The sequence below is a fragment of the Mustela nivalis genome, assembly GCF_964662115.1.
Source record: "Mustela nivalis genome assembly, chromosome: 5".
Taxonomy (NCBI): Eukaryota; Metazoa; Chordata; class Mammalia; order Carnivora; family Mustelidae; genus Mustela; species Mustela nivalis.
Window position 1 is genome coordinate 79,602,918 of NC_139024.1, and position 144,179 is coordinate 79,747,096.

The following is a 144,179-nucleotide window of genomic DNA, read 5'->3' on the forward strand; positions in this document are numbered from 1 at the left end:
AGGCAGCCAGAAAGAGTGGGGGAAGTAGGCTCCCTGCTGAGCAGAGAGCCCAATGTGGGGCTCAATCCCAGAACCCCAAGATCATGACCTGAGCTGAAGGCAGAGGCTTAACCCACTGAGCCACCCAGGTGCCCCTCTGTTTTCACTTTCATTCATTTCTTATCTTTCCACCAGCTTTGGGTTAATTTTGTTCTTCTTTTTCTTGTTCTCAGAGGTAAAAATTTAGATTATTAATTTCAGACCCTTCTTTTTCTTCTAATGCATTTAGTACTAGAGATTCCCCCTCATCTTCAGTAGCATCTCAGATATTTTGATATGTTGTGTTTTAATTTCTTTGAGTTTTGTGGTGTTTCCTATTTCCTTTGAGATTTTCTCTTTGATCCATAGATTATTTAGAGTTGTGTTAATTCCCTCATGTTTGGAGAGTTTCCTATTATCTGTTACTGACAACTGGTTTGCTTTTATTTTGGTCAGAGAATAAACTGTATAATTTCAATTCTTTCAAATCATGTGAAGGTTTGTTTTATGGCAGCATAAGAAGACCAGGATATGGTCTTTCTTGATAAATATTTCAAGTCCATTTTAAAAATATATATATTATGCCATTGTTGGATAAAGCATACTATATATGTCAAATAAACCCCTATGCTGACTTTATTGCACAGCTCTTTTACATCCTTCCTGACTTTCTATTTAGTAGGTTTACCAATTGCTAAGAGTAAAGTCTTTGAAATCATAGCTATAATCATGGTTTTGTCTATTTGTCCTATATGTTCTATAGTTTTTCCCTCATGTATTTTGAGACTCTAACATCTGATGTATAAAAATTTAGGATTATTATTTCCTCCTGGTGGATTAATCCTTTCATCAGTACATAATGTCTTCTTAGCCCATAGGAATTTTCATTGCTCTAAGGTCTGAGGGGCACCTGGGTGGCTCAGTCAGTTAAATGTCTGCCTCTTGATTTCAGCTCAAGTCATGATCTCAGGGTTATGCGATTGAGTCACATGTCAGGCTCTGTGCTCAGCACAAAGTCTGATGGAGAGTCTCTCCCTCTCCTTCCCCCACAAATAAATAAAACCTTTACAAATAAATAAATAAGGTCGATCTGATATTAAAATAACCATTCTTGCTTTCTTTCTTTAATATTTTCATGGTGCGCTTTTCCATTCTTTACTTTCAACCTACCTACGAAGTTGCGTTGAAGTGAGCTTCTTAGAAAGTGATTGTTGAATTATTTTTGTTTTTGCTTTTGGTCCATTGTACCAATTTCTTCTTTTTAAATAGTGTATTTAGATCACTTACTTTTAAGGTAACTTAGTTTAGGCTGATATAGCAAAAATACCAAACACTGAGTGGCCTAAACAATAAACATTTATTTCACACAGTTCTGGAGGCTGAGAAGTCCAAGACCAAGGCACTGGCAGATCTAGTGTCTGAGGAGAATCTGCTTTCTGATTTGCTGAAGGCCATCTTCATATTGTATCCTTATATGACATAAACAGAGAAAGGAATAGCTTTATTCATCATATAAGGACACTAATCACATCATGTTGGTTCCACAAACATTCAGTCCACGGCAGTATCATTAACATGTTTGGGCTTAAGTCTTTTTTTTTTTTCTTTCTATTTGCTTCTTTTGTTGCTTTTTTCTTATCTTTAAGTTATTTGAACATACTTTAGGATTTCATTTTTTAAAGATGTATTTTTTTTTAAGAGAGAGGGAGAATGCATGCACAAAGGGGATGGCAGAAAGAGAGAGAGAAACCTAAGCAGACTCCATGCTAGGCACAGAGCCCAATGGTGGGACTTGATCTCAGGACCCAAGAGCATGACCCAAAGCCAAGATTTGGTCTTTAACCAATTGTGCTACTCAAGCACCCTCTTTTAGGATTTCATTTTGATTTATTTTTTTATTTTTGAGTATATAAATTTTGTATACTTTTCTGGTATATAGGTTGATCATAGCTGACTAATACTAACATTTTGCCACTTCAAATCAAATGCAGAAACATTCTTCTATTTAAATCTATTTATCCTTCCTATTGTTTAAATGTACTTGTCTTACGTATTTCCCTCTACATATCTTGAGCACCAGATCAGCTGTATGACTTTTGATTCAACTATCAAATATGATTTAAGAAACTCCCTAGAACTAGGATAATCTATTACATTTACCTGCATTTTTATCCATTCTGATGTTTGTCTTTCCTTTTGGAATGTTTTTACTTTCCGTCATATTTCTATTTAAAGAACTTCTTTTAGCCCTTCTTAAAGGTAGGGCTGTTAGCAATGAATTCTCTTAGGTTTCCTTCATCCAAGAATGTCTTTATTTCTCCTCCATTTCTTTTTTTTTTTTTTTTAAGATTTTATTTATTCATTTGAGAGAGAGCACACAAGCAGGGGGGAGAGGCAGAGGGAGAGGGAAGCTTCCAACTGAGCCAGCCAGGAGCCCGATGTGGAGACCATGACCTGAATCAAATGCAGACACCCAATCACCTGAGCCACCCCTCTATTTCAAAAGGGTATTTTTCCAGTACATAAAATTCATGGGTGATATTTTTTTCCTTTGAGTATTTGAAAAATGTTATGCCACTTGCTTGTGCCCTCTATGGCATCAGATGAGAAATTCACTATCATTTAAATTGGTATCTCCCTATAAGTAATATGTTGTTTCTCTCAGGCTGCTTTCAAGATTTTTTTTCTAAGACGTATTTTGTAGGATTTCAAATATGATATGTCCTGCCATATATTTCTTTGGGTTTACCCAATTTGGAGTTGTTTATATCCACAGGGTTATGTGGTAAATTAAGGCAATTTCAGACTTAATTTCTCCAACTAATTTTACAGGTTTACTCTTTCCTCTCATTCTAGGAATTGTATTAAATAAATGTTATCTCTACTGCTGTTGTCCCACTGGTCCCTGAGAGTCTGTTTTTGTTTTTCCTTTTTCAATCTATTTTTTCTCTATTGTTCAGATTTAGGTAATTTCTATTGATCTGTACTTAAGTTCTCTGATTCTATACTTTGTCATCTCTACTATTAAGTCTACCCAGTGAGTTTTTATTTTGTTTATTGTATTTGTCATTCTATAATTGCTATTTGGTTCTTTCTCAGAATTTCTATTTCTTTGTTGAAATTTCTTAATTTTTTCATTTGTTTCAAGAATTCATGATTACTTGTTGAAACATTTTTACTAAAACTACTTTAAAATCCTTGTTAATAATTCCAAGTCTGATTCATCTCAGTGTTAGTGTCTACAGAATTTTTTGCTCATTCATATTCTTTTCCGTTCTTGGTATGATGAGTAATACTTTTTATACCCTAAGAATTTTAGATATTATATTTTAAGCCTCTGGATCTCATTGAATCTCTTTTCAGCAGGCAGTCTTCCTTTTTAAGCATAGAGGAAAGGCTAGGTCACCATGCATGATCAGCTTCCCTCTGGCCCCTGCTAATATCACCCCAGCCAAAATGTAGCACTGACTTGCACTTCCATTTTTGCTCTGAATAAGGCTTAGGATCACCACCTCAGTGGGCCCCACTGCCACTACAGAGAGAGTAAACAGAGGGTTGACTCACACTTCTTTGTTGCTACATGGTGGGATCAGAAACTCAACACTACATTGGGTCCCACTGACACTAAGGAGAAAGGATGGGAAAGCAAGGTGCCAGCTAGTCTTACCTGCCATCTCCTCTTTCCATTTCATAATGACAGATGAGGGTGGAGGCTCAGTTCTCTTCTAGGACCTGCTGATATGCCATGTCAGGTGTTGCAACCTGGTGTCAACTAGTCTCACTTCACACTGCCAGGTTGGTCTTGTTGTTGCTGAGTAGGGGTGGAACCTGAGGTCACTCCACCAGACCCTCCCAATATATCCTGACAGAGGGGAATCAGAGCATAATCTGCTTCCACCAAGTGAGGAATGCAAGATCTTCCCCTAGCTTCACTGATACTACCCTGGCAGAAGAATAAGAGGACTGACTACATCTGCCAGGCAGGAAATGGAAGATCAGCTGTCCTTCCAGTCTGCCAATAATATATCAATAGGAAAATTAGATACGTAACTGCTGCCTTCTTCCACTGGGTAGAGATGTAAGAACAGGTCCCATTTGGGTTCCACCAATATGACATAGTAGGGGAATCACAGTGCACTGCCTGCTTCCCCAGGACAAAGGGTAGGAGGGAGTGGTGGTGGAAAATCAACTCCCAACTGGCCCAGCTAAAACTGTGAAAGGCAGTGAGGTGGTTTTTCCACTGGTCTTTGGCCAGTGTAGGGTGAGTATTGCCAAAAGATTTTCTGTTGTTAGACCACACTCTTTCAATCCTTTGCCTAAAGGGAAAAGGTTTCCTTGGTGCCATTTTTATCTCTGTGTGTTGCCAATTTTATGTTGGAGGCTTCTGCACTATTCTGACATATATGGAAGGCAATGAGGAAATCCAGGGAACTCACCACCATGTCATTCCTAAGATCCTGATGTCCCTAGGTTACATACTTTCTTATTTCTGCTTTCAGTTTTCCTATGTTTGTTATTATAAAATATCTAGAGTTTTTTTAGTTGTAAGAAGGATAAAATATAAATAATGATGGGGCTACTCCACTTGTGAGTAGAACCAGAGGAATTCTTTTTCATGGATAAACCAGAACCATGCCCTTCAATTTTTTTATATAACAATTTTATTGAGATACAATTGAATGCAATATACCATATAATTCACTCATTTAAAGTGCATAATCCGGGGTGCCTGGGTGGCTCAGTTGGTTAAGCATTTGCCTTTGCCTCAGGTCATGATCTCCGGTCCTGGGACCAAGCCCTGTGTCAGGCTCCTGCTCAGCTGAGAGCCTGCTTGTCCCTCTCCCTCTGCTCCTCATCCCCGCTCATGCTCACTCTCTCAAATAAATAAAATCTTTTTTGCGTCTTCTTCAGTTTTTTTTTCTTTTTTTTTAAGATTTTATTTATTTGACAGAGAGAGATCACAAGTAGGCAGAGAGGCAGGCAGAGAGAGAGGGGGGAGGAAGAGAGCCTGATGTGGGGCTCTATCCCAGGACCCTGGGATCATGACCTGAACCAAAGGCAGAGGCTTTAACCCACTGAGCCACCCAGGCACCCCATCTTCTTCAGTTTCTTTCATGAGTGTTCTGTAGTTCTTCGAAAAAAGATCCTTTACCTCTTTGGTTAGATTTTTTCCCAGGTATCTTATGGTTCTTGGTGCTATGGTAAATGGAATCAATTCTCTAATTTTCCTTTCTATATTTTCATTGTTAGTGTATAAGAAAGCAACTTATTTCTGTACATTGATTTTGTATCTTGCCACATTCCTGAATTGCTGTATGAGTTCCAGTAGTTTGGGGGTAGAGTCTTTTGGGTTTTCCATATAATGTATCATGTCATCTTCGAAGAGAGAGAGTTTGACTTCTTCTTTGAATACCTTTTATTTCTTTTTGTTATCTAATTGCTGTTGCTAGGACTTCTAGTACTATGTTGAACAACAGCGACAAGAGTGGGCATCCTTGTCATGTTCCTGATCTCAAAGGGAAGGCTGTCAGCTTTTTCCCATTGATAATGATATTCACTGTCTATTTTTCATAGATTTTATGAAGTTGAAGAATGTTCCCTCTATCCCTATACTTTGAATCGTTTTAATCAGGAACAGTTGCTGTACCTTGTCAAATGCTTTCTCTGCATCAATTGAGAAGATCATGTGGTTCTTCTCTCTTATTGATTTGTTCTATCACATTGATTGACTGGCTAATGTTGAACCACCCTTGCATCCCATGGATAAATCCCATCTGGTCGTGGTGGATAACCTTTTTAAAGTACTGTTAAATCCTATTACCTAGGATCTTATTGAGAATCTTGGCATCCATATTCATCAGGGATATTGGTTTGAAATTCCCCTTTTTGGTTGGGGTCTTTGCCTGATTTGGGGATTAGGGTAATGCTGGCCTCATCAAAAGAGTCTGGAAGTTTCCTTCTATTTCTATCTTTTGAAACAGCTTCATGAGAATAGGTATTATTTCTTCTTTGAATGTGTGGTAGAATTCTCCAAGGAATCCGTCAGGTCCTGGGCTCTTGTTTTTGGGAGGTTTTTGATCACTCCTTCAATCTCATTACTAGATATTGGCCTATTCAGGTTGTCAATTTCTTCATGATTCAGTTTTGGAAGTTTATAGGCTTCCAGGAATGCATCCATTTCATCAAGTTGCTTAACTTATTGGCATATAACTGTTGATAAAAATTTCTGATGATTGTTTCTATTTCATTGGTGTTAGTCGTGATCTCTCCCTTTTCATTTATAATTTTATTAATTTGGGTCCCCTCTCTTTTCTTTTGGATTAGTTTGGCCAATGGTTTATCGATCTTATTGATTCTTTCGAAAAACCAGCTTCTAGTTCCACTGATGTGTTCTACTGTATTCCTAGTTACTATCTCATTGATATCTGCTCTAATCTTGATTATTTACCTCCTTGTGTGTGGGGTTGGCTTAATTTGCTGTTGATTCTCCAGTTCTTTAAGGTGTAAAGAGAGATGGTATATTCTGGATTTTTCAATTTTTTTGAGGGAGGCTTGAATGGATAAGTATTTCCCTCTTAGGACTGCCTTTGCCATATCCCATAGGTTTTGTACCAAAGTGTCTTCATTCTCATTGGTTTCCATCAACTGTTTAAGATCTTCTTTGATTTCCTGGTTAATCCAAACATTCTTAAGCAGGGTGGTCTTTAGCTTCCATGTGTTTGAATTCCTTTCAAACTTTTTCTTGTGGTTGAGTTCCAGTTTCAAAGCATTGTGGTCTGAGAATATGCAGGGAATAACCTCAGTCTTTTGGTATCAGTTGAGCCCTGATTTGTGACCCAGTATGTGGTCTATTCAGGAGAAAGTTCCATGTGCACTTGAGAAGAATGGATAGTCTGATGTTTTAGGATGGAATGTTCTGTATATATATCTATGAGGTCTATCTGGTCCAATGTGTCATTCAGTGCTCAGTCTTTATTGATTTTCTGCTTGGATGATTGGTCTATTACTGAGAGTGGCATGTTAAGATCTCCTACTATTAATGTATTCATATCAATATGACCCTTTATCTTGATTAATAGTTGTTTTATATAGTTGGCTGCTCCCTTATTGGGGGCATAAATATTTATAATTGTTTGATCTTCTTGGTGGGTAGACCCTTTAAAAATGAAGCAGTTTCCTTCATCTCTGACTACAGTCTTTAGTTTAAAATCTAATATATCTGATATGAGATTCACTACCCCAGCTTTCTTTTGAAGCCCATTGGCATGAAAGATGCTTCTCCATCCCTTCACTTTCAGTCTGGATGTATCCCTAGGTTCCAAATTGGTCTCTTGTAGACAACATATGGACAGGTTCTGTCGTTTTATCCAATCTGCAACCCTGTGCCATTTTATGGAAGCATTTAGGCCATTCACATTGAGAGTGATTATTGAAAGAAATGTTTTGATTGACATCCTGTTGCCTGTAAAATCCTTGTTTCTATAGATTGTCTCTGTAAATTTCTATTCTATGACACTCTTGGGTTCTTTCTTCTTTTATAGAACTTCCCTTAATATTTCTTGTAGTGCCGGCTTGGTGGTTACATACACTTTTAAGCCTTCCTGGTCTTGGAAGCTCTTTATCTCTCCATCCATTTTGAATGTCAACCTTGCTGGATAAAGTATTCTTGGCTGTCTGCTCTTCTCATTTAATTCCCTGAATATGTCTTTCCAGCCCTTTCTGGCTTGCCGGGTTTCTGTGGACAGTTCTGACATTATTCTGATGGACCTTCCTCTGTATGTAAGGAATCTCTTCCCCCTACCTGCTCTCAAAAGCTCTTGTCTAAAATAATGATTCATCAGTCTTGCAATCAAGTGCCTCAAGGTCTTTCTAGATTCATCCATCTTGGGAGGTAATCCTTCTACATCTGGAACATAAACGCTGGTTCCATTCCCCAGACTGGGAAAATTTTCACAGAGAATTTGTTCAATCATATCTTCTAGTCTTCTTTCTTTCTCCTCCCGCTTAGGGATCCCAATAATTCTGACATTGGAACATTACATGGTGTCATTTGTTTCCCTAATTCTATTTTCATGGCCTGTAAGCTGTTTGTTCCAGGCCTCCTCCTGATCCTTTTTCTCTATCAATTTATCCTCTAGATCACTAATTCTATCTTCTGCCTCTGTTACTCTAGCTGTTAGAGTATTTAGATTAGATTGGATTGGATCTCATTGATAGCATTTTTAACTTCTTCCTGGGCAGCTTTCACTTCTGCCCTAATCGATTCCAAAAAGATGGAAGAACATTACATGTTCATCAATTGGAAGAATAAATATTGTCAAAATGTCTATAGTGCCTAGAGCCATCTATACTTTCAATGCCAACCCGATCAAAATCCACTGGCATTTTTCAAAGAGCTGGAACAAACAATCTTAAAATTTGTATGGAACCAGAAGAGATCCCAAATTGCTAAGGAAATGCTGAAAAAAGAGAAACAAAACTGGGGACATCACATTGCTTGATTTCAAGCTTTACTACAATGCAGTGATCACCAAGACAGCATGGTACTGGCAGAGAAACAGACATATAGACCAGTGGAATAGAGGAGAGAGTCCAGATATGAACTCTCAACTCTATGGTCAAATAATCTTTGACAAAGCAGGAAAAAATATACATTGGAAAAAAGTCTCTTCAATAAATGGTGTTTGGAAAATTGGACAGCTAAATGTAGAAGAATGAAACTTGACCATTCTCTTACACAATACACAAAGATAAACTCAAAACAGATAAAAGACTTCAGCGTGAGGCAGGAATTTATCAAAATCCTAGAGGAGAACATAGGCAGTAACCTCTTCGACATAGGCCATAGCAACTTCTTTCAAGATATGTCTGCAAAGGCAAAGGAAACAAAAGCAAAATGAACTTTAGGGACTTTATCAGGATCAAAACTTCTGCACAGCAAAGGAAACAGTCAACAAAACAAAGAGGCAACCCACAGAATGGGAGAAAATATTCATAGGTGACACTACAAAGTGCTGATATCCAAGATCTATAAAGAACTTCTCAAACTCAACACACACAAAACAGATAATCATATAAAAAAAATTGGCAGAAGATATGAACAGAGACTTCTCCAAAGAAGACATACAAATGGCTAAAAGACACATGAAAAAATGTTCATCATCATTAGCCATCAGGGACCTTCAAATCAAAACCACATTGAGGTGGCACCTTACACCAATTAGAATGGCCAAAATCAACAACAGTAAACAACAAGTGTTGGAGAGGATGTGGAGAAAGGGGAACCCTCTTCCCTCTTACACTGTTGGTGCAAATGCAAGTTGCAGCCACTTCGGAAAACAGTGTGGAGATTCCTTAAGTAATTAAAAATAAAGCTACCCTATGACCCTGCAATTGCACTACTGGGTATTTACTCCAAAGATACTGATGTAGTGAAAAGATGGGCCACCTGTACCCCAATGTTCATAACAGCAATGGCCATAGTCGCCAAACTATGGAAAGATCCAAGATGCCCTTCAATGGACCCATGGATAAAGAAGATATGGTCCATATATACTATGGAGTATTGTGCCTCCATCAGAAAGGATGAATACCCAACTTTTGTATCAACATGGATGGGACTGGAAGAGATTATGCTGAGTGAAATAAGTCAAGCAGAGAGAGTCCATTAATATATGGTTTCACTTACTTGTGGAGCATAAAGAATAACACGGAGGACATTGGGAGATGGAGAGGAAAAATGAGTTGGGGAAAATCGGAGGGGGAGACAAACCATGAGTGACTGTGGACTCTGAGAGACAAACTGAGGGTTTGGGAAGTAATGGGGGTGGTGTGAGCCTGGTGGTGGGTATTGTGGAGGGCACGTATTGCATGGAGCACTGGGTGTGGTACATAACAATAAATTTTGGAACACTGAAAAAAGAAAATTAAATTTAAAATAAATAAATTAAAAATGAATATATAAAATCTGTTTTTTTTAAAAATGCATAATTCAATCGTTTTAGCATAATCAGAGAGGTGGGCAACTATCAGCACAATCAATTTTCAAACGTTTTCACACCACCCCCCCAAAAAACTCTGTATTTATTAGTAGTCACTTTCCATTTCCCCCAAACCTTCCTATTCCAGGCAACCACTAATTTACTTTCTGTCTCTAAGTATTTGTCTATTCTGGACATCTTATGTGAATGGAATAATACAAAGTCAGTCTTTAGTGACTGATTTCTCTCAGTTAACATAGTGTTTTCGAAGTTTTTTGTGGTATAATATGTATCAGTACTTCACTCCCCCTTCTGTCTAAATAATATTCCATTGTATGAATATAATACATATTTGTACAATGTTTAGCCATTCATCAGTTGAAGGACATTTGGATTCTTTTTTCACTTTTTGGCTATTTACTAATAATGCTACTATAAACATCTGTGTAAAGATTTTGTTTGTGGACACGTGTTTTCATTTTTATTGGGTATATATCTAGGAGTAGAATTGCCGAGTCTTATGATAACTCTATGTTTATTCTTTAGAGGAAGTGCCAGACATTTTCCAAAGTGACTGCACTATTCTACATTCCCACCAGTGGCACATGAAAGCAATAATTTCTCCACATCCTCCCTAATACTTATTATCTGCCTTGTTGTAGTATAGTCATACATCTTAGTGTATGGTTTTGATTTTCATTTCCCTGGTGACTAAGAGTATTGAGGTTATTTTCATGTGCTTACTGGAAATTTGTATATCTTATTTGGAGAAATGTCTGTTCAAATGCTTTGCCCATTTTTTAAAAATAGAGTTATTTGTCTCTTTGAGCTGTAAGATTCTTTATACATTCTTCATATAAGTTCTTTATCAAATACATGATTTGATACATATGATATGTGATTCTGTGAGGTTTTTTTCACTTCCTTAATAGTATCCTTTGAACAACAAAAGTTTTTACTTTTGAAGTCCAAATTTCCTTCAATTTTTAAAAAGTAAGTAACGCTTGCTTTTTCTTGGTAGTATACTTTTTGTTTAATTTAAAGATTTTATTTATTTAGTTGACACAGAGAGAGAGAGTGAGCACAGCAGGCAGAGGAAGAGGGAGAAGCAGGCTTTCTGCTGAGCAGGGAGTCCAATGTGGGGCTTGATCCCAGGACCCTGGGTTCATAACCTGAGTTGAAGGCAGCCGCTTAACCGACCAAGTCACCCAGGGCGCCCTCTTAGTAGTATATGTAGTATATGTATGTTGGTCTGTTCTTACACATATTAGTTGATGAGTATGTATCTAGAAAAAAACCAAAACATTCTTTAAATATTTTCTAATAAAAGAAATTAACCATTTCTCCTTGCTCTATGCTATCGTTTAAGCTATTTAAAGAGTATCTGGTATAAGCCTAATATGACAATATACAAATATATGGTCTATATGGCATTTTTAATTGTTATTTTATTATTTTGTTTGCTTTTTCCTTTTAACAGTTTAAGTATTATCTACAAACATTTTGGCCCACGTATACACTGTGTCATAAATATAAATTTCAACTGGCATGTGTGATATAGAGGAAAAAATAATGAGAAATGTATTAATGGGGGTTCTCCAGAGAAACAGAACTGTTAGGATACATAGAGATATATATGAGATGAGATTTATTATAAGAATTGGCTCACACAATGATGGAGGCCAGAAAGTCCCACCGGTCATCTGCAAGCTAGAGAACCAGACAAGCCAGTGGTATAACTCCTTTGAGTACAAAGGCCTGAGAAATGGGGGACTGATGGTATAATTCTAGTCTGATTTTGAAAGCCTGAGAATCAGAAACACTGATGTCTGAGGGCAGAAGATGCATGTCTCTGCTCAAACAGGAGAGAGAATTTACCCTTCCTCTTTCTTTTTTGTTTCATTCAGGCAAGGGGCTATATCATGGCCACCAAAATGGTGAGATCTATCTTCTGTACTCAGTCTGCTGATTCAAGTGTTAATCTCTTCCAGACACAGCCTCATAGACACATGCAGAAATTATTTTCTGAGCACCCATTGGCCCACTAGGTTGATACATGAAATTAATTATGATAAGAAACTTGCTTATGGTCATCACAGTTGTTTGAATTTAGGAACGGACCAAAATCTTGACACTAAAGTCACACTCTATCTGAGCTCCATCTAGAGTTCAGGCTCTGAGAAATTCTCTGTAGGTGTCCTGGATACCATTTTGTGCATGACACAAGGCCTCTGTTAAAATCTTCCTGTGAATCATGGTGAGCTACCAAACCACACAGCATTAACTGTTCTCTGTCACAACAGAGATAATGTGTTCTGAAAACAGTAAAGGAAGGTGATCAATATTCTATCATGTTTCACAGTGTTTGATTTTTAAGAAAAATAAATGCCAGCTAAACTGCTTTAAAAATGAGTTGCACTCAAGGAAAAAAAGCCTAAAGCTTGGACCCAAAAATCATTTCCTAAAACTATTTTATAGGGACATAAAATTCCAGCATTATAGCATAATGTGTAATACTATTTTATAGTGTAGAGTATTAGTTTAGACATTACACTTTGTTCAGTAATAGCTTATTGAATATATAGCATGGAAGAAGACAATAATAAAACCATGAACATTGTAAAACGTGGGTTTGAAGGTTCATGCAGTCCCTCACCATGAGATTTTACAAGCATAGTTAACCAGACAATATTTTAGAATGGCCTGTCTAGAGTTTTGTAATTTATTATCAGGGATTAAATAAACTACAAAACAAACTAATTAGCTCAGCTCAAAGGAAGTAAATCTTTTTTGAGATGGAATATGCTTAGTATTCTGGGATTGCAATTACTAAATATTATAGAGCAAATTATGTAAAAATATTTTGATGCCCAGGATATTCCCTAGAGATGTGTGTTTCAATTTCTTAAAAATTTCCCCACACAATGTTTGGCTGACCAATTAACTAGCATTACTAACTGTTTTAGAGAGCTGCTAAAGAAGAATAAGAAGGAAATAAGTGGTGCTTCAATATGGGCTCCTTCAAAAGGAATGGCTCATGAAAGGCTGATGATAAAAACATGCCAGAGGATTTGCATTCCTTTTCCAGTGGTCTTTGGAGTAAAAAGACAGAGGGCAGCAATAGTAGCCTGAAATCTGTACACAGGACTGTGGTATTATATTTTTTTAAATAATGTTTTTAATAATTTATGAAATAATATATCTTTTATAGAAATTTTGAAATAACAGCAAATCATAAAAAATTAAAATTATTCATATCCTTACTATCGAGGCATATATTACTATCAAAATTAATTTCTAAACTGTTGTCAGTATGTGTTATGATATATACCATATATATATATATATATATCGTACAGAATGAGCCCATGCCATTGTCACCTTGACCCCAAATGGCATTCAGCTTAACGCTAAGTGGTGGTTACAGTCCCTCCCACCTTAAATACCAGCACATCAAGCTCTGGAACTCTTACTAAAGATATCATTGAGTATAAAGGAAGAGTTAAGAATGGAAGGAATGGCTGAGCTATAGGTGCTGAATTACTAGGATTTTCAGTTATCGTAAGTGAGATTTATAGATTCCATGTATGCAAAGATACAACTTCTATTACACAAGGCATTTCACTGAATTTAAGCCATCGTGGTTTGTTAAGATGCACTGTTGCTTTATGTTAAGAAAGAAAAATCACTGCCAGCTAAACTATGATATGCCATGGAGTGTGAGCCACATTTCAACTTCAGACATGTTAAAATGTGAAAAAAAATGTGTGCCTTGGAATCAATTAACTCAAGTATTTCCATAATTGTACTGAACCCTCAAACCCCATTTTTACTGCTAACAGGAACATTGATCATGCCAGTTCAAAGTATACTATGTTTTCTAGATTTTACTATGTTTCATTGGGTAAACAGTTAATTCAGAATTCTCCTGGAGATAGCTCAGAGGGCTGTTTTCTTAATATCAAGGGGAAATGAAATATTTAGCCACAGTCTCCTCAGCCATAAAAGCCTTAGCTGAGATGGAGCTCACCTATCCACAGCCTCCATTCTCCTAGTTCATATATTCTGATGCCCAGTGTGATCAAATTGCATGGTGTCTCCAAGTCTACCCTTTGGTCATCTCTCAAGAAACTCTCACCTGCTTTTCCAACTCTACAGAGAGAGGCAAGCCCATCTGCTGTATACGTCTCCCTCAACTAGGAACATGCTCCTGCTCTGTCTCCATGCTGGACCCAGGGCTTGTCAGAGAGAGACTTTTCTTGTCAGAGGACTTCTCCTGATTACAATCTGAGGAGAAAGGTATAGATCTCTCTTTTTATAGAGCCTCCAAATTTTTCTTAGATTTCTATTATTCCCCGCAACACAAAGGATTTCAACCCCAAGGGTAAGTTAGCTATATACCTCTTTCTCAGGGAGTAAAACAACCAATTATTTTCTCCTCTTCCCTCAACTTCACTCCTTCCCTCAGTCGACTGACTTCAGCTTTCCTCTCTAAAGTAGAAAAATATGGCTAGGTATTCAGACTAACCTATTGTTTATGCCAGAATCACGGTTTTTGATGATATACGGATGTTTCCTTAGAAGTTCAAATATCAAGAATTCGATTCTTTTCTTGCTCCAGATATCCCTTATTCTGAAGATAGCTCATACAAAAAGCTGAGGAGAAAGGAACATGGGAGCTGAACAGTCTGAACAAGGAGAAGGAATCTCAGGTAACAGTCAAGATACAAGTCTACTAAAACAGTGATTCTGTGATACCTGGCTATGTTCCTCCTGAAACAAGGAAGGCATTCAACCTTTTCTATGAGTATAGACAATTAACCACATCTTGGGTTAAATTTGCAGGGCAGGTAATTTTTGGAGGAATTTTAGGGCTGCCAAATCACTAGATTTTAATGGTGTACTCCAATTCCAAAAAGCTGAGTTACTGGGTACAACATTCAAGATAAACATCAGTTTATTTTAGGAGTGATCTCACTGTTGCCAGTAGCAAACAATGGAACCTGTATGTAGCAATCTCCAAAGCCTGCCTTGAGATATACTGCACACCCTCTGCAAGGAAATGGAAGGATCTAAGCCACACTGAGTTGCACACAACTGATGCAACAGACCCTCCCCCAAACAAGTTCATCTATATTCATTCCACTAGGAAAACCAACTCGTTAGAGTTTGAGATGGTGGTGGATTAATGGTAAAATTCTCCAGTCTTTTTTTATCCATACCTTTGAAATATGATTTGGAAGTTTCTTTCAAGAGGTAAACTCTATTTCCCCACTCCTGGAATCTGGATTGGCCTTGTGATTTTGTGTGGCTGACAGAAAGGGCAGAAGTGGTAATGTGCCACTTCCGAATCCAGACCTCCAAAGGTCTTGCACCTTTCTACTTTCTCTCTCTTAGAAATATATCCAGCATCATAAGAAAACTCCCAGGCTAGTCTTTCAGATAATGAGTTGCCCCTGTTAGCCAAACAGCCAACTACCAGACATCCTATTTCAGGAAACCCCAACCATGCCTTTGAGTCACACTTGAGTCCCTCCAGCCAAAATCCAAACTTCCGAGCTGTCCATTAGACTCAAGAACAATAAGCAGGTGCTTATGGCCTTGAGGATTACCTTTTGGGGTGGTTTACTATGCAGCAATATCTAAAGAATATAGAAGTTAATACCCAGGAGGGGATGCTACCTTAACAAAATGTAAGACATATACCACTGGCTTTGAGAGTGGGTAAGAAGCAGAGGCTGGAAAATAGAGAGCAAACTATTAGCAAAAGTTGGAAAACATGAAGAAATTATATTTGATGATGAAAATAAGTATTGATAAAACAGCTGTCTGGCTTGCTTGGAAGATGAAAAATGTACCCAATGAACTTCTGGATTTGACTGGGGAAATCTCCAGGCAAAATGACAAAAATGTTCTAGCTGAGCATGATACAGTACAGGGGAAAAAATAAGATAAGACAAAGAAATTACTATTTGAAAGCAGAATTTGGAGGAAATATCATGGACCATAACTTAACTGAGTTGGAAAGTGAAACTCTTTCTCACCACCAGTGTCCCCAGCCTGAGGACAAAGGGGTTAAAATCAAGAGTTAAAATCTCTGAGTTAAGGTGGTGCCTAATAGGCCCTCTCACTTAGACAAAAGGACTTACAGGAATTTTCAGAGTGTGGTTCCAAAGAAACCAATCCAAAGTAGCAGTACGTCTAAAGAAAGAGGAATGTTTGCTTCTGTGAAATGAAGTGGACTTTGATAACATTCATGTGAAACTATCACTAGCCTGGACTAAAAGGGACTGAGATTGTTCAAATTGTAAAAAGGTCTCGGCTTTCAGCTTTCTATAAGAAACAGCAGATTTAAAAAGTAGATCTTATACTTTTTATAAATATAAAAAGTATAACTGCGCCTGGGTGGCTCAGTGGGTTAAAGCTTCTGCCTTCTGCTCAGGTCATGATCCCGGGGTCCTGGGATCAAGCCCTGAGTCCAGCTCTCTGCTCAGCGTGGAGCCTTCTTCCCCCCTCTCTGTCTCTGCCTGCCTCTCTGCCTGCTTGTGATCTCTGTCTGTCAAATAAATAAATAAAATCCTTTAAAAAAGAAAAGGTATATCTTACAGAAAAAAGGTGGGGGGTTATTCAGAAGTAATCAAGGGGGTAGTGAGCAAGGGAGGATTAGAGAATAGAGAAAAGACTGATGAAAAACAGAAACCAAAGAGCCACTCCCAGGAAGCAGTGGGGGCACTCTTGGGAGAACCTTTGTCTAATCAAGGAGCATTCCCAACTTCTAGGATAGAAGGACCTAGCAACATGTTCCCAGTTGAATTTCAGAACTGCTATAAGCCAGTGACTACTGTATGCCTCCCATTCTCTTGTTTGGCAGAAATGTTGATTGCAGTTACCTTGCTGCCATCTTTATGTGAGGTAGGTGGGAGGAAATGTCTTTTTAGTTCATAGGCCTCTGGAGCAAACAGAACTACAACTAAGGAGTCATATCTGAACCTGACAGAAAATTTTAAACTCTGGCATTCAAGCTTGACATCAGGAGTGACTGAAGCTTGCAGAGAGCCAGGGATGAAGGGGAGGAGGAGACTTTAATAAAATGGCTCTAATTTTCTCCCCCTTTTTAAAAAAAATATATTTATTTATTTATTTATTTATTTATTTGAGACAGAGAGCACAAGCTGTGGGAGGGGCAAATGGAGAGGGAGAGGGAGAAGCAGATTCCTCATTGAGCCTGGATTCCAATGCAGGGCTTGATCCCAGGACCCTAAGATCATGAGCTGAGCCTAATTCAGTCACTTGACCAATTGAGCCACCCAGGCACCCATTCCCTCACCCTCTTTTTTTTTTTTTTTTTTAAGATTTTATTTATTTATTTGACAGAGAGAAATCACAAGTAGATGGAGAGGCAGAGAGAGAGAAAGAGGGAAGCAGGCTCCCTGCTGAGCAGAGAGCCCTCCCTCACCCTCTTTTATCCACATCCTTTACACTGTGACTGTGCAGCTCTGTTGACTTGACTGATCCTGGCCAGTGGAATGTGGCAAAAACTATGGTTTGCCAATCTTGAACCTAGGCCTCAAGAGCTCTCTCTCTCTCTTTCAACTTCCACCCCTCCAGCTACTATAAGAAGAACCTTAGGCTAGACCAGGGAAGAAACATGTGGCCTAGTTACCTTTCTCAATACAGACAGCAGTCAGCTAACTCCCAGACATCTGACCTAGGGATAAATGCACCAGCTGACAACAGATTCATGAGTGAGCCTAGCTAAGATCAGCCAAGCTTGATCCAGATCAAAACTAACATCCAGTTGACCTATAAACTTATGATCACTAACAAACTGCCCATTGTTTAATTTGTTAAATTTTAGATAACCTGTTGCATAGCAACAATTAACTACTACAGAATAATGCTCTACCAGGAGGATAATAGGGAAAATGTCAAGATTTTCCATCAGGTCACTGAGGAGGGTATGTGTTGTGGCATGCATGGTATTGTATAACACTGAGGAATCACAGGCCTGTACCCCTGAAACAAAACATTATATGTTAATTTTAAAAAGTTGAGTTGAGGAGAAGAAATTCATGGGAATCTTTTTATTCTGCCCCTCACTCCATTGTTATTTAGCCCTATAATCATGGTGATGTAATTCAGTATCTGAGCTGGAATCTTAATACATGCATTTTTAAATATAGGAGTGTATTCTTTTTTTAAAATTTCTGCTTTAAAATAAAGAAGTCTCTTTACAGTAAAGAAAAAGAAAGAAAGAAAAAAGATTTTCCATCAGGTGTGGAACCCCTACCTTATATCTTTCCAAAAAAATTACTTTTCTGTTTTTTAACCATAGTTTGCTTCTAAACCCCTAATTTTTTTCTTATTGAATTAAAATTGGCATACAATATTATACTAGTTTCAGGTATATAACATAGTGATTCAATATTTTTATATACTATGAAATTACCACCATTATAGGTCTAATTATCCTGGGTATAAACTAATCTTTCATAAGTAAGTCAATGGACATTTTATAAAGGTGAAGTATATCCTTAAAATATGATATTGACTATAAATGTGTATATATATATATACACATATGTGTATATATATATGAAAGACAGAAATTTTGGGATCTTTTAGGACCAAGTATGTCTTATAAAGACTTATCTAGAATTCAGTAATTCCTTTCACTTCAGTAAAATTCCATTTTTCTTCAGTAAAATTCAATGTTCAAAATCATATTTTCAACTTTTACTTTTTAAATCATATGCATAATCAAATCTATCTGCCTAAAATTGCTTCTATCATTTCATATATATTTATACATAAAGAAATATCTGAAATTATGCTAATCAAACCTAAATCAGAATTTGCAGTTACAGTGCTTATTTGTTAAAGCAAACAAGTGACTTCGTTCAGTTTATTCAAAGAATCAGTTGGTTCAGGTATGAAAAAGATATTCAAGCTTTTTTTTTTTCTTAACTGATTGATGTATTGAATTAAATCAACATAATAAAACTCAAAGCTCTGTGAAATTAATGATTAATCACATCAAACATATTCGCTGATGGAAAATTCTAATAAAATGAAAAAGATTTGTGCCTTTATACTTTCCAAACTTTGAGGAGGAGGTACAAAATACAGCATAATTTGATGCTCACTTCACTTCCTAAAGGACCAACATATTTTAATCCACTCATTCTTCATGACCATTGTCTAATGAAAATGATCCCAAAGAGGACGCAGAACAACACTAATCATGGACTATTCATAATTTGACAAACAAATTTTTATTGAAGAATTCTCATTAGGAATTTCATCAGAAATTCAAGAAAATCCCTGAAATACTAGGGTTTTTTTTTCCTTTTCCTAAACAATTTTGTTCAGAAATGATAATTAGTATTTTCTTTGGACAGGTAGAAATGGAACACTGGACTGCTATCAAGTCATCTTCTGATCTTTTCTTTTTAACCACAATTTACATTTACTTATTTCCTCTTAAAGTAAACCATGTTTAACCATCTAAAGACAAAAACAAGGTTACATTAACAAGCCCAAAACTCTATTTTATGTGGATATGCTTACAATGGCATAGAAACTCTCGCCTCAAATCTCTCACAAATAAATCTAGTGGTCTGTTAGATGCCATTTCTGTGCATCTGACCTAAAGTTCTCAGTTACCATGTAACTTGCAATCAACATTTCCCTCTTTTGTTCTATTCTCTCACTACTGTGATATTATTTAGGCCATCGATGCCTCTGGCTACATGCTATCAAGAGCAAAGATGCTGATAGTGCAGCCGGATGGATCCAGCAGAGCTGGGGAGACTGAAGATGTCTCATGGAGGCTGCTAGTTTGGGGTGTCCAGGCAGTTGTCCTATGTCTTCCTTCTTGTGCCATTTCTCCAAGTCAGACCTGTCTGCCGAGCTACCAATGCTACTCGAGCCAGTGATACTGATGTCTTATGTTTTCAGATATTGATGGAGATTTTGGTAAAATGGTATTTCTGGTGTTTACTTTTAGCTTTTAGTAATTTGCTCACTCATACTGAAGGGTTCTACCCTAGAACCCCACCTGGGGACTGGCTGAGCAGCTGGAGGTACAACATCCAGAATGACCTTTCACCTTTGACTTTAAGCAATGCAATGCGCCTCAAATCGTTCTGATACTATGATGGCCTTTTTGTCATACAAATAGTCCCTGGACAAGACCCTCAGTTGTTCAGGCACACACAGGCAGGCCTTAATCCAAGAATAAAATATAACTTGGGCTCAAGCTAGATCTCTTCTCCTTCTGTAAGAGCAAGTAAGCAAGTGGAGGGAAAAAAAAAAAAAAAACTCAGTTACTCTCTATTTAGGTGAAGCAGATTTTCATACACATCAATACAAGAAAATGACATATAAAATTCACTATTCATAATGCCAAAACTCTTGTTCTTAATTACCATAATTTAGAGCAGCAAGAGATCTCTCCCACATAATGAATAGGATTATAAATACGAGAGCCACCCCTCCTCATTCAAATTTCTAGTTATGCCTTAAGCTATGCTAGATACTTGGAAACCTGATGAACAAGATGGTCAGTGCCTTCACGAAGCTTGATTCCAAATTTTTCCCCCAAACTTCTTGGCAGATAATCTAAGACCACCAAATGCAACTTGAGTAGGAGAGGAGAAAATGAACTTAAAGTCGGCTATTTTCAAAGAGCAATGAGGCATCTGACCTGTAGGGAAACATATACCACTTGAACTTCCCTGAAAGGTACAGAATTAAGTCAAGGATCACCATCATAATACTCTTTTCACAGAAGTCATTTGTTTGTTTCTTTGTTTGTTTTTTGTGCAAGGTGCACTGTGGTAATGCATGAGTTACAATTTAGTACTGTTCTGAAGATACTTTTTTTAGTAAATGTCAAACTCAGAACGATTAATAAACAGAGCCATCTACAGAAAGATGAGCTCACAGTGCAATTCCAAAATGAAACTTTCTGCATTCTCTGTTCTGCCAGCTAACTAATTTAGAATATACTACTTGTAAAACCAAAAATACTATCTTTAAAATAAAGCAGACTTCAAAGAATCTCTGGTTTATAGCTGATATCCACTTAAAAGGACTAACAGAAAAAGTCGATGCTGTTTTTCTCCTGCAGAAATATTGGATATTGCCTTCAATTACTGACAATCTATATAATATCTTAAAGACTAATTACATGTGTCAAATGGGACTTGGAGAAGGGAGAGGGATAAATTTATGTGATCTTCAAAATAAAGTGAAAAACTTTAAACACATTGACTCACCAAATTTTCAAAAATAATAGCCAAAGGGAGAGTTTCCTTGATTCCTATTTTACTTCAAGAGAACCTTCACCAAATCAGAAATAGGAGGGAATTCACTGCTGGCCCAAAAGACATAGAACCTGTATTTCATGTCCCTCCATTAGAAAGAGCTTCCCTGCTGTACTATTACATCTAAAATTAAAATGAAGGAAAGAGTAAAAAATTGAGTCAATTTATATGGAAGAGTAAAGTCTGTCATGCAACTATGTGAGATTGGCTGAGTGACTTACTATGAGAAAAAAAAAGAACAAGCAGTGTTGCAGAAAGAACTTCATAGATTGCTCTACATTTAACCACTTCAGCATGAGTCTCTCCTGAAGAAATTTCATCTAAGGAAAGGACAGTAATATTGGTTTTCTTCCTACCAGCATAGCATATAGTAAACATTTAGCCTCCATAGTATGATTTGAAGGGTTGAACAAATCTCACCAACAAACCTATGCCCTTTCCCCCATATGCTTAAAATTTCACTATTATCAATTCAGTCCTTTGCATCTGATAAGATTTTGATTTTGAAAGCACCATCATCTTTTGTGGCCTAGCTTGTTGTGGTATAATTGTCTTTGGCATTTCTGAGTTTCTCTGTAATTTCCCGTCTAGAACTTCATATGTGTTTGGATTAGCATACTTGAAATGATCAATTAAGGTGGACTGCAAATGTGATTCTGAAAATTAGATATGAAAATACGGAAAAAATACTAAATTTTGAATGGAAAATAAGCTAACCTGAAAGGCCATTATACTTGTTCCTCCTCTTTCAAAGATATGAATCTATTCCATTTTTTAAAGATTTTATTTATGTATTTATTTTAAAGATAGAGAAAGAGAAAAAGAGAGAGCACAAGCAGGGGAGGAGCAAAGGGAGAAAGAAAATCTCAAGAAGACTTCCTGCTGAGTGCAGAGCTTGACGAGGGACTCAGTCTGAATACCCTGAATCATGACCTGAGCCAAAATCAAGAGTTAGATGCTTAACCAACTGAGCCACCCAAGCACTCCCTACCTATTCCATTTTTAAGTACACAGTCTTCAGGAAATAAATTAGATGTCATATTGTGATACCTAAACCAATGCTTAATAGCCATAACAGAGGCAATTTTTCACCTAAGCGATATGAAGTTTACATTCAGAAGCCAAAGTCCATATCTCTTTGGTACAGTTTAAACGTTGTGAGCATTTACTAATGTCCAGCCACTGTGATAGGCACATGAGAGAATACAAGATCAGACAAGGTCCCTGGAGAAAGACACATAAACTCAAATAGTTCTAAGGCAGGACAGACTGTGACAAATGCATCAGGAAAAATAAAAACAAAATATTAGTAGAGAAGGCTAGAGATACAGATTACCTTAAAATTGGGGCAGTGCAAAGACCTTGTAGAGAAGGTGAAATCTGCTAACAAAAAAAAAAAAAAAAAAAAAAATCTACTCTGTGCCAAAGCATGACTGGAATAAATAAGACAATACCTGCATTTATGAAAAATCTCAGACCATCAGGAGAATAGGCCTTAAAAGCACTACAGTGGACCAACACAGCGCAGCAATGGTATGAACAAATTATATATCATGGGAAAAGAACACAGAGGTCATATTCTTCTAGAAAAGGGGGGGGGCGTGTCTTCCTTGAAATAGAAATAAGTTTCACCAGATAATAAGGTGGGGTGGGGTTGGGAGTAGCAGAAAATTCCTGGCAGCAGAGTATCACATAGTCAAGAAACTTCTCCAAAAGAAGGGTCTGAGTTTCACAGGGTAGACAGTGATGGGGATTTTAAAGACAGGGGTCAAACACAACAGTTCATTATTGCCTGCAAAAAAAAAAAAAAAAAAAAAAGCTTTTATAAATTAGAAGATAGCTTTTGACTCAACTTTGAATTTTCTTCTTCTTGTCATTTATTTTCTACCTTTTTCATCTCTGCAGTAAGTAAGACCTCCCATGTCCCTAATTTCATGTAGATTTTGAAATTCACACTTTCCATGCCTCTCTACCAAGACTCTGGCCAGTTATGGCCTCCCAAATTCTGTACATTCTACATGTTTTGGTAAGTCTGACCTCTATTTGACAAAGGCAGAGGAACTTCTTCACTTGCAAGGGTCATACGGTTTTTCCTTGTACAATTAAGTACTTAGACTATCTTTTCTACTATTAATACATTTGTAGCATTATTCTAAACAGCCCAGACTGCAGCCTGTCCCCATAGGCCACCACCACACTTTGTGTTATCAGACTAAACTAGAAGATACTTAGTCACCCATAGAACTCTGGCTTGGAATTCATCTCCTTCCTACCAGAGTTCCTCAGGAATAGGTACTCCTTGTTTCTGCTAGGTTTTCTTTTGTTGTACTGTTCATGATTTGACCTTGCTCAGGAAAGCATCTGCCTGGTAGTGTATTCATCAGAAACCTGTCCATTGAGAAGTTGTAAAGACCCTCCCTGGAATTACTTTCATCTCCTTCTACATGGTGGTTGGTTTTCCGCAGGGAGGCATCAGGCTACAGTTTCTGGCCTCTGATCTCCCAGATAATAACACCTCTCCTTGGAGGCCAAGAAGAGAAGAGAGCACCTAGTGTTGGGTCCAAAGTAGTTTCCACAGGTTCAGCCTGAGAACAATGCAATTACTTGCTATTTTTCTTGCCTTTTTTTTAAACATTGTTTCAATGTACATGGTTCTAGGTTATTCTACTTTCCAAGAAGGCCACTCTCTTGCTTGTTAATTTATGTATTCATTCAATAATTCCTGTAATCATGAAAAAGAAAAATGTTAATAGAAAGAAAATAAATGTAACTGTCTTATTATTGGCTCTTCATACACTTGAGACTCTAGAGTTTTCATTTCAAATTTGCATAAGACTTATTATTGGCTCTTTATACATGTCAGTCTTTTAGAGTTTCCATTCCTAATTTGCATGTAAAATCACCTGCCAATTACTTCAGTCTCAGGAGGCAAGTTATGAGAAGGGTAATACAAAACCTATTTACATTTTGTGCCAGGCTGATTTTAGATGCCATTTTGAAGTAGACAAAATGTATGAAGTCTCTCAGCTTCTAAATTCCCCTTGTTTCCACCCCCTCCCAAATTTTCCTTTTCCATATTTCCCAGATTTCCTCTAAAGACATGCAATATCTTTGCACCCTGCTCTTCTGCTACTCAACTCACTCAACTTCTCAACTCATCACTACTACCCAAGTGACAAGGGAAAAGATCAGGTATCGGTCATCTATACCTTAGGATGAATGGAACCCCAAATGTGTCTCCCTGCAATTCTTGCCCTTTATAGCTCATCTCTAGTTATGTGATGAATATTCCTGTTCCCCACTTAATTAATGGGGAAATGTCATAGTGTATACTAGAGATGCTCCTTGAATGTCCTCTACTTGCCCAAGACAGAAAGTAAGTAGGACACCCTATCTGGAACAGAGTTTTAAAAAAAGTGGTCTACTGAGGAATAAAGTTATCCCTTAGCTACTGCTATGATGTATATAACATATAGTAAAAAAAAAAAAAAAATTGTCTGAGATTGTAGGATAAAGGTCTGTTGTCCAAACTGATCATCAGAACAAGTGTTCTTAAGGCAAATACCTGGAGTGGACCAGTAAAGCCAGAAAACCAGGGACCCAGGAACATGGCACTAGGGAGCAGTAGATCTGGAGAGAATGCAGAAATATTGGAAAGAACTTTTAAGAGGAACATCCACCAATATCACTGTGGTTAGTTTTTCAGAGCAGATGTCCATATGTATTGAAATAGTGGCTTAAATGCTCAAGGGCAATACTCACTACTAAATCATCTTTACCTCAAGCTAAATAATCCTAAAAATTTAAGTTCTTTGAATCCTTACTCAATGTCTTATTACCTTTATTAAATTCTTCATAAAATGTAACAAAAAATAAAATACTATAGGTAAGATGCTATTGATTTTTATCTGTCCATATTTGTTGGTACTCTTATAATATTAATGTCCTATAACAAGAAGAAAGTAGGTAGGCCTTTTCTCCATTTTCTTCATTTCCTGTTCCCCTGGACTTCAAAGAATGGATATTTTTTCTTTTTTTTCTAGGAGGAATATATGTGTGCACAGATTTAAATATGTTCTAACAGAAAATCAATCCCACTAATGGCATCTTACTTAGTATTGGAAGAATAGAAGAACTATAAACAAAGAAATCCCCAAACAATGAAGTATTTACATCTTCTAAGAAAGCAAGCAGAAAATAATTCTATAGTTGCTGAGATTAACTTGTCATTCTTAATCTAAAGGAGGCCTACTTTGTTAGGTCACTGAACCTGAGTAGAAAATATATCTATATAACTTTATTACAGAAGCCAATATGGCTGTCAGGACTAGGCTGAAGCACCAAGCCAACACTAAATAAATAATATCAAGACCATGATAAATCACTACTAACAATGATCTGTTCTGATCTAACCTTCAAAGACAACATGACTTCACCAGAGGAGATTCTCATAACCAGAGAAATAACTGGATTCTTTTGTATTGTTCTTGGGAGTAGGCATGTCCTAAAACTAGAAGCTCTGTCTAGAGAACAGCTTCAGAGAATTCTCTTTAAAGAATATCTGTATCATGTCTGTCTGTATGTATGTATATGTGTGTGTGTATATATGTATATACACACCCCTTACTACTTACCCTTACTGTATATGTATATACACACATGCACATATATGTGTGTGTATACACTAAATGTATATATACATAAACATCTAGAAATATATACTGTATAGACAAAATGTGTGTGTATATGTATATACACACATACAGTAATTCTTTCATAAGAGGATTCATGAGATAAATTCTTCTCAGAGTACAGAGACTCTATTTTCTTTATCATTTTATCTCTCCTGAAAGTATATGTTTCTTTTTATCTAGGACTAAATAAGGTCTATAAATCTGATCATTTATTTTAGCCTGGGATATCAGAAAACTTAGAAAATTAATCCACAATTTTATCTAGTGTTCTTCTGTTTTTAATCAAATTTTCTTCCCCATTTCAAATTTTCTCATCCTCATTTTTTAGGTCCTGATTTACGAACATAATTATTGTTTCCTTATATGACTACTATTCTTAAATACTTCATGTCCTTTATTTGTGTGATAATGTGTAGATGATATGAGACGTATAATATAGATATGCCCATATGTTTATATAATAAAAGTAAGATAATGGCTATTATTTACTTATATTTTATATTGAAATTATTCTGCTCTTTCTCAAATGGAATCTGAGAGTGAGGTTTTTTTTTTTAAAGATTTTATTTATTTATTTGACAGAGAGAGATGACAAGCAGGCAGAGAGGCAGGCAGAGAGAGAGGAGGAAGCAGGCTCCCTGCTGAGCAGAGAGCCTGATTTGGGGCTCGATCCCAGGACCCTGGGATCATGACCTGAGCCGAAGACAGTGGCTTAACCCACTGAGCCACCCAGGCGTCCCTGAGAGTAAGTTTTGATATGGAAGAAGGTACCTGGGGTACAGGAAACTAAAGGCTCAGCATCCACATGGAAGTGGCAGGTACTGAAAGTATTCTTCTTTGTCCCCACAGGAGTCATCAGTCAGCTTTGTCCAGAGAAGAACTCTGGTTGTGAGCAGTCTCTGGGTGGCTGGGGAAGAAAGATCTGAAGAGTAGGTCATTAGTAGTCAGGGGACTGCCAAATGGGAGCCAAAAATTCAGTTGCCCCTAACTGTTCCTGAGCTAATTTCAATTCAGAGAGCCTCCAAAGAAAAAACAAGAGCTGTGTATCAGCTCTAGAATGTTTTAGTCTCTTGGAGACACTGCATTGGAGAGAATCATGGCTGAAAGACAAGCAGCCACACTTCAGAGTTTTACTCCATGGGGGGAAAGTGTAGGTTAACAAGTGGTCACATGATGGTACTTTATATTCTTTATTATCTCGAAAGAATTTTCCCGCTAATGGATAGTCTACATTTCACACTTGTTAAATAGAGAAGATCAACTCAGTTATAACTACTCAACTCAGATCATGTCTAAGATACCTGATAAGCCAATGAAATTAAGGATTGATCTCGAAGAATCTCCTGGTTTCTGCCACAGCTGGCCAAGCCCAGGTAACATTCTGGGACATTTAAGACCAGGAGTTCAGGGGGATCTAACAGTAATGTGAGGCCACTATGGGAAGATTAGCTGGCTTTTTGGAGCAGAGCCAACTTAAATGTAGCCGAGGCATGTTAACAACATTTCTAAAATCTCATTCCAAAGGGCAGGGGAAGGCACACAAAACAATGCCCAGTCAATGAAGAACTGTCCAACTAAGTGGAGATTCAGAATAAGATTAGGAAGGTCTATTTAAGTTGTTTGGAGGATATTAGAAGCAGGATCCAGGCCCAGAGAGAAAAACCTGGCAGATCCTAGAAAGAAGGTTCAGTCCCAGCCAATTTCATGATCCAGAATTTAGTCCCAGCAAAAAACTAAAGTAAGAACCAGAAGCCAAGAGCCCATCAGACAGAAGATCCATAGAGCAGACCAGCCCCACTTACAATGAGATGCAAAAAACAAAACAAGACAAAAACAGAAACAAAAAATAGCTGAAAATATAGTTCACTGCTTAGTCAGACACTGAATCATTTTTGCATACCAAATAATGAGTGCAAGGTGACAAACTATTTAGAGATCATGCCTGCTGGTGGGAAAGAGACCCTCAGTAACTGCCAGTAAGGCTTCCACTGGTCCAGGAACCAAGTAGAGCTGCACAAGCCTGAGGCTGGCAGGCCTGAATACCCAGAGTCATAGTTCTTGCCAGCATCTGACATGGTGCCTTCCCTTTTCCTGACACAGAGGCATCTGCATAGGGAGAGTATGAAACAGGCCAGCCAGAGCCACCGGGAGCACAGTGGGAAGAAGAACACATAAAGGAAGATTGATCAGTTCAGGAGTTCAGTCTTTAAAAAAAAAAAAAAAAAAAGAATGACCTTCCCAGCATAATCATATATTGAATTTCAGGCTATACTGATGTTACAAAGGATAACTTTACCATAATTTTTTATGAATAATTCTCTGGAACCTCTATTCTCTCTTCAGAAACTTTTCCATCTAAATATTTTATATAAGCCCTTTAAAAAAATATCCGGCATTTTTATAATACATCAGCCGGATGTATTTTATAATACATGCTGTTTGAGTTAATGAAAATCTGGAGATGAAACTTATTACTTAAATTATTTTAAGGTACATTATACCGCTTGTAGAAAACTGCCATTTTTCCCTCAGGATAAACCACTTCCCTCTGGTTTTGCATAATAAATACTTGTAATTCACAAATTCTGGTATTATAAATCATTGTATCCCCTTGAAACACAACCAGTCAATTGTCTTCCTCAACTAAAATATACTGAGTTTCTATTTTATAGGATATTATAATCCAGGATACAAATTAAGCTAAAATTAACTGTATGCAAAACTTATTACAAAGGAGTTTATAAACCTACCATCTGAAAGTTTTAAACAACCAGAAAACACAAGAAAGGGGAAGATTTAACATGAAAACCATTATAAGGATTATTTTTTAACTAATAAATGACTAGAGTTATCCAATATTGTAATGAAATTATGCATATAATTAGAAGCAATGAGATTTATTCTTTAAAAAAAAAAAATGAAAGCCCTACAGTAGGAGCTTTTTCTTATGGCGCAATAAGCTGGAAAAAGGACCAGAACCACCTGGTATACCTCATTTACCTACTCTTTGGGAATAAAATATATTTTCCTCATGAAATTATGAGAGGCAAAGTTAACAATACACTATTCATGCATACAGCCACACTTAGAATGGGTCTTGCATTTGGTTTAATGCTTTACTATCGCCATCTTAAAACTCTTGAATCATTTTTGAAGAAGAGATCCTGAAATTTCATTTTGCACTGGGCCCCACAAATTATGTAGCCAATTCTGCATACAGAGAAACAACTGCAAGGAACATCATCTCAGCTGCCATGGGATTTAACATGTATCTGGTGCATGGCATGCAAACAGGAAATGTTCATTGACCGAATTAAATCAAATGGATTCTCTAATTTCTGAGATAGATTTTAATCCAAATAGTTAATTTTCTTCAAATCAATTTGGGGGGGTCAGAAGAGGGAAGTTTTCCCACTGATAAGCCTTTCCCATATCAACTTGGTTATAGTATTATTCTTTTCTTTAAAAAAAAAAAAAGATTTAGTTATTTATTTGAGAGAGAGAAGAGAATGAGAGAGAGAAAGCATGAGGGGGTAATGTCAGAGGGAGAAGCAGACCCCCGGCCAAGCAGGGAACCCCATGTGGGACTCAATCCCACAGTACTGCAGGATCATGACATGAGCCGAAGGCAGTCGTGCAAGCAACTGGACCACTCAGGTGTCCTTATTATTCTTTTCTCTTGTTTAACAATCAATATGCAAAACTTACTCAAATTTATTCAACTGTACTGTGTGACCAGATTATACTGGTATCCAAATTGTCAAGAGCACCTCCAGGACCCCCGGATACCCAAGCAGGACACCAGGACTCCTTTTAAATGAGGAGCCAATTCCATAAAGACTTCTCTAAGGAAACACAAAAGGTAACTTTCTATTTTGACAGCTAATTCTCTGAGGCTCCTGAGCTCTCAAACTCTTGACTCCAGTAAAGCAGTGAGTCATCCTGTTTCAGAAGGAACTAGGAAAGTAATTTGATTTTGGCCAGGAGTATTGCTACATGGGTAAATGTCCCTCAAACACACTTCTGCAGGCAGGTTTGGGGATTCCTGCCCAATCTAGATCATCTTTTCTCTTACAGCACAGCATCTACTTCAGAGGTAGGCCTCAGTGGCCATGTTTTAATCCTATGACCACACTCCTATGGCCACAGGTGACCAGGGAACACATGGGCACTAGTTTCAAGGGCAGACCCTTCCCCGAAACTCTGAACTAAGACATACAGAGCTGGAGTCAGAGTGGGAACTCACACTGGAAAGTCATGAGGACAGGGGCTGGAGTGACCATTTCCCACCATGTGCCCACTTATGTTTAAGTTATAGCAAGATAAGTTGCCCAGAAAACTAAAAGAAGAGGCCAAACATAGCAATACAGTGAAAGCCAGAAAGCCAGAAACCCAGTGAAAGACAGAGTAGTCTCCATGCCTAACAGCTTTCCAATTTTGAACTCTATCCTCAAAAGCCCAGCTTGTTTCCATTTTTCTTATATTAAATAAAAATTCTTCCTCTATGCTAGCCTGAATGGGTTCATTCCTTACAATCAAATGTCTAGTACAGCATCCCTGAAGAATGAATTCTAAGTTATTTGATAGCACTTACTGTGAAACTGAAACATCAAGAAGCTGGAGTTGAAAGACAGACAGACAGACAGAAAGAAAGAAAGAAAGAAAGACCATCCAGGATTGACCATAAGAACTCTCATTAGATTGGAAGAAATTTCTTCTTCCAATCTCAAAGACACAGTGTCAAAAATTTTAACAGTTTTACATAATCTAAAAATCTTTGCTTTTTTCCTGTGCCCATTCTGGCTGCTCTAAATGTACCCACCCAGTCCTTAAAAACTGCTGTTTTCCTCTACTATTACCTAATAGACAGTGGGAGATCCAGCGCTATCGAGGACTTCCTAGAGTCCCAGTTCTTGGGTAGTGGCAGCAGAATGCCAGTTATAAAAGCCATGACAATAACACCAATTGCCCAGAAGTGCTCTGGAAACCAAGAGAAAGAAAAGAATTTCAAGAATAGGGAAAACATAAGCAAAAGCCTATACTCAAAAGCTATTCTGATGGTCATCCATGTCCTTGCTTATCCTCACGACTGGTACATTCTGAGTACTCTTGACTGTTTTTTGTTGAATTCATTTAAGATCTTTGCCATAAGCCTTATTATTTTTTCATACTACTTCATTTATCATCTTCCCCAAAAACTTTCAAAGGCAAGATAATGACAAGAATTATCTTTTATCTTATACAACATTTGACACAAAGCTGGACACATAGAAAGTTTTAAAAAATTCTTACTCAACTGAATTAATTGAATGACTAATTTCTCAAGAGGGGTTAATAAATTACTATTTATCATATGGTAGATTCTAGCCCACTATCTTGATGGATAGAAGAAAAAAGCCTAAAAGCACAAGAGAAAAATGCTTCACCTACTCTAACCTCTAAACCTTAATTGATTCTCAAGTGTTTGCCAAGTTTTCCCCCTAGTATTATTTAGGACTTTTTCACAATGTGGATTTCTGTCAAGCCAAGGTTGAAAAACATTATTTCAGTCTTTCTCCCTCTCACACACATGCTCACGAGTGCACACACAGACACACACAATCATACTGTCTTTGCTTAAAGCAGATTCTGTTTGTTGAGTTTTCCCTTTGCACAACACACAGAATCTTGCATGGTTGTCTGCATACACTAAGTACTTAATGAATGTTTTGTATTTTAAGTCACTGACTGTCCTTAGAATGTCTTCAAAATAGACCAAGAGTAGGGCAAAAATGAAATCTCAGTGACTTTTTTAAAGAATGTGCCAACAAAAGAATGTTAATAGTTATTCCTTCTTTTCCTCAGCTACTGTGTCAAAATATGCCCCTGAAAACAGAGTTCCATCATCTTTATGGCTTCCTGTGGTATGTACCAGGCTGAACCCTGATACCTGAACCCTGAGCTCCGGCCATCTGGATGGACTCCAACCTAGTTGGTCATTTACCATCCCCTGGTGGTTTCTCTCCTTTCTTGCCTTGCCTCTCTTGTTGATTTGCTGAAGTCTTTATCTCCAAACTCAGAGTAAACTCAAATACAGTGGTTTTCTCCTACTCTTGTGACAGGAACCTGGGGTTTTGCAATTTCAACCTACACTTCATTATCACTCACCTGAATGTCTGATACATAGTTGTCTCGTGCCTAGCCACATAACAACCCTGGTACTATCCATCTTTTCTTTCTTTTCTCCTTCCTTCTTTGGTGTTCATGCTCCCTTTTTACACATTAAATGAGGATTTACTATGACTAAGAAGAAGAAAAGAGTAAGAAAGAGTCTCCGGTTTAAAGGAACACATCATCCAGTGAAGGAGACTATCAATTAAGCAACCAAATAGAATACAATATGAAAAGTGTTTTCATATTGTGAAATGTATATATACACAGTGAAATGCTTGATTATTTTGGAAGGAGCCAGGGAAAACCCTGTAGAGAAGATAAAGCCTAAGCTAAATTTTAAGGACTATTGATTATGATATGATATGTTAAGCCCACATGATATGTTATTGGCCAAAGTATGGGTGATCTGTGGGGTAAGATGAGAAAATGCACCTGTGTAGGTTTGAAGTTTTTTTACTTATATTTAAGCCTTTTTTTAATTTTTATTTATTTATCTTATTTCTTTTCTGTGTTCCAGAATTCATTGTTTATGTACCACACCCGTGCTCCATGCCATACGTGCCCTCCATAATACACACCACCAGGCTTTCCCAACCTCCCACCCCCTGACCCCTCCAAAACCCTCAGATTGTTTTTCAGAGTCCACAGTCTTTCGTGGTTCATCTTCCCCTCCAATTTCCCCCAACTCCCTTCTCCTCTCCATCTCCCCGTGTCCTCTGTGTTATTTCTAATGCTCCACAAATAAGTGAAACTATATAATAATTTACTCTCTCCACTTAACTTATTTCACTCAGCATAATCTCTCCCAGTCCCATCCATGTTGATATAAAAGTTGGGTATTCATCCTTTCTGATGGAGGCATAATACTATATACTATATATGGACCATGCCCATTAAATGGCATAGGTTGCAGACTGGATAAAATGACAGGACCCATCCATATGTTGTCTACAAGAGACCCATTTTGAACCTAAGGATACATCCAGACTGAAAGTGAAGGGATGGAGAAGCATCTTCCATGCCAATAGGCCTCAAAAGAAGGCTGGGGTAGAGATTCTCATATCAGATAAATAGATTTTAAACTAAAGATTGTAGTCAGAGATACAGAAGGACACTAACACTACATCATTTTTAAAGGGTCTATCCACCAAGAAGATATAACAATTGTAAATATTTATGTCCCCAATATGGGAGCAGCCAATTACATAAGTTTTTATTTTTCAGAGTTAATTATATTTACCATTTTTCTTTTATTTAATAAAAGTGTTTAGTAAGATATTAAAGGCCACAATGAAAGTAATAACAAAAAATAATCTTGGTTGTTTGTGAGAGATTTTTCTATATTTTTATTGCTGAATAATACAAAAATTTGAGCAAAAAGTCTAAGGTACTTCTAATGCATACATTTATTTTTATTGTTAACAAGATTTTTTAAATTACCACACAAGTCCTTCTTAAAACCTATGAATAATAAAAATTGCTCCTATAAACTACACATATAACTAACCATGATTATCTTTATGTTTGGGTAAAATTTTCCTGCTGATTTGAGAATTCCTGTTCCTGCTGATTTGAGAATTCCTGTTTATCAACCCTATGAAAGTGTCTATAAGTACTTGATACTGAAGCTTAAAATTCTACTATTAGAGATGAGGCTTTGGATTTAATATAAAGTCTCCTTCTGGAAAGATACTTAAAAGTGGCCTTGGAATACTGACTGAGGAGATAAGCATTATCAGACAATAGCACCTTAAAGAGAATTAATTTATCAAGTGTGTTTCAACTGATAACTAAGTTCAAGTAGGTTACTAAGAAAATAGGATTCTTAACAAGTCTGGGAAAACACTAAAAAAGAGATGAGAACTGTCCTGAGTAAGGTTGTTAATAGCAAGCAGCAGAAAGCCAGAAGCAGACACAAGAGTATTGTGTGTGTTAGGAAATAGGGGCCAGTATAAGGGAAGAAAAAGAGAAGGAAAGCAAAGAACATACAATTATAATTTTTCTATGACTGACCTCCAAGTGTCCTTCTCAGAACATGCCTTTAATTAGTATTCTCACTTAAAAAATTAAGGTATGGGCATGATTCTGGAATTAGCTCTGAATATAAACACCCCACAGTCCCTTCCTGCAGCTAAATACAACTAAAAACTTTGTTGCCAACTACCCAAGGTCTCTAAACAACAAATAATGATTCTGAATAGTAAAATCAAAAGAGGCAGATTGTATATAAGAAAGTGAGGAATGGTTCCTTCTGTTTTCTCACAGCCTTGTCCCCAAGATTGAGCCCTACTCATATATTGGCTTGGTGTGACAGTAGCCACAAAACTTTCAGGTAACCCCATATTTCTGGACATAGAAATAAGAGAAAGTCAATCCAACAGGCTAAAAAGTATAAAGTATTCTTAGAGCACTAAGAGCTAAGTTTAGAGATTTCCTAAATCTGTGAGCTTATGCCAGTTCTCAGACATACCCTCTCATCTATACATGTATAGGACAGACCCAACTTAATATAATAAAATGTCTGAGAAATAAAGGGAGATTTGAACCGTTGCCCACGTCTCAGACTAAACCCTGAGCTACTCATGTGTGGAACAAGCCAAAACTAACATAGAATGTGCTTTGAAAACTCAATTGAGATATAAGTTAGAGCCAGAAAAGACAAGACAGAACATTTAGTCTTAATCTACTCAAGTTCCTCAACATTCTCCAGAGGATTATAACCAGACCCAGGGTCTACACACCATAACATTTCCATTGTCCAGAATAAAATTAGACAAAATTCCAAGAACCAAAAATATCTGACCAATTCTCAAAGGAAGATACAATAAACAGATGCCGTTCTCAAGATGACACAAGTGTTGTAATTATCAGGGAAAGACTTTAAAGCAACTATTACAGCTATGCACTATGAATTAAATAATAATAGAGATGAAATTAATAAAAAAAAAGGTAAGAGTTCTTAGAGGAATACATAAGATAAAAAATAATGAAACTTTTTAGCTAAAAATATTAATATCTGAAATTTAAAAATTCATTGGATAGATCCAATAGAAGACTGGAGATGACAGAGAAAAAAATTCTATAAATTTGAAGATAAATCAATAAAAATGACCCAATCTGTAGAAAAGGGAGAAAAATGTTTTTATGTATTTATATTTAAAGTTACATTTAAGAATATTTTAATATCTGTAAAACAGAAAAACAATTTTTAAAATGATAATCATGTCTTTACCTATCAATGACTGATAGGTAAATAAGCTATATTCTCTAATCAAAAGACATAGAATAGTTGAATAGGTAGAGAAACAAGATCCAAGACATGTGGCTTACAAGAGATTCAGTTTAGCTTTAAGGATCTATATAGGCTAAGAGTAAAGAGAATAAGCGTATGGTAATCAAATTAAAAAAAAGGGTAGCTATACTTTTATCACACAAAATAGACTTTAAGCCAAAAATGTTCAGAAGAGACAAAGAAAATCATTATATAATCATAAAGAAATCAATTAATCAAGAAACTATAAGAAAAGAAAAACAAGTAATCCAATTTTAAAATGGGCAAAGGACCTGAATAGTCATTTTTCCAAGGTATACCAATTATCAACAATTAAATGAAAGGTGCTCAACATCACTAATCATTTGGAAAAGGCAAATCCAGACCACAATGAGGTATCACTTCATCCCTGTTATCAAAAAGACAAAAGATAAGTGCTGATAAGGATGTGAAGCAAAGGGGGAGGGAGGAGTCAAGATGGCGGAGAAGTAGCAAGGTGAGACTGCTTCAGCTAGCCGGAGATCAGCTAGATAGCTTATCTAAAGATTGCAAATACCTGCAAATCCATCGGCAGATCGAAGAGAAGAAGAACAGCAATTCTGGAAACAGAAAAACAACCACTTTCTGAAAGGTAGGACTGGCGGAGAAGTGAATCCAAAGCGACGGGAAGATAGACCCCGGGGGGAGGGGCCAGCTCCCGGCAAGCTGCGGAGCAACCGCGCACAAAATCAGGACTTTTAAAAGTCTGTTCCGCTGAGAGACATCGCTCCAGAGGCTAAACCGGGGCGAAGCCCACGCAGGGTCAGCGTGGCCTCAGGTCCCGCAGGGTCACAGAAGGATCGGGGGTGTCTGAGTGTCGCAGAGCTTGCGGGTATTGGAACGGGAAAGCCGGCTGCAGAGACAGAGCCAACAGTAAGCTCACAGCTCAGTGTTACCTTGAACCAGTCGCAGGCTCGGTGAGCTCGGAGCGCGGCCGGAGGTCAGGCAGACGGGAATAACTGGGCGCTGTTCTCTGAGGGCGCACTGAGGAGTGGGGCCCTGGGCTCTCTGCTCCTCCGGGCCGGAGACCAGGAGGCCGCCATTTGTATTCCCGTCCTCCGGAACTCTACGGAAAGCACTCAGGAAACAAAAGCTCCTGAAAGCAAAACCGAGCGGATTACTCACCCCGGCCCCAGGTAAGGGCGGTGTAATTCCGCCTGGGGCAAAGACACTTGAGAATCACTACAACAGGCCCCTCCCCCAGAAGATCAACAAGAAATCCAGCCAAGACCAAGTTCACCAACCAAGGAGTGCGGTTTCAATACCAAGGAGAGCAGCAGAATTCCAGAGGAGGAGAAAGCCAAGCACGGAACTCATGGCTTTTTTCCTGTGATTTTTTTTAGTCTTGCAGTTAATTTAATTTTTTCTTTTTCATTTTTTTTTTTTCTCACCTTCGGGTAAAATTTTTCTTTTTAACTGTTACCTTTTTCTTTTTTAATGATTTTTTACTAGTTTATCTAATATATATATTTTTTCTTTTTTACATTTTTCTTAGGTGTTTTCTTTTTTTAAAAATTCTTTTCTTTTCTTTTTTTTTTTTTCTTTTTGCTTTTTTTTTCTTTCTTCCTTTTTGAACCTCTTTTTATCCCCTTTCTACCCACTCACGATTTTGGATCTCTTCTAATTTGGTTAAAGCATATTTTCCTGGGGTTGTTGCCACCCTTTTAGTATTTTACTTGCCCCTTCATTTACTCTTATCTGGACAAAATGACAAGACAGAAAAATTCAACACAAAAAAAAGAACAAGAGGCAGTACCGAAGGCTAGGGACCTAATCAATACAGACATCGGTAATATGTCAGATCTAGAGTTCAGAATGACAATTCTCAAGGTTCTAGCCGGGCTCGAAAAAGGCATGGAAGATATTAGAGAAACCCTCTTGAGAGATATAAAAACCCTTTCTAGAAGGAGAAATAAAAGAACTAAAATCTAACCAAGTTGAAATCAAAAAAGCTATTAATGAGGTGCAATCAAAAATGGAGGCTCTAACTGCTAGGATAAATGAGGCAGAAGAAAGAATTAGTGATATAGAAGACCAAATGACAGAGAATAAAGAAGCTGAGCAAAAGAGCGACAAACAGCTACTGGACCACGAGGGGAGAATTCGAGAGATAAGTGACACCATAAGACGAAACAACATTAGAATAATTGGGATTCCAGAAGAAGAAGAAAGAGACTGAGGAGCAGAAGGTATACTGGAGAGAATTATTGGGGAGAATTTCCCCAATATGGCAAAGGGAATGAACATCAAAATTCAGGAGGTTCAGAGAACGCCCCTCAAAATCAATAAGAATAGGCCCACACCCCGTCACCTAATAGTAAAATTTACAAGTCTCAGTGACAAAGAGAAAATCCTGAAAGCAGCCCGGGAAAAGAAGTCTGTAACATACAATGGTAAAAATATTAGATTGGCAGCTGACATATCCACAGAGACATGGCAGGCCAGAAAGAGCTGGCATGATATTTTCAGAGCACTAAACGAGAAAAACATGCAGCCAAGAATACTATATCCAGCGAGGCTATCATTGAAAATAGAAGGAGAGATTAAAAGCTTCCAAGACAAACAAAAACTGAAAGAATTTACAAATACCAAACCAGCTCTACAGGAAATATTGAAAGGGGTCCTCTAAGCAAAGAGAGAGCCTACAAGTGGTAGATCAGAAAGGAACAGAGACCATATACAGTAACAGTCACCTTACAGGCAATACAATGACACTAAATTCATATCTCTCAATAGTTACCCTGAATGTGAATGGGCTAAATGCCCCTGTCAAAAGACACAGGGTATCAGAATGGATAAAAAAAACAAAACCCATCTATATGTTGCCTCCAAGAAACTCATTTTAAGCCCGAAGACACCTCCAGATTTAAAGTGAGGGGGTGGAAAAGAATTTACCATGCTAATGGACATCAGAAGAAAGCAGGACTGGCAATCCTTATATCAGATCAATTAGATGTTAAGCCAAAGACTATAATAAGAGATGAGGAAGGACACTATATCATACTGAAAGGGTCTGTCCAACAAGAAGATTTAACAATTTTAAATATCTATGCCCCCAACGTGGGAGCAGCCAACTATATAAACCAATTAATAACAAAATCAAAGAAACACATCAACAATAATACAATAATAGTAGGGGACTTTAACACTCGCCTCACTGAAATGGACAGGTCATCCAAGCAAAAGATCAGCAAGGAAATAAAGGCCTTAAACGACACACTGGACCAGATGGACATCACAGATATATTCAGAATATTTCATCCCAAAGCAACAGAATACACATTCTTCTCTAGTGCACATGGAACATTCTCCAGAATAGATCACATCCTCGGTCCTAAATCAGGACTCAACCAGTATCAAAAGATTGGGATCATTCCTGCATATTTTCAGACCACAATGCTCTAAAGCTAGAACTCAACCACAAAAGGAAGTTTGGAAAGAACCCAAATACATGGAGACTAAACAGTATCCTACTAAAGAATGAATGGGTCAACCGGGAAATTAAAGAAGAATTGAAAAAAATCATGGAAACAAATGATAATGAAAATACAACGGTTCAAAATCTGTGGGACACAACAAAGGCAGTCCTGAGAGGAAAATATATAGCGGTACAAGCCTTTCTCAAGAAACAAGAAAGGTCTCAGGTACACAACCTAACCCTACACCTAAAGGAGTTGGAGAAAGAACAAGAAAGAAACCCTAAGCCCAGCAGGAGAAGAGAAATCATAAAGATCAGAGCAGAAATCAATGAAATAGAAACCAAAAAAAAATAGAACAAATCAACGAAAGTAGGAGCTGGTTCTTTGAAAGAATTAATAAAATTGATAAACCCCTGGCCCAACTTATCAAAAAGAAAAGAGAAAGGACCCAAATAAATAAAATCATGAATGAAAGAGGAGAGATCACAACTAACACCAAAGAAATACAAACTATTATAAGAACATACTATGAGCAACTCTACGCCAACAAATTTGACAATCTGGAAGAAATGGATGCATTCCTAGAAACATATAAACTACCACAACTGAACCAGGAAGAAATAGAAAGCCTGAACAGACCCATAACCAGTAAGGAGATTGAAACAGTCATTAAAAATCTCCAAACAAACAAAAGCCCAGGGCCAGAGGGCTTCCCGGGGGAATTCTACCAAACATTTAAAGAAGAACTAATTCCTATTCTCCTGAAACTGTTCTAAAAAATAGAAATGGAAGGAAAACTTCCAAACTCATTTTATGAGGCCAGCATCACCTTGATCCCAAAACCAGACAAGGATCCCACCAAAAAAGAGAGCTATAGACCGATATCCTTGATGAACACAGATGCGAAAATACTCAACAAAATACTAGCCAATAGGATTCAACAGTACATTAAAAAGATTATTCACCATGACCAAGTGGGATTTATTCCAGGGCTGCAAGGTTGGTTCAACATCCGCAAATCAGTCAATGTGATACAACACATCAATAAAAGAAAGAACAAGAACCATATGATACTCTCAATAGATGCTGAAAAAGCATTTGACAAAGCACAGCATCCCTTCCTGATCAAAACTCTTCAAAGTGTAGGGATAGAGGGCACATACCTCAATATCATCAAAGCCATCTATGAAAAACCCACCGCAAATATCATTCTCAATGGGGAAGAACTGAAAGCTTTTCCGCTAAGGTCAGGAACACGGCAGGGATGTCCATTATCACCACTGCTATTCAACATAGTACTAGAGGTCCTAGCCTCAGCAATCAGACAACAAAAGGAAATTAAAGGCATCCAAATCGGCAAAGAAGAAGTCAAATTATCACTCTTCGCAGATGATATGTTACTATATGTGGAAAACCCAAAAGACTCCACTCCAAAACTGCTAGATCTTATACAGGAATTCAGTAGTGTCAGGATATAAAATCAATGCACAGAAATCAGTTGCATTTCTCTACACCAACAGCAAGACAGAAGAAAGAGATATTAAGGAGTCAATCCCATTTACAATTGCATCCAAAACCATAAGATACCTAGGAATAAACCTAAACAAAGAGACACAGAATCTATACTCAGAAAACTATAAAGTACTCATGAAAGAAATTGAGGAAGACACAAAGAAATGGAAAAATGTTCCATGCTCCTGGATTGGAAGAATAAATATTGTGAAAATGTCTATGCTACCTAAAGCAATCTACACATTTAATGCAATTCCTATCAAAGTACCATCCATCTTTTTCAAAGAAATGGAACAAATAATGCTAAAATTTATATGGAACCAGAAAAGACCTCGAATAGCCAAAGGGATATTGAAAAAGAAAGCCAACGTTGGTGGCATCACAATTCCGGACTTCAAGCTCTATTACAAAGCTGTCATCATCAAGACAGCATGGTACTGGCACAAAAACAGACACATAGATCAATGGAACAGAATAGAGAGCCCAGAAATAGACCCTCAAATCTATGGTCAACTAATCTTCGACAAAGCAGGAAAGAATGTCCAATGGAAAAAAGACAGCCTCTTCAATAAATGGTGCTGGGAAAATTGGACAGCCACATGCAGAAAAATGAAATTGGACCGTTTCCTTACACCACACACAAAAATAGACTCAAAATGGATGAAGGACCTCAATGTGCGAAAGGAATCCATCAAAATCCTTGAGGAGAACACGGGCAGCAACCTCTTCGACCTCTGCCGCAGCAACATCTTCCTAGGAACAACGCAAAAGGCAAGGGAAGCAAGGGCAAAAATGAACTATTGGGATTTCATCAAGATCAAAAGCTTTTGCACAGCAAAGGAAACAGTTAACAAAATCAAAAGACAACTGACAGAATGGGAGAAGATATTTGCAAACGACATATCAGATAAAGGACTAGTGTCCAGAATCTATAAAGAACTTAGCAAACTCAACACCCAAATAACAAATAATCCAATCAAGAAATGGGCAGAGGACATGAACAGACATTTCTGCAAAGAAGACATCCAGATGGCCAACAGACACATGAAAAAGTGCTCCATATCACTCGGCATCAGGGAAATACAAATCAAAACCACAATGAGATATCACCTCACACCAGTCAGAATGGCTAAAATCAACAAGTCAGGAAATGACAGATGCTGGCGAGGATGCGGAGAAAGGGGAACCCTCCTACACTGTTGGTGGGAATGCAAGCTGGTGCAGCCACTCTGGAAAACAGCCTGGAGGTTCCTCAAAATGTTGAAAATAGAACTGCCCTTGACCCAGCAATTGCACTATTGGGTATTTACCCTAAAGATACAAACGTAGTGATCCAAAGGGGCACGTGCACCCGAATGTTTATAGCAGCAATGTCCACAATAGCCAAACTATGGAAAGAACCTAGATGTCCATCAACAGATGAATGGATCAAGAAGATGTGGTATATATACACAATGGAATACTATGCAGCCATCAAAAGAAATGAAATCTTGCCATTTGCAACAACGTGGATGGAACTAGAGCGTATCATGCTTAGCGAAATAAGTCAAGCAGAGAAAGACAACTATCATATGATCTCCCTGATATGAGGAAGTGGTGATGCAACATGGAGGCTTAAGTGAATAGGAGAAGAATAAATGAAACAAGATGGGATTGGGAGGGAGACAAACCATAAGTGACTCTTAATCTCACAAAACAAACTGAGGGTTGCTGGCGGGAGTGGGTTTGGGAGAAGGGGGTGGGATTATGGACATTGGGGAGGGTATGTGCTTTGGGGAGTGCTGTGAAGTGTGTAAACCTGGTGATTCACAGACCTGTACCCCTGGGGATAAAAATATATGTTTATAAAATTTAAAAAATAAAAAATAAATAAAAAGGATGTGAAGCAAAGGGAACCCTGGTAGACTGTTAATGGGAATGTTAATTGGTACAGCCACTAAAAATGGCTTCATTCAAAAAAGAAGACATTCTCCAATCAAAGAAAAGAATATGGAGGTTCTTCAAAAAATTGAAAAATAAAACTATAACATGATCCAATAATACCACTTATGGGTACATATCTGAAGGAAATAAAATAACTGTCTTGAAAAGATATCTCCACCCCCATTATCACTGCAGCATTATTTACAATAGTCAAGACACAAAACAACCTAAATGTCTGTCAACAGATGAATGGATCCAGAAAATACAGACACACACACACACACACACACACACACACACACACACACAGAATACTATTTGGCCTTGACAAAGGAAGGAAATCTTCCCATTTGTGACACCATGGATGAAACTTGAAGGCATTTTGCTAAGTTATTTATGTCTTATAGAGTAAGACAAATACTGTATAATCTCATTTATATGTGGAACCTTATAAAACCAAACTCAGAAACAGGAAGTAGATAGGCGGTTGCTGGTGAGGGGAGGGTGAAAGGGAACTGGTGCTTGGCTAACTGGGTAACTATAAGTCAAACTTCCATTTATAAAATGAGTACCTTCTACAAAAAAAAGAAAAAAAATTACAGAGCATCAGAGACCTATGGGAAATCATCAAAAAGTCTAATACACATGACTTTGTAGTCCCATAAAGAAAGAAGAAAAAGATTAGGGTTGAATACTTGAAGAAATAGTAGCCAAAATTTATATTTTTTGATAAAAACCATATATGAACAGATCCAAAAGTTCAGCGTACTCCTGTTGAAAGATAGTTCTCTACAGCAGTTCTGTACATTTTGTATCAGCTTTTATTTCAGATTATCTTTTCAGGCATGTTTGTGTAACAGATAATCTTGGATATTAGAGATAGTTTCTCCCTCTGAGACAAAGAACAAATTTGTTTTGTGACCATTATAATAAAGACAAGGTCTCTTTTTAGGCAAAATCTGGGCAGGTTTGTTTTTAGTGCCCTTTAAAAGACTGGAGTTTCCTCAGCTGTGACTCAAATCCACTGCGTGTACGGCATCCTCCTTGACTGTTCTATGTCACACCACAGGACTTGAGAGGCAAAGGGAATCAATAGGAACCTAAAGCTCACACTGTCTAAAGCACCATGAGCAATAAAATCCTTTGTCTCTTACCCAAGAGTAACATGTCTTCCTTCAGTATCCATGAAATTGTATCAGGCTAACTTGTTTTCTTGAAAGTAGGGTAAAAATCTCAGACCTTTCACAGCTCTTGACTATCTAAAACAAGATAAATTCAACAAAAGATAAATTCTAACTCAGAATAACCTAACTTCTGAAAATAAAATATAAAGAAAAATCTTAAAAGCTGCCAGAGTAAAAAACTATGACATACAGTGGAATAATGATTTGAATAATCATCAATTGTTCATTCAGAAATAATGGAGGCCAGAGGCTCCTAATTGGCTTAGTCAGTAAAACGTCTAGTTCTTAGCTTCAGCTTAACTCATGGTCTCAGGATCCTGAGACTGAACCCTATGTCAGGCTCCATGATCAGTGTGGACTATGCTTGTCCTTCTCCCTCCTCCTCTGCTTCTCCCTGCTCTCTCTCTCAAGTAAATAAATAAAATCTTTAAAAAATTTAAAAAAAAAAAAAATGGAGGCCAGAAGACAGTGGAACAACATCTTTAAGCTGTTGACAGAACTGTCAACCCAGAATTCTATATTGATCAAAAGTATCCTTCAAAAATGAAGGAAAAATGAAGATGTTCTCTAATCAATGAAAACGAATAAAATTCATCAATAACAGACATGGTCTACAAAAAACAATAAAGTAGATTTTTCAAATCCAAGGAAAATAACACTACAGGAAAACCTGAATCTTCAGAAATAAGGGAAGAAAAACAGAACTAAACATCTGAGTAAATTAAAAATATTATTTTTTTCCATGGGTGGCTTAGGTGGTTAAGCATCTGACTCTTGTTATCAGCTCACATCATGATCTTAGGGTCCTGGGATTGAGCCCCACCTCAGGCTCCATGCTCAGCAGGGAGATGGCTTGAGTATTCTCTCTCTCTCCCTCTGCTCCCTCCAACTGCTCTCACCCTTTCTCTCAAATAAATAATTCTTTAAAAAATAAATAAATAATAAAAAGATTATTTTTTTCCTGCGAAGATCTGCTAAAAGCAAAAATTATAACCCCTTGTTGGGATTTTCAATGTATGTAGATACATATATGATATGTATAACATAAAGGATCTTGGGAGTTAAAGAGAGCTGTATAAATGCAAATTTTCTACATTTGACATGAAGTAGTAAAATTAACCATAATTAACTAGTTAATAAGTTAACCATAGTTGACTATGAAAGGTTGGTATATGTAATGCAATTCATTACATGAGAGGAGGAGTAAAAGGGGTAACAGCTGTGGAAAAAAGACAGAAAGGATGAGAACAAATAATAAAATGCTACACTTGAATCCAACTATTTCAATAATTATATTAAAAGTTAATGGTCTATTTTCAAAAGATGGAAGTGCAAATAACACCTCTCAACTGATTGTATGAAGTTGTACTAAACTGACACCAAAATCAGACCAAGAGATCAACATAACAAAAAAAGAGCACTACAGACCAATATCTTTTATGAATATAGATGAAAAAATCCTGAAAAAGAAAATACCAGCAAACTGCATCCAGAAACACATACATAAAAAGGATTATACACCATGACCAGTTGCTTTAACATATTAAAGTAATCAGTGTAATACACCAGAGCAATAGAATAAAGGAAGAAAAACACATGCTCATCTCTAGAGACATAGAAAAAGAATGTGATACAATCCAGCATACCTTCCCAATCAGATAAAAAGCATCTGTGAAAATCCATAGCTAACATCATACTTCATGGTAGATGACTGAAAACTTTCCCCTGATCAGGAAGAAAACAAGAATGTCTCCTCTTACCACTCTTAATCAACACTTTCCTGGAGGTTCTAGCAAAGGCAACAGGCAAGAAAAAGAATAAACAGAATCTGTATTGTAAAGGAAGAAATCAAACTATCCCTATTCTCAGATTACATGAATTTGTATATAGAAAATCTTAAGGCATCCCCTAAAAATTATTAGAACAAATCGGGATGCCTGGGTGGCTCAGTTGGTTGGACGACTGCCTTCGGCTCAGGTCATGATCCTGGAGTCCCGGGATTGAGTCCCACATCGGACTCCCAGCTCCATGGGGAGTCTGCTTCTCTCTCTGACCTTCTCCTCGTTCATGCTCTCTCTCACTGTCTCTCTCTCAAGTAAATAAATAAAATCTTTTAAATAAATAAATAAATAAATAAAAATTATTAGAACAAATGAATTCGGCATGGCATAAGATTAATATACATAAGCCAATTTTATTTCATTACACTAGCAGTGAACAATTCAAAAGTGAAATTAAGAAAAAATTTCATTTATAATAACATCAAAAAAGAATAAAATTAACAAAAGGAATAAAATTAACAAAAGGAGAGGAAGATTTATACATTCAACCTACAAAACTGTTGAAAGGAAATAAAGATACCAATAAATAGAATATCCCATTTATAGATCAGAATACTTAACATTGTTAAGATGGAACATTGCAAAAGTGATCTGCAGATTCCGTGCTATTCCTGTAAAAATTCTAGCTGATGTTTATGCATAAATTGACAAGCTAATCCCACAATTCATATGGAAATGAAAGGGACCCAGAATAACTAAAACAATCTTAAAAAAGAAAAACAAAGTCAGAGAACTCATACTTTACAAACTCAAAACTTAATACAAATCTACACTAATCAAGACAATGTGACACTAGCATAAAGATACACATATAGATCAATGGAATAGAACTGAGTCCAAAAATAAACCCTTACCTTGATGCCGAGTTGATTTTTGAAAAGGATGCCAAGACAATTCACCAAGGAAAGAATGGTCCTGGAACATCTGAATAGGCACATGCAAAAGAAGGAAGTTGGACCCTAATCTCACATTATATGCAAAAATTACCTCAAAATGGATTATAGGGCTAACTGTAAGAGTTCAAACTATAAAGCTCCTAGGGAAAAAGATAATATATAAAATATAAATTTTAGTGATCATGGATTAGGCAGTAGTTTTTTAGATAAGACACCAAAAGCACAAAGAATAAAAGAAAAAGATAGATAAATTGAACTTCAAGAAAATTAAACACTTTTGTCCTTCAAATGACAATAACACACAGAATGAGCTAAAATATTTTCAAATCACATATCTAATAAGGGACCAGTACCCACAGTAAATAAAGAACTTAACAATAAAAGGACAAGTAACCAAACTGAAAAACAGAAAAGAGATTTGAAAAGGTATTTCTCTAGAGAAGATATAAAAATAGCCAATAAGTATATGAAAACATGATCGATGTCATTAACCATCAGGGAAATGCAGGTCAAAAACTACAGTGGGATACCAATCCACACCCACTAGGATGGCTTTAAAAAAAAAATGCATGATAACAAGTATTGATGAGGATGGGGGGACATTTGGATCTTCAAATATGGTGAGATTGTAAAATTGTGTAGCCACTTTGAAAAACAAATTGGCAGTTCTTTGAAATGTTAAACACAGAGTTATCATGTTATCATATAACCCAGACCCAGCATTCAACTTTGACATGTATACCGAAGAGAGCTGAAAATCTGTGTCTACAAAAGACTTTTACACAAATGTTCATAGCAGCATTATACATAAAAACAAAAAATGAAAATTACAAACATCTTTCAAATGAATGGATAAATTAAATGCAGTCATCCATACAATGGAATATTATTTGGCCATAAAAAGGAATGAAGTACTGATACATGCTACAACATGGGATCTTAAAAATGCTATGTTCTATGAGAGAAGCTAGTCACCAAAGGGCACTTGTTAGATGATTATTCATATGAAATATCTAGCATAGGCAGATCTATAGAAACAGAAAATACATTAGTGGTTCAGAGAGGTTGAAAAGAGAAGTAATAGGGAGTAACTACTTATGGGTACAAGGTTTTGGGGGTAAGGATAATGAAAATGTTCCAAAATAAGATAGTGGTAATGAATGTACAATTTTGTGAACATTGTAAAAACCACTGAGTTGCACACTTTTAAATGGAGAACCATAAGTTATATGAATTGTATACCATTAAAGCTATTATTTGTTTAAAAGCTAATGATCTAGCCATTTTATCTTTGTTAATCTCTCTAGAGACAGAGAGTAAGAGTAAATATAAAAGTAAGATCCAACATATGCTGCCTAAAAAAGATGCACTTTAACTATAAAGGCATAAGATGCAAGCCAATGAATGGAAAAAGATATACCATGAGAACAGTGAGTATAATAAAACTGGAGTAGATATTTAATATCGATAAAAGAGACTTCAAAACCAAGTGTATTCCTAGCTATTAAAAAGGACATTTCATAGTGATAAAAGAGAAAATTTCGAAGAACGTCTAACAAATATTCTACCTCAGAATTTGAATTTAGAGGTCAGATGATTGTTCCTTGGTCATGTAATTAAAATTTCTGTCTCAAAGTAGGTCTGATTATGCAGATTCTTTTCACAGAGAGTAGACTAAAATATTATGAGCAAAATAGCATAAAATATAAATTTTAGGGAAAAAAGAATAATATAATACTATTGTTAAAGAAGAGTTTGCTTGGAACATTGGGTGTGGTACATAAACAATGAAATCTGGTACACTGAAAAGAAATCTAAAAATAAATAAATAAATAAATATCCACCTTAAAAAAAATAAGAGTTTGCTCAAATTTTTCAAATGCAAAATCAAATTACAATCATGTTTAGATTTTATTGAGCACATTTTAAAGAGATCTAATGGCTTCTTTAAATATATCAATACTTAGTATATATCAGAGATTACATTCTTTGAAACTATTAAAGTTAGAATGATAAATTTTAGGTAACAGCTTAAAAATGTATGATGATATTTATAGATTGAAAATCATTTTGAAGGTATTCAGAATTTGAAGACTACTGAAATAAAGAAGATAATGAAAGATAATTTATGGAACTTACAACTCTGTGGGAGAAAGATATGTCAGGAGAGGAAAAAAGAAAATTCTTCCTCTTTTGAATGTGCAAATAATGTAAAACAATTAGCCTTGTCCTGTTTTCCCCCTCTGGAATTTTTGGTCCTGCTCAGAGGAAGGGAGGTGAGATGGCTGCTTCCTACCTGGGTGGGGCTATCCCTACCTGGGTGGGGCTCTCTTTCCCCACTTACCAATTCCTTACTCCTTACCAATTCCTTGCTCCTCTGTGAAATGATTTCTCACCAGACACACCATGACCAACACCATCTCTGAGAGGGAGTGGGGAGGAACTGAAGTTGGAGACACAGAGACAGTATTACCTGGATTCTTCTAAATTTGGAAAGTTTTACTTTAGATTCTAATAGATATACTGAAAAGAACAGTGTGAGAGTTTTCTTTAAAAATATCAATAATTACAACCTGCCAAAAAGTACATCCTTTGCAACAGTGTAATACTATGATGGAAAAACTTTAGATATCAACTTAAAAATGTTGGGGGGGGGCACATAGATTACTCCCCATGGATAGGGGTTTGGAAGACATAATAAAAAACCTACACATTTTTCTGTACATCTAAGCAGATAACGGAAAGGCTACAACCATAATATCTGAGAATTTTGCAGGGAAAAAAAGGAGATGGAAATTACATAAAATGAGAAACCAGTGGCTTTCATCAAAAGTGCCTCCCTTCCTTTAGTGGCTCTGATTTCCATGATCTGAGCCAGAATACACGCCCTCTGGACAATCAGCTCCAATATGGCCAAGAAGAATATAGCTTTTGGGGCAGAGAACTAATCTTTCTAAACATAAAATATAAGCTTTGCCTTCCACTTCTATAATCCTCCCCCAAAAAGTAACCAATATCACAATTTTTCCTTCTAAAGAGGGTGAAATTATCATATGGCTATATAAATTATAAAAAAAAATTAGTTCTTTTTGTTGTTGGACCATGTGTTCATGAAAATTTTCCATTTAAAAAAAAGAAAGCAAAGAGAAGGAAGGACAGGTAATATCATCTCAGGTACCTATCTGGTCCACAACAGTGGTTGCCTCTCCAAACATGCAATGCTTTTGGTACTGTGTTTGATAACCAAGTGCACAGTGCAGCCAACTTCCTTCTGCTACACGTCAGAGCACATTTCTTGGCCTCCATTCAGCTAGAGCTCTAGACATGATTAAGTTCCACCAACAATTACATAATAATTAAAAGGGGGAATTGAGAATGAGGCTGTACCTCCATGCCTTCTCTTGTATCCACTAGAAAACACAGTCGTGGTTTTTCTGTGGTATTTTCCTAATTGCTCGCTCTTCTAGATCATGACAATTTCTTGGTCCCGGTCACATTTACTGATCACAGAAGAAGCAGGAGCTGTTTTGATAACTTCACTCTGCGACATGAGCTCAAAGTAGTCCCTGAAAGCATAACTTTGTTTCCTTTATTTTCTCACTGATTCTATAGTCAATTTAGTCATTATAATTACTGTAATTAATCCTTTCTCTTAAACAAGCTGGACTAGTTTCTAACAGATATCCTCCATTGGCCTGGCCCATCTGGAACAAGCTGCCAGTCACAAATTACCTTCCAGATTTCATTCTACAAGCATTCTCCTGGGGGTCTATTAACATTAGACTGCATCTAAAATCTGCATATTCAGCCTCAACTCTTCTCATTAACAGCCCTAGGAGCTCAGCATTCCCTTCTCAAGAGGAGCAAGGTAACTGACTTCCCCATTTATAACTGGTGCTTACTTAGAAACCCCTAACTTTCTAGTCTCTATCTAGCTAGTTTTGAGCCTTCAAACAGGAGTCATCTCTAGTCTCCACTGTCTTACATGTGTATATCATTTGTGCCTTAGTGAAGCACCTTACTATGAACATCCCAGTGGGATGTCTCTTTCCTTCCTGGAAACTACACTATATGAAAATTACCACATTATTCAGTCAATTCATCACATTCTGTTTCTGTTCATTTAGAACAGAGCACTATCATCTCCTCTCTCTCTAAAAAAAAAAAAAAAACAAGTTTTTACATAGATTATTCCCTTTCTGAACTTCAAACAAGATTCTGTGCAGGTGTCACAGCTTACCGATTTTCTATCTCTTATTCCCTCCTCTTCTGAAAAATTGAAGTCCTCTGTTTGCTTTAAATAGTAATTTTACCAACACACACAAGACGATGCAATTCCTTTAATTTAAGCTATTTGATGCAGTGCACAAGGCTCCCAAGAGGAAAGAAAATACATTCTGCTTCCCAAAAACTCACTTCCAACCACAGGCAATCAAGGCTAAATTATTTTAAAGCTGCACGCATTTGAAACTACATCCATCAGAGGATATTAGGCCAGCAATCAGGTCCTTAAACCCACATCTATACTTTCTCTAGATCTGCCTATTCACTTGCTAGTATCTGGACTTCTTTCCAACCTATTATTAGATATATAATATTATACATATTATCCATAAATATATATAATATATATTACTTTTACATTTTATTCCTTTCAGACAGCTTCACCCCATACATGCCCATCTCATTTTCACCTCTTCATTGTGTTATGTCACTATAAATAAAATAGAACTTACCACATAAGTCTGCTTGATGACTTCTGTTTCCTGGCCACACAATGACTACCCTCTGTGAGTCCTTCACCACACTCCCTTCCCATTCGTTCATCTATCATGCCCTGCTTTCCTGTGGGTGTGATCAGGGCACTGGAGTCAAGCAGATCTTGTGTCAAGTCTCCATGTGAGCGGAGTGACACTAGACAACTTATTGTTTAAGCCTTTGTTCCTCATCTATAAAATGGGATTCATAGCATTTGCTTTAGTATATTGTCAGAGAAAACAAATGAGATAATTTATGTAAAACACCTGGCTTAGCACCTGGTGAAATTAAAAGGAAAAGGATGAGTCTTTTGAAATGTAATTCTCCAGATGTGGTTTTATCACTCAGTCTACTGCTCATGACTAATAGAGGATTTGTTTAATATCTCTAGAGGCACTTCCCCAGATGCTACGTGATTCATTTCTGGAAACAGTCTACAACTAATCAAAACACTTTTTTTTTTTAAATCCTAGGTAATGTGTAATAGATTTACTGAAACGTCATAATTATCCAGGTAGCTGAGGTGTCATTGGTCTTTGCTCGGACCTGCCCCCTCAATCCTGCCTTTTGCTCAGTCATTTGATCTCCTCCCTCAGACAGCATTCCTCCAGCAAGACTCCTCCGCAGGATAATTCAGGACAGGATCATATCCTCTCTGTCTTTGCCTTTGAACAAAGTACAGATGAAAGTTTTCTTCCCAATTTCAATATCGGAGCACCCGATGCTCTTACTCTAGTGTTTTCTACAGAACTATTCTTTAAATAAATCTTGTGTTTGTGCTAAACTTTCAAATGCAAGCAACTTCCCCAAATCATAAAAATAAACATATCATCAGAAATTATTAATTCAATTAAAACTGGGGATGTTTGGCTCTGTGACTTGGGCTGAGGGTCTAGGACAAGGGGTTTCCAACTCACATAGGAGTCCAAAAGTTTCTTGTCCACTTTTACCAATCACTAGGGTTTGAAGCAAGACCCATCATCTTTAATATGTGGTGAAACAAATTTATATGTAGAGCTGATACAGGGTAAAATTCAATTTATTTTTTCTCTAAACAAAAGAGGTTCACTTTCTATTTGGTCAGCTGTAGATCAAATGTTATTAAAGTGCAGGGGTCACATACCAAATCTCATTTGTTTCCACAGAAGATCCACACACAGAGAACTATACTTAACTACTAAAACACTGTAACAAGCGAATTTAAATGACTTGCTATATTTCAGTACACAAAGGAAAAGCATGTTGATGGTAAATATTTTAGAAATTTGTCCTAAAGAACTAAGTCTGGTTTTGTAAAAAAATTATATGGAAGTAAATATAAAAACCCAAACTCAAATATTGACCTTCACATTTATAAGACTACTGACTTAAAAAATGCAGAAAAAAATTAAAATTGTCCATAATCAAACCATTCAGAATGTTTTCATTTTTCATTAATATTTTGATGTATTAAAAATATATATATATTGATGTATTTTCTTCCATTCTTTTTTCTTTGCTCCTTTTAAAAATATTTGCCATGACATAACCATCTAACCTTGTACCTTATTTTTCTACCAAAATATCATTATAATCTTAATACTCCATATCATCAAAAAACTTTGTAAGGGATGCCTGGGTGGCTCAGTCAGTTAAGCGTCTGCGTCTGCCTTCAGCTCAGATCATGATCTCAGGTCCTGGAATTGAATCCCACATCGGGCTCCTTGCTCAGTAGGGAGACTGCTTCTCCCTCTGCTTGCTGCTCCCCCTGCTTGTGTCCTCTCTCTCTCTCTCTCTGACAAATAAATATTTTTAAAAAGCCTTTGTAAGCACAATTTTAATAATCCATTATTATCTATAACTTATTTAACCATGATCCACTAGGACACTTTTGTTTACTTTTTATATAAATGCTTTGGTACTCAAATTTATCAAAATTTCTGATTATTCCTCCAATATAAAGTCACGGTGTATAATATTTACCAATTTTTGTATTCTAGCATCATGGTTAATAGCATGGATTATAAAGTTAGCCACATCAGGGCTGAATCCACCAAATGATGAGATTTATATTCTTGGCCGTATTTAACTTCTCTGATACTCTTTCCACACCTGTGAAGCAGGAATAATACCTCATGAGGAGGTATCATAGGCAGATTAAAAATATATACGCATAAAGCTTGGTGGTTAAAAGCATAAATCTACCTGCTTTGAATCCTGATTGCATCAAGGACTAATTGTGTGATCATGGCTTAATATCTCTGTTATAGTTTCCTCATCTCTAGGATGGAAAAAATATTAGTGCCTATTTCACTGGAGTAATTGCAAGACAAAAATTAATTAAAACATATAAACAATTCACAGCCTGGTAGATGGGAAGCACTTAATAATAGTACTATTGCTGTTGTTAGTTTTCTAGTCCTGGCAACCTTACTGGCTCTTTATTACTATAATAATTACTCATTATTATAAATTTCCTTCTAGAAAGATTGTACAGATTTCCTTACAACCAACATTAAAATGCACATATACTTCATCTACTCCATAGAACAGCAAAACAAAAAATTAACAATTCAGGGGGTCACATAATTTACCTTGTCAGTTATGCTTGGGAAATATGGTCCCTTGGCAAGAAAGAACATCAGAGAGTTGATCCTATGCAACCCAACCATTTTACTGTATTTGATCATCCTCATTAAAGAAACATAAAACAGTTTTTTTTTTCCTAATTCAAATCTAGCAAGTTGTACCTGATTAAAAAAAAAAACAAAACAAAACACTGACCTTTTTTCTCAAGTTTATTCTTCTCACCTCACTGGGCAGAATACCACCTACACAGCTCCTATGAATGTCCAGGTCACTAGGATCAATCACTGAATAGGAATTAATTGCTTTCTACTGTTACACAGTCTTGTAAGGGGAATAAAATAAAATATCCTTCATGGACCTTTGTCAGAGTATTTTTGAAACATGAGCTGGTGTTTCCTCTCCCCAGTATTGTCCCTCTCTTCTCAGCCATTCTTCAATCAGCCATGCAAGCAGCTGCAAGATACATATCATTTCCTCAGAGAAGTGATCTAAGAACAGAAAAAAAAAAAAAAAAAAAAAAAATGTGGTCCTTTCCTGGTTTCTGTGTTTCTATAAGGAGGCTTTCACAACATATATCACATATTTCAGAGAAAGTATGATGAAAAAGGGTAAGGCCCCCTTTCCCCTATGACCCCTCAGCTAGGGGAGAGTCTTCCTTGTCTTGACCAAAGGAATAGAGTCAGAGAGAAAGCAAGGAGAGTGTAGGAATGGTGCTTCCCAGAAAGGGGGCCCCAGACCTGCTTTCCAAGCCTGTCCTAATAGAAGTTTTTGAGGTCCAAGAGAAGAAAGGAACAAGAGGATATATTGTGGGAATACAGAGGGGCACAAGGATTTTCAGGGGTAAGGGATGTTTCCATTGTCTGGATAGACTGTGGTAATAGTTCCATGAGTACACGCACACAGCAGAAAATATCAAATTATACATTTTTTTGAGAGAGAGAGAGAGAGCAGGGGAGGGAAAGTAAGAACCCCATGAGCTGGGAGTGGAGACTGATGCAGGGCTCAGCCTCATGGACCCCAATATCATGACCAAAGCCAAAATCAAAAGTCAGATGCTCAACCAACTGAGCCACCCAGGCACCCCTCAAATTGTACATTTTAAATATACATAGTTTATATTTTGTCAATTATACTTCAATAACATTAATACGAAAGAAAGAGAGATCTGTGCATCAAGTTCCAAGTACATTCCTAGAAATGAAGCAGGACCTAGAAAATAAATTGTTGCCTGGTAGTATGTCTGGACAGGATCTTAAGCAGCATGTGAATTTCTAGTCTCTCTGAGTGGTAGATGAGACATAAAATGAACACTCAATACCCAGAAGTAGCACAGAAGCAGAATAGAGAGTTGCCTGATATTCTGGAGTCTTGTAAGAACAAAAGACATCTCCAGTCCAACAAGCAGACCACTGACCAAGCAGCTGATGGAGCTAAGGCCACTTCAGCAGATACCTGATGGAGCTAAGGCCACTTCAGCAGATACCTGCCGGTCAGATGGCATCAGGAACCTGCGGCACACTCCCTCCCTACCCCAATCCTTAGTCTTGGCTCCAGTTAAACTCCCTGGAACTCTGACATAACTCCAGGTCCAGGGGAGAAGGAGAAATCTCTGAAATCATTGGCATTTAGTATCTGTCGCCCTGGCAGAAAAAGACTTAAGATAGAAATTGGATGGTTATAGATGAATAGATCTACAAGTCTTGTATCTTAGTTCCAAATTCCATGATTCCATGCTGAGATATAGTTCTTGCCTTCACAGAGCAATATTCTCACTTAGAAGACTATAGATGAGAATGTAAGATCCACAAGGGTAGGTTTTATGACTACATTATACACTTACTATCTAGCTCAAATATGGCACATAACTGTGCTTAATATGTATTTGTAGAGTGCACGGATGGGTGGGTGGGTGGATGGATGGATGGATGGGGCAAACTCAGCTACATCTGCAACAACATATAAATACAAAAGGAGAGGTTTTGGAAATAAGTGCAATAAGAAGAAAGCACTAAGGGCTAGAGTCACAACTGATTACCTCATTGGGGAGAAAGAATTGAGGTGGTCTTTGAAGAAGGATTAGAATTGGCTGAATGAAGATATAGGATGAGTGGGAAAGGTGGAAGGGCAAGCCCGGCACAGGAAGGCCAAAGCTTGAGGCCACAACTCAGACAAGTAATCTTGCCACCAATTCAAGGTACTTTCTCCTTCACTCTTTTCTAAAACTCAGTATGCAGCCCAGGATCCACTGACAATATTTGATGTATGGGGATGGATGGATGGAGTGGAGGAATGATACGAATAAACAAATTTTTTTAAAGAATTAAAAGAACTGGGCTTGAAATCTGGAGATAATTTAATTTCTACCTAAAGGTCTTTCTAAATATTCAACTTTTATTCTACTAGCAGAATAGATACTTACTAGGAATCTTACAACACTTGGACCTGTGTTTAACCAGTCTTAGATTTTTTTTTTTTTTTAGAAACCTGGAATCCACCCCACTCAAGGACTTAATTTTATAAACTATTTCTAACTCTGCCCACCTAAAAAGAGTTCTAAGTCCACACCATCATTTCAATTCCTGTTCTGCAGTAATAATTAACATCATGTTATAATTTACCAGCATCCCTTACATACTTTACCTCATTTATTCCTCACAAAATAGAACTTTGAAGTAAATTTCCATTTTTGGACAAGGAGAAACTGAGACCCAGGGGGTTCACTCACTTGCTTTAATTTACCAAGCAATCAATGGTCATACCTAGACCTGCACCCAGGCCTTTCCTCCACACCATCTGGCCTCACCACTGTCACCTAAAATCCTTTAAAAAATGAGGAAATATACCAATGGCAAAGCTGGGAACCTATGTCTGTGAAGAGGAGGGTATAGTGATGGGTTAACACATTAGAGGATTTTAACCATGGCAAAAAAATTAATTGCCATTTGGGTAAAAAGAAAATCTTTACTCTTAAACTAGGAGGTAAACAAATGTTCTTTGCTCAACAACTCCATATTCATTATGTGTATTTGAGGGTCCATCTATGTAATCTCCCACAATTTACCCTCCTCTGTTAAATTCTCTCCCTGGGGCTAGAGTGCCAGAGAGAATATTTTTAAGGAAATATAATTAGGTTTTGTCACAGAGCAAATCCCCCAAAGCAATTTATCATAAAGAAAAACTCTAACCCAACATTTCTCCTACCTGAAAGTACCAATTTAATTTTCCAACAGAACAGTTTTAGGGATCCCAAGAACAGGATCCGAAAATAGAAGAGGGTCTACCTATTTTATCCTCTTATTCAGCCCCTACTAATACAGGATTGTTTCATACCAGGAAATCTTTTACACTCTGCTGAGCCCGGTTTTAAGTGTTTCACATAATAAAGCTAGGCCACATAGAATGGGTGAGTCTGTGTTGCTAATAATTGGTTTGAGTCCTCTTTCTCCCTTCATGGGTAATGAATGTTGAGGTAATTTTTGGGGATAGGATTAAATGTTAAAAGTGTTGTAAGGCAGTCACAAATGGCTGACATTCAGTACTTCTTTTTCTTTTAAGTTTTTATTTACATTCCAGCTAGTTAACATATAGGGTAATGTTGGTTTCAGGAATAGAATTCAGTGATTCATCATTTATATATAACACCTAGTGCTCATCACAAGTACCCTCCTTAATACCCATCACCCATTTAACCTGTCCCCTGTCCAAGTACTTTTCATTTTTTTTAATTTTTTTTAAGATTTTATTTATTTATTGGACAGAGAGAGATCACAAATAGCCAGAGAGGCAGGCAGAGAGAGAGAGAGGGAAGCAGGCTCCCTGCTGAGCAGAGAGCCCGATGTGGGGCTCAATCCCAGGACCCTGGGATCATGACCTGAGCCAAAGGCAGAGTCTTTAACCCACTGAGCCACCCAGGGCCCCCCCCCCAAGTACTTTTTAAATTCAAGTATTTATGAACTGCAAATGGTTTGTCTTTTCCTCTCCTTCCACTCCTTCCTCTTCCTCCTAGTCACACTGACACTGTACCCATGTTCACCTAAAACAGTTGACAGCTGAAAACATTCATGTGAGAGACGGCCCAGACATCGGTCTGGAAAAAATTTTTTTGAAAAGTTATTGATGATATATTATGCCAAGCATTTTGAATCCTCTTCCACAAAGCAGAACTGCACATTCTCAAATACACGGAATCAGTTTCAAGAGCTTATCCACCTGATACCTGGGAGTTAAAAGAGAATCACAATTGGACCCGCACTCTGGACAGGTCAGGCTGGTGCTCCTGCATTCCCACAGCAACTTCATGATGGGCGGATTTTGACATTTGTATTTTGATGCAGTCACGTTAATGCAGCACCACTGGCAAATTCTTCAAAATCTAAATTCACTGTTTTGTATTACCAAGTACTTCTTGTGACCCATTTCTCCAACTCTTGCCCAATGCTTAAGCCATCACCTTATGCTGATCATACAGCATTTTTCAGCTTCTAATTTCTCTATAAGTTCACTCTTTATGTTTGTGCAAATTCTTGTTTTTATTCTTAGAAAAAAACATAATTGTTTTAATTTTATCTTTCAAAAGCAGGTTAGTCACTAAAGTTTATGTCATTATCTCCCAACAATCACAATAAAAGAGTTTTATATTAACCATGGAGCGCATACTTTACTGATTCATGAGAGGACTATTCAAGATTTTTTGTGCACTTTGGAGAATAAGAGAACATATTTCGGAAGCCTGCTAAAAGAAAAGGTGTCCATGCTCTAGACTTTCAACTGGAAGATGAAGAACCATTATTAAGCAGACAAATCAACTTATTAATTGAAAATAAACGAGTCTGGCCATTGATGATATTAAACGCAAAATATTCAAGATTCACATGAATTCTAGAGATTAAGTGAAGAGTTAGTATTTTATTTAATATGACAGTTCACACTTTCTGAGGAAGGTGACATAGAGCTCGCATTTGATATGTTATAACATTACTCAGGATAAGTTCAAAATGTTTGTATTAGTTCCCATGCATTTTTGAAAGTAGCATTTTATATACTGTCATAAAATACATATGCTACTATATTTTCTCTTTCTCCTAGTGAATTTCTAGTTAAAAGATCCTACAGTAACCTATACTTTAGATACCTTACTTATTATGTAACTTTATTAATACTTCAGTAACATTTTATATACATATTTTAAAATATCCTATATTTCTATATATTTTTCTTTCTTAAATTAATTTTAATTTAAATTCAATTAATTAACATATAATGTATTAATTGTTTCAGGGGTATAGGTTTGTGATTCATCCATTTTACACATTTCACAGCACTCACCATAGCACATACCCTTCCCAATGTCCATCACCCAGTTAGCTAATCCCCCCCATGCCCACCCCTCCAGCAACTCTCAGTTTGTCTCCTAAGATTAAGAGTAACTTATGGTATATTTCTATACTTTAAAGGTTTTACATTTACTCCAAGTTAAGAATTAATACCCACTGAATATCTACTATAAGGCTCTGTATAAATGTCATTGTTACTGTTACTAAAATGCAATTTTTGCCACACAATTTCATTTATAATAATACAAATTAACACAGTCCTTTACATGTTTGTAAATACTTTAATGACTTTTAAATTGAGAGGTATTCCTAAAAGCACTGGGGATAAAAGATAAATGCATAAGTAGGTGTGAAAATAATTAGAATTCTTGTATCGTCCTTGTTACTTGAATATCTGGTTTAAGCATCCCTATACCTGACACAGTAATTTAGCTACAATGCAGCAAAACCAGCATTGTGGTAATAGAATATTGATTGTACAGTGTTCAGAGACAAAGAACTTATGTTGTACTTTTTATACATGCATGATATTGCAGCACAATATCCATGTCAATAATTTTCACAAAATGAACCCTACTACCACTATGCTCAATAGCGGTTTAATTATGAAATAGCCAGTCTTTTGATTAAACCTTTTGTCTTACATTAGCCTAAAACACAAGTAACCATGCTGATGTTAGAAGACTTTAGTGTAAAAGCACAATGAAAATACACTTTCTACGTTCATTTTAGTACATTATTTTCCTATTTTATTATTAAGATTTATAGTCTCCTTATGAACACTCGAGACAACTTTCTCACGGAGATTCTAGTCTCACAGGGATTAGATATATTCCATTTCCTAGCACGCATGCATACGTGTGTGCACACGCACCCACAGCCACACACACACACAAAGAGTGGTTTTTATCATGGTGCCAAAATTAATTTTAAAAAGAATTCTTCCCATGGGGCCATTCTTATGGATACAACATTGATGTCATTTTTACAAATAGTTTGGTCATGAGGAAAACAACGAAAAGATGTCATTTTAGTTACTTGGAAAAGCAAACATAAGACCTAATGAGGATTGTAAATAGAAACCAGAAAGTAATCTTGGCATTAAGATCAACAAGTCTTTATTAAAGTGTTGTTTTGAGAGAATTAAGCAGTGAGGAATGAGGAACAGGAAATAGTATTTTACAAATTTAAGAGTTGAAAAGGTCATTAGAATTTAAGTAAATCAAATGCCACCCAATATGAACCTCCTTTCCAACATCCATGACAGATGTTCACTCAACTTCTGCCTGAATCTCTCTAGGACAGCTATTTTGTGAAAATTCCATTTCCTACATTGAGACAAAACCCACCTCTTTGTCTTAAGATGGTCTACTATACTACTGGTAAGATTCTAAAAGGGTACAACGTTTCAGAAGTTTATTTTGGTAAAACAGATCACAAAATTCTAAAATGTATCTATTCCTTGGCCTTACAGTTCTAGTTGTGGGCTTTGTCCTGAGTAAATAATCAGTTATATATAAAGAATACATATATTCCATATATAAATCCCATATACATATAAGAAATTTCTTATGAGGAATGTCTTTGCTTTCTTATTTAGAAAAGTGAAAATCTGAAAGCAAACTAATGTTTAAGAATGGCAGGTTACTAAAGTAAATTATGATAAATCCATACAGTAGGATGCCATGGAATAACCACAAATCGTGTTGTAGATAAATATAGCCACAGTATGTTTTAATGAAATAATTTATATAAAGTGCTCAGTAGAAGTTTCTGACACAGAGGACAGAAAAAACAAATATTAAATCATACACTAATTTTTAAAGTAGGCAATAAAGAAATGTATTCAGCATACATGTATAAAAATAGATATACATATATGTATATATATTATTGAAACCCCAAGTTCAGCTGCCCATCACTCAAAAGGCCAAGACTCAAGAGGCAAGCTTTGACTGGAAAGGAATATGAACTTTACTTAGGAGACCAGCCACCCAGAAAGAAGGTAGACTCTTGCATGAAGGCCAGCTCTGAGGCTCTGCTTGGCCCAGGGTTTTTTTTAAAGGGGCTTAAGGCAGTTAATCAGTAAAGGGAGTGCAGCAGTCCATAACATTCCTCGATTAAGTGCAGACTCAATGGTGCCAGCTACAGTCCTTATCTCAGTGCTAGGTGGTTATGCAAAGGGGTCTGGTTCCTTAGTGCCCAGGGGTTATGCAAGGGGGTCTTATTCCTTAATGCTTGGGGGTTGTGCTCTATTCTCTCTGGAAAAGAATGCGTGATCTATAGATATACAAAGAAAGGTTAGTTTATCAATCACAGCAGGCCAAGGGAGGTTGCTGAAGTTTAAAGACTATTAGGTTATCCAGAGGGCCCAGGCAGCTTCATATATATGTGTGAACAAGTATGAGAAAAACATGACAATAAATTAACAAAAGTCATGTTCAAATAGTGAGATAAGAAGAGACTATAGCTTTTCTCTTCCTGTTTTCCTGTTTGCCAACGTTCCTCTTGCAATCTAAAAACTGTTACCCTAAATACTTTTATTTCAGATATTTGATGAATATCTACTGTATGCTAGGTATCAATAAGGCTTATATTTCATTATCTCATTACATAGGCAAGCTATATAGTGATTATAAATATATGCACATATTATGTATATACATTATATATATTTTTTATATTTATAAAAATTATACACACATACACACAACACACACACATAAACAGGAAGACTATACACCAATTTCATGATAGTAGAAACTTCTGAAAAAGAAGACAGTAGGTTTGTGGAAAATCAAATTTAAATTATATCTAAAATGTTTCATTATTAAAAAAAATACCTCAATCAAGTGATAAGGTCCTACCATTTTTCAATTATGGGTGGTAAGTGTGGTCATTCTGGGTTCCTTTATTTTTTAAAGATTAATTATATAACAAAATATGCAACTGAATGATTTTTAGGAAGCTTATAAGGTTGTGAAACTATCTCCATTATCTAATTTTACAACATTTTCATTACTCCAGTAAGATCCCCCATGTTCCTTCACCATTAATCCCTGTTATCACCTTTAGTCCCAAGCAATCACTAATCTACTTCTTGCCTAATTGCAGTCTTTTCTTGCAACTGAAGCAAATCGTGGTATATTCTTATCAAGAAAATTATATAACTCAGTCAACAACAATGAATCTCACAGAAAAAATATTGAATATAAGTAGCCAGATAAATAAAAAGTATATACTACATGATTCCATTTATGGAAGTTCAAGAACAGCACAACCCAATCTGTCATGATAAAGATCAGAATAATGATCATCACTGAGAGTGGCTATTGACTTGGACAGGAAAAGATGGAGACTACTGAAGTGCTGAAAATATTCTATATATTGATCTGGGTTGTTGCTATGTGGATACATACATATGTGAAAATTAATGAACAGATTCATTTAATTTTTCACTTGGCACTTCAATAAAAATTTTTAAGGAAAATAATACCACAGCCATTCCAATTCTTCTGCCTCAAACCCTTTCCTACCTCATCATTCTTCCCCTCCCCTTCCAATTCTGTTTCTAACATGTTATTGCCAAGTTGAACATAAAGCTTTGAGAAATGCTACTGAAACCATTCAGTTGTTTGGTTAAAAGATGTGGGCAAAGACAAAGCAGATGTCATAAACTCATCTTCTTTATTCTCTATTAGTCTACATTTGTACACTGATGTGCTAGGATAATGTATGCCCTATGAGAAGAAGAAAAGTGTTTATGAGGATAAAAAGCAACAATGACAAAAATAAAAATAAAACACCGACGTTAGCTGAAAACAGCTATACAGCCAGCACCACAGCCAAATTGCTATGGTTGTTTTAAGAAAGAAAGAGACAGAGAGAGAGAGAGGAAAGGATGCTGTTCAATTACTTGAATGTTTACTTGCCTTTTTTTTTTTTTAAGTAAATATATCATGTAAAAAGATAGCAAGATTGAAGAATTTTCCTTTTGAAAGCCACCTTTAACACCTTCAAGTAGTAGTACTTAGATGTTAAAAGACTAGTGCTTGGGTATTACAAAGTATCTGGTATTCAAAAACCACCAAAGTAACAAGGAGTAACACTCTGTGGTTTCTGTGCCCCACGTTGTAAGTCAAACCTGTCACTACAAACCCACCTCTAAATAAATTACTTAAACCGAGGGCAATGACACCAGCTATTACATGGCCATATCCTCTAGAGAATTCCAGGGGTTTGGAATCATTTAATCAATCCCCATCACAACAACTGTGCTTGATAATGTGCATCTTAAACAGCTATTGTTCATTTGAAGAGACTGTGGGAGAGAACTGTCTAGTGACTTCCTAGCATCACTTCAATATCACTCTTTAATTATGCAGCCATTTTAAGAAGAGTGTTATGCAATTAGTCAGTAGCAATTCTGAAAATAATTCTCAGGCCCTTTTATTATGAAATCAGAGTGTTGTCTCATTGTTTCAAAACCATGGTCTTTCTCATGTGATACCCTATTTCTAGATTAAAACTAAACTATAAAATCCAGCCATCAGCAACTATTCAACAATAATAATCTTCAGCAGGTGAAAGTCTACAACCTTACTGTGACATTAATCAACAATCTTTTAGTTGCAAGTGACAGAAATCAAGGACAACTCAGCATAGTTTACAAAAAGTTGGGGGGAGAAGAGCTAATGTAGTAGGTAAGCATCTAAGAGTTGAAGGTTTAGTACTGACTTCAGGCTTAGCTAGATTCAGGTCTCCACTCCTCCGTCTCATCTCTTTCTCTGCTTCTTTGAATGGTGAAAAAGCAAAGATCATGACTTTAATAAGTACCAACTTATATTTTCAATACAGTTTATGAACCAAAAGAAAATGAGACACTTTCTTCCCCTCCCTCCCCAACGCAAGGGCTCAGAGGTCAAACTGCAGAGAAAACTGAACCTACTTTTTGATCACATTATCATCATTGATAAAATCACTAAGACCAAGGGGGAGGGACATGTGATCTGACTGGCCATTCTTTCATATACCTGCCCCTGAGGCAGAGAAGAGAGTGCCTCAGGACACAGAGCTCCCACAGGACTACACAGGGTTAAGGAGAGGATATTTTCCAAAAGAAAATTGGTGTGCTGGTACTGAGAGAGGAAGAAATGGTGAGCAAGCCAAAACAACAGATGTCTACCATTGTCATCACACTTATGAGCTAATTCTTTCCATGTACCCAGCAGAGATTTTCTGGCAAACAGAACATATGTCTCTGATCTTCTCCAGTATAACAATGTAAAATAGTACTGTTGTGGACCTTCAAGAATGCTGAAAGTCATTTGAGAGATTCAAATATAGGGGGATAATTTACATTTGTTGCTTCATAAACTTGGCAATAAAAAATTATAAAGATTTTCTTAGGAAAAAGTTATACCTCCATCCACCCATGAATATATTTGGCAATTGAACTGACCTACCCTTTTAAACATGAATATTTTGGCTTGACTACACCAAAATGATAAACAAACGTGCAAAAACAGTCTTATTTATTTTTGTTTAAATGATGTGCTAAGTCAAACTGACACCTCTATGCTTTATTCCTGTCTTCACCTTTGCTGCACCTGATAAAGCTGGGCATTGGGTGAAGCTGAAGGACAGCTGACAGTGTCTGTTCTGTACAATATGCAATGGCCAAAAGCATGAGAAACAAAAATCCTAGAAGGAAATTTAGGTAAATACCTCTGTTAGTGTAAACTTGAGATGTCAAAATATTTTTAAAACAAAACATCAGGCCATAAACAATAAAGGAAAGATGGATAGATTTGACTACCAAAGTAAACATAATTAGCAACAAAGTTACAAGAAAATGAAAAAACAGCAAAAATATCTGGAGCATATATAATAGAGGTGTAATATCTCTATTATATATATAATAGATATATATAATTATGTACATATTATATATATAAATATATAATATAATATATATAATATATATATAATATACAAGAGTTTTCAAAAATCAATAAGAAAAGACAAACATAGCAAATGAAAAGTGGCCAAGGAACACATATGAGGAATTCCAAAAGAACTAAATGAAAATATATATAGTCCACTGACACAGGAAAGATGTTCTGTTCATTATTAATCAAAGAAATAAAAATTAAGAAAATTTGATCTTCTCCAGTATAACAATGTAAAATAGTACTGTTATTTTACTTAAAATGGCAAATATTAAACACTTAATAACATCCACTGCTATTAGATGTTTAGATTGGTATAGCTCCTCAGGAAAGCCATTTGGCATTACATATGATTTTCAATTTTAAGTGTACATTCCCATCGAACCAACATTCATGCTTCTGATACTTACACCAAGAGGGAAAAACAATAAAACCATATGAAAAGATTGCTTGTGTGTGTGTGTGTGTGTGTGTGTGCGTGTGTAAGCAATCTGAGTGTATATGTTTGAATATGTATTGTGTAAAAGGATTTGGAGATTGTTTCATATACATCAATGAGCAATTAGAAGTCCTTAAATGCTAATAACAAGGAGTTGATTAGATAAACTAAAAACCATTCTGTAAAATGAATTCCCTAGAAATTTTAAGACAGTGTTCTTCTCTATGTGGAGAATTAAAAAGATATGTTTTTAGGTAAGTGTTAGGTAAGTGTTAGTCTTTTCTTTGCCAACCTCAACTATTTTTTAAATACACATTCAAGTGAAATCAACATTCAGACCACATATTTGCATGCATGTTTCCCACTCCTCTTTGGAGGAGATTCTTGATTTTGTGTCAAAATTCTTAGCCAGTGGAGCACACTTCTCACTACCAGGAAAGTCATTGTCCATGGACAACCAGGTCATGGCTATTCTCTAAACAAAATGTTACAAAATAGCAAGAATGTATATAATTTTTCTGGACAGAAGACAAGAGACATTAGAATTGTGTAGAATATTTTAAGCTTTTGAATCCCTCTCAATTGCAACATGTACAAATTATCTCATAAAATAACAAAACCCAAGATCTAGAAACAGATGAATCGGTTTATCAATCAAACCCTTTCTGCATAAAGAAAAATGATCACATGACATATGACCAGGAAGCTCCACAACAGGTGATTCTGGTGTTTCTAAAGTTCTCCTGGCACATGGGGGCCTTGTTGATGGGGTGCAGGGGGAGAATCTAGATCACCAAACAATATGAATGATGTGTTCTCATTATTTTTTCAGCATACATATATGAAATGTCTTAACAATGATTGTATCTGAATGGTAAGATTACAGTTGATTTATATTTTTTCTTTGTTTGACCCACAATATTGTTTGACTCTTTTATGGTTAAAAATAACACCATTCCTGGGGTACCTGGATGGTTTAGTCATTAAGCATCTGCCTTTGGCTCAGGTCATGATCCCAGGGTCCTTGGATGGAGCCTTACATCGGGCTCACCACTCAGCAGGAAGCCTACTTCACCTCCCACTCCCCCTGCTTATATTCCCTCTCTCGCTGTCTGTCTCTGTCAAATAAATAAATAAAATCTTTAAAAAAAAAAAAAAAACACCATTCTTAAGTGTTTTCTTTTTTTTTTTTTAACTTTCATTGGCAGGGGGGATGAAATCACTTTATTAGTTAATTTGTAGAACTTGTCAAGATGTTTAATTTTCAAAATAAGTACAGCTAAAATTCTATCCATATTTTGTGTATTTCTAAAGACAATCCTGTTCACTTTTTTGCCTTCATTGCCTCATATCCACTACACAGAATTTCCTAAACTATTCCATCATATTGTTATTACATGAAAAAAATGACATATATTGGACATCCTAGGATAAGCAAAATTAGTCAGGTTTTATTGCTTCAGAACTTCTCAGAATATTAAATATGCTAACATAACATGTAATATTTCCCAAACTTATTTTGCTGCAGATTTTTTTAAGGAAGTTTCTCACCATATTAATGTTCCAAAGAACAGAATGAGGCGAGTATTATGGCCTATCCTGGTCTTCCTAAACTCATACTTTATTGTGGACCTCACCTGTAATACCATTCACCTCATCTCCTGTATGTATGATGTACTTCGTTTTCTGAGCCAGTCCTCCTCATTAAACCAAGATTCATCAAAATTTTTCATGCATGATTAAAGATGGAACTTTTCTTTTCAGTTATCATTTTACTATATTTGTCCTCAGCTTTTGACAGGTTGGACCTCTACATCTTTTTCCTTCATTTTTCTCTATTGTCTTAGACATTCCCAGTTAGTTTCCTTTGCAGATGCTGTTGCACTGTCAGATTCCTCTGTGCATTTTGCTTCTTGAATGTGATTTTTCCCTGGAGATTCTGTCTGGCAAGCACTCTTTTGACTCCCAACATTCCCTAGGTGATCTCATCCTCACCTATTATTTCAACACATAGCTCTAATAAGCTCATGGATCATAAATCATGAGGACTCTTCAGCCCAGATCTCTCTTCTAGGTTTAATGTTTACATAAACTGCCCTTCTTAATATCTCTCCTTGGAAGTCCTGCAGATACATCATACTAAATATATCCCAAACTGAAAAGCATTTTTCCTCTACCATATGACCTCGTTCCCTACATCAGCAAATGATATCACTCATCTATCCAGTTTCCAGCATCTTCATCTATATCTCTCCCTCATACATCCCAAGCCCTGAAAACAATCAATTTCTGTTGATTCACCTTCCTGATAAGACTGATTTCTCCACATCCTGATGGCCATTATCTTAGTTCTCAACACCTTCATTTGTCACCCAAGTTACTGTGGGTCTTCCAATGAATAATTTTCCTTAAGTCTTGTCCCTTTCCAGCCATTGTCCTAGTTGCAACACAGTGATCACAATAAAACTCAAATTGGATCATTTCATCTCACCTTGAAGGGTAACTGTTGCCCTGGAGAAACAGAAACACTTGCATTGCACATATCAATTCATGAGTTGACTCCTGCTCGCCCTTCCAGCTTTACCTGTAACCACTCCCCAACTCAAAGTATATCCTCCAGCCAGTCATACTGAACAACATGAAGTTCCTTAAATGATACCAGAACTTTCTCCTCTTCCTTTCTTCTTTCCCCAGACTCATCTGGTCCTAATTCTTACTCAGCAGTCAGGATTCAAAATGTATATTACTGCCACAGGAAACCTTCTGATTTGCCAATAATGGGTTAGGTGTCCTTTATATACTCTGTAGTACTCTATTCTTGCCCCTATTATTACATACATCACACTGATGACTTGTCCCTTGATAACTTGACTGGAGTAGCCTTAAAGACAGAATCTGTGAATTATGCATCATGTCATGCACAAGAACAGCCCAGGATCTGACACATAGGAGACTATTCATTTGCATAATCAGCACAGTTCCTTCTAACTTTACAGAATTATCAGAATATCATATATAGCTCTGTCAAATGAAATGCAGGATGGTTAGTTAAATTTGAATTCCAGATACACAAGGAACACTTTTTAGTGTAAGTATGTCTCATGCAATATTTGGAACATACTTATACTAAAAAGTTATTTTGTAACTATAAGAATTCAAACATAAGTGAGTTTTTGTTTTTTGGCAACCCTAATCAAGTAAGATTTTATATGTATGAAAGTGCTTTATAAACTATTAAAGTTTTTACAAAAATATAAGCAAATATAAGCCCCGTTCCTTTAAAAGTCCATTACAGCTTTAAAATGAATGAGAGACATTTCCATGAAAGCTTTTGTGATTTTCATTCATTATTGACAAATCTTGCTCTGTGAATTTACTCACTCTTCCTAAATTAAATAAAAGTCTTTTTGAAAACAAAAGTACATTTCTTGTGGAAATGTGTTTAATTTCAGGCAACCAGGTACCAAGATGCATACCAACCACCTAAAATGATCACTGCAATAAAGTACAAATGAGAGCAAGAGGAGGAAGTGGGAGGAGAGAAAGAAAAAGACTTAAAACTGGAATCAAGTAACTTCAAAAGAGAAAACCCTGGCGCTCTTTTTTTAACACTATTTCCACAGTTACTACCGTAAGTTTGAAATCCACTGATGTACACTTCTGTGCATTGATTAATCTAAACAAATTAGTGGAACACAGTTTTCTAATAACCACTTGATTTAAGATGTAAGAAGCATCAATATTAACTAGAAAAATCCTTAGCCTGGAAAGAGCTAAGATGCCTACTTCTTCAACTAACTCTGGTATCTCACCAGCTTCGGCATCTGTTTTCCTATCTTTATTTTTTTTTTATTTAATTTTAAATATTTCTTCTGTTTTGTTTTTTTGGTTTTTTTTTTTTGTTGTTTTTTTTTTTTTAAGAAAGAGCAAGTGAGCAGGGGGAAGGGCAGAGGGAGAGGGACAGAGAGAGAATTCCACAGAGCCTGACACAGGGCTTGCTCTCACAGCTCTGAGATCATGACCAGAACCAAAATCAAGAGACAATGCTCGGGGCACCTGGGTGGCTCAGTGGGTTAAGCCTCTGCCTTCGGCTCAGGTCATGATCCCAGGGTCCTGGGATCCAGCCCCACATCAGGCTTTCTGCTCTGCAGGGAGCCTGCTTCCTCTCTCTCTGCTTGCCTCTCTGCCTACTTGTGATCTCTGTCAGATAAATAAAGAAAAAATCTTTAAAAAAAAAAAAAAAAAAGAGACGATGCTCAACCCACTGAGCCACCCAGGCACCCCTGCTTTCCCATCCTTAAAAAAGGTGGTAGATTCAGGTGATTTCTAAATTTCACATAGCTCTAAATCCTCTGAGATTTTATGATTCACTGATATCATCATGCTATAGGAGTCTGTAGAAATAAAATGTAAAATACATCTTATTAGTGTATTACTTTATCAAATGAAACCTTATCAAATGTAACTTCCAACTCTTTTTCTGAATGTGTTATAATTATACAAGTCTAGTCCATCCATAGATAGCAAGTAAGGCTAACAAAGTTTTAGTGGTGACAGAATCACGATGCTTAGAATTTCAGTGAAATTATGGGAGAGCCATATTGGGCAATGTTCAGATAGAAGAAAAGCCACAGAAGCATCATCTCTCTTCCCCCTTCTCCTTCCATTCTTCCAAAAGGAGAGAGAAGGGACTAATTTGGAACTGAGCTTAAATGTCACAAGTGCTGAGACATCAGGAACAAGGACAATTACCAGAATCACTGGCCTGGAAGAGCTTCAAGAAGGCATCCCAGACAGACACAAATCACCCTGATAAACTGATTCCCTTGCAAGTATCAAAGTTAAAGGACAGATGTTTCTGTTTTACGTACACCAATACCACAGAGGAGGTCCCCTGAAACATAACTGACCTTAAGTGTATGAGTGACATAAACAGTTTGCTCAGCACATTCATGTGCCTGTGTCCTTTTGTCTTCACCCACTGACTCACTCCTTCCAAGCTCTCAGAATGCCTGCACTGGGGGTGAGGTGAGTGGGGACAGCTTCGAGGGCCCCCTGCAGTGAGGCCAGGAAAGGACACAGAGTTAGCCATTAAAGAAGGGGATTTGAAGGGGACATTTATTCTTCCCTTGCTTCTGATGAGCACCACACCCTCCTCTTGGAAAGGGTGGCCCTTCCTCCCAACTTGTGAGTGGGATGCTCTAATAAGGAACTGCCAACTTCTTAAATGGTCCCGTGCAGGGCCATAGCCATTGTCCAGGTGGCAAATGACCTAAGATGGCTGTTCATCAGCCTCCTTCATGATCTTCTAAATTAGAAGGAAAAGAATAGAGTCTTTGACTCTCTGTTGGGGAAGCAGGGAAAACATCAGGCAATCAGGCCACATTGAAGGCCAAGTGGAAGAAGCACAGCTGCAGGAGAAAAGAATGCCACCAACAGGCACACACAAGTGCAGACCAGGGGCAGCTGGAGAGACCTGCTCTGTTGCAGGCCTGATCCCACCTGTACTCTTGCCCTTGCCTGCTTTGCTCAATCTGGGAGCCAGTAACTCCCCTGTGTCCCTTTCCCCCCTTTCCCTGGGGTTTTTCACTTCAAGTTTCTCTCTGGAACCCTGAATTATAACACAAAAGACTGAGGAACAACATTTGCAAAGGCACAGAGCAGCTGCATAACAGACAGAATGTCTAATAAGGGTCCCAATATCTGCCTTTCTCCGAAATACTGGGAAAATATGCTATATTATAATAATCCAGGCAGAGTGAGCTTTTCTTTAATGATTTATGGCATCATTAATTTGGAAGAGGTCTGTAAATGAGCAGAATAGAAAAGCGTAAATTATAACAGAGAAACTTGGATAAGTACAGTAATGTATTTGGTATTGATTATACTCTCATGGATATTTGATCAGGCATTTCTAAGTTGGCCAGTCAACATTTCAGGAGGCCAGGACCTAAATTTTACTGCCCAGTAGACAGGATTAGGAACTATTCACAGGCCATTTGATAAAGCAGCCTTCCACAGACTGTGTTCCAAGAAGGGGGGCATGCTCACACAAGCTCAGGAAACACTGCCTAATGAAGTCTCCCTCTAGGAGATTCACAATGCATATTAACACATATGAATAGTATCAGTAAATAAATCTGCATAATTTTGTATAACAGTTAAACAAACTTATTTGCACAGAGAAAGATTTGTTTTATTCTTTCCACACTTAACGAACCCCAGAGCACTTTGCTCTTAAACCCAGTTTGCATGGAATACCAGTAAGAGAAGCATGAACTATACGCCAGGATTTGGGGGATTTTTCACTTCTCCTCTCGTCACAGAGACTCAATGCCAAACTAAATCATGTGTTTTAGTACCATAAAAGCCTAGGCAGACTTTAAAGAGGTTTAGTCAATTCTTTTCTAGTCAAGTACATTTTTGTTTGTATGCTAATTGTGTTGTAACTTCCTGCAAGAGATCAATTAGAAATTGAATCTCCAATACTTACCAGACCCTTTAAAGGCCAAAGGCAGGGCAGATGGAGACCATGAGCTGTGGTGGGGTTAGTTTCACCCCTGGAAAAGAAGTGGGAAATGACAGAATTCACACAGGAAAGTGCTAACCAGCTTCACCTGACAAGAGAGAATAAGGTGTGAAGCCACACAGGACAGGTCGGGGAGGATGAGGGTCCCCAATTTGGTAGTAAAGATCTAGTAGTAGAGGGTATGAATACAAAAGATCAGGGGAGTGCTGCCTGGCCTGGCTCAGGAGGGCTTGAGGCAGAACTGTGGATGCTGCTGGGATTTCTGGCTGGACCCCCAGCCGTGTGATGGACTGCAGAGCAAAAGAGCAACTTCTCTCTCCTGTTAGAACCAGAAATTCAGTCAGAAGAGAATCAGACAAAGGAGAAATTCTCTGTTGCTTGCTGGGCCAGCTCCTTCTTCTGACGCCCTCCCACTGTAATATGATTCCCAAGCACCGAGGGCATTTAAATCAGCACAAGGTGACAGAAACAAGTGCACACAAGAAACCTGCTCATTCACAGATAAGCACATCAACCCAAGTGTGGAGAATCATTTAGAACCATTCGAAACAAAATGAACTGTCAATACACAGCGGACAATAGCTGGTAGAGATGAAAATTGTAAAGTTGGTCCTGCCTCACCTAGACAGAATAAATACCATATTAAATTCACTGGAAGGCACTTAAGATGCCTTTAAATGACAAGTTTTTGATGATGTGGAGGAAGAAAGATTAATTCTCCCCTAAAAAAGTATTGTCACGTAACAGCCAGTAGTACTAATCATTAGAAATAATTACAAATGGTACAAAAATGGATTCAAACAACCATATAAATAAGGACTTAAAAAATTCATGAGCTGCCATCCCTTACTAAACTGTACATAATTTGGCAATATTTTAATAACTTGACAGTATTATAATAAAATCAGGATTTCTAGAATAAATCATTTCCATTTTTCACTACTGAAAACATAACCGAAAGCTTTTCATTAATCTCACTCAGCTATATTCAAAAGAAACACTGTATTCAACTGTATCTAGAATGTAATGGAATAATTCTAGGATAAACTTTAAAGATATTTTCTTTATTTTCCTAAATAAATCTTATGAATATGTCTGGTAAATAATTGTCTTTTCTTAACAAAATTATACTGCGGTCCTTGGTTATTTCATGCTAGCCTCAAAATTGCATATATACTATCAAGTTTGATCTCCTTCAGCATTATCTTGAATTCCTCAGGACTGAATGACTAAAGTAAAAATGTATTCTGTCTTGTTAATGCTTTCTTACAAAGTAAGTATATGTGTATCTTTTGCTGGAAGTTCAATTGCTTTTAATCTGCCATTATTAACAAGTTAACAGAATAATAAATTTTTATAAAATAATTTCACTTATTTTGCTACTAATGCAGATTTATGAATAATCTGTTCTTTACCAATTCCCAGTAAGATAAAACATATAATGGAATTAAATAGTAATTTGGATATTTTACTGACTTTATATTTTGGCAATGTTTCATGCCTCATTTGCCTGAAAACTCATTAGATTAGCGCAATACCATGTTTTAATGCAATAGGTTCAGACTTATTTTTCCAAGTAAGTTGAGCCCTGCTTATTTTCTGTGCTTTCATGCTTGAGTTAATAAATTGCAAAGTTTCCCTTTTCTGTTTGCTCTGTTTTCCTTTATATACCATTTGTTGGTGGTTCTCTATTTTGAGAGAGGGGGAGGAGATGAAAAGTAAATTATCCCCTTGGGCTTGTGAAATAAAGTTTGCCTCTCTGCAATCCGCAACCTCAATGATTTCTTATATTTTACTGAGCCTTCAATTTGTGACAAGTGTATGCACTAAACTAACATATCAATGGGGAAGAACCCAGAAAACAGTGATTGGAAATGTGCCTGGCAAGGACCACAGTGGAAATCACACCCTTTCAGTAAGTCAGGTGACTTCATCATGTCCCAGGCGGGACCTCAGAAGACCTCCACATTCCCTTCACACCCTTGTATGGGTATTTAACCCTTGTATTTAACACTGAGATGTATCTTGACCTTCTTCCTGATCATCCAGCTCCATCCTCCTTATAGTTAAGTTAGACTTGAATGGAACTAAAGTGTGCACTTTCTTAGGGAGAAATTATTAAATCAGGATAAATCAAAGTTTCATCCCCATGAGTCCTGTTGTCTGACCAGTGGTCTCCCTCTTCTGCATCTGGGAGGCCTTTAAGAATCATCTTAATTATGGGAGCACCTGGGTGGCTCAGTGGGTTAAGCTGCTGCCTTCTGCTCAGGTCATGATCTCAGGGTCCTGGGATCGAGTCCCGCATCGGGCTCTCTGCTCAGCAGGGAGCCTGCTTCTCTCTCTCTCTCTCTCTCTCTCTGCCTGCCTCTCTCTCTCTTTGTCAAATAAATAAATAAAATCTTTAAAAAAAATCATCTTAGTTATGAAACTTGAAGTGAACACATAGATTCGTTACCTCTCTCTCGCACCTCTCTCCCGTGCTCCAATCATCACATAGAAAAATCAATCACATATCTTCTTAAGTATCTGAATGACTTTCTCTTTTTCTTGCTGTCCAAACTTGACACCATCTCTCTGGCCTCTACCTGCCCCAGCTCTCGCCAGAGCTCCCACCATAGCACTCCTAGCTCAGTGCTCTCACCTCATCCTGACCACAGAAGGAAGCGTGGTCTGACCCCCATTCCACCAGTCGTCATATCCCACCTCTCCTTTTCCTCTTTACATTCTCTGATTTTTGTGTGTCATGTTATTTAGCCCCCCAATAAAATAACATGCGGTATCTCTGTCATACTTGTACACCCAATAGTACCCTAGCAAGAGTGCATGCTCAATGGATTCTTGTTATTTATTTGCTTCATTTTGCAGATACCTTTGAGACACAAATCGAACACAAAGCTTTTTTCCTTCCATTCTCTATCTCAAATTCCTATCTATCATCCACACCCATATTCTTTTTCCAAATTCTTTTTCCTCTGTATACAGAGGGCTTTTTAAAGCTTTTTTTTTTTTTTTTTTTTTTTTTTTTTTAGGGGCTGATCAACTTACAATAGTCCAAGTTCAGATTTTAGAGCTATGGTCAAATGAGTAGGTTCTTAAAATGGCCCTAGGGAAAAAAAGTCTAATTTGGAATACTATGCAGCCATCAAAAGAAATGAAATCTTGCCATTTGTGACGACGTGGATGGAACTAAAGGGTATCATGCTTAGCGAAATAAGTCAAGCAGAGAAAGACAACTATCATATGATCTCCCTGATATGAGGAAGTAGAGATACAACATGGGGTTAAGGGGGTAGGAGAAGAATGAATGAAACAAGATGGGATTGGGAGGGAGACAAACCATAAGTGACTCTTAATCTCACAAAACAAACTGAGGGTTGCTGGGGGGAAGGGGGTTCAGAGAAGGGGGGTGGGGTTATGGACATTGGGGAGGGTATGTGCTATGGTGAGTGCTGTGAAATGTGTAAACCTGGCGATTCACAGACCTGTACCCCTGGTGATAAAAATATATGTTTATAAAAAAAATAAAAATTAAAAAAAAGAAGAAGAAGAAGAAGAAAACATAAGCCCTCTGTATTCAAATGTCACAAGCATCTTTCCCCATAGGTTGTCTTCACTAAACTTGTAGAAAGCTACAGTCATTTTTAAATTTCGGTCATTCTTGGTTATCTACTGTCCCCCTACGGGTACTGTATAGGTTGAAAAATTGCTCTAAGAGTAGTGAAATTTTTTTTTTACTCAAAAGTTTATCCTCAGTTACTTATCATAACTTCCTGTCATGCCCAGAGTGCTGTGGTTTAATGCTCTGTGTTCTTTTGGGTAATGGTCAGTCAAGTACAGCCACAAAAGGGGACACAGGAGAGGCACAAAAAAACAAAGTCTCATGCTCACAAGGTCCTAGAGAGGACATGCCACAGAGAGTCACAGGGGAAGCACCACATTTTGGTAAAGTGGCAGAAGACAGGAGCCAGAAGGGTGTTTAAGCCACAATCTTTCTTGGTGCTTCTGTAGGAAAGGCAAGGCAAGGCAAGGCAGGGCAGGGCAAACAGTTTAGGACTGACTGGTTTGAATGATTTCAGGGGACCCCCTACTACACAGGTGATATCCAGTTGCAGTACCTGGCTCTGGAATGATTAAGATAAAAGAATATTGCCTCCTGCTGTGTGTGAGCTGGAGCTAGACACAAAAGCTAGGGCTCTGCATTGGTTCCTCACATAGCAATGGCACATTCCAGTGGAGTATTTTGCTTTAAGAATTGGCCAGCATTGGGGTGGGGTGGGTGCATCTCTGTGCAGACAGGAAGTTTGGTTTTGGTTTTTTTTTTTTTTTTTTTTTTTGGTCAAAAGGTCATAATATACAGAATATACAAAACACACACTACATTCAGGAGCATAGCAGCAATTGATATGGGCAGCAGTGCTGTCTAGCACACAAGTAACTGAACCTGGGATTCTTCAGATGGCTTGACTCAAATGACAGCTTACTGTCCATGGGGTGTTGGGCAAGTTACTTAATCTCTCTGCAAATCACCTTCTTCCATACAATGCAACAAAATCTGTAGAGTTGTCTTGAGGATTAAATGAAATGATACATACAAAGAACTCAGCCCAACACCTACTCCATGTAGACAGTAAAGTTCTTCAAAATAAACTAAGTGCTTTGAAGCAGAAAGAGAATTGATCTGAAAGTTTAAAAGAGTCAATGAGCAAGGTGACAGAAGCAGAAAGTTAACCTCACACCAAGAGAGATGTTTGAAATAAGGGCATGGCTATCAAAGAGTTACTTTTGGTCTCAAACAATTTTAGCACCCAAAATGTGCCTTCTATTTACTTTTTAAAAGTATTTTATTTATTTATTTGTCAGAGAGAAAGAGAAAGAGAGAGAGAGAGAGCCCACACAGGGGAAGCAGCAGGTAGAGGGAGAGGGAGAAGTAGCTCCTCACTGAGCAAGGAGCCTGATGCGGGGCTCCATACCAGGACCCTGGGATCATGATCTGAGCCAAAGACAGACTCTTAACTGACAGAGCCACCCAGGCATTCCATATAGTTACTTTTTAAAGTGCTTTCCCATGTCTATTTATACATGGAAAAATGTTAGAATATACTGTTTCTATTTTCTAGATAAGGAAATTAAATCTCAGCAAGAATAGCCTGAATTGTCCCCATCACCAGTAAATGGCCTTCACAAACCAGAGCTCTCCGAACACCTGTCTCAAGGCTCTTTCTACCGCACCAATCTGATTCAGAGAAATCATTCTTTTCCCTTTGGATCATAGGTGTTACAAAACTAGAGTTAACACTATCCATGAAAAGCCAAAGATGATATTGACAGTACCTAACTGGTATTTCAGGATTTCCCCCACAGACATAACACTTGGGTTAGAAAGCAAGCTTTGCAGTCAGGAACTCAAATACCCTGAAGAGACAGTGTCCCTACAGCCGTTCTGGCCAGTACAGTAGCCAGCAGCCACATGTGGCTACTAAGCCCTGGAAATATTTTGGATATACTGAGTTAAAGTGTAATATTAAAAATTAAGTTCCCCTGTTCCTAATGGTTTTGTGGCCACAAGGAATTTTTAATGCACCAAGTATTATGTTTCCACTGGGCGGAACTATAAGATTCGCCACAGCCCAAAGCTGTGCTCCTTCCCCACACCTCTGCGCCCGGCACTCTTCGCCGCTGCAGAAACACTCAAGTTGATATGACTAAGGCGTCACTCTCCAAGGTCAATTAATCAGCAGTGCCTTTGTAGGAAGCAACTGTCTCTCACTATATATCAGTTCAGTAAAGCAGGTTGGTATTTTCCCGAACCTACTATAGCTTGGCAGTTATTATAGCCCCAGGGACTAGCATTTGCTCAATACGGGAGAGACCAATGCAGGTCTGTTGTTCAATCATCTCTCTCCATCTAACATAAGCAATATAAGATGATGGATGTTAATTTTTTCTCAAACTATCATCATGAGGAAAGTATCTGACAAAATTGAGTATTTTATAGAAAGGTCAAGTACTGTTAACAAAGTTAATTTTCCTGGATCTGCATGTCATAGTCTTCTTTCCAACTCAAGAACCGATTGCACAGAGCCCTTTGAAGGTGGGTACATATGATAGAAATGACATTTCTACCTGCTAACTTAGCACTGAAATGTTCACAATGTCAAGTGGGAAATTAATAATTACACTACATTTTAGCACTGAATGTCTGTCAAACAGAATAAAACCGTGTCGAGCAGAAGGTAAGGAAAGAGATGGAAGCATTAGTGACACCATCTCACTTCCCTGCATGAAATAGCAAACCGAAGACAAGTTCAGTATGTTCCCCCCGAAGTTAACAGACACATAGTACTAGTGCAATAGGACAAATTAAGTTAATTTATTATTCAGCCTGCCTTTGCTATGTATCAAGAAATAAATTCTGTCACATTTAAACAGGGAAAGATTTAAGTCAAATAAGGTAAAAAGCTCAGTTTGGAAGTCAAACTTCTGTAACAGATTCATTCTTACCCATGTGATACCCATACTCACACTAATGAGAATGAATCAAGTAAATTTCTGACTAGTTACATCAATAAAGAATCTCAAAACACTGATGGCTTCAGATCACCTCGTCACATGTGAGTGCTGCGGCCACTTGGGGTTTGGCTGAAAGGTGGATCAAGCCAGGTGCCAACTGAAAGTGTGTAACTATAAAAGTGTATATCCTCTAGGGTTTTTGTGAAAAACTGACACACTTGTTCATTAAGTAAACATCCTCTACATGATCTGATTTGTAAGCCATGAGAAAGAAATACTGGTAAAATACACACGCACACACACTTTGCCAATAGATTCTGAAAGCTCCTCATTAATAAGAGTCATCCAAAAAGTCCTTGTCCCTATCAGCAGTATTTCTAATTCACTTACTTATCAGGGTTGTTGGACCAGGCAGCCTCTTTCCTAGTCTGGAGGAGAGAATAGAAGGATGTAGATGCTAAAATCTAAAAGGAGTGGGGTACTATTTCAGAGGCACTAGAAACAGAAAGCAGGAAGTACTCAAACTAACAGCACACTTCAATTTCCTCAGGAAAAGGAGTGAGTAATCATCTTAAAATGATGCCTGGGGGTGGGGAGCGGTGTGCCTGGGTGGCTCAGTGGGTTAAAGCCTCTGCCTTCAGTTCAGGTCATGATCCCAGGGTCCTGGGATCGAGCCCCACATCAGGCTCTCTGCTCAGCAGGGAGCCTGCTTCCCCCTCTCTCTGCCTGCCTCTCTGCCTACTCTCTGTCAAATAAATAAGATCTTTCATTAAAAAAAAAAAAAAAAAAAAGACAGCTGGGGTCTCGGGTTCACCCTGCATCAATCATGTTAAAGACAAACGTATGCTTTGCATTCATCATGGGCTTAAACTCCAATAGATCATCCCCTTAAGTCTCTGGTGCTAAATAATTTTTTAAGAATACTAAAGAGCTTAGTGCTGTAAAGGAAATTCACCTGGGTAACAATTTGAAGATGCTGAGAGTCTCAGAGCCCTGCTTTTATCACCAGCTGAAAAGCCAATAAGTTTAATTGTCTCTAAACAATCTCCAGCTGTGTAACCCTCTTTCCATGCAGGATCCTTATAAAAGAAAGGCCCATAAAATAGTTTTCTAAGCACCGTATTTATGCTGGGATTTAAATTTCAATTACAAAGAGAAATTATATCTCCCATTTGATGCAAATGCATTTGAACACGTTATGACTATAAAAGTAAAACCTGCTTAATCCTCTCATAAACTTAGTAATTTTATAAAACTCATATTGTTTCATACACATAAAATGTGAATGACAATCAGCATTCTGAACAGTAGCCCAAATCAGCAACATAAGACATCATAATAATCTCAGTGTTTTCTCCTTCCATTTACTCTATATAACAAGCAGAGTGAAGTATGTCTCCCATATTTTTAAAGGGAAAATAGTTTATTGTTCTACAATTCCTGTGTCTCATGGATCTAATGCTCCACACAAAAGGCACTGAAAACTATATTCTCTGCTTTTTTAAGTAAGCACACCAATATTTCCTTAAGTCTATTCTAATTTGTAATGCAAATATGAACATTTTAAAAACTGAAAAACACTTGTTTCATTACTTAAAACAGTTAAATTCTTATGGAAATCTAATAGCCTTGATCCTCCCCCTAATCACAAATCAAAGCAGAGATTTGGAGCACTTTGCTTGAAAATAATTTGCCCTACCAGTCAATAGACAACCCCTGGAGGACCTGGGTGGCTCAGTCCTTAAGCGTCTGCCATCATTGGCTCTGATTAAGCCCTGCACTGGGCTCCCTGCTCAAGCGGGGAGTCTGCTTCTCCCTCTCCCCTGTCCAGTGTTCCCTCTCTTGCTGTCTCTCTCTCTCTGTGTCAAATAAATAAATAAAATCTTAACAAAACAAAACAAAAAAAGACAACCCCTAAGTAGTAAAGTGGGAACACCACAATTCCAGGGATGATGGGAATAATTTGCATCACAAAGTGGGAGGAGAACCTGTTCCCAGTAGAAAGGAAGATGGCTAAAGGAAAGGATTTGAGGAGTCCCCTTTTTCCCACATGCATAATTCAAATCAATTCCTATGTTAGAGACACATTCCTATTCCTCAGCACACACTCCCCTCCTCTAGTATGGAAGCTTCGGGAGTCTCCAAGAGTCTGAGACTCCTCAAATATTTGTCTCAGTCCCACACATTTCTTCCATCTTCCACTTCAATGGGATTTAGATGGAGATGCCATTATAGATTTGTAGAACTTGGGTGAGGAGCCAAGAAGATTGAGAATAAAGGCAAAAGGGCTTTCTGCCAAACCTCTTTTTTTAACCTTACACTTTTCTAGAAATATTAAGGTTTATGGTAAAGAATTACAATGTTTATTCATGTTCATGTTTTAGGGAAGTTTTCTGAATAATATATGTGTGGCATATAATAAAACAGAAGATTAACAAGCAATCCAAAAATAGTATCTCTTTTACTGCCTTGCTCACTATTTCTAAGGAGAACACGAGCTCTTGTTCTTAGAATTCATAAGAGTTATCTTTGCCTAAAAATTGGAACTCATGAGGGAAAATTTGCCATTCACTAACTACATAACAAAGAAAATTCTGCACATTGTGCCAAGACACTATACGGTAGGTGGTGTTAACATGGAAAGCTTTTATCATGAGAAAGTAGAAACCCATTACCTCCTAAGTTAATAACTGCAACCTGTAATATGAAGTTCTATTTTAGCAGAGCCTTGTATATTTTTAAAGAATAAGAAAAGATCATTTGTCTTTCTATGAACCAGGCCACACAATTGGTTGCTGGTGTCTTTTCTTTTTTTATTCTATTCCCTCAAAAAAGAGAAGGCAATAATAGTCCTTAAGGTTGACTCCACATGAATGGACTAAATTCACAAGAATGGAATTTTTTCAGAAGGAAAAGAAACTCCCGACACTGGTAGGCAGAGATTTATATCTGGGAGTAAGTAGACCACAGACCATTTGATAAATTTTGTTTCAAACACTGTCTCTGAAGAATGATTTCAACAAGCCAGAAAAAAACCATCTTTTAAATCTGTAGTCACACCATGTAAATCAGGCTTTTTACAGAACTGCATCAGTCTCTCAGAAATGATTAGGGGGTTGATGATACACAAATGTTTCTGACAGTGCTGCTGAGTGCTGGGCAGGAGTGGGGGCTGTGCTCTCACATCCGCCCACCTGCTGCGGCCAAGTGAGAGACAGGAAGTGATCCTGAAGGAGCAGGGCTTCCGGCAGGAGCAGGGCACTGATGCTGCAGCTCCAGAAGCCACCTGGGAGGGTCTCTGTGTTTTCCAATATTCTTGCTTAAGAAAACAATAAAGCTCTCAATGAACTCTTATTGACCTGCCCAACCCATGCAGCTCTGCAAAACTTCTAATACCCTTGTTGGAACATTGCATAACAGGATATTATTGTGATATAACCATACTTCATTCATTGTGTTCTGAAGGTCACAGAATACTCCTGTGACTCTTCTTCGTGAGCCCCACCAGAGTCTCATCCTTAAAGGAAGGGGTTGTACTGGTCTGGACATCAGCAGAGCCACTAAGTCAATGGAGCACATGCTATTCAAGGGATACTTGGTAACAACATTGAAGAGACCTTGAAGTTCTGTGAGAACAAGAACAGGGTGGGCTCAAAGGAATTTCAGCCTTGCAAGAGAAAAAAAAAAAAAAAAACATATACATTGACAATGGTTAACTCAATTATAACTTCACAAAGCAAAATACACATAACATTCATAGTCATTGCACTTTGGGCCTGTTGAGCTGTCTATCATTTTTCAATAAGACATTGGTAAATTTCTAGCCATACAAGACTTAGCAAATGTTTCTGCCCTAGCTGTGTACAAGATCTTTTCTTCCCTCTTTTATTACGTTTCTTTTTACTTAAATTAATGTTATTGTTCAATACCCCCTCCAAAAAAAAAACTGTTCTAAGTCTTAGAGGCTATAGTGATGTAAATTTACATATATGCAGACTGCTTTAGGCTAGAATAAAATGGAAAGATGTGTTCACCCATTCTAACTGGTTCAGGTTAAAATATGCTGAGAATGTTAAAAAGAAGAAAAGAAGAGGGGAGCAAACGGGAAGGGAGAGAGTGAAGGAAGGGAGGAGGGAATTGGGCTGCAGGTCTGCAGTTCATCCAGTCTGCCTCCCACTCCCTTGCTGTCCTACTTCTCCTAGTCCTTAAGCCCCTTCCCTTAACCCTGCTACTCTTGCTATGCTGGCTCCTCTTGATGGGCACCTGTGGATTCACTGTGTTTTGACCTCAGCACAATCCACCCAGGACCTGACATGTTACCTTCTAACTGATCTCCTACTTGTGAGACCATGGAATACAGTGCCTCAGGACCTCACACCCTCTGGAGTCCCTACGGGATCAACTAGAAGAGGAAGCTCTTTTCTAGTTTCCACACGGGAAAAAAACTGGGGAGGTGACTGCAGAGGGAGGGGTGAGCCCAAGAGTGAGAGGCGCAGACCAAGAAAACCAGAAGATGGTCCTGCTTTCCTAGTTCCATCCATTCCCTTGCAGGAACTAAAGTTTAGCCCATGCTGTAGTTCCAGTTAAGCCCACAAGACAATTAGAAGCATCATCTCTCTATCATATGGCATCGAAAATAATCTTGCTATCTAAAGTGTAGCTTCTATATTCACCTCGGTCAAGACTTTGCCCCAAATCCTCCACAACTGCCCAGTTCTATGCTCCAGTTCCTGGTTCCTGAGCAGATTTCCAACTGAAATTAGAGTTCTCCCTGATGCCACATGATTGCCTGCAGTGCTAACAGCATACCCAACCCTCTCTCACCCAACATGGGACCAACTTGGTGTGCTATCATCTGCCAGCTTGCAATCCAGCCTAAATCCAGACTGACTTTTGGTGCCAAAACGTGACCACCTCACTGATTTTAGTATCACAGAAGCTAAAAACTCTAGTCCTAATTATTCAGTAAGGGTTCTTCGATATCACCACCAGGCCCTGACTCCTTGATCACTGTGAATGACCTACTACTTACTTCTCTGCTGACCTAAACCCTGAACCTTCTTACAAAGTCAGTCTCCACATCCTTTGCCCTGCCCATTGCTAGCTTCCTCCCCTTTCTTTCTTACTATGTCTCCTGGTAAAATCAATATGGGATATATTAGAAGAATCCTGTCCAAGAGTGAAGAACAGGTTTCCAATTTCATATGTACATTATGAATGATAATGATAAAGTCTGGAGCTGAATACCACCTGCACAGAGTTAGGGAACTTAAGGGTAAATGTGTAGCAAGGGTCTTTTTACAAATGCCGAGCTCCCATGTGATATAAGGAGTATGAAAGGAGAGGCACCTGCATGGCCCAGTCAGTTAAGCATCTAACTCTAGATCTCAGCTCAGGTCTTGATCTCAGGGTCAAGAGTTCAAGCTCCACATGGAGCCTACTACAAAAACAAACAAACAAACAAACAAACAACAAAAACCGAGTATGATAGGAAGATAATGAGTCTGACGCTCAAGTGGTCAGTAGGTAGGGAGGCATGGCCTGGAGGTTAGTACAGGAGTGTAGGTAGAATTCTTGGATGGCTTCATGATCTCTACTCACTGTTGTTACCTCTGTGATTATATTGCATTACACAACATAAAGGATTTGGAGATGTATTAAAGTGTATTAATCAACTGGCCTTAAAATAGGGTGATTAGCCAGAGAAGCCAAACCTAATCACATAAGCCCTTAAAAAACAAGAGTTTTCTCCAGTCAGTTGCAGAAGGAAAAGTCAGCAGAAAGGGGACTCAGTACATGAGAAACTCTCCATTATTGGCTTGAAGAAGAAGCAGCCACAAGGAAAGGACCTGAGAAAAGCCTCTCAGAGGTAAGATCAACCCCCTTCTAAAACCCAGCATGGATACAGGGACTCAGTTCTACAACTACAAAGAACTGAATTCTGCTAACAGTGAGAATGAATCTGGAAGCATATCTTTTCCCCAGAGACTCTAAAAAAGAGCCCATCCTAGCCAACACTTTGATTTTGGCCTGGTAAGACCCTAACAGAGAACCCAATCAAGTTTATCTGGACTATCACCTATAGAATTGTGAACTAATATATGGGCGTTACTTTAAGCCCATATATTAGTTAGTGGTAATTTTTTATACACCAATAGCACACTAATACAACAGGTTACAGTGACAAGGATGGGGAGAGATAAATACGGACAAGTAGCATAAGTCACACAGGGAAGGACATCCAGATATTTAGAAGTAACAGATAATTTTACTATAACAGCAATGATAAAAATCTTTATCTAGAGGCTATGTGTTTTATACATAGGTGCAATAGATCCTCCCACAGTTAAGATCAGAAATATACATTGAAAACTGAATATTAATACTAAATATTAGAATGTTTGAGGACAGGGTTAAGACGTCAGAGGAGGAAGGCGACCCTAAGCTTGCCTCCTCCACTGAACACATCAAGATAAATATATATCAAGTCATTCTGAACACCAATGAAATCGATTGAAAATCTTAGATAACAAAGTGGCATGTCTACAAACAGAAAAAAAGGCCAATGGAAGCTTCTTATAACAAATAAACAAAAACACACCTAGGATCTAGCTTCCTTAATTTATTTTTAAGTCTTTGTTTTATTTTACCTTTTATTTATTTTTTTCCCTTTTTCCTCCAAAATGACAAGATGGGGGAATTCACCCCAAAAGAAAGAACAGGAAGAAATGACAGCCTGGGATTTAATCCATACAGATATTTTTAGATTTCTGAACTAGAGTTTAAAACAACAATGATAAGGATATTAGCTGGGCTTGCAAAAAGCACAGAAGACACTAGAGAATCCCTTACTGCAAGGATAAACTAAAATCTAGTTAAGCCAAAATGAAAAATCCTGTAACTGAAATGCAATCCCAGATGGATGCCATAACAATGAGAATGGATGAAATAGAGGGATGAATCAGTGATACAAATGATAAAATTATGGAACATAATGAAGCTGAAAAGAAGAGGGAAACAAAGGTAAAGAATCACAAAGGAAGACTTAGGGAAATCAGTTACTTATTCAAATGGAGTAACATTCATATCATAGGAGTCCCAGAAGATGAAGAGAGAAAAAGAGGCAGAAGGTTTACCTGAGCAAATTATAGCTGAAAACTTCCCTAATCTGGAGAAGGACAGAGACATCAAAATCGAAGATGCACAAAGAACTCTCATTAAATTCAACAAAGCCACTGCCAGAACATATCATAGCCAATTCACAAAATATACAGACAAGGCAATAATCTTGAAAGCAGCAAAGGAAAAAAGAAGTCCTTAACCTACAAAGAAAGATCAGGTTCACAGCAGATATGTCCAAAGACACTTAGCAGGCCAGAAGATAGTGGCAGGATATATTCAATGTCCTGAATGTAAAAAATATGCCAAGAATACTTTACCCAACAAGGCTCAAATAGAAGGAGAGATATTTTTCAAGACAAAAAAAGAAAAAAAAAAAAAAACTAAAGGATTTCATGATCACTAAAGCAGCTTAGCAAGAAATATTAAAGGGGACTCTTTGGGGTGAAAAAAAGACCAAAAGTAACAAAAACTAGAAATGAAGAGAAAATATCAGAATACCAGAAATACCAATTTTACAGGTAACACTATAGTACTAAATTCATATCTTTCAAAAATTACTCTGAATGGAAATGGACTAAATGACCCTAATCAAAAGCCATAGATTATCAGAATGGATTAAAAACAAGATCCATCTATATGCTGTCTACAAAAGACTCATTTTAAACCTAAGGACACCTGCAGATGGAAAATGAGGAGATGGAGAATCATCTAATGGATGTCAAAGGAAAACCAAAATACCCATACTTGCATCAGAAAAACTAGACTTTAAAAACAAAGACTGTAACAAGAGACAAAAATGGACATTATATCATAATTAAGGGGTTTGCCCAACAAGAAAATCTAACAATTGTAAATATTTATGTATTATGCCCCCAACTTGGGAACACCCAAATAAATAAATCAATTAATAACAAACATAAAGAAACTCATTGGTAGCAATGCAGTAATAGTGGGGGACTTTACCACCCCCACTTACAACAATGAACAGATCATACATGCAGGAAATTAACAAGGAAACAATGGCTTTGAATGACACACTGGACCATAAGGACTTAAGAGATATATTCATAACATTTCATCAATAAAGATTCTTTTCAAAAGTAATAGAACAATTCTCCAGAATAGATCACATACTGAGTCACAAATCAGCCCTCAACAAGTAAAAAAAGACTGAGATGGGACCATGCATACTTTCAGACAGCAATGCTATGAAACTTGAAGTCAACCACAAAAAAAAAAAAAAAAATTGGAAAGACCACAAATACATGGAAGCTAAAGAATATCATACTAAAGAATGAATGGGTTAACCAGGAAATTAAAGACAAAATAAAAAAGCACATGGAAGCAAATAAAAATGAAAACATGTCAGTGCAAAACCTGTGGGATGCAACAAAGGCGGTCCTAAGAGGGAAGTATATTGCAATATAGATCAACCTGAAGAAGGAAGAAAAGTCTCAAATACTCAACCTAACCTTACACCCAACGGAGCTAGTAAAGGAAGAGCAAATAAAGCTTGAAGACAGAAAAAGGGAAATAATAAAGATTAGAGCCACAGTAAATGATAAAGAAGCAAAAGAAGAATAGAACAGATCAACAAAACAAAGAGCTAGTTCTTCAAAAGAATTAATAAAGTTGACAACCCCCCAGCCAGACTTATAAAAAAGAAAAGAGAAAGGACTCAAAATGAATGAAAGAGGAGAGATTACAACCAATACCACAAAAATACAAACAATTATAACAGAGTATTATGAGCAATTATATACTAAAAAACTGGGCAATATGGAAGAAATGGAAAAATCCCTAAAAAATACAATCTACCAAAACTGAGAAGAACTAGAAAATTTGAACAGACACATAACCAGCAAAGAATTAAAACAAGAATCAAAAATCTCCCAATAAATAAATAAATCCAGCACCAGATGGATTCCCAGGAGAATTCTACCAGACATTTAAAGAAGAATTAATACCTTTTCTTCTCAAAGTGCTCCAATAAAATAGAAATGGAAAGAAATTTGCAAACTCATTCTACGAGGCCAGCAATACCTTGATTCTAAAACCAGACAAAGATCCCACTCAAAAGGGGAATTACAGGTCAATATCCCTGATGAACATGGATGCAAAAATTATCAACAAGATATTAACAAATTGAATCCACCAGTACATTAAAACAATTATCTACCATGATAAAGTGGGATTTATTATTAAAATGTCTATGCTACCTAGAGCAATCTACGCATTCAAGGCAATCCTTATTAAAATACCATCAACTTTTTTCACAGAACTGGAACTAATAATTGTAAAATTTGTATGGACCTAGAAAAGACCCCATATAGCCAGAGGAATGTTGAAAAAGAAAACCAAAGCTCATGGCATCACAATTCCAGACTTCAAGCTCTATTACAAAGCTGTAATCATCAAGCCTGTATGGTACTGGCACAAAAACAGACCCAAAGATCAACAGAACAGAATAGAGAGAGCCCAGAAATGGAATCACAACTATATGGTAAACTGATCTTCAACAAAGCAGGAAAAAATATCCAGTGGAAAAAAGACCATCTCTTCAACAAATAATGCTGGGAAAACTGGACAGTCACATGCAGAAGAATGAAACTGGACTATTTCCTTACAAAAATAGACTCAAAATGGTTGAAAGATCTAAATGTGAGACAGGAATCCATCAAAATCCTAGAGAAGAACAAAGGCCGCAATCTCTTCAACCTGAGCTGCAGCAACTTCTTGTTAGATAGGTCTCAAAGGCAAGGGAAATAAAAACAAAAATAAACTATTGGGACTTCATCAGGTTAAAAATCTTTTGCATAGCAAAGGAAACAGTCAACAAAACCAAAAGACGACTAACAGAATGAAGAAAATATATGCAAATGACACATCAGATAAAGAGCTGTATCCAAAATCTATAAAGAACTCACCAAATTCAACACCCAAAGAACAAATAATCCAATCAATAAATGGGTAGATGACGTGAAGAGATATTTCTCCAAACAAAACATACAAATGGCCAATAGACATTGAAAAAGTGCTCAACATCACTCGGCATAAGGGAAATACAAATCAAAACCACAATGAGATACCACCTCACGCTAGTCAGATGGCTAAAATTAACAAGTCAGGAAATGACAGATGCTGTTGAGGATAAAGAGAATGTGGAACCTTCGTACACTATTGGTGGGAATGCAAGCTGGTACAGCCACTCTGGAAGACAGTATGGAGATACCTCAAAAAGTTGAAAACACTGCTACCCTAAGACCTAACAGCTGCAATACTGGGTATTTACCCCAAAGATACAAAATGTAGTTATCCAAAGGGGCACCTCTACCCCAATGTTTCTAACAGCAATGTCCACAATAGCCAAACTATGGAAAGAGCCCAGATGCCCAACAACAGATGAATGAATAAAGAAGATGGGGGGGTGTATATATATATATGTGTGTATATATATATACACACATATATATTATGGAATACTATGCAGCCATCAAAAGGAATGAAATCTTGCCATTTACAATGAAGTGGATGGAACTAGAGGGTATTATGCTAAATAAAATAAGTTAATCAAGAAAAGACAGTTCTCCTATGATCTCACTGATATGTGGAATTTAAGAAACAAGGCAGAAGATCATAGGGGAAGAGGAAAATATGAAACAAGATGAAACCAGAGAGGGAGACAAACCATAAGAGACTCTTAATCTTGGGCAACAAACTGAGGGTTGCTGGAGGGGAGGGGAGGGATAGGGTAACTGGGTGATGGACTTTGGGGAGGGTAAGCACTGTAATGAGCACTGGGTATTAAATAAGACTGATGGATCATAAACCTATACCCCTGAAACAGATAATACATTATATACTAATTGAGTAATTAATTTTTTAAAAGTTGAAAATAGAATTTCCCTATGATCCAGCAATTGCATTACTACACAAAGAATACGACGTACCTACCTAAAGAACACAAAAATACATATTCAAAGGGGTACGTGCACCCTGATATTTATAACAGCATTATCAACAATAGCCAAATTATGGAAAGAGCCCAAATGTCCATTAACTGATCAATGGATAAAGAAGATGTGGTTTGTGTGTGTGTATGTATATGTGTGTGCATACATACAGAAATATTACAGTCTATATATAATACACATGCACACACACACACAGGAATAGTACTCATAAGATATTACTCTTAAGATAGAGAATAAACTCAGGAAAAAGGGACATGGGTGGGGCATGGGTTAAATTGACAATGGGTATTAAGGAGGGCACTTGTGATGAGAACTGGGTGTTGTATGTAAGTGATGAATCACTGAATTCTACTCCTGAAACCCAAATTGCACTCTATGTTAACTAACTAGAATTTAAATAAAAATTTGAAATTAAAAAAAAGGATGTAGAATGTGTGTTTTCCTTGTAACAAATTTTTCTTTGTCACTCACTATTATTTACAAAATAAAATTAATTGTATCTAAAGGTTGAGTCTTGGTATATTTATACTAATATTAATTTTATTATAAATATCAACTAAGATAAGTAGATAGACATATAAATTAAATAAAATTAATGAGCTTTCAGTAATTTATCAATATTTCCTTCTCATCAAGAAGATGTCTATCTATTTTATGAATTACATATTGGCAAAACAATTTCAATTTATCATTTGATGATCTTATTGTTTCTATAACAAGTATAAATTAACTTAGAAAAAATATCACCTCATACATTAATCAATAATTAAATCAATTATAAATTTTAAGATAGAATTATGATTATATGTTGTATGCAAAAACCATATTTTGTTATTTTTTGTGTGGGAATGAACAGGCCTTCCTTATAATTACTGTTATATGAGGGAGCATCTGCTACAATGATCAAATTTTCATATTGACTTATCATTTTAATGAACCAAATAAAACCATTATCTCAATGAGCTGTAATTTATAGGACTTTTAAATCTCCACAATTAGGCAATGTCAAGGTGCTCTTCGAAATAGCCAGGAACTTCTGACTAATAACTAGTCATTTCTGAATTTACTTGTAATTCATTTATCTAAGTAATTCTGTAATAAATTCCTTTTTTCAGAATTCACCACTCAACTAGAATGTTATTACTTCCTGGCTATGAGGTATATTTAAATACCAATTCCATCTACAATAGTATCAGAAAAACCTCTATGTTGACAATAACAAAAAAGAATGTTGTGAAAAACTTTAAAAGATTTAAATAAATGAAAAGATATACCATAGTAATAGATTAAAAGAACCAATAGTATTAAGATGTCAATTCTCTCTAAATTAATGTATATATTTAATGCAATCCTAATCATAATCCCTTAGATTAGAGAACTTTACAAGTCAATACTAAAATTCACTTGGAAATAAAATGCCCCTCAATTGCCAAAACAGACTTGAAAAAGAAAAACAAAGCTGGAGGACTTAAGCTAGGTAATTTCAAGACTTGATCAAAAGCTACAGGAATCAAGACAAGAATGGCACTGGCATAAGGACAGGTAAGTAGATCAGTGTAACAAAATAGAGAATTTGGAAATAGACCACACTTGCATAGTCCATTGGTTTTCAGCAATGGGACCAAACCACCTTAGTGGAGAAAGAAAAACTTCTCAATAAATGGCTCCATGGTAACTAGATACCCATATGAGATAGAGAAAGCAAAAGAAAGAAAGAAAAAGAGCCCCATCCTCTCTGAAATCACACACAAAAATTAATTCAAGATGAATTTTGGACCTACAAGAAAAGCTAAAACTTTAAAGCTTCTAAAAGAAAACATTGAAGAGTATCTTTACAAATTGGGAGAGGCAAAAAATGAAGAGGGAAGCCACAGATGGAGAAAACGTATTTGCAATACATATTTGATATTTTGTATCCAGAATAGAAAGAACTCCTACAACAAAGGAATAAAAAGACAACTAAACAAACAAAAGGAAAAAACAGAATGGTGCAGAAGACTTGAACAGACACTTCAAGAGAAAAGATATACAAATGTCCAATAAGCACATGAAAAGGTATTCAACATCTTTATCATCAGAAAAGTGCAAAATAAAAGCACTAGAATGACTAAAACTGAAAAGACTGACAACACCTACTGTTGAGCAGGATGTGAATCAGGCAGAACTCCTGCACATTGCTGGTGGGAGTGTAAAATGCTACCGCCTCTCTGGAAAGCAATTTGGCATTTTCTTGTCAAGTTAAACATACACCTACCCTCTGACTCAGCATTCCCACTCCTAAATCATTAAAAAAAAAGAAGGAAGGAAGGAAAGAAGGAAGGAAGGAAGGAAGGAAGGAAGGAAGGAAGGAAGGAAGGAAGGAAGGAAGGAAGGAGAGAGAGAGAAAGAAAGAACAGAAGAAAAAACATATGTTCACAAGATTTTTACAAGAATCCTCACAGTAGTCATAACTGGAAATGACCCAAATATCATACATCAATAGGGAGAATGAACAAATACAATGCAATACTATTCATCAATGAAAAGAAACAAATTAATGTATTATGTACCAACATAAGTGAATTTAGAAAACATAATGCTGAGTGAAGTAAGTCAGACATAAAGGAGTGTATACTGTGTGATTTAATTTATACGATGTCCAAAAACAGGCAAATTAATCTGAACTGATAGAAAATCAGAAAGAAAATCAGAAAGGTTGCCCTTTTGTGTCAGGCGATGGATGGAAGTGTAGCTTCAGGGAACTGTTTGGGATGCCTGAGACTGCCATATCTTGCTTTGGGTGGTTGTTAAATGTGTATGTACAATTGTCAAAATCCTTCACAGTGCACACTGAAAATCTATGCACCTTACTGTATACAAATTATATGTCAACACTCTGCCTTGCTCACAAAAGACTGTAAGAAAACATGACCCTTTGTTAATGCTGATTGGTGGATATACGGTAAAGAATTACTCTCTGAAGTTCTCGTATTTACAAAAACCTCTAAAGTATTTTAAATTTAAATTTTTTACAAACATATATAAGCCAAATAAGTAGTTCCTGTTCACAGGGAGTTTGCAAACTAACTTGAGTCAGACAAGTAAATAAATGTTTGCAATTCGTCAGGATCATGATGCCAGCAAAGACTTTGTTCCTCAGATTGCTGAGGTACCAGTGTGTCTGGATACAAAACATTGGATCTGAAGCGGGAGACATTCCTAAAGCCCTAATGAGCTTACTTTGGAATGTGACCACAGTGTACTCAAGCACATAGGCCTTTGTCTTGGACCACCAACATGTATAGGAAGCAAATAACAATAATAAATATATTTAAATTTGTTACTATTAAAATATGTGACATCGGGACACCTGGGTGGCTCAGTTGGTTAAGCCGCTGCCTTTGGCTGAGGTCGTGAGCCCAGAATCCTGGGATCAAGCCCCACATCGGGTTCCTTGCTCAGCAGGGAGCCTGTTTCTCCCTCTGCCTCTACCTGCCACTCTGCCAGCTTGTGCTAGCTTTCTCGCTCTCTCGACAAATAAATAAATAAATAAATAAAATCTTTAAAATATGTGACATTTGCATGCTTACTGTATACACCCCCTTTCAGTAGCTCAGAAACAAGTGAGCTCCACACCTCACTGTAAAAATAACAAAAATAGGCAACAGCCAGATGGCACTCACTGATAATAGCGTCGTCTGAAAGCCACATCACAAATCACACAGGTGACGAGTCTGCTTTTCATTCTGCTTGTTCTGGGCTCCCAGACTGCTCTGCCCTGAACTCGAAGGTCACAAAGTGAATGTTTTTCACTTGAAGCTAAGTGTGTCAACAGTTGGGTTTCAACTAACGAGGAAGAGGAAACTCTAAACAGCAAAACTATGCCTGAGTATATTTTTGTTGGTTGTATAACCCCTGCCTTCATTCAATCATAGACAAAAGTGTTCAGTTGAGCTAAATGCCAACTTTACTTCTCTCCCTCTGGATATTTCAAATACTGTTCCCTTGAAGTCACACCAGCAGAGAAGTCAGTACTTAAGCAACACTGTTTTGATACCTTATGCAATGACTATTCATAATACTGACAGTAATAGATGGGTTTTAAGGATGGCATTGAGGACATTGCCTATGACATCAAAAAGTCCCATGCATGAAGATCTACCAGAGACTGCTCTCGAAGGCCCCAGTATTAGGGCGACTCTTGAACAGTATTGTGCTGATACATGAATCTTTCCATAAAAGATGATATCCTCTTTGCTTTGGCCTCTCAAAAACTCAGAATTAAATTTGCGATCCAGTTCTAGCAATTTTCGATAAACTTATTGTATGATTTATTCTTATCTATTTATTTTATCATGATATATTACTGCATTCATTTCTGTTAGCTTCCCGAAATCCATTCTGGAGAAAATAAGATTATAAATAATTAAGTTTACAAATTCATCAATCACATAGCAATTTTTATTTATTTATACCCATACCTACTTCCAAAAAGGATTTTAAGTGTCTCCATCAGATATATCTAAAAATAAATTGAAACTCAGGTTGTATTTACCACAATTTCATCTTGTTTCATGAAGACATCACATATATACAGACCATTTGGATGAATACTTAATGAGATACATAAAAGAATGAACTGCAGTAAAACAGTAAATTAGCTAATGCATGGGCATCATTTAAGCTGTAAATTGGGTTTTTTCCTTAGGGTAATTAAGGAGAGGAATAAAGGGTATCTTTTCTGATACCTATATGGATGGACAGATATCATTGAGTACCAGACAAACTAGGATTTCCATACTATACTATACACCCTATATATACACTGTATATATACTTCCACACAATATGGACGGACAGATATCATTGAGTACTAGACAAACATCCCAATATCTTGACAGAGTGGGGACACCCAGACCTTAGCCATGACTCTGGGTGATATAAGAACTTCCAGACTGATAAAATTAAATTTGCACCATCTCAAAGAAAAAGAAAAAGTTGGAATAGAAACTACAGCTTTAGAGCAGTAAAGTTCTATCACCTACGCAATTTGATTTATATATATGGAGGATCAAAATGTGAGGCAGGATGATAAGCAGGATGTTTTTTCTATACATATGCACAAGCCTATCTGCCAAATTCATGTATGTACAACGTTTTTCTGAGAAAATATTGGTAGGAAATATAGAAGCCAGTGAGTGTTTAAACCTATATTTTACCAAAAAAAAAAAAAAGCCCTTTCTGTATATTTTCCTGTGGGATTAAAATTGTCATTTCTTGTTTGTTTTTATCAAAAAGATAAAGCAGTTATTTCTTTAAGTTATTTTTAAATAAATGTTAGGAATATCAGTGAGAACACTTAAAGGAATATTGATATGGTGTATTTCTTCAAGGAGAAAAATCTATTACTGTAACTTCCAAGCATTTTAAAGAGCTTTTCTTTTTTTTTTTTTTTCTTTTCTTTTTAAGAGAGAAAGCACAAGAGCAAGCAGGGAGAGCGGTAAAGGGAGAGGAAGTGAGAGTCCTAAGGAGGTCCCACGCCCAGTGTGGAGCCTGATCAGGGGCTCCATCTCGCAACACTAAGATCATGACCTGAGCCAAAATCAAAAATCCAATGCTCAACCAACTGAGCCACCCAGGTGCCCCTTGAAGAGTTTTCCTAGTTAATTGTGACTACATATAATCAGTAGAGGACAAACATTTTTGTTTCTAGGTGCACCTGAAAATGGTTACATGACTATTAAAGTTGACACACTGAACCTATGGTCAAAATACCCTACATACTGTTTGACCTTAAATATTAAAATGTATTCTATGCCATAGCTTTACCATAATGAGCCATTCCTTCTTCACCCTATTTTCATCATTTTCTCTTCTATAAATATGATGCACTTTTGAATCCTGTCCATAGAATAAATTCCTTATTGTGCTCCTAGCATCTAAACTCTCCTTTTACAGGGGCACGTGGGTAGCTCAGTGGGTTAAAGACTCTGCCTTCTTCTCAGGTCATGATCTCAGGGTCCTGGGATTGAGCCCCACATCGGACTCTCTGCTTAGCAGGGAACCTGCTTCCTCATCTCTCTCTCTCTCTCTGCCTGCCTCTCTGCCTACTTGTGATCTCTGTTAAGTAAATAAATAAAATCTTAAAAAAAAAAAACTCTCCTTTTACTTCTGACATAATGATACAGTGATCAAAAAGATAGCAGAAACTGATGCTCTGTGCATGGTTCTCAAGACCCAGAGGCACACAGATCACAACTAGAACTACAACCCAAATCCATCAGTGAATTCTTCACCTTGTCAAGCTAATGGCTTTGTCTATGTGCTTCGAGCAGCTTGGTTTGGACTTCCGCATCTTAGTTTATACTATCAATTGCTAGTTACATGGGCATCTCCCTCTTGGACTGTAAGCTCCTTAAGGGCAGTAACAGTATTATGTCATCTTTGTATTCTCCTCAGTATCCAGCACAGCTTTGTGTAGGACTGATATATAACAAGCATGTGCTGAATTAAAATAATTTGCAACATGACCTGAAGGGAGATTCCATTTACCCAAGGTCTCATTTATAGTGATTCATGTATGCAGACAACAAGCAGTCCAGTCAAAACTTGGCACTCCAGAGAAACCATGAAAAGCATCCAGCTACCTATTCATGTTTTCGCCTCTGTTGCCTGTCTCACATCTTAAATGACTGCATGCCAAGGCTCTGATGGAGTGCCCTTGCCATTAGCCTATGGCCATCTGTCATGCCAGGCTGTGAATGGCAGCAGGTTGAGAGATCCAGGCAAGGAGCCAGAATCAGGAAACCAGAATACAGACAAAACATGAGGGTCACTTCAGCAGCAGGGTTGATCAAAAGTCATTAAACAAATAAAAGTCAAAAGGACACTGACAGCAGAGGACAGAGAATGATAAAAGACCCGACAAGGAGCAAATGGGAAATCAGCTGAAGTTGAAGTTCAGCCCAAAGTAGAGGGTTATTAAACCCAAATGAGGCTGCACACACAGATGCAGAGATAAACTTACAGGACTGAAAGAAGGTACTTGTCATTTATCTTTAAATTAACAGTCCCATGGCCAAACCTACGAGGGCATTTTGAACTAAACTATTCTTTAATAAATCCTGAAATATCTCAAAGGATATTACATTGTGTGGCATTGTTGTCTGATAAAACATTAATTTATTAAATTTAAACAATTTAAATAGACCACAATTTTTGCCAGCCTATTTTGGATTTTTTTCTCTTTCTTTTAACACATCAAAAACTTCAGAAACTTTAGGAGAGACTTGACTTAAGGGGTACTACTTCAGAGGGCCTGTTTTATACTTTGCCTTCATCATGGTGACAAACGGAAATTCAAGCAAACAAGAATTCAACCATACCCTAGCCCACCAAGACTCCACCTGATTCTTACCCTGATTTTCAAGGCCCTCCACAACCTGGCTTCAGCCATTTTTCAAACTTTAACTCCTACTATTGGTAAAGAATAAGGCTATCCCTCCCAACTGCCCTTCTCCAATGGCAGAAGTAAAGAACAGGCCAGGAGTCCTGTGAGCTCTGGGTAAGTCCGAGCCCTCCCCAATCTCCTTCTCACCATTGGCAGGAATAAGGAAGGAGCATTCTTCCCTGCATGATCTTGGCAAGACCTCCACCCTTTCTCCCCGACCACACTCAGAGTCTTGCCACCACCATCTGCCTCGAAACCTTTGAGGGCAATCTCACCTTGCCCTGTATCCTTAGGCACATATGTCAGAGGGGCTGGTTCAGATCTCCAGATCTAGACATACCCCTGAAATCATAATATCCTCCCGCATAATCCTGCCCCTCCTTTTCCCTGATTTTGCTCTACTACATTTGATGTAAGATGTATTTTTCTTATCCTATGATTGCCTATATTCCTTTGCTTGAATACAGCCTCTATGAGGACAGGAGTCTGTGTCTGTTTGGCTTCCTGCAATTTGCTTTCTTCCAAGAACAGAGCCAGGAACGTAATAGGCACAGAAAAAAAAAAAAAAGGATTTATCTTATGAATGAGTGAAAATAATCTATTTGGAGAGTCTGCTCTACATCTTGGATATAAGCAAATACCATACTGTTCTATCACTCTCTCCAAATAGTTGCTGATGCTCCAGCAGGGGACCTGCCCTCACTCCTGTCTGCCCCTGTAAATCCTATCTGTCAAGACCCATGATAGTCCCTCCTCTGCTGGCAAGCTTCCTCAGCCCATTCTAGCCTGCAGGTATCCTGTCCTCCTCCAAACTGCCATGGTTCTTACTGTCATTTAACCATTAATCACCGCCCTGCCTGTGCCAGCTCTGCACAGTTATGTAGAGCCATTGTTTATATCTTCTACAGTTATTTAACTTATCATTTTTAATTTGTCTTCTAAACTATACTGTAAAGTGGTAAGAGCAGGAATCTTAATTTTATCCTTCCTTATTTACCTTGCAAAGCGTTCCACAGAATAAGAGTTCAGCAGATTACTGTTGAATAAATGATCGAAATAATTTAAAATGTGATCTTGAAGGAGGAACAAGAACAATTTTCAGTTATCTATTCTAAAGGATGGGATTGGAGCTTCTTTTTGTTGCTATTACCTTTTAGGAAAAAATAGAATAATAGATGTAAAAGTATTTCAGAAAGTGTGCATTAGTTAGGAACAGGAGAACCAGTGTGTGAGTAGTGTAGAACAGATTCAGTGATGTGGACCTTGACTAGCCAACATTGATTTACTCTTCCTGCTGGCAGACCCTGACTTTCATCATGTGTCTATGTTCCTCCACACATTTATGTGCTTTGGGAGAAATTATACAAGCCACATCCCAAAGAATGCTCTAAACCAATTAAAGGGGTCCCACTTTTTTGCTTTAGTCATGTGATACAATTCTGGGCATTTGATGCAACCTGAAGCAATAAAATAGGAGACAGTTCATTGAGGGACTTCTGGGCAAGATTCCCTGACCTTCAGAAAAAAAAAAGATAGATCCATCTTCTACTTCTACTTCTACATTGTTCCGTCTCGGTATAATGTTTGATGCTGTCATAGCTATCTTGTGAATAAGAGTGAGGGCAGCTCAAAGACAAAACCATGCACAGAAAAATAAAGGAAAGAGAGGAAGAACCTGGGTCTTGTTGATGATGTTGATCCCCTGAATCAACTGCTAAGAGCCACTCTTCTTGTAGACTTTTATCAGTGAGATAATAAATTTCTATATAATGTAAGGCACATAACTAGAGGTGCCTCCACAGGGTGCGGCCCAGAATAAAGATGGCGCCGGCTTGCCTTCTCTTCCGGCCAACAAGGCGCCAATTTCACAGTTTCGGTTCCTGAAACCTATGGCACTTCCTCCTCTCGCCCCACACGCCTTACCCAGCAACTGCTACTTGGCATAATCTTATTGGCTCTTCCCCCTCTGTCCTCACTTCCCTTCTGCTGCTCTATATAAGGTGTGCCCCCGCACAATAAAGTGAGATCCTGCTTCGACAGATCCCCCGAGCCCGGTGTCTTCTGTGGGTGCGTTCCGGGTTCGCGACACTCGCCATCCCGCTCAGCCCCAAGGAGAGGCCTCCGGCTGGCCCGGGCGCCTCCTCCCCTCGGCGGGGAGCCCAACAATATAAGTTGATTTTCTGTTATTTGCAGTTATAAGCATTCTATATGATGCATTGATTTAAATATTTGCTTAAAAGGAACTAGAAACAAAGACCTGTAAATGAATGTTGATAGTAGCCTTAATAATAATAGGAAATACCTGAAAACCCAAATGTCCATCAACAGGTACATGGATAAGAAGTTTATAATATATCCATTCAATGGAAAAACTGAAACTCTATACCCATTAAATAATAACTCCTCTTTCCACTCTATCCCAGCCCCTGGCAACCATATTTCTACTTTCTGTCTTTATGAATTTGACTCCTCTAGATACCCCACAGAAGTTAATTCATATAGTATTTGTTTTTTTGTGACTGGCTTTTCTCACTAAGCATATCTTCAAGGTTTATCCATTGTAGCATCTGTCAGAATTTCCTTTTCAAGGCTGAATCATATTCTGCTATATGTAAATACTGTATTTTATTTATCCATTCATCTGTTGATGGACACAGCATTGCTTCCACCTTTCTGGATATTGTGAATAGTGATACTACTAAATGATACTATTAAGTGTACAAATATCTCTTCAAGATCCTGCTTTCAGTTATTTTTGGTATGTGCTTAGAAGTGGAATTGCTGAATCTTATAGTGTGAGGTAGTTTTTAGATGTGATTAACATTTATATCAGTAGACTGATTAAAACAAATTATCCTCCATATTGTGGTGGGTCTCATCTAATCGGTTGAAGGCTTTAAAAGAAGACCTCTCCTGAAGTCCCCATGAAAGTAAGGAATTCTGCCTTCAGACTACTGTCATATCTGAGCCACAACATCAACTCTAGGTCTCCAATCCTAGGTTTTCCCTCCAGACTTTAGACCTTCCAACCCCACAATCCCTTGAGCCAATTCTTTAAAATAAATTCCTCTGTATAAAGACAGAGAAAGATAGGCAGATGTAGATATATCCCTTTGGTTCTGTTTCTCTGGAGAACCCTGACTAATGCTGTAGGGACAGGAAACAGATTAGTAGCTGTCAGAGGTCAGAATTGGAGGAAAGCAGATTGAATGCAAAGGGGCACAAGAGAACTTTTTGGTATAAGGGGATAATCTGTGTCTACACTGTTGAATATACCAGACACACACAAGGTTATTAGCATTTGAAGTGTGACTAGTCTGAATTGACATGTGTTGTAGGTATAAAAGACATATCAGATTTCAGAAACTTTGTATGAAAAAATGTAAATTAAGTCAGTAATTTTTATATCAATTACATATTAAAATGTGATATATTATTAAAATAAATTTAACCTGTTTCTTCTTACTTTTTTAATGTGGCTGCTAGGAATGTACAGTTACATATATAGTTTATATTATGTTTTTATTGGACAATGCTGTTCTTATTTTGATCATGATATTTAGTACATGTCTATTTACACTGACAAACTCTTTGAACTGTACACTATAGTGTACAGGGTAAAGGGTGAATTATATTGAATTGTACTGAATGTAAATTATACCACAACAAACTTAATTTTAAAATATGGGCTAAGAAAAATAGAAATAATTTTACAATACAAAAATATTACAATATCCATATTATGTTCATTCCCACTGTTATATCTTTGTGTTTTTTCCAGTGTCTAGAAATTAAACCTAATTCATCTTTTAAAAGCTGGCAAAGTCAGTCTCATGCAGCATCCCCATTCCATGCCTTGCCTGCCACTCAGATCTGCCTTCTCTGAATCCTTGCTGCACTGAGAGTTAACAGTGTAACTTCTTCCTCATGCATGGAATTTGAGCTTGCTGGGTCAGATACCAGCCAAGAGAGAAGGACTCAGATGCAGGGATTGTGTTCAAAGTATGACCGACTTCAAAACCTTAGATCCAGCTGGGCTGGTTTTAAAGACTTGGGCTGATAGCCAATTGCCATAGTTCAGCATCAGAATGTTTTCCAGGTGTTTTTGTGTATGCCAAGTGTGGCTTCCTAGCTGGAACAAGCTACCTAAAGCCAGGAACCATGTCTTACCCATCTTGAACAACCTCTGGGAAACCCACGGCCCTTGAGCTTAAGGTATAAGATTACTGGGTCTGATACCAACGGCACCATTGTCTTAAATGAAACCTGACTTTTCCAGGACTCCATATCCCCTGTGGCCCCCTAAAGGGATACCTCTTTATCTTCTCACACCTCATATACCTCAGGATCTGCAGATGTGGTTGGTCTCTGTCTTATTCCTCATTGTTACTTCCAGAAACATACTCCGTCACCTTCCTGGAACAAAAAAGAAAAAAAGCCATGTCCTTTTGAAAAACATGAGTTTTTACTCTTCAAGCCTCTCCCTTTCCTCCTGATAAGATCTAAGCACTGCATTATACACCTCCTTACTTATCAACATCTTTAGCATCTGGTTCACATCTTACTCTCCACTTCAAGCCCTGCCTTCAGTGATCCAAGTTGATAACCCCACCAGCCCAAAAACACTTCTGATGGTTCAAACTTAGCAGATAATCTTGGGCAACATGGAAAGAGTAAATTAGATTCCTTTTCTTCTTCGTCTTTTATTCTATTCTCTCCCTTAACCAGCCTGCATCAATCAGAGGAGCCCACTTAAGGATGAGAAAAACTCATGCAAGAATAGAATGTAGGGAACATTCGAAGATATTAGGTTCTCAAGAAGCCTTCAGAAGATTGATTTGTTCCAAAAATGTTTATGATTCCTTTTATCATTTAAACATTGATTATCCAATTAATATGTGAGTGTTATTAAATAATTTAGGTGAAGAAAACAAGAATCAAAATGACCCATAATTTTACCAACCAGAGAAATTGTCTATTAACATTTTAATGAATATTTCTTCCCAAACTTCCTTAAGCATGCAAATTTTTCCTTTTAATAAAATGCCAAGTTAGTAAATATACTACTTCATAACCTGCTTTTTATATCTGAAATAATATGAATATCTTTTTAAGTTAGTAAATGTATTTTACACTTTTTACTCTTTATTTTGTACCATAATTTATTTAACTAATTCACAATTGTTGGCCAGTTAGGTCATCTACAGATTTTTGTTATTATAAAATGAATAAAATGAGCATGTTTGTAGCTAGATCTTTGTACACATTTTTTAAAAGATTTATTTATTTATTTCTGAGAGAGAAAGAGAGCAAGGGAGGGGAAGAGGGAAAGAATCCCAGGCAGATTCCGCATTGAGTTCGGAGTGTCACACCGGGCTCAATCTCACAACCCTAGGATTATGACCTGAGTCAAAATCAAGAGTTCACTGTTAACTGACTGAGCCACTCAGGAATGCCCTTGGCGCCCATTCTTAATTTCCTTAGGATAAATTTCTAAAGGTAGAATTTCTGGGTTACAGTATTTATAAAGTTACACATATATTAATATCTTAGCATGTTTTAGATAGAATATCTAAAATCTACAAATAACCATCTCTTTTTACATGTTCTTAGACTATTTGACAGAAGTCCCTTTCTAAGTGACTTCAACAAGTAACTGAGCTGCTAACTTTTATTTATACATTCATTCTTAAAATTGCTAGCCTTTCTCAAGTTCATTCAACAAACATTTATTTAGGATCTACTATGTGCTGGGCACTATGCCAGATGCTAGGGAAAGAAAGTGAGTAAGACACATGAAGTAATGATCAGAGTGCGACTCAGTATATTTTTCATGGGCCTATAGAGGAAGATAAGCCTCAACTTGCCTGCATTGGTCAAAAAGCCTTTTTGTACTGTCAAGTATGATATCTAATTACAGTTTTCAGGAAAATCATTGAATAGCCCAGGTGTTCCAGAAAAATAAGACTATCCTCAGCAAAGAAAAAAAATATTTGCAAAAAGACAGGCACATCAATGAACAGGTCATTTTGTGTAACTGGTCCATACATGACTAGAGCCTCTCCTGAAACCTGGTAAACACTAAAAATACTTGTTGGTAGTAAGGAAATTCTATGTGAAGACTATTACTGGATCACTAAAATCGCTAATTAATTATTGTTCTTTCTTTATTTTTTATTAACTTTCTGCAGTCCTATTAATTCTGAATAAACTCACTTGGTTCGATTTTTGTTTGTGCCAAGGAATTAACATTCGTCCTAGTCAAAAGAAAGTCCCTCCCCACTATGCTTTGGGTAAACTCTATGCAAGAACACAAATAGTTAAAATCCAAGGGCATGCAGTTTTCAACCCCAGGAGATATCCTATCTGACCAACATACTTGATCTAGTTTTCAGACGTTATATAGTCTTCCACAATACACAGGAGGAAAAAGTTATCTTTCAGTTCTGCGTATGCTCAAAACATATCCATGCAGGATAATTTTTTCTTATTAAATACTGTCTACAGTACATTACTATACCAAAGAACACAGTGTTTCCCTATAATCCAAGTAGAGCCGGAAAAAGTAAGTTTCCCATTTTTTGATACAGCTTTAGCATACTCAAAGCACTTTTACATATTGCTCATTTGAGCCTCCTTGGGAACAAAACAACCTTGTAAAGTCTTGAGCCTCAAAACAAACTTGAAATATTATCCATATTTTTGCAGAGAAGGAAGCCAAAAATGATAGAACATAACTTACCCAAATTCACACAATTGTTATGACTAAGCATGCTACTCAAAAGTCAGTTTGACCATCATATAGTCTAGGAAATTCCTAAAAAGTCTCAATTAAAGATTGGACTGATTGTGCTTCCTTTGGATTCCCACTGCCCACGTGCATGTCTATCAAGCACCCATTTTACCAATGCTTCTCAAATTTAATGTGCATGCAAATCTCCTGAGAATTTTGTTGAAATGCCGGTTATGATTCGATTGGTCTGGGGTAGGGCCTGAGATTCTGCATTTCTAACAAGCTCCTGAGTGATACTGATACAGCTGATCTAAAGCAGCCCAGTATTTTGTTTTGTTTTGTGTAATTCTCCTGCACTCCACTGTAAGCTTCATAAGGCCATGAACTATGCATTATTAATCACATTATTCCCAGCATTTAGTTCAAGATTTGACAGGCTATAAAAGTCTCAGTAAATATGAAATGAATTAATGAATAAGTGAATAAATGAATAAATGGAATTCATGTTTTTAGCCTAGAGCTGTTTCTACAATCTCATGCTGTCTCAAAAACAAGGGCCAGGACCACTTTTCCCTTTTAACTACCACATTAAACTCCAGCTTCCTTAAGAAAACCCAAAAAACCCTAAACATATTGAAGAATTGTTTTTCTCGCTCCCCTAAGTCACTTGAGTGTTCCCACCTGGGGCATTCAAGGAACCAAGGGACGACAGAGAGTGTTCTCCTCTGTTCATTCAGAAGCCAAGCTGACAGAGGCTCTAACAACCACAGCATGAAGCACTCAAGGTCACCTTCACAATCAAGATCCAACTGGAAAGGGAAGCCTAGGAATAACCTATCACATCTGCCTCTTTTCTAAGAGAATCTGGGAAATACTGCCTTTGGTTGGGTAGTCACTCTCTAGGAATATACTGGAAAAAAGAGCAAGAATCTTGAGGGAGGCACAGCACCCCCCTTACTCCTATACAAGCCCCCATGACTACCCACTGTTTTTTTGTTTGTTTGTTTTTTAAAGATTTTATTTATTTATTTGACAGAGAGAGATGACAAGTAGGCAGAGAGGCAGAAGAGAGAGAGGAGGAAGCAGGCTCCCTGCTGAGCAGAGAGCCCAATTCGGGACTTGATCCCAGGACCCTGAGATCATGACCCAAGCCAAAGGCAGCGGCTTAACCCACTGAGCCACCCAGGCGCCCTACCCACTGGTTTTTAAAGGCACTCTGCACTTTCCCAGATTGTATGGCCTAATCCATGATTTTCCCTTTCCTGGATTTCCTTTACCCCAAACAAGCTCCATCTGTTTATCTTTCAGATGCACATCTCAAAGGATTTTTTATGCAGTTTTTTCAGGTCTCTGAAACAAATATGATCTCTCCCTTTTTTGAATCTTTATAATGCTTTATACTTTTCAAATAATCTCTAACACACTGTACCATGCATTTCAGTTTTGGGTGTACTTATAAGCACCTGAAGAGCAGGGACTCTACTTGAATCATCTTGGTACCCTTTCGGCATCTAACAGAAAACCTGACAAATAGCAGTAATGCAGCAACCCGTGGCATTTGTAAGTCGAACTAAAAACACTTATAATAAATATAAAGAGTTCTTCTGGTAGCTACCTTGCTCTATGTTTTTCAACATGGAAGACAGCTATAACTCCAAAAGTAAAAGAAAGCAGAATGATCAGTGCTCCAAAGCTACAAATATAGCTAGAGCCATGGCATAAAAAGAAATACTTCTGGTTCATATACTTCCACTGAGCAACACTGCATTTTATACACTTCTTTAATGGTTCAGATGTATAGTTCTTAACATCACATGGAGACTCATAACCTTCAGAATACAGCATGAATCAGCTGACTGCACAGCAAAGAGAATGTAAAACGCCATCAACACTGTCCTAAACTGGAACAGTAAACTTTTAAAGTACAAACAACTCATCTGTTAGCAGCCTGGTATTTGGCTGTCTGGAAAGTAAATACATTAGAAAGATCTTTAAAAGAGATTCTATCACCTGTGTAAGTCAGCAATTTCCAAGCCTGAATGTAGAGCAGCTCCAGGTAAGAGGAGCTGTGACCCGGCCTTTTTGCAGTAGATAGTACAGGAGCAATCCACTGGTTGGAACATGAAGAGCTTTCTAATCACCAGCCCGCGAATCTGTAATAATTTCCTTAGGCTCATCCAGATTCGTCCTCACTTACCCAGTTTATGGGGCATAAATTCTTAGATACACAATCTATAGAAGAATGTCATTAACAACATAAATCTGAAAACAATTTATGTCCTCCGCTATCTTACCGCTTCGGTTTTTCAAAACCTTGTCTAAGTAGTCTGGTTTGCTTAAGAGAGCTGCAGGGAACCCAGTGTCCGGGTTTAACAGCCCATTGAGAGAAACGGGCCACGTGCTGGCTTGCGGAAAGCTGTTGCTTTTCACCTGGAGCCTGGAAGCAGCCCCTCTGTGCCGCTAAAACTTTTCAGAGTGCACAGGCGGGAAAGTAACATCGTAGGGAATGAAGGACTCCCTCTTGATTCCTTACAGTTCTCTTTTGGTTCTCAAACTGACCTCCACACACAGAGGGCAGGGAGAGATGGAAAAAACAGCAGCCACTTCCCAGATGCGTGGATGGCAGGTTTAATCAGCCACCGAGCTTCCACACGAGCTTTGTCCCGCACAGCGGCAACTCCAGTAGGTCTCCTCATCTGCCCGCCAGAATCTTCCAAGTTCACCCACGGCACAGACGGTCTCAGCAACACGGCGCTCTCTCTAAGCTGTGTCCATGGAAAAGGCTCCCCCGCTAGGAATGGTGGACAGAACGTGCAAGCGGAGAGGGAGCGTGGCGAGCTTCCCATTGCGCAGATCCAGCTCTCGAGTCAACAAGCCGTCATGTTCTCCCGATGACCCCCTTCCAATACTCTGCCCCCTCGTGCGGCCTCGAGGTCAATTTGTTAGATTCTGGCAGGCAGGTGCAGAGGTCTACTCCAGCTGCGGGCGCGCAGGACAAGCCGCACACCCGAGCTCTCCGGCTTGTTAAGGCGACCACCTACTAGTCTGGAGTGGCTGCCTCCTTCCTCCGTCTCTCGCTGCCCTCTGCGTGGGGGGGTCAGATTCAGATGACCCCAGCGAAGTTTCTGAGGCTGAGAAAACATTTCCACCCACGTAAAACACAAGTGCGGAAGAGTAAAGAGAAGAAAAAGGTAAGCGTGAGCAAAGTTCCTTTTGAGGAAAGGGAAGAAAATAGGATCGACAGAGAACTTTACAGCTGAAACACGAAAAAAATTAAAATGCAATCCTTCCACCACCCCCAATATGCATAATGGAGTATCAGCAAAGTTCTGATATCTCATCTTGATTACTTTGATCTGTATTTCTTAACATGGAAATACAGAATGTGAAACTCTTTCTGAAAAGTTTTGGATACCACAGTTTTATGGCAGTCCTGAGGATGGACTTTCCTATGAAGTCGTCCCCTATGGGAGCTAGGGGCTTTAGAAAGTGGTTAATATTCAATTCTATGCTATCATATCAAAATGCAGGATTTCTGGGAGTTATGACAGGTAACCCAGCAAACTTGGCTTATCAACTAAGCTTACTAATTGATTACACTTAAATTGTCCATTAAAGGGGCATTTGAGGATCTTGGATGTGATCACGGGGGATCATGCAGGGAACACAAAGTAAACACAAGTAAAGCAGTGGTCTTTCCCATCAGTGGCTAATTGTTTGGGGATTTGTGTTGTGGCTCTTGAGACAGGGAGGCTGCAGGAAAGGGGTTTTGTTCCAAAAGAAAGGGGAACACCTGAGAGTTCACAGGAGAGAAAGAAGATATCTGGTTGGAAGGAATGAAAAAAACACTTTATGAAATGGGTAGATTTGAGAAAAGACAAGGTTTGGAGGATAGCTAGTGTTTTGTGAAAAGGAAACAGAGGTGAGAAAAGTGTCTGTAAAAGGACAACATGAATAATAGCATGCATCATCATCATCAGACTGGCATTTACAGAGGGCTCATTTCACGGTAGGCACCGGGCTAACTTCTCTACATGTGTGAATGCTTCTAATCGTCGCAACCAAACTGTGGAGTCCATTATTGCCTGCATTTTTACAAAGAGGAAACTGAAACTGTGGTTCATTGACCAGGACCATATAGCTAAAAGTAGCACAGTCTGAAACTGAGAATGTTTCAGGTACCTGTTAGACGTTAGCTTGAAAGGAGCTTTTAGAGCCTATCTGTAAACTGAATAACAATAAGTCTAGAAATGCAGGTCAGAATTTCCAAAGGTCCCAAATCCTAGATTAAAGACTTTGTTTCCAGGCAGACAGTGAGCAGCCACTGAAAGATTTTAAACAGGTTCTGACATTACCCAAGTCAGTGGCATAGTAGACATATAATAGAGTGGACAGACCTGGGGAGACAATAAGACCAAGAAGTCATTGGCGATTTCTCAGGTTAGAGGCAAACTCAAAGTGAAGGCCTTGATGATCAAATGAGGTAAGAGAAATGAGAAACATAAGGAGGTCAAATCAACAGAATGTGTCAACTGATTGAATTCTGGGAATCTTAGAGAAAATAGAAAATCAACAGTGACTCTCAGATTTAGGGTTAGAGGCTGAAATGATGGTTTCAGAAATAGAAATAGTTAAGAGGATTGAAAGGAAGATGATGCCTGTAAAGTTTTCCTCCTCCTCTAGCTGTTCTTTTTCCTCCTGCCTCTCCCTCTGCATCAATACCATCACCACCATCATGGTCTACAGGGGATGGCTCGTGGTCTGCTCCAGGTGGCATTCTAAACATTTAGCACATATTAACTAATTTAACACTAAAAGCAACTGACGAAGTACATCGTAATAATACTCTTGTTTTATCAATAAGAAAATGGGGACACAGCTAAGGGTCAATGACTTGCCCAAGGTCATATCATTAATAAGTAAGCAGTGGAGCCTGAATTACAAATCCAGACATTCTGGCCCTGGAGTCCATCTTGAAATTGTTAAAACTGAGTGAGGGGCAGACATCAAAATGTTTTTGTTGGGCAGACTTTCCTTACTGCTGTTTCGCAATCGTGTACATGAGGGGCATTAGGACTAGGAAATAATCATGTACTTGCAGGGATGACCTCTGGCCCGCATAGTACCGAAGAGCAGTTCCGAAATCTTTCTTCCTTTTTCCATCCCACTTTCACATGTGCCAGGGTTTTGTCCTCTTGCACCTTGCAGTGCTCCATTAATTTTCCAGAGGCAGCCTGCTAGAATCTGTCTCCCTGCCCGAGTAATCTTTGTTCTGCCCTTTATAAGTGATAGGGATATTCTCTCCTTTAAAGAGGTATCTGACCTTTCCCACTCTCATTCTCTTGATCTAATACATGTGGACGATGTATGACTCTGCCTGGGTTTCCTCTTCTCTTTAATAAGGCAATTTGAAAATATTTACATGTGGAGTGTTTCACAGGTGGTGAAGAGCCCAGCTCTTGCTGTGGTGCTTGCTGGCTCAGAGGAATTGTCTTAATTCTGCTCAGTCTCCTCTGAGGTGGTATCATTAGGGTGATATATTTATTTGATGTCCTTGTTTCCCTTTTCCTGGTTCCAAAACAATGGAGTTGGACCCTGTATGGTATCCTGAGCAGGGGTTGGAGGGAAGGAAGGCAGTGTCCAAGGAGAGAAGGACAATAAAACGGAGAAGTTGCCGAGTATGAAGCAGGGAAGGGACACCTGACATCTGGTAGCATGAGTCACCAAGCGGGGCAGCAGCTGGCCTGGGCCTTGGCTCCTGACTCCAGGGAGTGCAAAATGAGCTGGTAAGATCTAGAGGACACAGAAATCAACACTCCACATCATTCTGGCCAGGCATAGCCATTGCACAGGACTCTAAGCCCACAAGTCACATGTAGCCAAACACTAACTGATACTTTAAGACTTTTCCCCAAAATGTATTATGACAACTATTTTAAACATAAAAAAGAGTGGAAAGACTGGTACATTGATCATAAGTATCGTCGCTGCCTAAATGAAAGAGTTGTTAATATTTTTGTTAATATTTTACCATATTTGCTTTATCAGTGTGTATACTGATATACCTAAGAATATATTTATATATGTGTATATATTTGTTTTACTGAACCATTTGAATGTACATTGCAAACATCATGGCCCTTTATTCCTAACCACTTCAGCTTACCTCTAATAGAAACTAAAATGCTCTCCTTAATGACCCCAACACCACCACACCTCAAAAAATGAATAAACATTTTAATGTCATCTAATATCTAGACAATATTCACATTACCTATATTATCAATATTTAGTCTAAGTTCAGCTTCACATCCAGGTGTTACATCATTTCATTTTATTTTTTTTTCAAGTTTTCTTTTTGTTATAATATAACATGTACATAGACAAAAGAAACAAATTCTAAGCATCCAGCTGGGTTTTCACAAAGCGAAATATCTGTGTAATTAGCACCCAGATCAAGGCGTAGAACATTACCAGTACTTCAGAATCTTGCCCTGTGCTCCCTCCTTCCCAATGTGTCTCTTCAAAGGTAACTACTACTCTGACATCTGTTATCATCCATAACTTTTGCTGGTTGTGAACTTTATATAAATGAAACCAAACAGTTCACACTTTATTTCGTCTGCTTATGCAATGCGTCATACATATACAAATGCATACAATATATATACAACAGTTATTCATGTACTCTCATTTTGTATAAACTATTAACATTTTACTAATATTCTACAATTTATTTGCCCATTGTTGACTGGCCATTTGGATATCTTCTGTTTTCAAATGCATGCTAAGTCTATGCATATTTTTAAATTAGGTTACCCATCATTTTCTTATTAAATATATCTATTCCAAATATATGCTCTCACAGTGACTGGCCTTTCACTATCTAAACTGTGTGTTTTTCTGAGGAGCTGTTTATTTTAATGAATTCCAATCTTTTCCTTTATGACCAGTGCTTATTGTGTCCTCTTTAAGAACTCTCTGCCTACTCCAAAGCCATAAATATATTCTCCTTTGCTATCTCCTGTGAGTTTTACTGTTTTACCTTTTACACTTAAATATACAATTCATCTGGATTTTATTTTTGTGACATTAGGTAAGACTCAGGTTTACTTTTTTCCAAATTCATATCCAGCTGAACCATTCCATTTATTAAACATTCTTCTCTCCCCTACTCTGTTAACATTGTCATATAGCAGGTAACCATGTATTGATAGGTCTATTTCTGGACTTTCTTTCATTTGATCTATTTGTTTATCCCCCAGACAATACAATATTGCCTTAATTACTGTAATTTCATAGCAAATATTAAAATTTGCTAGTGTAAGTCTCCCAGGTTTTTTCTTCTTCAGTACTACCTTGACTATTTTAGGACCTATGCATTTCCATACATAATTAAGATTCAACTTTTTTAATTTTTAGAAAAAAATATTTTCCTAGAATTTTGATTGGGTTTTCATTGAATCTCTTGATAATTATAGAGAACCAACATCTTTACAATATTGAATCTTCTAATCCACAAACATGAGTAACTTTTAAGACTACTTTCATTTCTCTCATGGTTTTGTATATTTCTGTATAAAGTCTTTGTGCATCTTTCATTAGATTTAATTCTAGGCTTCTGATGTCTTCTGGTGTTGCTGTAAATACATCATATATTTTATTATTTTATTTCAAATATTTTGTTGCTTGTATAGAGAAATGCAATTGAATTTGTATATTCACTTTTTATCTAGAGACCTAGTTAAATTTACCTTTTCATCTAAGTTTTTTTTTTAAGATTTTATTTATTTATTTATTAGAAAGAGAGAGCACAAGCAAGGGGAACAGCAGAGGGAGAGATGTAAAACTCCCCATTGATGCAGGGCTCAGTCCCAGGACCCTGGGATGGTGACCTGAGCCAAAGATGTTTAACCAACTGAGCCTTCCAGGCACCCCTCATCTAAGTTGTTTGATTATAGATTCTATTGTATTTCTATAATTTTGGGGTTTCTATGTCATCTGAAGAAAAAGGCAGTTCTATTTCATCTTTTCTCATATTAATACTTTTTTCTTGCTTTATTGCTCTGGCTAAAAATGTCAGTATAATGTTAAATGGAAGAGACAATAACATAATTTTTGCATCAATTTAATCTCAAGGGAATTTTCAGTATTTCACCATAGAATGGGAAAGGCACCACATGTTTTGCCAATGTCACTTATCAGATAAAGACAGTTCCCCTCTAGTCCTAGATTCCTAAGAGTTTTATTTGTAAGCATAAATCACTGATAAATTTAATCAAACACTTTTTCTGCATCTATTGAGATAATTGTATGATTTTTTTCATTATTCTACTAATGTGGTTTATTACATTGGTTATTTTAGTGTGAAACCACCTTGCCTTCCTGGAATAAGCCCTATTTATCATAATATATTAGCGTTTTATTTACATTACTGGTTCAATTGTTAGTATTTTTTGTAGACTTTTTGCATCTATATTCTTGAGAGAGATTGGCCTCTATTTTGGTAATATCTTTGTTCCATTTGGTTATCAAAGTTATACTAGCTTCATAAAACAAGTTGGAAGGTGTTCCTTCTCATTCTATCTTGTGGAAAAGATTCTTAAGACTCATTACTTCTTCTTTAAATGTTTCAACACCTTCATAGGCAAAGCCTCTGAATCTAGAGATTTTTCCTTGGGAAGATGTTTATTTACAAATAGATGTAGAGCTATTTATATTTTTTTATCTTTTTTTGTAATTTTTTGGAAACTGAATTTCAATGATTTTGTCCATTTCATATGTATATCAAATACAGTAATAATATATTATTGCTTTAATATCTTCTAACTATATTTTAAATATCTATAGGAAATGTAGTTATGTCTTCTCTTTCATCCTACCTCTGGAAATTTGCACTCTTTTGTTCCTTGATCAATCTTATTTAGGTCTATTAATTTTATTAATCTTTTTCAAAGAACCAAATCCTGATTTTAGTGATTTGCTCTATTTTATTTAATTAATTTCTAGTTTTATCTATATTATTTTAATCTTTCTACTTTCTTTGGGTTTAATTTCCTTATTCTTCCAACTTTGGTGATGGATACTTAGGTAATTGACTTTCAGAATTTCTTTTATAATAAAGCACATTTTGCTATAAATTCACCTCAGCACAGGTTTAGTTAGATCTCACAAGATTTAAGATGCCATCTTTTATGTTCAAAATATTTTTTTGAATCCTTCAATTCAAAATGCTCTTATTATATCCTTCTTGATGCATGAGTTATTCTCAAACATTTGGAGATTTTTTTAGTTATATTATTGATTTCAAGCTTAATTACAATGTGACCATGCACCATATTGTCAATAATTTCAGTTTATTAAAATGTGTTGAGATTTATTTTATGATACATCATATGATCAGTTTTGATAAATGCTCCATATATGCTTGAAAACAGTATGTGTGGTTACATTGTTGAGGGCAGTGTTTCATACATGTCAATTAGTGTGAAAGAAAGAAATGTGACAATAGAAGCAAAGGTTGAAATGATGTGTTTGCTGGAATGTGCCACAGGCAAGGAACGCAGGTGGCCTATAGAAGCTGCAAAAGGCAAGAAACAGATTCTCCCCAGAGACTCCAGAAGGAACATACCCCTGCTGATGCTTTGATTTTAGCCCCATAAGATCCATTTCAGAGTTCTTGCCTCCAAAACTTTTGCTGTTTTAAGCCATGATTTTGGTAATTGGCTACAGCAGTAATAGCAAGCTAATACACCAACGTCTTTTTGCCTCCTTTTACTTTCAGGGTTTGTACATCCCTTATATCTACGTTATGTCTCTTGTAAATAATCGTCTTTGGCTGTGAAGTGTGTAAACCTGGCAATTCACAGACCTGTACGCCTAGGGCTAATAATACATTATATGGTAATAAAAAATTGTTTTTAAATTAAAAAAAAATAATGGTCTTTGGTCTTTTATTTTCTTATACATCTAACAATTTCTGTCTTTTCTTTTACTTTTGTCTTTTAATTGGAGAATTTAGATCAGTTTCATTTATTATAGTTACTTAAATACTTAAATTTGTAGCTATCATATGCCCATTTATTTTTTATTTATTTTACCTCTTTTTCTTCCCTTTATTTTTTGTTTTTCTTTGGATAAACACAAAAATCATTCAGTATGTCTGATCTGTGAAAGCAGTACTAATTGATGTTAGGTTCTTTTAACTCAAAATGCATGTTATAATCTCTAGGAATACAAGAAAGTATATCTAAGAAGCTAACAAAGGACAAAAAAATGGAACTATAAAACAAATATTGGATAGATCCAGCAGGAAAGATCTATATTGGATAGATCCAATATTTGTTATATAGTTCCATTTTTTTGTCCTTTGTTAGTTTCTTAGATATACTTTCTTGTATTCCTAGAGATTATAACATGCATTTTGAGTTAAAAGAACCTAACATTAATTAGTACCACTTTCACAGATCAGACCATACTGAATGATTTTTGTGTTTCGTCCAGGTTTTCTGGCCAGTCTTATTAGGAGTACATATCTACCACAAGCTGTTCTTTCTTGATCAGCCTTGGGATTCTGTTTCCACGATTTTCCTGCTGTGATAGCATTGTCACTGGCCCCATTTCAGCCCCATGTATAAACACTACCTGATTCCTATCTCTCCTATTCCTCCAAATAGCCAGTTCCTCTGGATAGGGAGAGGAAGAGGCAGCAAAAATGCTGCTCTGAGAGAGATTTAAGGCCACTTTCCACACACTAGCTTTGTTACAGTTTCCTGAACTTGATGTACTCACTATATCTTCTAAACTGTGATAAGCATGCTTTTAATCACACACCAAAGAACTAAGGTATTTGAATCCAATACTTCTCTTGGGCACCTGTCCATCTCATTTTCTTTCATACGGGCAAAAGTAGTTAGCCACACTGAGAGAAATGGAGAAAGTAATCCTAAGTGTATTCGCAGCTACCTCTAGATATCTAATAACCCCCAGTCAGCTCCTGACTCTTTAAACAGGGGGAGAAAGTTTGGGAGAGATCCCGGCTTTCTCGAGAGTAAGATCACAGGCAACCGTTCAACGGCAGGACACTCACATTAGGAAGGTGAACTGCAGTGGCTCAGAGTGAGTGGGTTGAAGACCATCAATTGCAAATTTTTAATTATATGATCTTTGGCAATTCACACACACTTCCTAAACTCTGTTTCCTCTTCCTATAAAGTGGTGAAAGTAATAATACTTCCCTCTTTTTTTGCCAAAAAGGTTGAATATGATGTGATAAAGCAGGTAAAACACTTAATATAGTGCCTGGAACATTACATATACTCCATAACTGCTAGCAATTTTTATTTTAATCCTAGACCACTAACATTCTCACAGTGAGTCCTGCAGAGGCATGGAAAGATGTAGAGGGAGCCTAAATCAGCAGACAGAAGAGTAGTCAGTAAACTGACTACTTCCTGGACAATTTTGCCCTGAAAGTGGTTAAGAGATTACGGGGTTAATTTGTAAAATTGCCCTGATCCTGTCCCCTAACTACCAAGAGTCTAAAAAACCAGGCAGTAGATTGGGGGCGGGGCGGGGGGGAATGCATCTGCTGCATTAAGATAAAGAAACTTATTTGTAAATGTGTGTATAAGCCATCTTCTTAAGGTTGTGCTCAGCAAATGCTTCTCTCTGTATGTATTCATTTACAAACATTTATTAAGCACCTCCTATATCCAGGTCATTGGGAAAAGCAGTAGACACACCAATAAAGACCCTATGCCAAGTGCCAATGTTCTGTGTCCATCTCCTCTACGTAGTTATGTCATTTTGTCTTTACTGAATGTTTCCAAAGCACATACTACTGTTATTCCAATGTTACAGTTTAGGAAACTAAGACACAAAGAGGTCAATAATGCTTTGAACTCATACAGATAGATATTAATGATTTAGTCCTTGTCCTCATGGTGCTTACAGTCAAAAAATAGAAGATGTTTTAGTAGTACATCTTAAAACTCTATTAAACGTTTAAATGTAATATTGTCCAAAAGCTGGCAGCCATCCCAGTAATCAGAAATTAACTTGATATTTAATTTTCATTTAAGCATTTAAAGTCATGTATCCCTAGCCTGGTGTTGCTAACATTTCTTGATTTGTACAAGTAAGAAATATAATCGGCTCCCTGTCCAAGTAATTTTAATGGCCTTTTAGTGGATTAAAATGAAATTCTACTAAATATACTAATGTAACTGGTAGTTTAAAAATTTGAAGTGTCCTAATTACAAGTAAAAGTAGGTTAACCGATAATTTTGTTAGAAGTGGTTAAGAAAGCTGGAATATTGTGTGTTCAGTTAGCAAGATACCTAAAGCATAACTGAAATTTTAAAGTGATTAAATATAGGGGTGCCTGGATAACTAAATGTGTTGGGGCCTCTGCCTTCAGCTCAGGTCATGATCCCAGGATCCTGGCATCAAGCCCCACATGGGGCTCTCTGCTCAGTGGGAAGCCTGCCTCCCCCTCTCTTTCTGCCTGCCTCTCTGCCTATTTGTGATCTCTGTCTCTCAAATAAATAAATAAAACCTTTAAAAAAAAAAAAACAAGTGATTAAATATAAACCATAATATGTGAGAGAATATTTAACCACTATTAAAAAAAACTTAAAATCAAGTGGAATGCCTAGAAATATATAAATAAGATTCAGAATGTTTCTAATTATTGTGCAGTCTTTTTAAGAGCATTATTTTATTAATCATGTGTGACATGATTTCCACATTGAGAATTTGATCATTGTTGATCTAATGGGTGGGTCTAAGGAGACTACATCTGTCTTTGGACTTTAAAATGCCAGGACTACGTTTTTAAGATGTAATATAAATATTGCTTTGAAGGAGATCATTCTTGAGAAACCACAGTCATGCATGAAAGAAGTGTTGCTAGGAGCCTGGAGCTGGAGAATATAGCTTCCTAGACTTACAAAGGACCTTGGAGTTTCCTCAGGATTTGGGAGTAGGAGGAAAGAACTTAAATCAATAAATATTAACATACAATGATCTGAGCACTTACTCTGAGGGCAACCATGCTTTGGGTTTAGATGCTTCTTCATAATATTTTAAGCACTGTGTTTTGAATTGTGTTCTGTTTTCTCCCTCCCAACACACATACACTCACACACATGCTAAAATATATTGTAGGGAAGATATTTTTTTGTCACGTCTGTAGTACCTAGAAGAATGTCCATTGGCTCTGGTCAGTACACAATTGATAGAGGAATGTATGGAACAAAAAGATGGAAAATACAGCCTTGATCCTTACAAGGAGGCAGCATGGGGGCACTGAGATGGGGCTGCAGAGACCTGGTTCTCACCTTTGCTTGGCCAGGACTTTATTCATCAGCCTCAAGCAGAGGACCTCAGTTTCCTCATGTGTAAAACAGCTGGACTATCTCTAAGATCTCCCTTTTACTTCTAAATTCTGTCATTCTGTGTCAGTCTTCAGATGAGTGAAGACTGTTCACCCTTGGGTATGAGAGAAAGATCATTTGATCAGGGTTGCACTGGGAGGTGGATCTCTAGCGAGACGGCTTTGGGCACTACACTAGCTTCCTGTGGCTGCCATCACCTGTGAACACAAACTTGGATGGCTTAAAACCAAGGAAGTATATTCTTCCACAGTTCTGGAGGTCAGAAATCTGAAATCAAGGTGTCAACAGGGTCCCACTCCCTCCAGTGGTTCAAGGGGAGGCTTCATTCAGCAAATCTCCTGAAATTAAGCATCGCCTGGACATCTCCCAGTTCTCCTAAAGGAAGTTCATCAAATCCAATTGTAGCCATATCTCCAAGTGTGTAAGGCACCCCACCCAGCACTCTTCTGCTCTGGCTGATGTGCTCTGAGTCTGTCTCTGAGAGCTGAGGCCCCTCCCTGAAGCACAAGGCCAAGTGCTGAGGCAGCTTGCCCAGGAAGTGAATGGGACAAGCTAGTGAGGGAGGAAGAGCCAGGAAGGAGGGATGGTACCCTCGAGGGGCTGTGGACAGGGCCAAAGGGCTGAAAGGCTGCCTACACACACCTGGAAGTATGTTCTGAATAGCAGCCTAAATGCAGGGAAACAGTACTTTGGGGCAGGCATGTGGCCTGCCAAAAATGGAGTAAGCAGAAGAAAATGCTGGGTTTTCCTTTTGGTTTTTTCTCCCCACAGTCCACCCCCTTCTGTCTTCCTAATCTTGTCTCTCCCTGTCCACACATCTCCTTCTCTCCCTTTGTCTCTGCTTTTGTTTTCTCTCGTTTTTTTTTTCTCTTCCATTTCAGATCATTGGAGTCTGTGGGAGAAAGTTACTATCGGTGTGATTTGAGGAAGTTAGAAGCTCTCTCACAAAGCAAGGAGATGTACATTATCCTGTTCTTACACAACTGGCCCAGAAGGGGATAGATTGGACATAAAATGTGCTAGGTCTTCAGGAGGTGAAAGATTTGCCCATTTTGAGGAAAGTGCCTCTTTCTTAATCCTCCTCAGTGCCTGAGAGGAAGGACTTAGGACTCCCCTAGGAAGGCCTACACATTGAGTTTGAAGGCAGTAATCTTAAGTGTTTACTCCTTGGGTTCTTTATTTTGTATAGGTATCTCTTAAAGAAAAAGACAGATTTAGGGTGCTCAGGGTCTAGGTTCCAAGAAAAACACTATAATCTCATCCAAAACTAACATGTCTCATGTATTATAGTAGCTCCCTTTATGAAGCACCACACTGTATAGTAAATTTTGGCCACACTTATGTAATCCACTTGACTTAATCCCCTTGACTACCATACGTATAGACATAAGAATCATTATTTCTACTCCAGAGATAAGGAAAATGAGGCTTGGGAAGGGCAAACCGTTGACCCAAGTTAACAAATTGATAAATGTTAGAAATGAGATTTTAACACCAAGTCCTATATTTCTCATTTAAAATAATTGACTTTCTGTATCCCTTGCAAATCTAAAAGTAAGAGACTCCATGATTTTTATAAAATCACCATTTTCATAAACTTTGTACAATAGCCTTTCTTTGTCAGAATTCCTTATTAGAGTGGGTCTTAATTGCCCAATCTATGCTCTTTCTATAGAAATTTTTTCAGCTCATGCTTGAGAACTTCTCTTTCCCTCATGGTTACTTGTTTTACATAGCAAATGCTTTCTCTAGCTAAATCAGGCACTCTAACATTATTCTTTCAAGTATGCAGGGCTGAGCACAGGCCACGACCCGTGGTAGACACTAGAAGTGTGCAAAGAAGTGAATTAGATCTGGCGAGTTCAGAGAGCATGAGGAACAACTAGCATCAATCAAACAGAGGGAGGAGACGGGTCTGTATGAGGAACAGGTTTGTCAGGAAGGATATGGTCAGATTAGGAAGGCCACTAAACACCGTGAAAATAGCTTCAACTTGATGTTTCAGGCAAGTGGAAGCCAGCAAAGGCCTTTGGTTCTAGTATTTGTAGCAATAGTAAAAGCAGTGTTTCAGAGAGGCTCTGACCTGCACGGTGGTGCTGGATACACCACAGCTAAAAGGAGAATGGAACTAGATGGACCAGCCGACAAAGGGCGCAGAAATCCAAGCATGAACTAATGAACACATAGACAGGGATGACCTAAATGGGAATGATGTCTCAACACTGGAGTAAGATGCATTTCTTGTGCTTCCTTAGGACACTTATCTGTTTAAGTCATTTAGCTGAAGTGGCAAAGTAGTTGCTGATGCCTTTAATAATGAAAATGACCCTGACATATTATACTTAAAATTGGCTTCTCGAGGCCTTGCCATCCTTTTTGTTTCGTGTACTGGTGCCATTGTCTACTTGACACTTCCCCAAAATATATATTTAGGGAAAGTTAAAACTTGAAAAACAACTTAAGTTTTTATTACAAGTGGATTAGCAGCAGGTGCAGCTGTGAGGGGGTAGCTGGCATCAGAAATCCCGAATTTTGATCTCCTTCCTACCAGTTAGAAGCTGTGGGGCTCTAGGCAAGTCATTTCACCATCTTGAGCTTCAATTTTCTCTGCTGTGAAATGAAGATGGCAATACCTATCTCCAGGATTATGATCACATTTCAATGGGGAAAAAAGTACATTAAAGTACTTCATACATTTTATAGTGCGGTGCAAGTGCAGAATCTTATTTTTGTGAGCAATTATACATAAATTGAGACTTAAGCTCTCACTCCTTCAAAATGAAACTTAATTAAAAATCTCTACAGTTATTTAATTTCTGTGGTATTGGGGTGTACCCAGCAGCAGGAAATGAGAGGAAGTGGCATGTTACTAGAGGCAAGATATGAAGAAAGAATCTGGCATAAGAAACAAAGCAACTATTTTGTTCTGGAATCAGTACAATGCTGAGCTGCCTAAACCACTGGACTCAGGTTCTGGAAGTTTCCCCTCTACTGGTGAGGTTGATACATTTAAATTTAAGTGCAGAAAGTTATATTTGTACCTATTAAATTTAATCTTGTTTCTTTTGGCCCACCAGTCCAGCCTGTCAGTATCTTTTTTTGAATCTTGACTCTGTCATCCAAGTAATTAGTTGTTGCTCCCAGCTTCATGTCATCCTCAGATTTGATGAGTGTGCTTTCCATGCTTTGCTGCTGGTTTATTACAAGTTCTATTGAACCCTCTGGCACATCCCTAAAAATCTTCCTCTAGGAGATAGCCAGCTTCAAAACCACTGAAGACACACTTAGCGAGCCCCCGTTTCTTCACATTAAAACATTAAAAAAGGTGATGTCAAACTATTATATGATCTCCCTGATATGAGGAAGTGGAGATGCAACATAGGGGGCTACGGGGTTAGGAAAAGAATAAATGAAACAAGTTCGGATCGGGAGGGAGACAAACCATCAGAGACTCTTAATCTCACAAAACAAACTGAGGGTTGCTATGGGGAGGGAGGTAGGGACAGGGTGGTGGGGTTATGGGCATTGGGGAAGGTATGTGCTATGGTGAGTGCTGTGAAGTGTGTAAGCCTGACAATTCACAGACCTGTGCCCCTGGCGCTAATAATACATTATATGTTTATTAAAAAAAATTTTTTTAAAGATTTTATTTATTTATTTATTTGACAGAGAGAAATCACAAGTAGATGGAGAGGCAGGCAGAGAGAGAGGGAAGCAGGCTCCCTGCCGAGCAGAGAGCCCGATGTGGGACTCGATCCCAGGACCCCGAGATCATGACCCGAGCCGAAGGCAGCGGCTTAACCCACTGAGCCACCCAGGCGCCCTAAAAAAATTTTTTTTAATTGTTTCAAAAAAGAACGGTAATGTCAAATGTCTGGTAAAGGCTTGAAACACTGATAATCATAGTCCTGCCCCCAATTTTCACTCTCCAATCCCATCTCACACACTCAGCTGCCTCTGCACACATGCTTACCTCCTCCCTCCTTCTCCTCCCACTTCAAAGTTACAGCTACTCCTTCTGCCAAGGGCTGCTTCTTCTACCTATGCCATGATGAATCCCAGTACTTCCAATCTCCTCTAGGTCTCCTAAAGCATCATTGTTCCTCTCTCTTTGTTTTCCACCTCTTCTTAGCCTGGCACAGTGACTCTCAAAGGTTAGCAGGCATCAGAATGTCCTGGAAGTCTTGTTACATCATGGGTCTCCGGGGCCCAAGAATTTGCATTTCTGGTTTTTTGTTTGTTTGTTTGTTTTAGATTTTATTTATTTATTTGACACAGAGAGAGATCACAAGTAGGTAGAGAGGCAGGCAGAGAGAGAGAGGAGGAAGTAGGCTCCCTGCTGATCAGAGAGCCCAAAGCAGGGCTCAATCCCAGGACCCTGAGATCATGACCTGAGCTGAACACAGAGTCTTTAATCCACTGAGCCATCCAGGCACCCAAGAATTTGCATTTCTAGGTTCTAGTGGTTCTTATGTCTGGTCCTTGGACTAGCAGCATGAGCACCAGCTGGGAAGAAGCTAGACAGGCATATCCTCAGGCCCCACTCCAAACCTACTGAATCAGAAATTTGGGGACTAAGACCAAATAATCTGTTTTAACCAGGCCTCTAAGTGATTCACGTGCACACCAATGTCTGAGAACCACTTGTCAGCATCCTGAGTAAAAACAGGACTTTATAGCCAGGGAAATTTGAGTTTTAATCCCTCTCACTTCCCTTTTTGTGTGCTGAGGTCACATGACTTACCATCCCTAAGCCTCAGTATTTTAATCTATAAACTGGGAATGATAATACCCACCTCAATAGATGGTAATGAAGATTAAGTGAGATAATGTAGGTCAAGCACTCAGCACAATGCCTAAATATTCAATAAATAGAGGCTGTGTTTACTCTATCTTCATAAAAAAAAGTTCCTCCCTCTACCCTGTCTCCCACTCTAACCTTTATAGTAAAGCCCATAAAAAATCTCCTTCACCTGTCTCCATTTCCTCATATCTCATTACTCTTTAGATTGCTGCAGTTGGCTTCTGTCCCCACCACTCCACTAAAGTGGCCTTGCTAAGGTCATCAATGATCAAATTCCAAAAGTAATGGACTTTACTTGTCTCATGTTTCTAGTCCCTGTATTTTTTCTGGAATTTGGAACATTTCTCTTTTGGCTCTTTTGTAACCTCTTTTGGCTTTCACATAGCCCCCATTTCATGATGTTCCTTTTACCTTCCTGAGGGTTCTGTCTCAGTCCCTTTAACTGGTCCTTCGCTGCCACTACCTGCCTTTCAAATGTGCCCCACAATTCACCTTCATGTCTTCTCACTCCAGACCGCAGCATTACTTACCACCTATCTACCTTGCCAGACAAGAGCTCTCTGCACCTGCAGACACCTCCAAAGAACAACTAGATGTCCCAACTTCAAGACCTCAAATTCAACACAACCCAAAGACCACACTTATTGTAATGCCCAGATCTCTTCCTCCTTCTAGGTTCCTTAAGTTCCCAGAGAGACTGTGAGTTCTTAAGGTCAGAGTTGGGATCTGATTAACTCTGACCTTCCATACCTGACCTCAGAGCCAGGTGAGCACTTAATAATGGATCCATTTATTGAATGCATGAATCAACAAAGTGAATTATATCATATTGTCAAGTAACGTTCATCAAAAGAGATGAAATACTCACAAAAGAAGAAGAAAATGAGTTATTTCTTAAATCTGAGCTGTGGCTAGGGGTCATCACTTCTCCTAAATCTTGATTTCAAATTTGCCTTTAAATTAGTCTTTAGTATCTGAAATCCACTTTCTCTCCTTATTAATAATTAATGATATACGCCCATCCTGAACTTTGCCTGCTTCTCTTCCTAAATTCTCCAGAATTACCAAGAGTAGTTTCATAATCACACCCGTACACACTTCAGTTGCTAGAATGCACTTTGCCCCAAGACTGGACCATCTTTAAGGGAGCTAAGTGTTTTCTCACTGTTGCTTCCCTATCTCGGGATTCTGTTCCTTTGTAAACTCTATTTGTTCTACTCTTTTTAGACTGAAGATCATTCTCGTAAAAAAAGAGTTGAAATCAAAGTTTAGTAGGGATATTCTTTCAATCCTTTAGCCTTCTACCACCCACCCCTACTCCATCAAGCCTTTATCCCATCCTGATCATTTAGTTAGAACTATGGGTTTGAATGTCCTTTTCTATTACCTTTAGCATTTTTATCATGATGAGTTTTAGACCTGCTGATTTGATTCTTACATTTTTAGTCACTATAGGAATATTCATTTTTGGCAAGGATCCCTTCCTTCAGTCTTTAGTTCTGGCCAAGGGAGACTGGGGTAGAGATGGAAGGGAATGGGGGCCAGGCTGAGAATGGAGCAATTGTCTCCTTACCTGGGGAGATCCCCAGTAATACAAGCAGCACAGGTATCAGAAGGATACAGAAACTGACATCAGATCTCAGTAAGCAGAAAAAGCAAGATCTGGGCTGGTCTTGTGTCTCCTGTTGAACTAGAGTCAAGTATTTCAGCTTCTTATCTGATAACGTGAACCTTTCGAATGTTTTTTTTGTTTTTGTTTTTGTTTTTTTACTTTAGATTTGCCTTATCTTAATTCCAGATTGCTATTTAATCAGCAGTGGTTTGGAACATTTCAGCTTTTAGTTTCTCACTAAGTTAAGTATTTAATGATCTGTAAACAAACACTTGAGAAGATGCTACTTATCCCTGATCCCTCTGTACTTTGTTAAGTGAATCAATTCAGTCTTGAATTTATCTTCTGATTTCAAGAAAGCATTCTGCTACTAATGTCAAAAAAAGAAGGGCTGGGAATGATGGGAATTGAAGGGAAGGAAGAAGCATCACTCTAGAAAGTTCATGGGCTTCTTAGCCCCCACCCAACCTGGAGGTACAGTCTTGATGAAGGCTCTCTGGCCATGGTAACTGGGAGATGGGAAGGCATGGAGAGGGCTAAGGAAGTGGAAAAGAAAGCAGGGGGTGAAAGTATAGGACCAGGAGCACAGCAGGTCTGTGAGGGGCAAGAGATCCTGTGTGAGGGTAGCTTGAAATCCAAGAAGAGAATCTGCAAGAAGAATTCCAGGAATGAGAGAAAGAGATTAATTGAAACACAAAAAAGTGAATTTACAGGCAAAACAAAACCAAAAGACAGAGGAAACATTAAAAAGCAAACAAGGGAAACAGAAGGAAGGTGAGGAGGAAAGACAACTACTAGTTATTTATACTCACTTCAGATTCCAAGAGTGGAATTGTGTTTTGCGGGTCCTGATGCTGGGAGCACATCCTTCTGAAATATGCACTCACCTGAGACCTTCCTATTTCTTTGGATAACTAAATTTTATTCCTCATAAGAACCATTTCTCACAGGTCTGCTGGATTTCTTTTTTCTTTTTTTGATAGTCACTTATACCTCTTGGGCTCTTTCAGAGTCTGGGATTCGGGGATTATGCTTTCTGAAAAATCTACCTCCCCCTAGAAGTTAGGGTTCTCTCTCCCTCTGGCTGTTACATATATCCCAACACAGTCACTTCCTCCTCAGCTGCTCATCTTCCTTTGTTCATCAGAACTTGGTTCAGAACAGCAAGTCCCCTCTTCACTTCTAAGAAACGAAATGGTCAGGAGGGTAAGTGAAGGATTCTCAGATGTTCTCCCAATTTATTATCATCATCTCGTTATATTTGAAAATCTGTCGTGATGATTTTTCAGCTGCAATACCCCAAAAAAGTTTCCACATCATGCCTTACCTGAAATCGTAGAAGTAGAGACCATCCACATCACGTCCATGCAGCCTCTGTGATCGCAGACGCCATCGCCATGCAGGCAGCTCCAGAAGATTTCTTGGCCTCTCAGGCTGCCAGGGCATGAGGAGGTGGAAATGGGCAGGTTTCTCAGGGCCAAGGTCACCAGCATGAAGTCCCAGCTTAAAAGCAGAAGTCAAAGGGAAGAGCGAAACTGGAGGACACGAGGTGAGCAAAGACCGCAAATGTCTGGAGAGGGATGTAAAAATCATTAAACATGGTGTTCTGCCCAAATGCCAAATGGTCAGAGCCAACATTTGGGTGTGGAGCCAACATTTCATTTAAGAAAAAAAAAGCCAAGTACAAAAATACTTAGAGCAAACCTATGGTTTGTTTTGATCCTGGTTTTGATTCATTTGGTTGTATTTTTTCACAGGTTCCTGAGTGCAGAAACTTATCTGTTTAATTATACTACTCCATCCCTAAGGCCTAGGACAACTCTGGCATATAGCGAGGGCTCAAGAAATTCATAGTCGGGATGCCAGGGTGGCTCAATTGGTTAAGAGACTGCCTTCAGCTCAGGTCATGATCCTGGAGTACTGGGATGGAGTCTCGCATCAGGTTCCTTGCTCGGCAGGGAGTAGGCTTCTCCCTCTGACCCTCCCCCTTCTCATGCTCTCTCTCTCAAATAAATAAATAAAATCTTTATAAAAATTTAAAAAAAGAAATTCATAGTGAATCAATCAAACATCAGTGTTTTCAACTATTTCTGTTTGTTTTCTTGTTAATGGAGCAGGAGGGCTGTGCACACAGTGATTAACAGTGATTTAAAGGGCAGACACCGACGTGGAGATTATGCTGCTACACTAAGTCAGCCCACTTGGCCAGGGTCTATCCTCCATTCGAGTTACATCAATTCATAAATCTCCTGCAGTTTCAATATGCTAAGCAATCCCTACTAATAGAGATGAGAGAATGAACCTGCATTATGCGTAAGTATGCCTCTCCCATGAAAAACTGAGCATTACTAAGGCTGCATGGGAATGTTAATGTCTTCTGTGCCATGGGTAAGGTTAAAAAACAAAAAGATGACCCCTTTAAAATTATAATAAAATACGTTATGAATTATCTAAAAGCTTCAAACAAACAATTACTCTTCAGAAAGGTCTTCCCTCAGCAAAATTAATCTGAAACCTTAGATCACACAATTAAATATATTTCACCTTGGTTAAAATTGGTACTAGTAAAAGTCTTTAGGAAGGCATTGATGGGCTTTTTTTTTTTTTTTTCGGTGTTTTTGTACTGCAAAAATGAATGGATTCAATACCTATCTGAACTGTATAATAATTTAACAATTCTCCAATTCCAAGCTAAGATTTCTTTCCAAGCAGTGACCCCACTCTCATCATTTATGTTGAAGTCTGCCCAATACATTCAAAAGATTTCTGCTTATTATAACACTGTGCAGCAAGACACTCTCATTTGATAATCTTTGTGGCAATAGAATCTCAATCACTAACTCACTGCAACTCTAAAATCTTGTGAATCTTTGAGCCCCAACTCTGTAAGGACTCGGCAAGCTTTCTGTGCTGGTTTGTCTGACCCTGACCTCCAACCTTCTGGGCCTCTCCCAGGAGCATAACAGCACCATGTACACCACCAGAAGATGTGGCAAAGGGAGAGCACTCAAGAACACGGTTGCTATGAATGGATGGGTTTTCCCAAGTTCCTCTCCTGATGTTCCCTTCCCCTGAGGATGGTAATTTGGTGGCCACATCCTTGTTGAGAAAGCTGAGCGCTATGGAAGGTCATTGAAGGCAAATGGGGAGCAGCACCTTTGTTCAATCTTTCTGAAATTGTCACTGACATGTAGAGGCTACATTTGAGTGGGTGATAATAAAAGAAAAATGCAGGATATCGTGTCAAGTGCTGTACTTTATAGAGTAAAAAGAGAGAAGACGTAAAATGGGTCCTAAGTAAATGAGCAAGAAAGCTCCTTTCTCTAAATCTCTTTCCCTTCAGATACCCAGAAAATGCTCACAGATACCTATGGCCATGATTGGAACAAAGGAGAGAAGAGGAAAAAACATTTTATCTTCTCTAACACCCCTTCCCTTAGCTCTGACCCTAGGAGCTGACCCACAGTCCCTTGGTGCTGTGGCTGAATGAAGAACACAGAAAAGTAAATTCTGACACCAAGCAATATGTAGGTTTTTCCAAGGAAGCCAGACATATGAGCAAGGAGGAGCAAGCATCCTAGATATGATACAATTCTGACCAGTTCCAATGTATCTGGGCTTTTCCCACCACTATCAAACAATTCTTGGACACCAGCTGGGTGTCCTACAATTCAACTCCATTCTGCCACTGTCAAGCTCTCTTCACTTAGCAAACTCCAAAGGCTTTAGGAGCTCTGTGCCAGAAACAGGGAAAAGACCAAATATATATATATATATACATTTTATATATATGTATATATATAAAATTATTTTTATTAACATATAATGTATTATATTGTATTATAATAATATAATGTATTAACATAATGTTTATTAACATACAATGTATTAATTATTTTTATTAACATACAATGTATTATTTCACTTATGAAATTCCAAAGGTTTTAGGAGCTCTGTGCCAGAAACAGGGAAAAGACCATATATGTATTATTAATTATTTATTTATATATCGTTTATAATATATATAGATATATATATTATATATATACACATATATACAATTAATTCTTTTTATTAACATATAATGTATTATTTGCCCCAGGGGTACAGGTCTGTGAATCGTCAGGCTTACACACTTCACAGCACTCACCATATCAAATATCCTCCCCGAAGTCCATAACTCAACCACCCTCTCTACACCCCTCCTCCCCCTAGAAACCCTCAGTTTGTTTTGTGAGACTTAAGAGTCTCTTATGGTTTGTCTCCCTCCCAATCCCATCTTGTTTCATTTTTTTGTTTCCTACCCCCCAAACCTCACTTCTGACTCTGCCTCTCAAATTCCTCATATCAGGGAGATCATATGATAATTGTCTTTCTCTGATTGACTTATTTTGCTCAGCATAATACACTCTAGTTCCATCCACGTTGTTGCAAATGGGAAGATTTCGGGGGTTTTGATGGCTGCATAATATTCCATTATATATATATAAATATATATATTTATATACACACATATAATGTATACACACATACATATATACATATATATATGTGTATATATATATATAAAATCACATCATCTTTATCCATTCATCTGTTGATGGACAACTAGGCTCTTCCCATAGTTTGGCTATTGTGAACATTGCTACTATGAACATTCAGGTGCATGTGCTTCTTAGGATCACTGCATTTGATCTTTAGGGTAAATACCCTGTACTACAATTCCTGGGTCATAGGGTAGATCTACTTTCAACTTTTTGAGGAACCTCCATACTGTTTTCTAGAGTGACTGCACCAGCTTGCATTCCCACCAACAATATAGGAGGGTTCCCCTTTCTTCGCATCCTCTCCAATGTCTGTCATTTCATTTTTTCCTTCCCTACCCCCCAAACCCCCCCACTTTGCCTCTCAAATTCCTTGTATCAGGGAGATTGTCTTTCTCTGATCAACTTATTTCCCTCGACAGAATACTCTCTAGTTCCATCCATGTCATTGCAAATGGCAAGATTTCATTTCTTTTGATGGCTGCATAGTATTCCATTGCATATATATACCACTTCTATATCCATTCATCTGTTGATAGACGTCTAGGTTCTTAACATAGTTTGGCTATTGTGGACATTGCTGCTATAAACATTCAGGTGCATGTGCCCCTCCAGATCACTATGTTTGTATCTTTAGGGTAAATAACCAGTAGTGCAATTGCTGGGTCATAGGGTAGCTCTATTTTCAACTTTTTCAGGAACCTCCATGCTGCTTTCCAGAGTGGCTGCACCAGCTTGCATTCCCACCAACAGTGTAGGACAGTTCATCTTTCTCCACATCCTCACCAGTATCTGTCATTTCCTGACTTGATAATTTTAGCCATTCTGACTGGTGTGAGGTAGTATCTCATTGTGGTCTTGATTTGTATTTCCCTGATGCCAAGGGATGTTGAGCACTTTTTCATGTGTCTGTTGGCCATCTGGATATCTTCTTTGCAGGAATATCTATTCATGTCTTCTGCCCATTTCTTGATTGGATTATTTGTTCTTTGGGTGTTGAGTTTGATAAATTCTTTATAGATTTTGGATAGTAGCCCTTTATCTGATATGTCCTTTGCAAATATCTTCTCGCATTCTGTCAGTTGTCTTTTGGTTTTGTTGACTGTTTCCTTTGCTGTGCAAAAGCTTTTGATCTTGATGGAATCCTAATAGTTTATTTCTGCCCTTGCTTCCCTTGCATTTGGCGATGTTTCTAGGAAGAAGTCACTGCGGCTGAGGTCAAAGAGGTTGCTGCCTGTGTTCTCCTCAAGGATTTGGATGGATTCCTGTCTCACATGGAGATCCTTCATCCATTTTGAGTCTATTTTTGTGTGTGGAGTAAGGAAATGTACAGTTTCATTTTTCTGCATGTGACTGTCCAATTTTACCAACACCATTAGTTAAAGAGACTTTTTTCCATTGGATGTCCTCTCCTGCTTTGGTTAGGTTTATTCCTAGGTATCTTATGGTTTTGCGTGCAATTGTAAATGGGATTGACTCCTTAATTTCTTTTTCTTCTATCTTGCTGTTGGTATATAGAATTGCAACTGATTTCTGTACATTGATTTTATATCCTGATACTTTACTGAATTCCTGGATGAGCTCTGGCAGTTTTGGAGTGGAGTCTTTTGGGTTTTCCACATAAAGCGTCATATCATCTGCAAAGAGTGAGAGTTTGACTTCTTCTTTGCCAATTAGGATACCTTTTATTTCTTTTTGTTGTCTGATTGCTAAGGCTAGGGCTTCTAGTATGTTGAATAACAGTGGTGGTAGTGGACATCCCTGCCATGTACCTGACCTTAGTGGAAAAGCTCTATTTTTCCCCACTAAGTATGATATTCACTGTGGATTTTTCATAGATGGTTTTGATGATATTGAGGTATGTACTCTCTATCCCTATACTTTGAAGTTTTGATCAAGAAAGGATGCTATACTTTGTCAAATGCTTTTTCAGCATCTATTGAGAGTATCATACAGTTCTTGTTCTTTCTTTTATTAAAGTATTGTATCACATTGATTGATTTGTGGATGTTGAACCTACCTTACAGCCCAGGAATAAATCCCACTTGGTCGTGGTGAATAATCCTTTTAATGTATTGTTGGATCTTATTGGCTAGTATTTTGGTGAGAATTTTCACATCGGTGTTCATCAAGGATATTGGTCTATAATTCTCCTTTTTGATGGGGTCTTTGTCTGGTTTTGGGATCAAGGTAATGCTGGCCTAATAAAATGAGTTTGGAAGTTTTCCTTTCTGTTTCTACATTTTGGAACAATTTCAGGAGCATAAGTATTAATTCTTCTTTAAATGTTTGTTAGCATTTTCCTGGGAAGATATCTGTCCCTGGGCTCTTGTTTGTTAGAAGATTTGTGATGACTGCTTCAATCTCCTTACTGGTTATGGGTCTGTTCAGGTTTTCTATTTCTTCATGGTTCAGGTTTGGTAGTTTATGTGTCTCTAGGTATGCATCCATTTCTTCCAAATTGTTAAATTTGCTGGGGTATAGTTGCTCATTATATGTTCTTATAATTGTTTGTAGTTCTTTGGTGTTGGTTGTGATCTCTCCTCTTTCATTCATGATTTTATTTATTTGTGTCTTTTTTTCTTTTTGATAAGTCTAAGACTATATATATATATAGTCTTAGACTATATATATATAGTTTAAATATATATATATATATATATATATATATATATATATATATATTTATTTATTTATTTATAAACCACAGTATCACATGTGGACATTCTGGAAAGCAAGGGCAGGTGTGAAGCATCAGGGTTAAGGCCAGATAGCAAAATGGGATCTTTAGAAGTTGAAGTCTAAAAGAGTGAAACCAGATAAGACCAAGAGAGTGAGTTGAAGAGATTGAGCCCCAAAATGCCCTGGACACAGTGCCACAGAGACAGGGTGTGAGAACCTATGTGTATGTTTTCTTTGGCAGAAAGTTGGGATGGAGAATTTAAGGACATGATGCTTGTCAGGACAGATTTAAGATTGCATGCCTGGTTCTTTACATGTTTATTGTGTGTGTGTGTGTGTGTGTGTCTTTTGAGAAGTGTGTTTCTATCTCCTCCCTTAAGGATCATAATGACACCTAACAGTCTCCCCAAAGAGAAAGTCATTCACTCAGTTATCACTGAGCGTAAGGTAAGGCCCAGCATTGGGCCAGAATTGGTGCGGTTCTTCTTATCAATAATCCATACTCAAAGGATTTATTTTGTTCAGCAAGAAGAGACAAGTGAGCTAAATAAAGCCTTTTTTATGTTTATGACATTTGAAGAATGATGTAGGTTATTGTTAATGCCATGTAAGCACCCTCTAAAAACACAAGAAAAATTCTCTGAAGAGACCTGAATCACACATGTGAGGAATGCCTCCCTATGTGTCCCACTGATCTCAGTCATGGGGCAGGGATACTTATGGAAATAAAACAGGAAACACGACACAAACAAAACCATTTATAACCCATGAAAATGGGCAAGCAAGAAGGGTGGTGTGCATGAGGTGTAAGAAAAGAGCACATTTGTACCAAATGCTTCCAATGAATTGTTCAAGAACACTTCATCCTTGGAGTAGGATTTCCTCTAATTCTGTCAAGGTTGGTGTCTGCATGGGTTATGTGCCAAGTAATTGTCCGGTCACAAGTTAACAGTATCAAGAGGCTATTTTAAAGATGAATGGGAACATAAAACATATTTGGTCCTATTCTCCACTTTGAATATGTCTCCGGAACAAAACGTGTACTTGAAATGAAATGTAGAAATGTGATTTTTGTGAGTTACAGGGTTTTTTTTTCCTTTCACAAGACTGACAGAACAAAAACATTTAGAGGAAGACAGCCCAATGTCACATAAGTATTTGTATATTTGTTCTTACTATGGCACACAAGGGACATCACCAACCCCCTCCCTGACTGAACGCTGAATATTATTTAAGTTCTGTCCTCACACTCCAGTGCTTTCCAATAGCTAAAAGAATTTTGCATTTCTTCCCAGAGGAACTGTAAACTCAAAAAGAAAGATTCTCCTACAATAAATTGTATCCATTTTATTTTTCAAAATAGTTACTTTTTAAAAATATATGCTAAGAAAAAGTAAGAGGGGAGAAAGAGGGCCTCTATTTATGAACTGTGCTCTTTTCTTATTCATACTATTTCCAAGACCAGGCAAATTATCATAATCTTCCTAACAGAGATACACAATTCCACCTAAGAATTACTGTTTTCCTAAACCAGTGAAAAAGCAAAGTTTCTAATAGATGCTGAGATAAATCATCTGTGTGTGCTTATATGTGCACCCTAGAAATTCCTTTTGAATTTCAAGGTTATAAATAATTCCCAAACCCAAGTTTTAATATGGATTATTTGTCCTCCTCTGCTGGTGTCATTTCTTTTGATTTAATCATTATCCCTTACAGGCGGGCACCAGTCCATTCAGTATTCTGACGGGACCAAGCCACCACCCCACCTAAGAATATCAATTGTGTTTTGAAAGCATACAATTCGATTCATGCAGAAACCACTGTATATGCATCCCGGTGTTTTCATAAAGACTTCCTTATTTACTCTAAACAGTGTTATGACTTTCACTGTATGGTCACATAGTAATTGCTTAACCTTCTTAAGTCTTTTCAAGAAACCTTAAGGAAGAAAAAGGAAAGCTTGGCCTCAAGAATACATTTTCTGTTCTTATAAAAATCAGCTCCTCTCTGAAGAGCTGAAATGAGGCAAAGCTTCAAAGCTGCAGCCTCGAGTGCTGTAAGTACTGGACGGTACAGACAGCTCTTCAACCATGTCTGAATGGGCAAAGGAAAGGAATTTTCTGCCAGCTGAATGTGTGTTTCCCAACTTTTTTTCCTCATGCATATCTATAAAGGATACTGGACTAGAATTCCGAGTAGGTGTCCTATTTAAGGCTTGTTAGCAAGGGATTCCCACAGTAGAATCTGGAAACACATACATACACACTCCACTCCTTGGCTCACTCAGGATTATCAGGACTTAACCCTAGGCCAGCTCTGCTACCGGTCTGCCTGACTTCTAGAGACACAAAGAGGTTCAAATGAGCCCATCATCGAATGGAAAAGCCATCAGAAATGAAAAAGCCTCTCTTCTCCTATCCCACTACTCAAGCCTTTTAATCCTACAGACTGTTCATCTTCATATGGTGAGTGTACCCACAGGGCACACACACACACACACACACAGATGCACATGCTATGCACACACATGCAGTGACATCAAGGGTGGCTGCCCTTTCTTCCTCATGTCCACTTACCCCACTTTCCCAACAAGGGAAAACACATTACTTCACCTCCCGAAACCCATGCCAGTGCCCTTTGCCCCATGGAAATGGCAGCCATTTCTGCGTGGGGGTTTCTGTGTAGGAGTCAGCAGTTCTGCACTTCTCCAGACACATGCTGCTCTAGAGATAATGAGCACAACTGTATAGAGGAGAATACAGATAAACAATCGCAGTACAGTTGAAGACTGCTCTGTGCAGCCTGATTATCCACAATGTACCAAGCTCTACCAGGATCTGTGTGGCAGAGGGGAGTGATCTCTCCTGTGCCATTCTTCTAGGAGTAGCTGTTCCAACTCACGTAGAAAACTCCTCATTAAAAATGGCCCCAAAGAGAAACTGACATTGCACCTGAGAAGACTAAGGAAATATGCTTCCTATATTCATCTTTGGAGATCTATAGCACACTTTTCCCATAACCTGCTTACCATACTCCTTAGGATGGATTTTGAAATGTGGTCCGATTGTTTTAAACATTACCCCTCATTTTAATTCTTGAAAATAAACAAATATTTTTGTGAATATTCCTCCAATGTTTTCACAGATATATCTGTGCAAGTTTTTTTTAAAGATTTTATTTATTTATTTGAGAGAGAGAGAACATGGGGGGAAGGGTAGAGAGAGAAGGAAAGGGAGAATCTCAAGCAGACTCTGCTCTGAGCACAGAGCCTAATGCAGGCTTCAGTCTCACAACCCTGAGATCATGACCTGCGCCAAAATCAAGAGTCAGATGCTTAACCCCATATGCATGTTTTTATTAAGATCAAACTAAATAGGGGCACCTGGGTGGCTCAGATGGTTAGGCATTCGCCTTTGGCTCAGGTCATGATTCCAGGGTCCTGAGATCGAGCCTACCATGTTGGGCTCCTTGATCAGCAGGGAACCTGCTTCTCTCTCCCTCTACTCCCTGCTTGTTCTCTCTTGCTCTCCTGTCAAATAAATAAATAAAATCTAAAAATAAAAAAAATCAAACTACATAGACTTTTGTTAAACTTTTCACTTAAATATTTTACTTTTTCATTAATATTCTTTGGTAAGAATTTTTGTTACAACTTTTGACACAACTTTTTTTTTGAAATTTATTAATTTAATTAAACAATAAACATTTAGACATAATTTGGGGATGAATTTATCTGTGGTATGGATCTAATATAGCCTTTGGGAGTCCAGATCCCATTGAATATACAGGAGAATTATTTTTCTGTTTTATAATCCATCTTTAAGAAATGAATTTGTTCTCATTGATGGTTTCCAATTCTTGAGAACTTATGTGTTGGTCTTTATTAAGTCTAAGCATGACACTAGCTGGTTGGGTGTGAAATATTATCTCACTTATAAAAATAAACATTACTTCTCTACAATCACAACCACATTTGTTATTAGACACTCCATATAACCCTAGTGATGATTTAATTCTAACTCTTAGGCTAAAAGAGCATGAGCAGAGCTGAGAATCTGCAGCATCCTCTTTCTCACTGCAGAACCTTAAACTCTAATCATCTTGTGAAGACATTTGTCAAGACAAAAGTACATCGCAGTATTGGCCACGTGAGCTGTCATTTTTGTATAAATGAAAGATTGTTGACTGTCTTTGGCCTTTAATTCTGCAGACCAGAAGTAATTATGGGTTAAGCTGGTTACCCAGGCTGGTAATTCTTATTTAAAATCTTCTCTTTAGCACCACCATGAGACTTGGGGTCTGTAGACAGCTTCCTATATGATCAAATCATAATCCAAATTTCTTTTAAAGTTATACTCAAAATAAAACCTCTTTAGGATGATTTGATGCACATTTTTCACCTCAGAACAAAAACTATCCCTCCTCTATGCTGAGAACATAGTTTCATTGTCATGAACTAATAGCAGCAATAGACAATTAATTGGTTCAGCTGTCTAATGATTGTTAGAAAGAATACGTTATGACCAATAATTCTGAAGGTAAAAATCATTATTTTTGGCCGCTATTCCCTGGTTCAATTAGTTTATATTCAGTAAGTCCATCTAACAAATCATTCATGTGGTTACTTAGGACCTTGGCAGTTTCACTGGGAAGCTCTGTTGCTCAGTTTTGCCAAACCAGATGTTTCTTGAGCAAACTACTAAGAACTCTCCATGATTGTGACAGGCAATTGGCAAGTCCTCCTTTGAAAATGTTCCAGGATATTTTATAACCATGCATTCTATAGTGTACAGCTTCGGGACATTGATCATTCATATGTTTTTGTTAATGATGTAGATAAAATGGTGCAGATAGAGGGACTTTCTATAGAAAATTATACACTCCACCCATAGGTCTTCTTTTGCACCATTTCAGTGGAATTTCGAAATGACCATTCATTCAGACATGAGTTTTAGTTAGATTGCAACAGGAGCATTGAAAATGAAACTGGCTGATAATGGAGTCTGGAGAGACTTCTAGAGAGTGTGACCCCTGATATGATCCTGAAGGACAAGTGGGCTGGGGCTTGATGGGGGAAGGGGAGGAATGGTATTCCAGACAGAGGGAGTGGTGTGTGGAAACAGCACTGCAGCGTGGAGTAGCATAATGTACTCAGGAACCTGCATGTTGCTGAACAGGAATGAGGGCCAGGGGGTGGGAAGCATAGCAGGAAATGAGGCAAAGGCATGGTGAGGAGACAAGCCGTGAAGGACATTCTGTGTTAAACTAGAAGTTTGATCTTTATTCTGAAGAATATGGGAGCTCATTCAAGGAGTTTAAAAGCAGGTACGTGACATGATATGATTTCCCTTTTAGAAAGGTTACTCTGGCAATAGTGTGGAGAATGAGGGCGGGTAGGACTAGAGGGCAGTTTGGCAGCTATTGAAGCAATACCAACTAGAAAGGGCACAGTAAGCTAGTGACGATGAGACCAAAGAGCAAGAGAGAGATGAAAAACAATATTTGGGAAGTGGGATTAACAGTATAAACTGAAGGTTAAAAAAAGAGAGAGAGAGACAGAGAGAGAGAGAGAGGAAGAAAATAGAATTAAGAACAGTACTCAGGTTTTTGACTTGGGAGTTTAGGTGGATAGTGTTGCCAGTCTCTAAAATTGGGACTGCTGGAGTGAAATCAGAATCCTATACCAAGATAATGAATTTGATTGCTTGGTGTTGAATTTAAAATGCAGATAGGACATCCAGATAGAGCTATCTTATAGGTAATTGGGTTACCTGAATATGGAGTTCAGGAGAAAGGTCTGGGTATAGATTTGAGAGTCATGAATATCTAGGTGGTAGATAAAGCCCCTCAGGTTAAAGGAGGTCACCCAGGGCAAGAGATAAGGCAGAGGGCCAGGGATAAAGATCATTGTCCACCAGAAAATCATCAGTAACCTTAATGTCAGTGTTTGCTCTGGCATACTGGGGGACAGGAGGCTCACAACAGTGAGTTCAAAGTGTATGTCAGGTACAGAGGTTGTCAAACTTCGGACTTTGGTACAAAAACCCAGTGCAGAAGTGTGGGGACAAATGCATTCCTTATCAGGGATTTCAGTCATCACTAAGAAAACTAGGAATCTAAAATAAAGTCAGTAAAATAACTGTGGTGATTATAGGTTAAAGAAGTGCGATGTCTGTAACAAAAAAAAAATTGTAAAATAACTGTGGTGATCATAGGTTAAAGAAGTGCTACTTCTATAACAAAAAAAAAATTGTCACGTGTACATTATTACACTAATTTCTGGGCACCAAGACTTAAATTCTAGCTCAAACGGGCTTTAGGTTTGAGGATTCGCTCCTCTTTTTCATCACTTTTGCCAAGGATGAAGACAAGATGTGAGGAATTAAGCCAGAGGAGAAACAAAAGAATTAGACTAATTAATTGTTATAACATGTGTTGGGATCTCTAGAAAAGTGGGAGGAAGTGATGGGCCTCTTCCCTCTCATCCACTCTAAATTAAAAAGAGCCATGTTTTACAGGGCATAACTGATCTGACCTACTCACCGGGAAAGCAGAGAAATTGGAAATTAAAACAAAATCAAGGCATTTTTAGCTGCCTCTAGAAGACATGGCTTGCTCACTTCCTGAAAGCAAGAACAGGGAAGGAGGAAAGTCAGCTCGTTTACATGATCTGTGAGGCTGAGGCTGGCAGTGAAAATGATAGACTTTCTTTATTACCTGTGAGGTAAAGGAATCCTGGCCATTGTGAGAACCTTGGCCCAAAAGTTATGGTTCTCAACAATCAGGTTAGCTGCAACTCTTCTCTGAGTGGAATAAAAAGAAAAGCAGATAGAAAAACAACAAAAGTGTGTTTATCCTCCACTGTTCTACCCCATCCCTCACCCTTGGATGCATGGAGAGCAAACTAAAATTCCTCTCCTCTATGGTAACATCAAGATAGAAATGGAAAGCTCGTCCCCCAACAGAGGACAACACATTCTGAGGAGATCATATAGAAATTACAGTATTTAAAACTATGCCAGCTGAGATTTTTGGAGCTAGAGAAATCTACCTGAAATGTGTTAAAATGGATATCATCTGATGGAAATCATAGCATTTCTTTGCATAGGTCAAGACAGAGCTGAGGGCCAACAGATGGCCACTAAAGATGGAGCAACCAACTGTCCTGGTTTGCCCAGGACTGAAGGGTCCTCCAGGACACAGAATTTTTAGTTCAAACCAAGACATTGCTGGGCAAACAAGAACAGTTGGTCACTTGGGATGACAGATTTTGATTCAATGAAAGGAAGACACCGTTTAACAGTCAGAGCTCTCCAATGGGGGGTAACGAGTTTGCTGTTTGGAGAGACTCACTCTCAGCTCAGTGCAAGGCTGAGCTGAAAAGGGAGGTAGGAATTGATGACTTCCAAAGACAAGTTCACCTATGGAGTCCAGGACTTCATACATGTAGAAGACATATGTGAAATGAGATAAATTCTGTGAGTTGCCAAGAAAAAGCTTTCTTAATTCCAAACACGTGTTGTACTCTTTATTCACAGCTTTTTTTCTCATGATGGACTGCTCGCAACTTAAAGCCAATACAGAGACCAGTGCTGGTGTCCTTCACGAGGGCCAGCCTCAGGGCCTCCAGTAAAGGAGAATAACGAGGATCAGCTCACAGGAGTCATTGTAAAAGGGGGAGAGCACTCTAGTGTCCCTGCCTTTTAAAAATTTTATTGGAATATAAGCTTTGACAAAGTAGTGATTGGTTTGCTTTTGGTATAAACATAATAACCTTTCTCTAAGAAATTTACCTTTTCATGTGATATATATATATATAGATAGATAGATAGATAGATAGATTCAAACACGTGTTTTGCTTCTGCTCGAAATTTCAAGTGCATTGCAAATAAGATGCTCTCTGTAAAGGACTCGATTTTACTTGCTGTAGCAAACTGTGTATGGAATTAAACAGTGCTTGGGCTGGAGAAAGGGAAGTTTGTTCATAGAAGCCTCTCTCTTCAGTTCCTTCTTCCTCAAAGACGTATATCAAGGGCCCTTTTTATTCTGCAGAAGGTGGAGTAGAAAACACCAGAAAGGATATGGTTAGTGTTATCACAAACTTATGAGATAATTTAAATGCACTTGTAACAAGTAAGTCCCAAACTCATGACTAATAGTGCCTGTAAACCTTTAAGCCTGTGGACCAAGGACAGCAATGAGTTATAGCTGCAGGGGCCAGGGTCTCCATTTGACTTGTAGGGACTGGACTGGTCCATAGTCATCAAAGGAGCTTATGGTTGGAATGACTACATGTTCCCATTTTCTGAGGACAGCACTGTTTTGTTCATGTTATCCCAGCATAATTATTAATAGTACTCCAGTCTGGATGGTAAACGAAATAATTGCCCTAGATATGGCTCATTTAATGGTTATGGTCAAAGCAGGGGTTGAAATTGAATAGCCAATGGCACTTGATTGCCCTGACTGGGCCTTGGGTTTCTAGCATATATCCAGGCTGAGTCCAGGTTTCAGGGAGATGATTATACCTGTGTATATATAGCAATACTTTTATTATCATTAAATCTTGGTTCTAAGGAATTTATGAACACTTGAAGAAAACATGATAAGATTAGAATCCAAAATGTTTCTCAATAATGCCTTTGTGAGCTTTGTTTTGTTTTCATATTTGTTTAACAATAAGAGAATGGAGAATAACATTGTCTGGCTGGAAGTTGGTGACTTTTTAAATTGCATATTTTTTTTACACTGGTGATGCTTTGCCCTGTCACATTGGCCAAACCCACCCTTGAAAAACATGTAAGTTGGACATTCCTTCTAGTGTTCACTATCACTATGCTTTACCAGGTGACCACAATTGCTTAGTAACTACATGAAAAAAGTCGAGTCTGCAAATGACTTTGACCCAGACACTTAGGATTTTGGAAGACTAGAGACAAGTTCTGAAACTCACCTAGCTGGCCCCAAACAGGGAAGTTTTCCAGACTTAGAGAGCAAGTGTAGGACCACAACCTTCCCAAACTGACTCAAAGATGTCCACCAATCACCACCAACAGAGAAACCTGTAATTAGAGTTTAGGAAGAAGGAGGTTTTGAAACTGAGGATCATATTGAAAAAGAAAAATGAGAGACCCAAAGGGCATGGCCAGAATGGTATGGATACATGGGAAGAGAGTGGGGAGGAGAAAGATGGGAAGCACATGCTCAAAATAAAGCTCGGCCTACATGGATTCAGACCTGTCCCAGAATAAGGGGTCCACCAGGACAGCTAGAGAGAACAGACATATAAAATTCACACAGTTAACAAAAGCTTAGTTGTTGGACGGAAGAGAAGATTCTAAATACAGCATTGTGTCTGTCACTCAACAAATCCTCATTGAGCATCTGTGATGTGCCAGGCACTGTTCTAGGTGAGGACATAAGATGCACAGTCAACAAATGAACAAATAAATGAACATGATAAATTCAGATAATAAGTGCTATAAAGACAATAAAGCAGAGTGGTGTGATGGCACCATTATGGGGGAGGGAAGAACTATTTCAGCTCATCTAGTGTCATCAGAGCAGGTCTCTCTAAAGAGATACAATCTGAATGGAAAAAAAAAAAATAGAGCCATCATGTGAGTGAGTCAACTAAAGAATGGATAGCATTCATTGGGTTGACAGCATGGAACTCTTTGGGGACCTTAGAAAAAGCAGCTTCAGCAGAGAAGTGGTGTAGATGGTGAGCGGAGGCAGCCTGATGGGTGGGGACACAGTGAATGTGGGATGGGAAAGCAGAGATAAGGATTACAGATAACAGCCCACTTCAGAACAAAGTTTTCTAGAAATTGGAAGGATATGTGCAGCTGTGGGAGGGTTCCATTGTGGAACATAGCTGAGAGGGAGTTGGACATGCAGAAGAGAGTGGGAGGAGGAGGCAATCAGATCCAGCCAGTTTTTAACAATGAAAGGGACATTTTCTCTGTATTAATAAAAAGAAACTAATGCTGGGGTGGCTTTATGGGTCTGACAATGGGAAGTTGGAGGGGTCCCATCTTGTTGTCTCTATTTTCTAAATGAAGTAAGAAATGAGGTCCTCTGTGAGAGTGAGGGTAAAGAAAAGCAAGATGTGAAAGATGTGAAGTAAGGGGGGGAGAGTATAAAATAATTACCTTGACAGTGGTTCAGTTTACTAGGGAAACACATACAGTCATGCAGTGCCAAGTGCCTAAGGCACTTAAATATGAAGATAATTTCCTTTGTTATAAAAATCAAGCAGCCTGGCTATTGATTTTTCTCCAGCCATACATAATTGCTCAGATGTAGGAACAAAGAAGGAAGATAACAGTGCTCAACCAGTGCCAAACAACCAGGTGGGTCTGAGGGGCAGAGAGGTAAGTAAGCACTTGAGAGGCTCTACAAGGACATGGTTATGATTTAAACCATGAAAACTAAAATAGGCAAAAAAAGAAGTGAAGAATCACTGATGAGTGTTAAAACTCTGGTAGCATCTGTGGAGTAGGTATCTCAGTGACGGTGCACCAACGGGGCCCCGGGTTGTGGTGAGATCATGAAATACACTAGTAGTGATTTCAGAGGAAGTGAGACACAGGATGTGTGGTGGCAGTGGGTGGCTGAGGTAATGTGAAGAATTAGGTGCTAGAGATTTTGTCTCTTGTCTTTAGAAATCCTCAGTATTTGGCTCAAAGTTATTTGCAGACTCAACTTTAGTCATCTAGCAAATAAGCTACTGTGGTCACCGGTGAAGCATATTGATAGTGAAAACTAGGAGTGTCCCTGTGAGAAGCCCAACCTCTGTGTTTTTCTAAGTTGGGTTGTCCAGTCTGACAGAGCAAAGTGTAACCAGTGCAAATTTCCACACTCACTCTCACTTATGACCTCCTTTCTTGCTTTATTAAGAAAATACAGATAACAGGATGGAAACTGCTTCAACTTCCCATTGTCAGACCCACAAAACCACCCCTGCATCAGTTCCTTTTTTTTTTTACTTCCTTCCTATTGCTATAGAGGAAATGTCCTTCTTCGTGTTAAAGACCAGCCTCTAAATGAGCTCTGGATCCGATTCCCTACTAGGAGCTGCAACAGAGGAGACAAAGAAAAAGGGAGCAAGGGTGGAAAATGAGCCAGCCCTTAAACTGTGAAAAAACCAAGGGGAACTTTAGCAGAATTGGCTTCAAAGACTGGGACCCAAGGATATCATCACTGAAAGGAGACGTCAGTAGAAGGTCCACTGGCCATGCATAATGATGATGGATGTTCTGGAGTCAGATTGCCAGGGTCTGAATCCCAGGCCCCCCATTTTCTCACAGAGCCCCATCGGGCCACAAAATAACAGAAAAACACTTACTGAGCACCTTACAAATACTGCTATCTCACGGTAACCCAATGAGTTAGGCACTCTTATATGCGCATTACACAGATGAGAACAAGTCTCATGGCCTCTAGAAACCTCATGATGGTATGATAATGATAGTTCTCCTTATTGGGATTATTGTGGGTTTTCACCAAAATAATCTAGGCAAGTGATCAGTACAGTCTGTGGCTCAATGGAAGTGTTCAATAAATGTTAGCCTAGAGGGCTAGGTGAGAGGAAAAACGTTAGCTTCCAGAAGTCAGGGTTTTGATAAGAAGGAGTAATGGTCTGCAAGCAACACTGAGAAACAAAGAGGACAATGAAACAACTTCTAGTCATGAAGAACATGCTTTCTTTGAAAGCAAAGAAACCAGCAAAATACTACATCAAAGTTAGAAAATTCTCTGTGAGTAATGTATAGTAATGTACAAAATTGTTCAATCAATATGTTGTACACCTGAAACTAATATAATGACAAAACCAATTTGAGAAATACAGTACAATATAATAAAAAATCCTGACTCAGAGTGCCTAGCTGGGAGCCAGGCAAGGAAAGGAACAAGAGAAAAGAGAGGAAAAGCTATAAATACTGAAGAGTTTGCTATTCAAGAAAGGGGAGTTTTAAAGCATGGAGCAAGAATGGGAAGTTTTGAGCTGAGCTATGCAGAGTCCCAATTGGGACTCAGCACACACACACACACACACACACACACACACTCATTTCAGGCTGACTTCAGAGCTTAACCCTTGAGGAAGCTGTGACTCCACATAAGGGTCATAAGACCAACACCCATGAAAGTGACAGCTGTTCAGAGAGGAAAAGCAACTTGGAAAAACAGGAAACAGGTGGCCTGTTTCCAAAGCACAGTGTATAGATTAATCTCACCAAGCAAGATTTAGCATTGAATCCAACCACAGAAGTGTATATTATCTCCTTTAATCCTTACCACCACAAATCAAACTGTATGCATATTAAAATTGTAAAGGCTTAATATTGAAACAATATATTGGTTGGCAGCTAAACTGGAACACTTGAGAAACCTCCCCCTTTTTACCACCAGAGATGTAATGATTACCTTAAAGGAGACAAGTCAGATACACCGGTCTATATATTTCTTCTTTGTTCCTTCCTTTACTCTACCTCAGTGGTTCCCAAAGAACTGCTGTATAGAACTGTATCTCAAAACCACATACAATTTCCTGAGTAGATAATTTAAAGGATTTTCAAGAATAATCTTATTTCACCTTAAACACTACTCGTATAACCCAACTCCCAAGTAAGATGTGAGTCCTCTGGTCAAAAGTTTATTGACCCATGGAGGGGCTTGCATTTTGAGTGAGAACCCATATAACAAGGACAACAGGCAAAATGGAATTTTTTCTAAGCCCATCTCCCATGGTCTAAGAGCTAATTGCCCTAAAAGCCTCATTGAACATTGGGACACAGGCAGTGGTAATTTGGCAACTTTCTAACAGAGTCTTACATCAAAATGAAGAAAGGATGTCTCCCCAGACTAGCTTAAAGAAGACAGATCTTGGGAGTACAGCTGAGGTGGAGGAGTGAAGGTGAGGCTACTTAGTTACAGATGAGTGTATGTGTACATAGGCCAGGACTTCCAGAAATTCTTGGGAAAAAGGAATTTGTAAGAAGCTAGCGTCCTACATAAGCAGGTAAGATAAGGTTACCAGTGGAAATTCCAAAAAGCAAGAGAAACATTTGGGTGGTGGATTTTAGAAGGATTTGTGGGTTTTATGGTGGTTGCTTATATTTTTGTTGTTTAATTTTTACTTTTTAGATCAAATCATCCTTAGCCATATCAGTTTATTCAACTATTTTTCAGATTTATTTTTAATTGTAACAATTTTTTTTAACCATTCCACAGAGATCCAATCATGTCTAAAGAACAGTTCCATACAACTGGAACACCTAACAATGTGTTTTTAGCCCTTAAAAATTGCAGGATATTAAAATTACTGGCTGATATATTCAAGATTCCAGGGAATAGAGGCAAAAGTTAAGCCTATTGTCTTAGGTTAAGTAGACAAAACATTTGAGTGATTGAATCGGTTTCCTTCTTAACCATTATCTATGACAAGGTAGAGACAATATTAAAATGTCAATGGAAACTTGCTTGTGGTTGATAAACTTAAGGAATTGCAGAAAACTGAAAATAA

The 144,179-nt window shown here is 37.8% G+C and overlaps 1 protein-coding gene and 1 long non-coding RNA gene across 7 annotated transcripts; one reads left to right on the forward strand and one right to left on the reverse strand.

Moving 5' to 3' along the window:
* Positions 1–8,497: 8,497 nt before the first annotated feature.
* LOC309864602 (uncharacterized protein) lies at positions 8,498–106,452 on the reverse strand (the record flags this gene model as incomplete). 6 transcript variants are annotated; one of them, XR_014311638.1, is made up of 4 exons in its annotated part: positions 8,498–8,886; positions 26,794–26,944; positions 50,997–51,209; positions 91,581–91,643. XR_014311638.1 is itself a non-coding variant. In XM_082730252.1 (3 exons), the coding sequence occupies 2 exons, from the start codon at positions 106,450–106,452 to the stop codon at positions 101,247–101,249; spliced, it is 330 nt and encodes a 109-aa protein (XP_082586378.1). In that variant the 3' UTR covers positions 8,498–8,886; positions 101,215–101,246. The 6 variants fall into 6 exon arrangements, 1 of the variants encoding a protein (XP_082586378.1); XR_014311639.1 differs by lacking the exon at positions 50,997–51,209 and having other exon boundaries at positions 91,581–91,624; XR_014311640.1 differs by lacking the exons at positions 50,997–51,209; positions 91,581–91,643 and adding an exon at positions 43,494–43,583.
* Positions 106,453–135,786: 29,334 nt separating this feature from the next.
* On the forward strand, positions 135,787–138,388 carry LOC309864603. Its single transcript, XR_014311643.1, has 2 exons — positions 135,787–135,973; positions 138,187–138,388. It is a non-coding gene; the product is annotated as an uncharacterized lncRNA (long non-coding RNA).
* Positions 138,389–144,179: the final 5,791 nt, after the last annotated feature.